The 135,704-nt window shown below is 44.3% G+C and overlaps 1 protein-coding gene across 5 annotated transcripts; it reads right to left on the minus strand.

Moving 5' to 3' along the window:
* Positions 1 to 22,661: 22,661 nt before the first annotated feature.
* ITM2C (integral membrane protein 2C) lies at positions 22,662 to 111,390 on the minus strand. 5 transcript variants are annotated; one of them, XM_059730920.1, is made up of 7 exons: positions 67,442 to 67,680; positions 47,882 to 47,989; positions 37,686 to 37,823; positions 33,704 to 33,901; positions 31,256 to 31,366; positions 27,970 to 28,120; positions 22,662 to 26,013 (listed from the first exon to the last, which is right to left on the minus strand). In XM_059730920.1, the coding sequence occupies exons 1-7, from the start codon at positions 67,541 to 67,543 to the stop codon at positions 25,922 to 25,924; spliced, it is 900 nt and encodes a 299-aa protein (XP_059586903.1). In that variant the 5' UTR covers positions 67,544 to 67,680; the 3' UTR covers positions 22,662 to 25,921. The 5 variants fall into 5 exon arrangements, with proteins under 5 accessions (XP_059586903.1, XP_019334263.1, XP_006274228.2 ...); XM_019478718.2 differs by lacking the exons at positions 47,882 to 47,989; positions 67,442 to 67,680 and adding an exon at positions 111,278 to 111,390; XM_006274166.4 differs by lacking the exon at positions 47,882 to 47,989 and having other exon boundaries at positions 67,442 to 67,672.
* Between the last annotated feature and the right edge of the window lie 24,314 nt (positions 111,391 to 135,704).

Raw genomic sequence — 135,704 nt, forward strand, 5'->3', positions numbered from 1 at the left:
GCTACAAGATCTCACTAACTTTAACACCATAACATTCAAAGGTTACTATTTTATTTTCCATGGCTGAAACGTGCCCTCCTGTTGTTTTGAAATTGCATTCTCTGCTAAGGAAATAAATATGAATCTGTCCTTTTAGTGCAAAAAAAAAATCATGCGAGTAAAGTGTACCTAAAAATCACCTGACATGCTATCAGTCATTTCTTATGCAATTCTTGCACTAGAATATTGCTTTTGGGGAATACGCTACACACACTCTGCCTGAGTCACTCATATTCCTATTTCATAGGGAAACCAAACTTTTCCATGGCCATTATGTTGGTGGGAGTGCAATGGTGGGGTGAAGATTTAATATTTTCTGGTGGGGAAGCTGCTTAGCACTTACCCTTGTGCTTATTTTTCTTCTCTTTCAACAGGAAACAGATCTGAGTTAATTGGCTAGATTCAGATCTTACTGAAATGATGTAAATTGGGAATAATTCCATTTACTTAAGGGAGACACTTTAGATTTATAGCAGTATAACAGATAAGGGTGTCATTATGCCCTGCCTTCATACACCAGTTCTCCAATCTAACATAATACATGCTGGGCACAGCTACACGTACCCTCCCCCCCCACCCATGTACAGGGGTCAGCAACCCCTGGCATGTGTGCTAAGCATGGCACACAAGGCCATTTTGCTTGGCACACCACTACCAGCCCGGGCTCTAAGCAGCTGCTGCCAGCCACGGAGCCCAGGCTGCTTCCAGCAGGCGGCTGGGAGGCTGCAAGCCCTGCTGCAAGCAGACCGGGCTCCGTGGGCCGGCTGCAGCTGGGAGGCTGCAAACAGCTGCTCCAGGCTCCGGCATGTCAGCACTCCAGCACCTTCCAAGGTAGACATTGTGGTTTTTTCGGCACTCTGGCCAAAAAACGCTGCCTATCCCTGATATAGTACTTGCTTTAGGAAGTACTAAATGACAGCATAGTAACGGCCGCTACTGCACCATCCTTGCAGTGTAGAGTTATTTTTAGCAGCTATGCCGCCGTAGCAACACGCTATAGCGAGGTAGCTCATTGCTATGGCAACATAGCATTGGCATCACAGTTTGTGCCCACCAATGCTATGTTGCCATAGCAACAAACTATGTCACCATACACCATTGCTATGGCAACATAGCATCGTGTGTGGATGCACCCACTATGCGTTTAATGGCACCATCTATAGCCTAGTGGTTAGGCTAGTGAGAAAGGGCAGGAACTAGAATCCAAGTTACCAAAGCCAAGGTGGAAATGCAGAAGCAGTCCAAGTCAGAGGCTGCATTAGGGTTCTGGAGTCAGAGACTAAATTACTGAAACAAAGGGGGAAAAGTAAGAGCAGAGTTCCAAGTCCCAGGCTGAGTCAAGGTTCAATGAGGATTCAACCTCAAATGCATGGGATGCATGCGAAAAAGAATAGAATACATCAGTTTATATGAAGAAACATACATAAAAGAACCCTAGATCTCTCTATTCTTTCCCTACCTGACACCTCCAGAAGCATCCTGAGTCCCTTTATAGGTAGTTAACAGGCATCTTCAATGGTTACTCCATCCCCTGCTAAAGCCAAAGCAGAATGGAGCCCTCGAGGTACAATGCCACACACGAGTGACCACATTTTGCATTTGGCTCATTGTTTAGTAATCTGGCTGCTTGCCCACTTTGTTTTTCCTGTATAGGTACTTTTACCCCTACCTTCTGTTCTCATTTTCTTGCTACTTTTTTACTATTAGCTAAAATGCAGGGCCCTGCAGGTTGCTTCCATTAGCAGGAAAGCTTGGTAATGGAATTTTTTTTTTTTTTTGTAAATAAACGTAAGAAGTGCCATACTGGATCAGACCAGTGGTTCATCTTACCCAGTATCCTGTCTCCAATAGTGACAGAAGCAGCTGCTAAACAGGGAGAGAGCACTGAACTAGATACCTCCTATTCAGTACCCCCCCGGACTGGCATTCACCATTTATTGGGTTAGAGATGCCAGAGGAAATTTCTCCAATCATTCTATTCAATAGCCATTAACAGATCTATCATCCATGAATCTATCCAGCTCCTTTTTGAACCTGGTTATGCTATCAGCCTCCACCACCTTCTGTGGCAATAAATTCCCCAAGTTAACTACATGTTGATTAAAAAAATTAGAGTATAAGTAAACAACGTTCTGCTTCCCTTTTCTCCCAATATGCAATAAGGTTCTGGGCTCATAGTTCCAAGTCTCTTTCACACTCCCATATTAAATTATTTGTAAGGAAAAATCGGGGATTTTTTCATATTTTTTTTCTCTATTGATCCAGCAATCATTGTTAGCTTAATTGCAATTACATGGCAAGCTTGAAGACCATTTCACTTTATTATTAAGAACATTTGGGGCAAGATTGATGCAGAAATCATCATTCTTAAAGATCTATTTTAGACTTAATTTGAACTCAAATAATGTATACATAAACTTGTACATTTTCAGAAAATGTATTTTATATTCAGGGAACCAGTGCAGTAGGCTTGCAGTGGGTACATAGGATTTCCCTTCACAATAAATAAGGCCTTACTGCATTCACAGTGGAAGTGGGCTGAGCTGCGGCTCCTTTAATCTTGCAGGTTCCTCCGTGCTTCCCCCCCCCCCAGCCCACCTTGATTGGTGGAGGGGTCCCACTTGTGGGTCACTCCTGATTGGTTAGGAGGCAAAAATCAAAGTTTTAGACATTTCCACCTCTCATTCCTGATTGGCCGAGGCATCCCAGCAGCTCCATTGCTTGCTGCTGACCAGCAGATAGGCAAAACTAGTGCATTTTAAACTGCAGTTTTCACTTCCCTGTCAATCAGGAGCAAGTCGCAAGTGGGACCCCCTCCACCAGTCAGTGGAGGGGCATGTGAGGGAACCTGCAAGATTAAAGGGGCCGCAGTGCAGCCCACTTCCCCCATGAATTCAGTAGGGCTCCAACAATAAACGTGGTCAAGTCCTGTAATATATATTCAAACTTCAGCGTGAAACCATAAGTGGAACTTGTTCAATACATTTTATACCTCATTTCCTTCTACTATTTACATGGAAACAGAAGTCACTGGACACCTACAACTTTCTTGTTATTTTTTTCCACTTCATTGGGTGCGTACAGAAATGAAGTAAGACCTATCATTCCCCTCCTGGACTTTGTTTTCCAGGTCTTCTGTATTCAGCCATTATTATACTATGGAGCATGCCTTACATCAAACTGTCTCTTGCTCTGGGATCATCAGATAAATACTTGCCTAGGTGGAGATGTCCTAAATATTTTCCTCCCTTTTACAATCCTAACTCATATTACCATCAGTAGTGATGCTCATTCCAGGAAACTTAATTACTTATTCTGTAAATTTTACTTTGAGTATTCTAGGCACACACCTACATTGAAAAGCCCCTAATCTGCAGTGGGCAGATCAGTTTATTTTCACAGCACTGTGCTGCCTGGAAAAAAACTGTTTAACACATTGCTTCTGAAGACCTCTGTTTTGATCTTGTTACTAGCTACATCAAGCCTACATTAACAACGTCATTCAACACTTCGGTTTCTTGTAGTGCACACCCATTGATAGCATACCCTCAACTACACCATCTAGTTACTAAGTTAAATAGAACTGCTGATGATACAAAGCATTTAACTCAAGGGTATTAAAAATATAACAGAGAAGAAGAGAAGGAAAGCAACAAAGTCTGAAAGTCATACTGGCTGGTGAAGGAAACATTTTGCATTCAGAGGTATACAGACTAGTCCAAGAAATTAGTACTATTAATAGAACAACAATAACACAAGACGTTTTAAGAATCAGACCTCCTAATTCTGCATGTAGTTAGGATACCTCAGACACATGCAATAACTGAGAGAGACAATTTATAATTTTTAAGAGCCTGGGATTGTCAAGAACAATTCTCACTAGTTTCAGTGGAGCCCAAAACCTGCTCTCTTAATTTCATGTCCAGTCACTACCTTCTGCTTTGAAAATTGTAGCTTCATTTATTTGGAACTGTAATAAAGATGCTTGTGTGCCACTGCTTAATTTAGGCCATTCCCTTAATTTTTGAAAACCCAGGAACCATGTTTGTCATGATTATTCCACCTACCTGAAGTCATAATCCTTTTTTACAATACCGCAATTAGTTGCTGTGGAAATGATTCTAGGGTCATAAAGGATTAAAGCTTCAAGGGCCCGATTCAAAGTCTATTGCAATGAATGGGAAAACTCAGACTTCAATGGGCTTTGCATCAGTCTCCAAATGAGGAGTAAGCAATAGGGATGGATCACCTCTTCAGAAATCAAAGATCCTGTTTTCATGCAAATATCATTTGTTCAGGAAGAATAAAGGAGGAGAAACAAAGAATATCTAGGGACAAGAGAGAGACTGTTTCTAAGCAGAATGTTTTTCACCAGAGATCAGCTGCTCTTTAAAACAAAATACACAGAGATAGAGATTCACTTTCAGATCCTTATGTTCCTGTTGGTAAACCTTAGCAAATGCAATGTGTCAGATTGGCTTTAATTCTTTTTGCCATGATTTCTTTTCATGCTCTCTAGAAGGAAACAACTTTCAACATCTGTTAGCAAACTTTTAAAAGAGAAAGAATTAAAAACCACAGAGGGAAATAATAGCAGATCCTCAAGGCAGATGTCTGGCTCTGAAGTTCCCTGGGAAGCTCATGACAACAGCACCTTTGACTCAAGACAAGCAGCTGCTTAGCAAATGTAAGACATTGAAAAATGCTAGAGAATGGAGTGTACTAAGTCAAACCCAGTAATGATGAACAATGAGCTAAGAACCAGCAGGGCAATGGCTAGTAAAGACATCTGTGAAAGACAGGATATTAAGAGTCTGTTGCAAAGCCCTTTAAAAAATGTAGAAAAACTCCAACAGGCTTTGGCATAGGCCATAGCCTGTTAAAATGCAACCAGGTGGAAAATATTACTAAAAGTTTTATGTAGAAGTTCTGCAGATAAATCACGCAGTTATGTATATTTCTTCCTTCATACCATGGTCCCTTGAATAAGGAAAAAATACTTGCTTCTGACCTTATTCCTCACTTGCAGGCCTGTCAAGACATTACCATTTTTTTCTTGCTAATCAATGTTTACATCCCAAATAGGAATCTTCACTTCAGTTCTACAACAAGCCAATCTGACACTTGCATTTGCATCTGAGATGTCTCCTACCCCAAATGAGCAAGTAGGCTATTCTGTGATCTAATTCTGAAATGTTAGTGGTTTGTTTCAGTCAGGCAACTGCTGATTTTACATTAGAGAAAACCTGCTTACTATCAAAAAATTGGAAAAATACCTGTACCCTTCCCCCTCCCCCCCCAGCTATATCCATAGGAAAACATGCAAAATTCTCAGGTTTTACATGCAGGAGAGCTCAATTCCAAAAGGGGACTGTACTAGATTTCCAGCTACAAAACATTTATGCTAGAGAAGCCTCCTTTGGGTTGTCACACTGCCCTCTGTGACAACAGCACTGCCACACAAAGGCAGATCTAGAAGGGGCACAGTGATGCAACAGCACCCCTTTCTGATCACACAGCAGGAACAGCAGTCCAGGACATTTTTAAGTCTCCAAGAAGGGAAGTATTTCCCCCCTCACTTCCCCTCCATGCTCAGAGGCATATCCCTTCTCCCCCCGCCACTCCCCCAGGTATGGGGGAAACTCCTGTCCTATTCTAGCCAGGCTGCCTGGGAGCTGGGCTCAGTCTGGGACACTGGTGGCAGCAGCAGCAGACAGGTAGATGGGTTTCCCCTGTCCTACCAGCTCCTCCGGGGTGTTCCCAGCCAGCCTGGGAGCATGCACAGGGAAGGAGAAACTGCCCACCTGCCACTGCCACCACCATCCTGGGCTGAGCCCAGTGCCCCCATGCAGCCCAGCTGGAGCAGGACAGGAGCTCCCCTCACTCCCACAACAGTGCAGACAGCAGGAGGGGAAGGGAGGAGGGGAATGCTTATCTACTTTGGGACCTAAAGTCCCCAGGGTGCCGCTCACCCGGGTGGAAGGAGGGGAGGGAGAAGGCTTGGAGCAGGGGGTGGAGCCGGCCCTACAGTACCAGTTGCTGCTCCCAGAACCTATTTGTAAAATCCTAGATCCACTTCTGGCCCCCTGTGCTGATGGCCACCTCTGGCAAGTAAGAATTAAAAAATGGATTTGGTTAGAAATGCCACAGGCAGGTGTTGATACATTAGTGTAAAAATATACATTCCTACAGGAACTTATCTGGTTTCCTGCTGGCTGACCTGGTAAGTTGTGAGCTCATGCTTACAGGGTCTATGGCTTGGCCATATGTCCAGGGGACACTAGGGCATCCAGGCTCTGTGGTTTCAAGATGTCTACTACTTCAGGGTTAGGGAGCCATGGACTTCTAGAATCCATAATCCTGGAGCAGCTCTGCCATGTGGACGGCTCTGGGTTGAGGACCTCATGCTTTCTAGATTTCCTGCTGTACATTCAGGAGCTTGGCAGCCCCAGAAGTCCTGCAAGCCATGGCAGGGAGTCTGGAAGCCCACAGAGTTGCAGCTTGAACCAAGCCTTGAAGCTCCCCGCACCATGGCAGCAGACTCCCCAGAGTGCCCCTGGATCCCTAGGTAACCTATGCCATTCCTGGAAGTTAGGCACGAGTGGCTCATTTTTGTTTGTAAAAAAATCAAACCAAATCATCTCAATCACTTCAGATAAACTTTTTTTTTACACTTTTCCTTCCAGGGGAAATCATGAACTTTCTGAACCAGAAGAAACATTTTGTCAGAAATGTGAGAGTTTCTCAAGCGGAAATTCGGAGTTTAAGCCAGATGGTGGATAATTCAGCTTCTGCCACAGGGGGTGGGAGGAGACAGTGAGAAATGAGAACTCCAGGGAGAGAGATGACAAAGCCAAAATAACCCGGAAAGGAGAGAAAAGCAAGAAGAAGAATGAGCCAGCCTGCCTGCCCACCCTTGATATAAGAAAGCTTCCTGTTCAATTCACTATTCACACAGAAAAGAGATCTGATATAGCAGTGGCTGCCACTGCACTTAGTGAAGGCAGAGCAAGGTGTAGAGGATTTCCTGAGGTTGGGAGTGGGGATATTTCTAGAGCAACCCTACTCCTTAGTACCTTTATCTCATGGTCCCCACTTTGAAGAATGTAAATTATCTCTACTACAGGTTTCACTTTTTCAGTTGCATTAAGTAGAGCTATGCAAACAACTGAACTTCCAGTTTGTTGGCCACACTGGATAGGCCCCAGACAAAAGTGTTTTGTTTTATCTCACCTCAAGAGAAGGAGATATATTTTGGGTTGAACAAAACCTTTGGTTTGATCCAAAGCTAAATATTTCATTTTGTTCTGGAGTGTTTTTATTCTTTTAAAAATTATTATTAAATCCCACTCAACTTCAAAATAAAATACTGCTTCAAAAATGGCAAGTCAAAAGTTTCATTTAAAAGGCCATAATATATTTTTTCATTTAAAAAACCATTTTAGTCAAAACTATTTTCAAAATTTGACCCAACTTCCAAATTTGTTTCAAATCTGCCCAAAAACCTTCATTTTTCAACAAATAAACTACTTAAACAAAAAACTTTATCTTTGCCCTTGTCATAAAAAGTCTGCTATCTTGCCCAATATCTTGTGCTTGGACAATGAAAGAGATACTCTTAGCTGGAACTGATTACAAAGGCAAAGAGAAATGTCTGTACAAAAACTAACAAAAACCCCACAGTTTTATGTTAAATATCAGAGAAAATAGTTTTTCTGGGGCTGCAATTTTTTTCCAGCATTACATACAGACAAAATATTTCAGTGCACAACAACCAATGTAAAAGCAATTATTAAAATAAAAAATAATTATTTTTTTCCTAGAACTAAATAAAATGCAGAACTATTCAGGGGAAGAAAAGCTAAATAGCCTAAAATAATTAGGTTAGCAAAATTATTTAACAACCTTTCTTCCTGTTACTAAAACAGATGATTTTTTTCTTTTTCTTTTAGCCACAGAACAGTTTTTCAACCCTGGTGTGAGTAAAACTTCTATATAGACTTCAACCACTTCCTCATTGTGGTTGGGCTTTTTGCTCGTGTTATTTAATTACTGTCTCTATTAAAAAGTTTGACATTCAGATAACCAAGATAAAATATTACTAGTCACCCAGTCACATTTTCCTTCTGATGCATTCCTAACTCTGTAAAAACTGGACGCAACTCACTTTTCAAATGAAACCATGTCTATTTTGACAACTTGGTTTGACAGGCTAATTTATGCAAACACAACAGCTTGTTCATTCATATCCACATGCTGACCTGACCAGTCTCTATTTCTGCTTGGGAAGCCTCCTACGTGATCCCTTCAGCATTCACTGTATAACAAATGCATTGTGACAGGCTGGAACAGCTCCTAGTTCCTGCAATGTCAGTGAATGTAGAAAAGCTGTATTGTAAAATGGGCCTAAACTGCAAAGAGCTTGGATCCAGATATGGATTTCAAGTACCACTAAAGCACTGAAAGTTCTACTTCAGTTTGTGATGGTTTGCTCCTTCCCTCTGTGGCCAATGACTGCTTGTACACGCCACGGGGCTTTAATTCGGTTTAGTTCTCTCTAAATTAAAAGAGTGGGTTTTTAAAAGCCCACTGTTTCAATTTAGGGAAAATTAAACTGAACTAAACCCCTGTGGCATGTACACAAGGGTGGCGGCCCGATCTTTACCTGGCTGGAGGGCAGGGAGGGGCAAGCAGTCCCTGAGCTGTGCTGAGGCTGGGTGTTTCCCTCTGTGGTTGCAGGGGGCCAGTGCCTCCCTCCACAGCAGCGCTTCCCAGGCATCACCCACTTGCTGGCGCCCAGCCATGTACTGGGCCCCTGAACAGCTCAGACAGACAAGCAGGCTCCAGGAGACAAGGAAAAAAATTAACTCGGGCTCCTTGCTGCTTTTTTTTTCCTTCAGTAGAAGCTGCCTGCCTGCATGCGCTGCCGCTGGGTTGCACAGTGGCGGGGGAAGGCAGCAGGGTGGTGCACAGGGTGCTGGAAGCCTGTCAAGACCCAAACATGTCAGCTTCCAGCACCTCGTGCACTGTTGCACTTTGTTAGGTAGCAAACTAAAACACCTCCAAGGTGTTTTATCTTATGTACCAAAAGTCATTTAAAGCGGAATACCCCGCTGAACATGCAAACAGCAATGCCATTAAAGCAGTGCAACAGGGCAGCTAAGCCGCTTTAATGGCCAATTTTGTTGTGTGAACAAAGGCCCAATGTGACAATTAACTGCACCAATCTAGTGCTTAAAATATACCATTTAATCCTCCAAAGAACCTGACCCCTGGTCTTTTCTCTGGTCAGTGGGTTTATTGTGTGGACAACTCTTTGCAATGTTGTTGGTAAGGAGGCTCCATGACGTCATCTGACTATTGCCCAATGTTGTATAGGCTCTAGGCACTTACCAGAGCTGCTGATCTAGTCATTTCCTTATAGTTGGATACCCCTCTGATGACTGAAGATACCAGAATTTCACTTGAGTTCATCTCTGTAATATTGCCATCTTAATGAATTCATGGTTGTTATTATTTTGAAAAGCAAAGGCATTCCTCATTTGGGTTTACGGTTTACATCTCCATTCACTCTACCACCCAAGTGATTCTACATCTCTCATATCCAAACACATTCTTCTCGTGTCCAACAAAACCCAGTGTACTGTAGGGCAGGAGAAACCCAACTTCTTCTCTTGGCTTCAAACAATAAATTATCCTCCTTCCCCAACTCCATTACTCATCTAGAAGGACCAACCAGTAGCAGCAATTTTCTTTCCATAGAGAGAAACCCCTAAAGACATGCTGGTACCTATTGATACAGACATGCACACTCATCCACTTCTGCTGTGTGGAAGGCAGAAAAATCTAAAAATATCAATATTTTCATCAGTTTTAATGACAGAAATATTTAGATAAGTAATAGGGATCAGGCTTATACAGTTGAATTTTCTAGCATTAGTCCATTTGAAACCTTTAGGATTTTATTAAATTTGGAAACATGTATATTTATTGCTTAATAATAAATGTATACATTAAAGTGTATTAATCAGCTCCATATCTGAATTACAACTCAAAGCTTTGCAAATGAAGTTTCATATGGAACTGCTTTGCCTATACTTACCCAAATCATAACAATAAAATGATTGAGCAAACAACTATAAGACAATAGCAAGAACAAACTGGGAATATGAAAAGCCATCAAGAAGCTTTGACAAGCATGACATATTACTTCTGGAGAGATATAAGATTTCAGAAGCAAATGCATTTAAAAATGGATATACTCAAAGCTCCAAGGACTTTTATTTACATTCTAATGCAGCTAAACAAACTTAATCAAAAACATTGCAAAGAGGCTGTTTGACAGATGCAACTCGCCTTACAACGCATCCTTTTAAATGTTAAGGCAACAGAGCTCCACTATTTTAGTAAATAAATACCATGGACACCCTAAAAACACAGAGACTAGACTTTGTAGAGTATGTAGGCATGCTTGGTTCAGCTCTTTACGCCTACACAGGAAAGTAAACGGAGGGAGGGAGGAAGGCATGAAGCATTTATGTCCATATCACTAGAACAGCTTCAAAATGATTCAATTAAAACACACAAAATGCTAGTGAAGAAGTTCCAAAACACTCATTCCCAACCAGCCTCATTTTTCAATGGTTCCCAGGTTAGTTATTAACACTACTTTTGTAGTTCTCTGTTGTATTTAAAGATCTAAATGAGTATCAGGTTTAACATGTAAAAAGTTCTCAAGCAGAAAGATGTGCCCCAAACCACAGCGTGAGGTGCTGCTTTTTTACTGGCTTTTTTGGCACCTTCAGTCAACACCAATTATGGCTTGAACAACACGGCACTATTTCTGGAACATCCTTACTTTTTAATCATTCACTACTTCCCTGTTAGGGGCAGGGCAGGGCAGATAGAGCTAACAGCTCCCGGTTGGCCGTGCCTTTAGTCTGGCTCTCAGACATGCCTGGTATAAATATAGCATAGAAAGCAAAACAGAACAAAAACCAGAACTTTCCAAACTGGCATTTATTTCCATCGCAAATCCTGGGTGATGCTTTGTGCTGCCCTTGTGACACCTTGAACCTATTTCTGCAACTCTCCCCACATTATAACTAAGTGCTTGATAAAGAAAACATGCTTTTTCAGGGACGCCAATCTTCATGGATGCCTAGAGCAAACACTGCCTAGAGACGACAGGAAGCTAGTGGCCATGTGTTCATTCCCCAGCTAGAGACTACTCATAATCAAAAGATGGGAGGGAATTAAAAAAGAACACAAAACTGCAGGCACTTGCATTATAGGCACCAGAGTTCCAGGTATGCGTTTCCAAGTATGCATACTGGGGATTACACAGACTAGGACATCAATAAAGCCCATTTACAGAATTAGAAAATGGAACATATAAAAGCCCTTCAAGAGTCTTATGCACGCCTGTAATCACTGAAACAGTGCAAATATACTATCAGGTCAATTCAGGCCCCCAAATTTGTACAAAGCCAAACTGGAAAAAACTTTTAGAATTTTTTAAAATGTAAAATGTAGTTTCAAAACATTTTGTTATTAAAAAGTGCCGTTGTTGTTCAGGGTTTAGTGCTTGAGTTTAGTGTTTGAGTGCTAATATCCAATAACCACAAGGTGAAATCAATTAGAAATTGACTATAGATTTGATTCAAAGCCTCTACCTTCCCCACTTTAGTTTCTCTTGCCTTTTTGGGATACTGAAGATCAGCCAAATGATACAGATCATTTTCATGAATAAAATATGGGAAAACAGAGTAAAATCCTTTAAAAAATAAGTTTACCGTGATTTTGCATGTCATACTGACTAAGTTTGTGATGTTAATATATTTATTTTTATCTCCAGTGAGACACAGATTTAAAAGTCCAAGTGTAAAATCACGCATTTCAATTGGAATTAAATTACCAAATGAATAGAGCAACAGCTATATTCTTCCATTAGGCCTTCCTTTCTTTTAGTAAGTAATTTTCAGTTGTATACTTTTAATTATAGGTGGCACTCATGATCCTACATTTACTGTAATATTATTGCCAAATTAAAAATTCTAAAGAGTTGACTTTCAGTTTGTCTGATATCTAATTCATGCATCTGTCCCTTGGAAAATCATGATCTTATCTAGGGTGCAATAGTTGAGTGATGCTAATTTCACAAAAAAGTATTTTCATCCTTTGCCTTTTGCATTTCTATCAGTTCAGCTTATGCCCTTTGGCACTCACTCCCATGCCCTGACCTATCCTAAACTGACCTGTTTTAAGAATGGGTACATATAATCATCATCACTCTTAAGTTTATTTTTGCTTGTAGTATTACTGAGAGTCATTACTAATACATGGACAAGTCCTCCTGTTTTCTTCAGTCTTGAGTTTTCAAAGCCCTAAACTATGACCAAGGTCAGTAGATGCACACCTGGTTTCAGTTGCAATGGTCTTGTAAGCTTAGAGCCACCTTGAAGAGAAATTATGGCCCAACTGGGAAAGTTAAGAACAGCATCTACATACACTTGGCCACAGGAGGGCAGTGTTAACCTCACTTAAAACACATTTGGGTGGTATGAATGCAGCTGCATAAAACCTGTTCCTTGACAATGAGAACATCTAGAAAGCCTATGAAGAGCAACTGTGTGAAATGTTTTCTCTCTCTCTCTCTCTCACACACACACACTCTCCATTCCCAAAGGAAATCTCAGGTAAGTAATATTCATGGGTCTTTAGTAGGAGACTGAAACTTAAGAGAAAAGAAATCCAAACCTTTAGATAGCTCTAAGTAACTTCTTCATAATATAGAAAGCTTCTTAGGCAGCTTCTTTACAGTGAATTTCTGTTCAGAGTGAACACTTCCCCATTTTATTTCAGTATCCAAAGACATCTGTGGTGACTAAGAACCTCTTCTAAAACACAGACATGGGTCTCACGAGACAGGCAGCAAGTTCCTGCTGTGAGCTTCTGCAGTAAGCACTTCTGGAGTCAGAATACCAGTCATTATGGGAAGGGCTCTCATAGCATTAACAAGACAGCGTTCTGTAAGACTCTCCTATCCCTGACCCAGACCAAAATGTTAGATGCTAAGACACCTATTCCAATAAATTTGCATTGATATCAGTGCTTAACACTTGCATGCATACGTCTTAAAGACGGAGCAAAGAAAAACTATGCTTCAAAAACTAGCATCTATATTCTCATTGTCACAAAGGTGTCAGACAAAGCAGTGGCCCAAATTAACTCCCCCTCGTAATTGAATACTTCTTTCTTTTTTACAACGTATTCAATTAATTTAAAGAAGTCCATACGGATTGCATAAGAAGCTGTTTTTCCATTCTCTTTATACGCCAGTGTCTCTTAGAAATTAGAGGTGGGGAAGACCAGTGTTTCTCAACCTTTTTAGACTCAAGACACCTCTAAGCAAGTGCCAACTCTTACCTTCTAGGGTTGTTGGTTGTAGCCGTGTTGGTCTAAGGATATAGGCAGGCAAGGTTCTATGGGTAGATGTCTACCTTTTATTAGACCAACTAATAGTTGAGAAAAATGTTCTTTGCAAGCTTTTGAGCATAAATGCCCTTCTTTGGGCATAGGGAGACTCTGCTGGTATTACGTGTTCTCCAAGACAGAAAAGAAGCTAGTTTGCAACATGCAGGTCTGTGAAAATACAAATGAGTGGTAGTTTGGGAGACAATGGATAGAACTAGGAGGGAAAGTTGGGGAAAGGAGGGAAATGCGTGAAGGAATGTAGTTGGCCAGCTACCAGCAGATTACCTGGGGTTATCAGATAGCAGGCAGGTTGTAATGTGCCATAAATCCAATGTCTATATTTAGTCCATGATTTTCTGTATCCAGTAGATTTATGAAGTGAAGTTCGTAGGCTTGTCTACAAAAGGTGTTTTCCTTTTTCCTTTTTATGTAAATTCCTTTTGAGGATTAGAACTGAGAGATCAGAGAGAGAGTGATTGTCTTGTGAAAAGTGTGCACCCACAGGTAACTGGATATTCTTGTCTTTGATGGATTTGTGATATATATTCATTCTGGTACAAGTTGTTGTTTGGTTTCTCCTGCATACTTTCCATCAAGGCATTTGGTGCACTGGATGAGATACATTACATTTCTGGAGGTGCAGGTGTAAGATCCAGGAATAGTGATGGTTCTGTTGTGGAGTGCAGCTATTGTAGGGGTGATGGAGATGTGTTGGCAGGTTTTACATTTCTTGCCCTGGTATGGTCTGGATCCATTTTGTGTGGTTTGGGCCTGAGGAAGTTTGCTTCTGGTGATGAGGTTAGCAAGGTTTGGTGCTTATTTAAAGGCTAGGATGGGTGGTTTTGGAATTCTCTTTAAGAACTGGGTATTCTTCTAGTATGGGTTGCAATTGTTTGAGGATTTTCTGTATAGGTTCCAGGAAAGGATGGTATGTCATTACTAGTGGTTTGCAATTCGTGTGGATTTTCTCTTTGTACTGCAGCAATTCTTCACATGGTATCTGGGTGGCTCTTTCAAAAGTGCGAGCTCTCCCTCTGGAGAAGTGTCCTTGTTGGGTGAAAGCCCTTTGAGATGTGTGAGGTGACAATTGTGGGTATTCTCCTCAGTGAAATTTGGTGCTATCATAGAGCTTGGCTGTATATTACCACTTTTTTGGCGATTGCTGGTTCTGTGTAGATATGTATGTTGGTTTGTGGGTTTCTTGTATATGGTGATTTGTATTTTACCATTCTGGATATTGATCATGGTGTCTAAAAAAGAAATGTTGGTGGTAGAGTATTCAAGAGATAGTCTGATGGAAGGTGATGATTATTGAAGTTGTGATGGAAATCAATCAGAAACTGCAGGATTTTGGTCCAAATGATGAAGATATAATCTATATATCTCAGGTATAACATGGGTTTGATGGTGCAGTTCTTGAGGAATTCTCCTTCTAGGTGGACAATAAAGAGGTTGGCATATTATGGAGCCATTTTAGTGCCCGTAGTTGTGCCCATGGTCCGGAGGAAGTGTTGGTTTTTGAAACTGAAGTTGTTGAGTGTGAGGATGAAGTGGATAAGTTCAGTAATATCTTTAGATCTGTACTCTGAGTTGCAAACTTGCTCTTGTAGATATGCAAGGCAGGCTTGGATGCCATCCTGGTGTGGGATGTTGGTATATAAGCTGGTAACATCCACGGTGGCTAGGAGGGTATTGCTGGGAAGGTGGTCTGTGTTTTTCATAGGAAGTCTGTTGTGTCTTGGATAAAATTTGGTCTTCATATGACAAAAGGTTTTAGGATGGATTTGATGAAACCTGATATTTATTCAGTTAGGGTTCCCTGGTTGGAAATTATAGGTTTGCCTGGGTACCCTCATTTATAGATTTTAGGGAGCGTGTAAGAAGTCCCTGGACTGGGTAGTGATCAGGGTATGAGTTTTTCTTGTAGTTCAGATGGAAATGATGCAACGGTGGTTTTGAGGTGAAAAGGAGAGTTGGATTTTTCTCTAGTAGGTCATGTCAGAGAGTTGTCTGTTGACTTCTTTTATGTTGTCTCCATGGTTAAGGATAACTATAGCTCCTCCTTTATCTGCTGGTTTTATTAGTATTTGGTGGTTGGATCTTGGAGATTCTATGGCCCTTTTCTCGGAGGGAAAGATTGTTATAGTGGTGTTTACTGTTGATTATTTCATTGTTCATTCTTTCTCTGAAGCAGTCAATGTAGCAGTCAAGATTTGAATTTTGTCCACTGTAATGTGTCCAATCTGATGTTACCTTTCACTCATTTTGTGACTATGGGAAAATAATTGAGTAATTCTTCTGTTACAAAGAACAACTGGTCAGAATGCTTTCAATGCTATGGATTTTTAATCTTAATCTCCGGATTCATTTTGTGAATCACACTTGTTTTGTGGCAAGGACTGTTTGCTATACTGCAATGTAGTCTCTAGCTCCATGTTCAGTGTAGTTGAAAGTACCATAAGCATGGGATTGCCATCACTCTCACTACAAACTCCTGTTAAAAAGTTTCTCCTGAATAACAGCCTGATTTATCTTTTCCTTAAAGGTTCCAGTGGTTCCTTAAATCCCTTTCATCATTTATCACTATAACCCCATAAGCATCCCTAAACTTTCCCCATGTGCACTTGAAACACCTGTAAATTGTGAATGTCATCACCCAACATGACATTTGCCAAAGCTATGCATCTTCTGCACTTTTTGTTCGTCCTCATTAGTCAAACTCCCGGCAGTACACAATTGACCTACAAGTATTCACTGTCAGAATGTATTTGGTTTTAGCTTCAAGTATATGAAATATTTAGTAGCACTCAAGAGAGGTCAGGATATTAATAATGCGTCCTATGTGGCCACAGAAATTCTATAAAGAAATATTAGAAGATTAGAAATTCCTTCCCGGTTTGACCATTCATAGATCCTTGGGGATGGAGAAGGTGTACTGTTGATTCCCTAGAGGGAAGTGAGAAGGAGCTAGTGTTATTTGTGCTTTGTGTCCAAGGACAAACAAGCTCAGCTTCAAGCCCAAAGGCTGTTCTACAAGACATGGATGTTACCTTCTGCCTTCTCTGTGAGGCACAGTAGTCACAGAGGCAAGTGACAGTAACTGTGTCAAGAACTTGTAACAGATTACTGCTGACCACAAGTGTAACCCTTCTATCCAACACATAATTGACTTCAGTGACATAGTTGGGAAGAACTCAACAAGGTGGTACAGTGTTTGAGAACCTACTTAGTTCTCTCTTTTTTTTTTTTTTTTTACTCTGCAGACAAGGACAAGCTTGGTTCTGCCTACCGGTCCATACTGTAAGCAAACCAGGATAAAATAATAGGGTTTCTGAGTGGCGGCTAAATTTAAGGGGACAGGGAATATGAGGAAAAACTTGGTTTAAGGTCAAACCAGAACACAAACATTTCAGTGTTTTTCCTTGCAATAAAACCCCCCAAATGAAAAACCAGAATGTTTTACTCAACCTGAAAGGAAATGTTGCAGCTTGAGGCTTCTTTTGTAAGTTCTTTTTAAAGTGGCCTTTGAAATCTAAATCAAATATTTAAATAAAAAACGCTGATTTTTCAAAATAATGACAACTCAATTTTTGGTACATTATAATCTATTGTAAAAAAATTATCAGCATTCCTTGTAAGTAGTCATTATTTTGATGAAGTTTCACAATCATCGTTGTGGATATAGCTCAATCAACATCCTTACCAAAACAGGATAAAACAAGGAGGCAATGCATGGAAGAATACTGCTAATTCTACATGAGACACTACTCACAGCATGTTGCATAGATCGCTTCTCTTCTTGGGAAACTTTGAACTGTAGTGAAATAGTTAACAATACTGACATTTCAAAAAAATCTTGATTACACTTTGGTTCTAACTTCCCATTAAAATACCTGGGCAGTTCAAATATCACAGTGAGAGAGATGTATTTAGAATAGAGAACAGTCTTCTGTTAGTTCTTCAGTGATGTGGTACATCAGCTGGTACCTCATGTCTCTCATGGAGTAGATAAATTTTAAAATTATTCTTATTTGGGCATGCCTTGCATTTCACCCCTACATAATCTGTTCAGTTGAATGAATCCCAGATTTCCATAATAAAATTTAATTTTAAAACTTCCATTCCCCGTCCCGACTCCCCCCGACCCCCACCCCAGAAGCAACTCAGAAGCAGAGATTAATCAAGAGATCTACATTCTTCATACTGTCTAAGGACTCACCAAAATCTTCAGTCTGAAAACAGCTGGTGAATTCAGGAAGAAATATAATTCTAATACATAGAAAACATGCTGTCCTAAGGTTCCCCACCACACATGCATGGCATGAGGCATGATTGTGGGATTGTGCATTAGATCCCATTGTACCTTATTGTTGGTGCAGGGGCAGCCCAATGCTGGGCTGCTTCTGCACTGACAAGAAGATCATGGCAGCTGTGATCTCCCAGTCCTGGGGGCTTCACACACCCCTGAGGCTGGCAGACCACAGCTGCTGCTAGGAACCAGTTGAGTACCACTACCAGGAGTCACACCGTGGGGCCCAAGTGTCTGCAGCTGAGGACTCTAGGTTCCAGCAGTTGCAGAGTGCTGCCGGGACCCAGATTCAGCAGCTACTGGGGCTGAGAGTCCCCTCAGCTGCAGGACTCCTAGTCCCGGCTGGGTATGGTGCACCCCTGTGCCTGGGAGCATAGCAGAGGAGACCCTGAAACGCATGCAAATTAAAGCTCAACAGCAACCAGATATAAAGTTAGCGCACATTTTTCAAGGTCTAATTTTATAGGTGGTTAGAGATTTTTATGCCATGATAGGTTCTTTGTAGGTATAACTGGTCTCAATGTAATTGCACAATTAACCAGTTAATTGTGTGATATCAGTAATATGTAGAGGGGACCTAATATTATTATTCAGGCTTATGACATCATAAAAGCCATTTTCACATTCTAAGCTTTCAGGATCTAGAAATGCCTGTAACATGGTGCTGAGTATTTAATAAACATGAAGAATGCACTTAAAAGCTTCCTTAAGTCTGTCCTACCTGTGCAATTGGCCCAGTAAAAGATTATCACCCACAAAAATCCTTGCCTCTTATAAAAATATAGACATTCAGAAAAGCTGTAATCTTGGAATTTTCCAATATACCTTTGATAGACTTAGTGCTGTATTAAATGAGACAAGATTGATTTGACAGTCTTGTAAAGGCCTTCAATGAAATATTGTGAACTCATGTATATGTAAGAGATAGATGACTAAAGTTGCTGGGTCTTAAAATTAACCTTGTTTGACTTCTATTTAATTTGATAGTGTTACAAAAAGTTTTTAAAAATTCCAACAGTTTTGAAAATTGCTCCTAGCTGCAATGCAAGATCAAGTTTGAACTGGGTTTGCAATTTTTTATCTGACTTAGAACACAGAAGAGGGTATAACTTTTAAATAAATTAGGTGCTGGCTGCCATCATGTTAAGCCTTATTTTTAACGTTTAAATTGACAGACCTAATAACACCTCTGCAGAGCCCTCTCTGATGAGTGGAATACTTCCCCAGCAGTCCCATTAGAATCTATTTGTAGCCTTTCGTATATCCCTGCTATTAATTCAAATCCAAATCAGATAAAGGAAGAATTAGTAAAAAACAGACTTGCTTTAAAGTTTAACATTAGCAAGGGCCTGCATATACATCAATAAGGAAAGAAAAACTGTGAAAAGTTGAGGGTTCAAAAGAAATCAATTAGAAGAAAGACAAGCTGCTCTTCTGTGGATTACGAGAGACTCAAGATGGCCATGGTGTTAAAAGCAGAGCAGGCCATAACAATGCTTAATGTATTAAGACATAGCTTATCATCTTAACAAAAGCATTGTTCAGGGAAATGGTACCAAATGAAACAAAAGTAAAATGAATTTTCCAAGAGCTTTGGTACACTCCAAATAAAAACAGCAGAGAGCTTTTAACACAGCGAAAGGGGAGACTTTTTATTAGGGCAGACTTGGATGTAACATTAGCAAGATGATTCATAAAATCCATGGATTCATTTCATTTTTTCCAAACTAGACATAGGTGGTGCTAGGGCTCATTCTGGCAGTGGATATCACTGCCAGCAAGGCAGTGACATTGCAAAGACTATACACTTAATATGTCACAACACAAAGGGGACTGAATAAGGAAGTTTCCAAAAGGACCAAGCCCCACATGATGCTGACAATAGCAGGAGGTCTTCAGCTAAGTCCTCCTGAGTGAAATAGCTGCTGAGATGCCCTGGACAACAGACCCAGACAGGTAAGAAGAGTTTGCATCAAGAACAGACGGGCCAGAAGTGATCTGTTAGAAACCCAGAGGAAGCATTTAGGAAGGAGTAGCAGGAAGGGCGATTAACCATGCTGCTCCCAGAGGCCTCAGAAGTGGGAAAGGAGGTGAAAGCAACTCCACTGCTTGTAATGTGGGGATAAAATGTTCCAGCTGCTGGAAATGTGGGGAGGAGGATGTACAGCTCTCCTTGCCTTTGAAGTTCCAGCTGTCCCTGTCCAGCTAGCTTGAGACTCCGGCATGTTGGTGTCCAATGATTAGCTTGAGCCTGAGCCTTCACTTCCACTCCAGAGAGAAGCCAGTTAACTTGTCCTTTCTGGCAAACTTCTGAAATGTGCACAGTTCATTACCATGTATAACAGGCCAGAATTACTTGTTGCAGTTTACATTTGCAGATCAGAGTCACTATGGGTATGCACACATGAACAAGTCTAGGTGAGTTACAAGTGGGTGAGGATTTACTACAGATTAACAAATATGCAGGACCAGTTTCATGTGTCCATTCCTACCCTGTAATAAATACAGGCCAAATTGTGGTTAGTTACCCTTTCAAATTAAGGGCTAAGTTGCCAGCCATAGTTTAGCTTTCACTTAGGAAGGAAGAGCAGGCACACAAATAACTACTGTAGACCATCTGATCTACAGTAAATTCCTACCCTCTTGTAATTCAATGCAATTTCTTCATTTGTCCATATCCTAATGTTGTGTAGGAACTGTGGCTGATGTTCTCAGTAACTTGGCAATTAAAACTTTAGAGAGATGCAGCAATTATCCCCCAAATGAGCAGTAAGACCACAGGAAAAGAAAAAATCAGAGGTGGGGTGAAATTTAGCTTAACATGGCAAGAAATCCAAAACTGTAATTGCTGTCTAAGTTTCTCCTGTCATTTCACGTTTCCCAAGTTTCTCTTGTTTCTTCCCCTCTTTTCTTACAAAGTGCAGCCTGCATCTTATGCAGGCTTGTTACTGTTCATAGTATCCTATTTTCTCTGACCCAAACCATGTTCTGTTCATTCTCTGCCCTTCAACTCCCCAGTACAAGTCTGTCTTTCATACTTCCTACATTCCTCTAATTTCCCTCACATCTCCTGTAATCTCTAGTATATTCTGCCTTTACTCCCACAAGCAATCCTTTTTTATTTTTCTACAATTCTCAAGTTCCATCAGACCATGCAGTACTCCAGACACAGCAGCCCATCTCTTTTCTCCTATATCCAAGCTTTGCCCCTTTAACCTCTTCATATGCCCTTGATTAATACCATTCCCCAAACTATTGTCTTCCTCACAAGCCTATTAACTCATCCCTCTTGAAAGTATTCCTCCTCTGCCTTCAACTCTCCAAGCCATATCCTTTACCTGTAACTCCCCTAATGCTACCTTTATATCCCTCAACCTCTTCTCCCTTTCCCTCTTTCCGATTAATTTCTCTCTTCTCGCAGATCCTCCACAATTCACTCTCTGCCCTGATTGACTCCTTACTCCTCCCACCAACCATCCTTTAGCCCCACACTGATAATCTGTGACCCCTGCATATTCAGGGATTCTCTGCCCTTCCCTTCGGTTACCTCCAAGCAATTCTCTGGTTTCCATCCTTCACCCTCCCAGATCCACCACCACCACTCCACAGCATGGTTTCCATGCTACCCATTCTCTCTATGACACCCCCTTCCATCCACTAGTTTTCTCCTCTTAGCATCTGAGACAATTGATTTCTTTTCAGACTACGCAACTTAATCCTTCCATTCAGGCCTCCCAGCAATTGGACAGACCCTCCCCCTTACCTGCCAGCTTCTTTTCTTCACCCGTTAGCTAGAAGGAAGATTTGACAGCTCTGAGAAGTAAGCCAACCTGCGCTGTCATGCATATTCCACTGTTCTGCAAATCCCCCAAGACTTCCTCTGCATTTAGCACAGCAACCAGAGCCTCTTTTCCACGTTTCTCAAGGCTGGCAGCTAGCAAGAAAGCACCAGAGGCCCTGCTTAGTAGGTCCAGCAGGCCAAATAGTTCCTTGTTTTCAGGGCACTCAAAGGGAGCTACAGGGAGGCAGCAGCTCCGTGAAGAAATGAACCAGGTGTAATACCTGTTTCCTGACTAGAGATGGAGGAAATAATAAAAATCTATGAATATTCAGTAGATCTTTCCTTTTTTTCCCGTCGTAGCACTTCCTTTGTGTGTTGCATTCTGTCAAGAGTGAACTAGTTTCAGTGCATGTTATCAGCGCGAATACTGAAGTTCACTTCATGTACACAGGGTTCATATCATATAACTTTTCCAATCCACCCCAATTAAACAATGCAGTTGAAATTTAGAACATGTACAACTGGGCCACGGTATGGGGAAAAAAAAAAATCCAAAAATGTTTTTGAGGAAGAGATTTGAGCACATTGGGATTTGCTTGAAATATTCCACAAGCAAAATGACTGGCTGAATTTTGGTTAAACACATCATTTTGTGAATTATTCGTTCACCAGCATTCTCAGGTTCATTAAAGGGCTTTCCAGAGCCTCCAATTTTAACCTTTAAATATTGTTAAGCCGTCTATATGATATAATAAATTAACAGCCATAACGGAGAATTTTCTAGATGCTACTAATCAAAATAGTCAGAACATACTGATTATTTATCTCTGTCAATTACTGAGACTTTCTGTCCCAAGAGGTAACTACTGGCATATGCTTTTCCTCCATCAATACAGTTTGATATCTGTAGTTAAAATTTTTATAAGTAATGCATAGTCCAGAGTTACCTTTGACAAACAGCTCTCTTCTGGTAGAAATTCAAGAATTTCCTGCAGTACAAATGCAAATAATTGTGATGCAAATCGCGTCCAGATAAACTTCAGAAAAAATCACCACTGTAAATTATAAAATTTTAATTCTTGACAACATTTATGCAACATATTGGGCAGTTATAGGAGGAATCAATTTTGGGGATGCAATTATTATAGATTAGTGTTTTCAGTTTTCACAGCTGAGGGTCTGACACTCCTCAAACAACAGCTTCACAAAAATCCCATACTCTTAATTTTAAATACAGACAGCTAAGAAATCAGAGATAAAAGATTTTATTATCTCACTGACATTTCCTAAAAGGTAATATTCTAACAGACAAAATATACAAAGCATTTTAAGTCTTCTGTTTTCATCCTATGAAACTGTGATTACTTTACTTCACATTAAGGAACCAAGGCTTTGTCCTTCAAGTTCAGGGACTGCACATAGTTAGCATATTTAATGACCAGTTAAATCATGCAGAATTAGAAGGAAGGGGAAAAGTTTGAATTCCACCCGAGTGCAGGCTGATTGAGATCCTTAAAAACAAAAATAAAATGCAGGGCTTAAATTTACCAGTTTGCTGCATGTCCATCAAACAAACTGTTTTCCCCTCCCCCACATCCCTGTGGCTCTACTTCGCAGAGAAAATGAAATTCTATGATGAAGAAAGTAAATTCACTACTGGAGTGTGGGGAACACACCTTACTTAGCTGTGCGAGCTGTGCAAGATGTCATTTTACATGAGTTTGAACAGAGTAAAACAAAACTATCCTTGCCTGCTAAAACTCAGTGATTCTGTTTTATGACTGATCCTAAGTTTATATAAAAAGCAATCTCCATAATTCCGGACAAATAAGTGAGAGTTACATTATACGTTTGCCTAAAGATTCTGCTTTTGGCTTCATATAATTAGTTCAAAGAACTATTTCTTAAGAGTTCTGTCACAAAACTTTTTTGGGGGGGGTTCTGCTGAGTTAATGATTGTACTTGCATTTGCTTTTTCTAAAACATCAAATTAATTTCAAAAGATGGGGAAAAGTCCAGATTTGCTGGAAACCAACAAGAATCTGCCAATTTGAAATTCACCCCATTGTCCCAGGCCAAAAAAACTCTGACTGCATTTCAAGGAACTAATTAATTTTAACAATATTTATAGAGTGGAGTGAAGAATACATAATTATACTACTGTTTCTTTCTCTGATGATCAATAGACATGCAGTCCACTTCACACTATTTTTCTTCACTATATTGATCTACCAAATCTTGGCCTTGTATTGATGTGGGTTTGATCATAGCAGCAGTTCAACATTTTTTAAAATTATAAACTGCGTACCCCTTAAGAAGTCAATTTGGATCATATCAAGTTCACGTGCCAAATAGTATGTGACAGGACACCATTTAGCACAGAAATAGGCCACACCAGGGCTTCTGACCTATAAAAAATGAACTGTTACATGAGTGCCCTCTCAAAAATTACTCAGTTGCTCCAGCGACACTGCTAACACTATGTGCTCTGCTGTAGGGATCACTGCTCATGTATTAAGACAGGTAAAAAGACATATTAAGGAGCCTGCCAGGTCATGACCAGTTGTAAGAATTGTGATTCTCTCTTCCCCTCATTAAAGGAGCCAAAAACATTGCATTAAGACCTCTAAAGACCAGCCACCAGCAGAAACATGATCTGTTATCTGCTTCAGGACTGGAAGCATAGAACTTTGAATTCTAGAAGGCCATGGTCCATGCCCAGCACCCAGCCAACTAACTGGTCTGTATCCACACACACTAAAGAAGGGAAATTCCCCATGGTTCAGACCATCATGCATAGAGGGGGCATGTGAAAAAGGTTGGTAGCAAGATATGTGATGATGCATAACCAGAGGAGATAGCCACACAGAAAATAAGTGTTGATGTCCTCTGATATTGACTTCATTAACTAGAATTGTATGGGACAGATCTTCCGGTGCTGTAAACAGCCATGGTTAATTGCAATGATCACTTAAATGAACTTCAGTAATGTTCTGATAACTTACACCCTTTAATTCAGGGGCGGGCAATTATTTCGAGCAGAGGGCCACTTACTGAGTTTTGGCAAGCTATCGAGGGCTGCATGACAGGCAGCTGGGGACAGATGAATATTAATTTTCTAACTTTTTTAGGGGCCCCACAGGCTGGATAGAATGGCCTGGTGGGCTGCATCCGGCCCACATTTTGACCACCCCTGCGTTCAATTACTTAGAGGTAATATATGGAAAGTGATGCCTGCCTGCCTGGTATGCAAGGACTGGTGCTCAGGGTGCTGGCCTAAATATTGAGGGAAAGTCTCCCCCACTTGAGCAGATCACAATGATGTGACCAAGAGCCAGTCAAGGTTTACTTCATTATTTGTCCTAGCTTGGCAGAGGTATAGCATACACACACAGGTACCATTTGCTGCTTTGTGGTCATAATGAGCTGTGGAGCTTTGTCAGTCTATTCCATTACTCTCCATTCAACTTAATCAGTCTCCTTTTCCCTCAGTCTCCCAAGGAGCCCCGCCTACTCAGATGGTGTATCAACTGAGGGCTCCATGACATGGCATAACCTGCAACATGGTTCACAGGTCAGGTGTCCTTAACTCAAAATATATACACTATGCAGTACTTTCAGATGAAGTCACACCAACAGAGTATAAAGATTACATCAGACATTTATGAAATGGGTTCTTCAGATGCCTTCACTGGATGACCTCAAACAAGAACATATATTTAGTTCTATTATTACATTTTTGCAGAAATTTCCTATCTGCAACCATTCTGAGTTGATGACCTCCCCACACCCCATAACAGTTACTCAGATGCATCTAACGCTGTTCTAGCAGTTACTGCATCAGGACCAAAATTATAACTTTCCTTAGAGGCATTCTGGCTTTTCTGTGCCAATGTTAGCTCAAAATACTATGTCTGCATGACATCATCCACTGACTCAGAGTAAAACTTATCAGTGCCTGCTATTCCTTACCTTCTGCTTCTAGCTCTCTTGCTTTTCCCCCTGAGAAGAAACTCCTGTCCTGCAGTGATCATAAAAGGCTGCATCTACTCATGAGATCTTTCATTTTGATCACTGTATAAATTTAAGCCCAGCAAATAGTCTCAAGTAGATACTACACACAGTACAGGGACAATAGAATCCAATGTGTGGAAACATGGGGTTGGAGAAATTAGTACTGCACAAGTGGGGAAGGGTGTATATAAAAGTAAGATAGATTAGTACTTCTTAGGAGGGGGGTCTATGTATGTGCGTGTGTGTGTATGCATGTGTGTGTGCAAGCAAAGCAGAGGAAAGTTACATTTGGAAAGCAGGATTCACAACTTCTTGCAGATAACAGTTTCAACCACAAAAGTGTTTTCAAAGTGGCGAATGTGATTACAGTTTCCAGCCTCACGCCGATTGATACCTAGGAGAGACCAAAAGCAAAGACGAAGTTAGAATGGCTACATTATATAGGTGAGTAGTGGGGTGCAATAAACAATCAGATGAGGACTCAAGCCACTGTAATGTGCTGAAATAGGGTAATGACAGAGCAAACAAGGAACAGAATACAAATTCATTTTCTCAGGACCCTCTGTTCTTCTATCCAGGCCCCAGTCCAACAATATAAACCAAATACCCAGATGCCTATACCCATGTGGAGTCACAATAAAGTCAATGCATTGTGCAGGGAGAGCGACAAAGCCAACTGTGGAAAGACTGGGTTTTGAGATATAGTTTCTCGGTGTCAGCAGACATGAGAAAGCTTCATGCAATCGGGCCAAGCCAAGAGATAGCAGATCAAGGCTCTGAATTAAATCAAAGGGTGCTCAAGTACTTACCATCCCGCTTGCAGTTTCATTATATTCCAGGGGCTAGCAACTTTGCAAGCCACAGACATGAACAACCTGGCTCCAGTTCAGCATGGGTCAGGTGGCAAGGGGGTTTGTGCACACCCATGCTGATGCCAGGTAGCTGGAAGCTGTGCCAGTGCTGCTTTTCCCAGCTTCCTAGGCTGCATACTGGCACAACTTCTAGATGGAGAAAAACTCTGCTGGGGCTGGGCAGCTGGGAACTATACTCACACTGCTGCCACTGCTTCTCCCCATTCTCCCCACTTCCCAGCTAAAATGCGGCAGTGAGTAAAAGCTGCCCAGCTCCAGCTCAGTTTCACACTGACTGGAAGCTGTGCCCATGCTGCAACCAGGGAGTAGAGGATGAGGAGAAGTGGTGGTGATGCAGGTGCAGCTTCCAAGTGTCCAGCCCCAGTGCAGCCTACTACCCAGACCCAGCATGGGCGCAGTCAGAAGCAAAGCTTTCCAGCTCTGCTGGCCAAATCCAGTGCACCTCCATGTGCCAGATTCAGCCCATGGACTATAGGTTGCCAACCTCTGTTATAGCCAACTGACCTTGAAGCAAATTTGAGCCTCTCCAAAAAATAAATATTTAACACCCCTGGGCTACAACCGCTGCTACTTCCCTTACACTTTCCCTGTATTGTTCTGCATTCTGAAGCTGCAATGAAAGCAGATGTTTCATGCTTCATATCTATATGAATCACCATAACATCCAGGTGTGGGGAAGGGGGCAGGGAGCAGTGGGTAAACTATCATTCAGAGCAGAACATTCTGACAAGGAAGTGTAGGAAAAAACAGCAGTCTGGGATGACTTGGGAAAAAATGCAGCCTCAAGTAATAGAGGCTGTGCTCACAGACCCAAAGCTTGCAGCCCCCACCTCTCCTGAGGACCAAGATTAAATCTCGTAAGTATTAGCAATAGAGGCAAATAAAGACTTTCAATCTCTAAGCAAACATATTGAAGTTAAAACAGTATGTGTGGCAACTTTAACATTTGACTCCAAGGCATTCATTACTAACTTTCTTCAAATCACTTCAGGATCTCACAAAGTCTAATGCTCCCTTTTCACCATTTTTTAAGTCTTGTTATTTTCTTAGGTGCTCAATTAATTAAAAGGCAATTTGCCAATCTCTTCTGCACTGAATAGTTGCCAACTGAGTGGGTGTCTGCATTAGGGAAATTTTCCAAGCACTTCCCAACATCACTAACACTAGCTCAGCCCTGGGAACCCTCAGGTAAATGGATTTCTGGCTCCTGCATGCATTTTTATTAATAGGCTAATAGGGAAAGCAGTAGGAATGCCTATAGTGGCCAGTACACTTTTGCATCACAGCTTTCAGCATATTGTAGTGAGCAGGGCTGACAAATGGTGTTTGAAAGACTGCCTTTGGGCAGATCTCCACAAAGAGAGACCTTCCCTCTTGCCACCAGGATGTAATCACTACTGTACACACCACAGAAAATGCTATAGTAGTAGCACAGTGGAGAACAGGGCTAATATAATCAAACCACGCAAAGGTCTTACGTCTCCTAGCAGTCCTGCGCTTCAGCCGGTAAGTCTCTTTGCCACTGCAGAGGCGGTAGATAAAGGAGCCAAGCTGTTCCATGTCACTGACATGCTCCGTGACAATCATCTCCTCCTGGATTATGTAGGTTTGAGGCAGGTATGTCCCTTTCTGAAATTACATTTTTCCACCAATTAAATACAGTCTGTCTGATAATATGCTGTGATCTCCCTTTCAAGGGAACAAATAGTTTAACTGCCTATAGCTCACAAGGCAGCTTGGGCTTTTTAAAAGTAACTTACTCAAAATATCGGCGGGTTAAGGCTCCATTTTCCAGGGAATTTTATATACCAGTACACATCCTTCTATTTCATTAAAAGCACACGGAGACAGAAAGCTTGACTTTGGAATGGAATTACAAAATATATATTTTTTAAATTTGTCAGTCAAATCTACATATATTAGGAAAGAGAATGTTATAATAGTATTAATCACGGAAGGACTTAAGCTAAACAAAATATTAGATAACAGAATCTTAGGCCAGTGTTATTAAAGCAGAAGTGCCCAATCCAGTTGGGATGAGGGCCTAGCTGTTGTGCTAGACACTGTACAAATGTCTTCATCCTAGGAGCAAAAATACACTTTGCTCAAACTTCATACACATCAAGGGTTTCCCTGGCTTTCCACATTTCCTTCCACTTGATTTATTTAGAACAACTATTACTGCAGCATCTGTTTTCTTCTCCTATTGCCTTAGATCTCAGCCATTTGAAATCATTACAAGAGACTCATCCCAAACACACCATCTTTATAAATAGTAATTTGCCTTGAAATACTGAACTTTCATACTATTAGAAACCATTTGGTACCATATGTTTTAGTTGCACCCACTGCTGAAAAGTACATCTACTTTTTTAAAACAAATGCTGTGCAAGGAAACAGCAGTGATTTTTGATTGAAAAATGATCAGTTCTTTACCATTCACTAGAACTATACTGGAAGTACTGGGTACCTGGATGGGCATTATAAATGCAATTTGCCTGGGTGCTTTAGAATAGCTTCAAAATTAGCTATGCCGTTACTTGAAGATTTTCATTTATGTTCATCGTTCACTTAAGTCTTTCAACCCATCTGCATTAACTCTTCTAAACCAAAACTTATGTACCAACCACCATTATTTCTACAAACCTAACAGGGAAAGTCCAATGGAAATCTATGTTTAAGAAAAAAAAAAAGAGCAATAATAAAAACCAAGATTTCAGACTCTGCTTCTTTAGTTACCATCTGGCCAAAGTACTGGTTATCGTCACAGACAACAACTGAGAAGCAAGCCATCTTATCACAGTGCTGTGTTGTTGGGCTGGTGTAGCCTACTGGATCAACGAGACTCTCTTATCATACTGCAGTATCAGTCTATTAGCTTGAGTTCTTATATGCTAACACAACAGTGCTATAAAATGTAGGCTATTGATCCATCTGCATTAGAGTGAGAGAGAGGCTGCACAACACGTTCAATTACTGGCACAACCGATCATGTTAGTATGCAGAGCTGGGGATCAGGATTTGTCTTGTCCCTGATGCATGAGGGAAAGGTAATCAATGCCGTTTTTTTCGGCCTTTTTGGTTTAAGTATTTGTAAGAGCTAAAATGACTAAGTATTAGGTTCCTCAATCACAAGACTGTGACAGGGTCATGACATTGCTACCCAAGTCTTTGCAAAAGGCTGCTCATAAGAATCATGCTGCACTTAAGTGTCTCTGTAGTAAATACAGTGCATCAGCAGTCACTTAGAGATCCTCAAGTGCTCAATATGGAACTATTTGGATTACCAGATCTTCGATTTGTTCATCAGACTGATCGCTGCAGCATGGCATGGATATCATTCTCTCTCTAATCCTCTCTCTCTCATTTATATGGCTCTCAACCATAGTATCCTGGCAACCTTTAAAATATTCAAAATATCTATAACCCCTCTGTGAGGCAATGAAGACAATTCTGGGGTAAGAGGAGGATCACTTAATATTAAAATTCAGTCCTAGAATGGTCTGTTGAGGCAAACGATTCATGATGCTTTTTGTACTGATCTTTGGCATGTGATCAGTCTGGAAATGTAACAGGTACCATCAGCCACCTCCCTCAGAGGCCAAACAATAGCCATCCGATAGTGACAGGTTGTAGGCAACAGTAAAGAGGCTAGATTTGAATTGGGGACCAGAGGCAAAAGGTCCCCGATTTCTCTATCCTATGACCAGCATGAGTAATCCAATGCAGCGGAAGGGGGAGGGAGATCACTGCAGTTTGAGAGGATTAAGGCTTGGTATTGATGGGAGATCCAGAACTCAGAGACAAACTGAGCTTGCTTCCCAGAAAGGAGAAGATTCTAGTATCAAACTAATACAAATCACCAAGAAGGCTGCTTGCATAACCGCACTGATCTTAAAGCTAGGCAAAACTAAATCAAAACACTTACTGTAGGGCACATCTACATGTTGCCATATGGTGACATTGCTACGGTGCAGCATGGGTGGTTACTGCACCGTGCACACAGCACACAGTTAGATTTTGCCTCTGTGTTGCTGTAGCGGCATGCTATAGTGGGGGAGCATGCTGCTATGGCAACATAGCTGACAATCATGTGTAGACCCACGTGATCGCTACATCACTGTAGCACTACGCAGCTGTAAAGCAACATACAAAACATAGCCACAGAGCAATAACTTTAAAAAAAAAGTTATATGTAACTTGGCATTAAGCCCTGAAAAAAAAATTTACACACTGGTTCCTGTTTTGTACACCCTCAAGGAATCAGACCCCTCCTGTTGTGTAAAAGGAAATCTGTGGCCTTTGGTTGTCAAGCAGACATTTTTAAGGACTGTAACCAGTGTTCGTGTACATCTCTCTTATCCTTACACTTCTCTGTCAATGTATATAACCTTGCTTTTTGGGATTGATTACACTGGATTATAAAAAAACCCCCCAAACCTGTGGCTGATTTGTAACTGCCTGCAATCATTTATGAATACCGTGTCCTGATCTGAACAGTAGATCATGTACTGTGTGATTACATTTGATTAAATCAATGGGGCTACAGGGAAACAGAGGAAAGCAAGACATGATCTGAGATAAAATGTCTCTTGCAAGCATGCATACATATGGAGGCACTTTGAAAATACTTGGGACACAAAACAAGGATTTTTAATTTGATATTTTGGCATGATCCCTGTAGAACTCCAACTGGCTTTAGACAGCAAGTACAAGCCAGGGAAAGTGAGAGCAGAAAAGTGGAGACAAGCATGAAATTCGTACCTTCACATTGACCAGCAACTCCCACAGGTTGCGAGGTGGCATCACAATGGTGGTGTTCAGCTCAATCACGTAGCATTTATCCAGGGCTATGTCATGATAGGCTGTCAGTCCCTAGGTTCAAAACACAGAGACCTTGCTGTTCACTCCAGAGAGAGAGATTGGAAAATTAAAAATCTGTAAGAAATGAGGCAAGGGGTGATCTGTGCAGAAGGGAGGAATGGAGAATGAAAAAAAACACACACCAACACAGAACCCTTGATGGGAACTAAACAAAAACCTTCCAAAGAAATCCTTTGGAGTCAAACTGTTTGGAGAAATGCCACTTAAAACAGCGTCAAGTTTCTTTATTGACCTGCGTTATCTTTCCTCATCTGCTCTGACAATCCCTTTCTGCATTGTCCAACCATACCTATGGCTCCTACCTACTGCCAATATATATATATTTAACCTACATGTTAAACCTCTGTCTTGGGCTAAATTCCATTGCTACTCTGCGCTGCACTTAATTACTGTGATCTGGGGCTGACCTGTGCTTCTCTATGGTGATTAAGCACAAAAATCAAAGTTTCCAAGGTCAGAAACACCAACTTATGACAGATTTACCTGCCACCCTTCAACTTCCATACCACCAAAATATCATCATCTCCTGCTTCTTCCTGGTTGACGCGCAGTTCCTGTTTAATGTTGCATTCAAAAGAGTGAAAGTAAGAATTTAAGTGCACAAGTACATATGTGGAGATAGAGAGGAGGGCATGGTGGTAGCAGACATTTATAATACTAAGACAGTGTGGACTATAACACTACCAACAAGGCTTCTTTGTGGGGGGAAAAAAACAGCTAGGTTCCACTGGTCATCTATGACCGAGATCTTCAATCTGTTGTAAATTATGCTCAGCCTGATGAAGTCAATGGAACTATGAGTATTTTCACATGCTTAGGAGCTAGTCTTCTACTGCTTGCAGACCTCAGAAAATCATTCCCTGGCCTAAGTCCACATCTGGGTAGAAGGAAATTAAAATGAACTTGCAACAGTCCACCAATTCCCTTTCCAGAGGACTAGTAACGCCATGTTCCACTGTAACAGTAATTAGCAGAAAGTTGAAGCTAAAATACAAGGAAAGAATGGCAAAAAGACAGGTTGTTACTGGGCAAGGGGAAAGAAATTGTGAAGATCAAAACTAGAAATTATAAAGAAGGCCACATATTTCAGTCATGCACTCCAGAGTACTGCAGGGAAAAGTGTGAGATGCCTAGGTTCAACGTTAGTCACTGAGTTTCAGATGCATGAGACCACAGCCCCTGCTGTTGCCCACTGCCTTAGCTATCAGAAGAGCAGCACCTACACAGAAAAGAGTAACTGCAAAGGACTCATTGGGATCCAGAACTTTCCTAAATCTCCTATGCCCCATGGAACTTCTCTTTATTAGAATTTATTTTCCAAAGTGCAGCTTGATTTATATATATGCAAGCCGAGCACAACTGAAGAGGGGAGAAAAAAAGCCTTCATAGAATATGTTCATGTCCTTCTTGTGGGAGGCTGGCAAACAGGTTAGCTGCAGAATTTGTGGGATTTACAGACAGCCTCCTTTGTATCCATCTGCCCACATTGTATCTTCTCCAACTGATTAGTTTAAGGGCTGTGGCTTTGCATAGCCATAGGAGGGATACAAATTTGTTGTTTGGGGTGCTGGGTCTGGCACCTAAAGCAGAGGCCACTTAGTCCTCACAAGACTGAACAATCCAACACCTGATAAAAACCCCTCTAGTCAATTATGAACTGGTGCCAATGGATGCTGGAAGATTTCTGCCCAATAAAAAGCAGTGAAAAACTGGGGTTTCTTTTAACTTCAATTAGAACGCAGCAGCACCTGGGGAAGACCAAAGTGTCCAGATCTTATGAACATGGTCAGGACACAGACTACAACTAGAGCTAAAAGATTCATCCATAGGAACCTAGAACTGGGAGGGATCACCTGTGTTACAGAGCTCAGCTCTCTTCTATCACAGGCAGGAACGAACCTGCCCTCAAACCCATGCAATCAAAAAGGAAAATTTGAGAGAGATAATAAATGACTTAAAGCAACCAATTAATTAGAGGAGCTCCCTGTTCAAGGATTGGGAGTCAAATAGCTTGGGAAGTTCCAAATAAGATCATGTGAAGCAAGATTACCTTCTGTAGTGACACTAGCTAAATTAATATTGCAAAGAGTAACTGTGTGCATGCTCCAGGGCATAATACAATCACTGACAAGGAGGATACAGGAACAAGTTTCCTCTATGATTTATTATTATGCCATCAGGTGGCTTCCTCCACAGAATCTGGTATTTTCCACAGCCAGAGGCAAGATTTGGGTAGACCATTATTCTCTGCTGGCATATCTGCTCTCACATTCCAGTTCTACATTATGCTGCGCTACAGAGAAGCTGTCATCCGTAGAAGTGTCTTACCCGCTGGAAATCATGGATTATGTCTGCAGGGTCACTCCCTCCAAACTGGGGCACAGGGACATTGATCTGTTCATAGTTCTCTTCGATGTAAATCTTCACATCCTCGTGCAACTCCAATTGCCCCTTGAATGGAGAATAAAGGGAGTCTTCGTAGAGGACACCACAGTGGAACACGCTCTCCCGGGGAAGCTGGGGAAACTACATCAAAACAGAGATACACACACATGCACACACCATTATCTTCCAGATTCAGGGCCACACTAAAAGTAAAAGCTGAAAGAAAGAAATCTAGCTTACGTTTCATGCATGTGACTGAGGACATCTGTAGAGAAGCATGTCATTTGGTCAGGGTGCTGCAAAAAGCCTTATTAGTCTATTTTTATGATTTTTATCTTGAGTCTTATAGAAGCTATACGATCCTGGTCCTCACATCTATTTAACAGACTCAATAAGAACACAACTGCTTGAATGCAAGGCTATTTTCCCTCACAGAACTGGTGCGCTTAAAGCAGAGGCTTGTTGTGCATGAACTTGCAGTTTGTATATTGAAAGGTTTCAAAACAAATTGGAATTTCCTATTTCACTGCCCACGTTTCATAACATCTACATTCACCACAAGAAGGGTCTGCTGTTGGGTAGGGCTTTGAGCTCTGCAAACCTCACCATCAGGGTTCACTTTGGTTATGAAAGCAGCACACGATGAAGCTGTCAACAAAGCTCTGAACAGATCACATGAGGGTGGCACACCTACAACAATGGGCAGCTGCTACACGAGGCAGGAGGCACGCAATTCCCAGGCACTCAGTCAAGGGAGGCACAGGAATGGAGGAAGGGGGACTCAAGCCTACCGCATGTGGAGTGGACTGGGGGCAGAACTCTGCTCGCGAGAGGTGGTGCCAGGTATCACTGCCGAGAGCCAGGTTAACCCTTCCCTAGCCCTCCAGCCACAGCTAGGGAAGGGTCAACCTGCCTCCTGGCAGTAACCCCTCCTCTCGCAACAGCATCCTGCCTCTGCTCCACTCTGCACACATGACAGCTCCTATCTCCATTCCAATGGTCCAGGGAGCAAACTTTTAGGCATGCCTCTGGCAGAAGGGCTTCAGAGCAGCACCAGGCAAGAGGAGAGGGGCTTAACTTGTGGCATGGTGGCCAAAATGATTGGCCACAACTGAATGTTAACACTTCACAGTGCCATCCAGCAAGCAGATTACCTTTTGTCTGGATGTCACTGATGCTGGACATTATCCATCACCCTGCTGAAACATAGCTTGCCTCACATGACGTACATTTGTTTGCAAAAAGTAAAAGCAGAAAACAGCAAATCTGTGTATAGGCATTAAATTGAAGGGGGTGGTGAAAACAATCGTAAGGTTGTCAAAAAGGTTAAAGTGCATTGATAAATGAGTGGTGATATATCTGAAAATGAAGATTAGAAATTAATTTTGCAGCAAGGAAATTTAGTGAGCAGGGGAGCCCATAAAAAGACTAGACCGCTGAGTGGATAAGTGCTGGAAACACAAATCTTGGACTAGAGACACAATACACCTTGCAGTTCTCAGAAAATTAATTTAGTAATAGCTGTGCATCAGATAGTCATTCTGATCACAGAAGTACTCTGGAGCTATGGTTGGGCATTTCTGTCCAAAACTACTGCTAGCAAAAAAGCTAAGCATCCTCCTTCCTCAGATGGAGAAAGGATTTTTTTGTTTTGTTTTTTTTCTGAAAAGAAATATAAAGTTAGGGCCAGACTCCATGCCAACTAGGTGAATTTAGGCACTTAAATGCAATCTTGTTCCACCCTGCTTCAGTCCCTGAGAAATCATTAGTGTGGCATTCCTTTATCTTAGCATTAAGACTAAATAACAAAAAAGCGGCAAAGAAGTAGGACCCACTCAGCTTTTGTGTTAATGGTTTTTCAAAGACCCATGCAGGGTGGAACAGGATCACACTTTGGCTCCTAATTGTTGCAGCAGGATCAGAATCTGTATGCCCATTTAGATGTCTGGGGGTGGGGAGAGTCACACTCACCACTTTGCTATGAGACACACAGCTCCCCCACCTACATTCCACTATCGCACCTTGGGCTTGAGCCTCCTTTGAGTTGAAAGTCAATCATGAGCCAGGCCAGAACTGAATTTTTTTTAATGTGGACAAATTGCAAAAAAGATACAAATGGGAATTTGAATCTAAGGCTTCAGAAGGTGAGAAAATAAAGCACAGAACCTACTGAAGCTTTCCTACCTTTGTCTACCCTGCGGGTCCATCACTTCTCTCCCTGATTCTAGAGTCTCCCTCCATGATCTGACCTCTCACTAAGCCCTCTGAAGACACTGCATGAGGGCATTCCCATAAGCTGCAGCAGCTGGGCACTGCCAGAGTCAGAAATTCTCCAGACCAAGACCAAAATAGCAGGCTGTGCTCACCCTGAAATAATGACCATGCATGAGCTAATTTCCCTCTGCCTCAGAAATCAATTATTTCTGAATGGACCCCTAGTCAAATAGACACCAAAAGCTATATTTAACAGAAGAATGATAGGGAAAAAAATTGCACTCTCATCCTCAAAATCAGTTCTAGGAAATGTACTAATTGAATAGCAGCTTTTCATTGCTGAAATGATCACCTCTGTTGCCCTAAAGCAGAACATGAGGAAACTTCAGAAAAAATCCCCATGTTCATCTCTGAGTTACTTCATGTTATGATGGAGGGCTGGGTGTAAAGGAAGCTGTACTCTCACCGCAGCTCTGTACCCACTGAGAAATCTTGGGGAAGCTGCTGCACCTTCACACGTCTCCGAGTTTTTAAGGTCCTAAAAAAAAGCAGGGACCATCTCTCTGACTATTCTTATAAAGCACCTGGTACCTTAGGGCCCTTATTTCAGTTAAGACCTTGAAATGCCACAGTAAAGCAAATAAAATAAAGCCAACAATACATATACCCCTTCCTACCTTGCTAGAATGAAGGGCAACTGTGTGGACCCTGTGTGGCTCAGCCTTTTTTGCAGGGGAAGGGGGAAGTGATGTACCCCCTTTTTAAGAAGAGCTGACTCTCTGAAATATTTTGCAATGGATTAAGCAGCTACTGTTTAACTTTTACATCAATGCCTGCTCTGTATTTAGCCTGGGATTTTCAAAGCAGCACAAGTCAATAGAAGTTACCTAATTCAATAGAAATTGGACTGTTTGGCTTTTTGGAAAACCCCATCTACATTTTCAGTAGTCTTTTCCAGTGTGCTTTATGAATAGCACCATTTATTACATGTACTGCAACAGTTCCCAAATCCTGCTGTTCTAGGTGTGCTCTAAAACAGCCTACTTTCCCTTAGAGCCTAAACTCCCTCTTCTTCCCATTTGCTGCTATTTCCCCAATACACTCTTTAAAAATGGTTTATGACAAACAGCTGTAAAATTTTGTTTTCCAATGGAGAACTGAAAGGGCTTTTTATGTTTTATGGAATAATACAATTCATAATTCATAGCAGCTAATGAAGTAGGTTGTTGCCTTTGGAAGCCCAAACTGCAGTGAACCAGTTAGTTTCAAAGGCACCACTCTGCCCTGCCTTCTGCCTGGCATAACAGAAGGAGTTTGGGAACATGCTTTCCTGATATTCAGTTATACAGTGTATGTATAGCCAGTCTCACCGTATGTCCATACACACTAACGTTTCTATAGGTGTATGCAAGCACAGAGGTCAAGAGCAAGTGGCAGCCTACAACAAGTTATAAAGGAACATAAAATAAAATGCATTCTCCATTTCCTTTCTTCTGTTTTTTTCCCTGTACTAATGTTTTAATCAGTATAAAGACTTTTTTTTTTTTTTTTGGCTTTGGAGAGGTTTTTTAGATTGCAAACTCTTCAAGACAAGGTCCAGGGACTCTCTTCTTGTCCACTTGTGCAGCTGCACTTGCATTACATAAACAGACAATAATAAATTATTTTAAAAATGAAGCAGATGTTGTGGACCCTCCAGAATGTACTGTACCTGGGTAATGAAGAAATATCTGTACACGTACATGGAGGCAAACACAAGGCCCAGAAGCAAAACAATGAGGCCTATAGTCAAGTAGCACACCCCACTGAGAGACGACCTCCTGGTTTGCATTGGGGGAGGCTGCTCCTCCTGTGAAAGCAAAGGACAAAAACATGAGTCAGATGCTGTAGGAGGGGATCAGAAGAGCAGCAACATATTATTTACAGCCTACGCAGGTATTATGATGCACAATCAATGAAATGAAAATCAGGGTCTCTCAAGGCACTCTTGTATGTCACAGCATCATCCAGCAGGTGTGGCAATAAGGACTAATACACGTTTCATACCTTTTTCTTTTGTATTACTTTGCTCTCAACAAGCTGGTCTGATTCTGGAGTAAGGGTTTTCATTTATTCAAAATAAGAATCAAGAAATAAGAACCAAAAGGAAAACTGCATAAACAGCAGGTATAGCATAAGCTGGTTGATAAACCTACAGGCTTTCCCACTGCACCAGTGCCTTTGGAAATATGAAAATCAACATGAGGCATTTTGTAGAGAAAGCCCTTCGAGAAAATAAACTACATGACAGCAATTTCACTTGCCTTAAAGAGCTGCCTTTTGCTGGGTACCATGCAGACAACCCCACTTCCAGCAATATATTCCACCACCTCACATTTAATGTACCTTTAGGGTACACACATTTTAGAACAAAGAAGAAAGGGAAATAAAATATATTTCTCTGCATCATTCAATCTCTTCCAGTGGCAGAAGGGACCTTGTGTGAGCATAAGTTATTGAATAACTGCTCCCTTCAGAAACATCAGCCCCTTCCTCTGAAGCACTTGAGGCTGCTCACCCATGGAAACAGAATATTGGACTAGACCAGAGGCAGGCAAAATATGGCTCAAGGGCCAGATCTGGTTGACACTGTCAATCTGGTTGACATTTCCCAGCTGTCTCTGTGCATGGCTGGGACCAGTCTCCATGGAGACCCCAGCTGCAGCTGGGGGGGGAGAGGGGGGCGGGCAGCTCAAGGCTGGGGCTGCCATGGAGACCAGCCCCAGCACACCGGGAAAGCATGTGGCAGATCAGGGCAGGGTGCTGCTTTGGAGCCACTGGGATCTTGTGATGGGAGCAGCTTGCTCTGGAGCCAGGGCAGAGCTGCGATCTGTAGCCTGCGCACTCTGGGCAGGGACGCGCAACTAGGAGATGGTGGCTCTGCCCCTGCTCCAGACCAGGCTGTCACCGCTGCTGGAGCCAGGGCAGAGCTGCAATCTCCTGCCTGAGCACCCCTGCCTCGGAAGATGCAAGCTACAGATCACAACTCTGCCCCGGCCCCAGGCCAAGCTGCCCCTATCGCAAGATCCCAGTGGCTCTGGAGCAGCCCCCTGCTGTGCTCTGCCGCACATGCTGCCAGCACAGCTGCAGCTGGTCTCCATGGCAACCCCAGCCTCGATATTTCCCCCACAGCTGCAGCTGGGGTCTCCATGGAGACCGGCCCCAGCCATGCAGGCAGAGGCTGCTGGGAAATGGAGTCTGGCTGCTGGCCGGATTGGCCATTTTGCCCACCTCGGGACTAAGCCGTCCAATGGTCGTGTCCAAACCGGCAATTCCTGACTAAAAAACTCCATTCTAAAATAATGAATTTAAGGACAAGGGGACCATTTGGATTCTGATTTTAAAAAACAAAAGTCAAGAGGCTAACATACTAGTGCACAAATTTCCAACAGGAAGACTTTACAGCTACTTGAAATTAAACTGCTCACACTTGAAATTAAACTTTCTTTGTGGAGCAGTAAGGACTCCTCCTAAAAGGACTGAATGCATCTCAAGAGCTAATCCAAAGCATTTCATAAAAGGATACTTAGACTGTGGCTGGCCTGAAGAAAGTTACTACTGGGAAGAAAATACTCAAAATACCTTAAAATCTAACTCATTTTTGCATCTTCTAGAACTTAGATGAGAATAAATGATCCTCTGCAAAACAGCCTAGAAGGACAAGAATACGACCAATACCTTGCTGCCAAGGTCATGCCAACATCGCACATCCTCTCGCATGACATAAACTGCAGTTGAAAACATAATATTATTATAACTTAAAAGCTGCCAAAAGGATAAAAGGTAAGATTTAGCCAAGAGCAGTAAGGGAATGATATAGTGCAAACTGCAAAGCTAGCAAGCCATAATGAGAGCTGCTGAAATACCCTTCTTCTTACTACAGCCATAAAAAGAGTATAGGCTTGAAAACCACCCATCAACCTTCCTCTGTTCCTGAACTGCAGTGACAACAGTAGGTTAACCCAAGGTCTTAAGCTTTTTTTCCACAGACAAGAGGACTACTGACTAAGCCAAACTTTCACAGCTGTGGAAGACAGTTCTCCATCTGGTTTGAGTTAATGGGGTAAAAATCAATGCTTTCTTTTTCTCACCCCTCATTTCTCTTTGTGCTGCTCAGGAAGGTTTCATATTCCTAGTTGGAGAGCTTCTTGAAAACATGCCTTTACCAGAGTTGCTGGTTTCTAAATGATCCTTCTCAACTTCCAGTGCATAGGTTTATCAGGAGAGGAAAGAAGACTTCCATGCTATAAACAGACATTATTCTTAGAGAGGGATCAGTTGGCACATCAGGAATCAATGATGTACCAGCACAGCCAATCAGCTTCCCTGGATGACACAGACCTCACCCATTTCCCAGCAGGGTCAGGCCAGGGATTCCAGGGCCCAATCCTGAAGGACAAGTGCAAAGATGGGAACCCCAGGTTTCCCCTCTTGCAAACACTGGCCCTGGGATTCCCCCAGCAGGAGATTCCCTGAGCATATGCACTGTGCTGCTCCACCCCAACTCAGGGCATGCCTCTGTAAGCAGGGGAACCTGGGCAGGCACTCCTGGCACTTCAGAGGCCCAATTCTGTGCACCCTAGGAATTCCCCTGCAGGATTTTTTATGGCAGCACAAAGGCAACATCTGTTTGCAGTCTAAGGGACAACTGCCAGCTGATGTATGTTAAAGCAGTCTAATAGTTGCTTTACCTTGTGTCTATGGCAAGGGCTAGACAGAATCAGAAAGCTATCACTAAGTATTTAACAACCCCATCCCTTCTCTGCCCAGCCTTCAAGTTAGGTATCCCTAAACTGCTAGCTTCAGTTTTGCACTATTTATGGCTGTGGAAGGCAGGGTTTGAGTTAATGGGGTAAAGTCAATGCCTTCTTCTCACCCCTCATTTCTCATTGTGCTGCTCAGGAAGCTTTCATTTTCCTAGCTGGAAAGCTTTGTGGAATTATGCCTTTACCAGAGCCGCTGGATCCTACATGATCCTTCTCACCACTTGTAGTGCATAGCTTTATCAGGATAGGGAAGAGGACTCTAGCACTGCACGGGTGCTTACCTGTCAATACAGGACAGACATTGTACTTCCAAAACAATGCATTCAGAGCAGTATATCAGCAGACAAGAAAATTGAATGGCCTCAGATAAAGTGCAATCCCCACACACCCTCAGCAGAAGCTAATCTAAATTTCTTCCCCCACACTCATTTTGCAACTCCCCAGTATATTGCAGATCTCCCCCGCACTGGGCACTGGCATAATCAATTCTTCACTGCTCCTCCAGCAAAGAAGATAATGAGGAAGAATGCTGCTATTTTAAGCTCTCTCCCATTGCAGAGGGCAGTGTTAAAAACAGCAAATATTATAGGCAACAAAAATATCACATTCATAAGGGAGGTCAAAGGATCTACCTAAAATGCCAATGTGTGGGAAAAGCCATGTTACATGTCAAGTACCTTGACAAAACAGCTTCCCTAGATATTAGTCACCACAGAAATAGTACAAAGACGGAAGGGGAAGAAATCAACCAAGACTTGAGCAACAGTAGCTGAGAAAAATGTTAATATTCATTAGTAAATACCCCACAAAGGCTGCCAGATTGCTCTAAGAGGTAATGCACAGCAAAGGACAAAACAGTCTCACTTTTAAAAAAAATTGTGCTCTGTGAAACTCCTCCTCACATTGTCGGTTTCTGCACGTTGCTGCATATTCTGATATTGATGGGGCTGGAGAAGACAGACCTTTGCTAACACCTAAACACAACAGAAATGGGTCCGCTCCTTTCTTGACTTGCCTTTCCGACAGGGCAAAGAACATACCTGCTCTGTCACAGGCGCAGTCCAGCATGCTGCTCTCTTTAGTCCGGTGGTTCTTAACTTTTACAGAGCCAAGTCCCCCTCTAAAACTTTAGAATTAAACAGCACCCTATTAAATAATTAATATATTATGAATATTATAAGCAATACAATGATATCATGAATTAATACATTGTTGATTGATCCAATCCTTATTGTTAAATTATACTCAACCCACTCCCACCACTATGGCCAGGTGGAACTACACTGCATGCCTCTTGCAAAGCCAGACCGGGAAGCAGCTGGGACAGAAGCCCTTGCCACAGCTCTGCCGGGTCCGACCCTGCACAGGCAGGTGGAACTGTCCTGTGCATCTCTGGTTGCAGGAGGCATATCAGAGCCAAACCGGGAAAAGCTGCAGCCCAGTGTAATGCAGGCAGACACGCCTTTCTATTGCAACTGCTTCTCAGTTTGGCTCCAATGTGTCTTCTGAAAATGAAAGGCCAGTGGGACAGTTTCATCCTGTGGCAGCAGCAGCAGCAGAAGCAATGGTGCCATCATTGCAGCACCCCAGCAGATTATCATGGCACCCGGGTTGAGAACTGCTGCTCTAGCACAAGCACAGGACAAGATTAATTCTGGTCTCTCCAAAGCATCTCTGTAATAATAAACCAAAAATGCTTGGTATTTTATGGGGGGGGGAGGGTGGTAGGAGGGGGCAGGGATTATTTCCCAGTGCTTTTTGAGCATGAAAAAAGGAAATGAAGAAAATAAAGGCAAGCAAGGAAAGAAAAAATTGCCAGCAGTCACATGCTGGTGACATAAGGCTTAACCAGCAAGGTTAACACTTCAGTGAAAAGATGACAATTAACCATGATAAGGCAAGACACATTGTAAAAGTCACCTACTGGAACAGTCATCTGACCTTGTATCTAAATTAGCTCAACCCAACAGATTAAAGATCACCAGACAAGAAGCAGTACTAGTTGCCACAAAGAAGCTGTAATTGCAAGGCCAATAAATGCCAGCTGGCATTTGACCCTTGGTCTGAATTTTGCTTCAGCTGTGGCACAGCATGGAACCTCTTGGGGTGGGGGGGAAGAGGGGAAACAGTGTACAGCGCATCTTCCTGGCAGTGCACTCAGAACAAGGACACCACCAGGTTGGGGGAAAAGTGCCTACAGCTTCCTCCATTGAGATGTCACTAGGAAAGTCCCAGACTAGATACATTCTCAGAAAAATGGCTTCTTCCTGTGTCAGAAATGCAAACTCACTATTCAACTGTCGGAGGAGGAGTATCCCAGAAGTTTCCTGGCAGCAGCAGCCCTGCCTGGAAGCTGTGCCTGCTGGCCTCTTGTGGGGGAGGCTGGGAGCACAGCACATGCTGCCCCAGGCAGAAGCGGGCAGGAATCGGTCCCAGGCAGAGGGCAGCAGGGGCAGCCACTGGTGGGGCCAGATACAATTAAATTGGTGGGTGCCTACCTGAGGGCTTGATCCAATGAGCTGATAGGCCAGATCTGGCCCGCGGGCCACATTTTGCCCACCCTTGTGGTAAAGCGTCCTTGTTTTGAGTGCACTGCCAGGAAGATACGCTGTTTACTGTTTTCCCTCTTCCTCCCACCCCAAGAGGTTCCACAGCTAAAGCAAAATCCAGACCAAGGGACAGGTGCCAGGTGACATTTATTGCCTTTGCAATTACAGCTTCTTCATGGTGACTAATACCACTTCTTGTCTGGTGATCTTTAATCTGCTGGATTGAGCTAATTTAGATACAAGATCAGATGACTGTTCCAGTAGGTGACTTTTACAACACGTCTTGCCTTATCATGGTTAATTGTTATCTTTTCAGATATACATAGTGCTAGCATGATGTCAGCAAGTGTGCTTCGTGTGTTCTGCGGTAGAATGGACTAGTTTTCTGTATATTGGTTAAAGACAAACCTGCCTCCTGGTGGCAGAACAGCCATGAATTGACACCAATATATATACATGGTGTCAATTTAGGTATGTACATTGGTGTCAATTGCTAGCTAACACCATGCTAGCACTAGAGGCTTTACTACAAGTTTTGCAGAACTATTATCCTCTCTACCTTTCATATACCTGGTATTGGAAAATGTTAGTTTAATAACATTTAATATGGAGAGTAAAGTTTTCCAGAAACAAGAATCAAGCACAAGTCACGTATATCAAGGAGCAAGTATATGAACTCAGAGTTAAACATATGTCTTGATCTCTCACATGCAAGAAATCTATGCAAGGAAAAGGCACCTGTGTGTGTTGATGCACACTAAAAATTCACTAAGCCAGCTACTCTTCTTGTTATAAACTCCTTTAGTAAAATTTGTTCTGTGTGCAGTATCTGCTCTTCAAAACTTTTTCTGGATGGAAATTTTACTAGGGGATCTTGGTAAGGTATTCTACTTTTGCACCTTTTATTAAACTTAAACACTTTGTCCAGGAAAAAAATATGCCCAGACCTATAGACAGGTATATTTTAATCACTGTAATTTCAGTTCACAAAAATGCTGTCAAGATATGCAAAACTCCTCCTCACCTTGCAGGTCTCTGCACTTTGCTGTGTATTCTGATGTTGATGGGGCTGGAGGAGACAGCAAATTTCCTAAATTCACTTTGCCTACATTTCTTACACGTGACTGCAGCATTACGCAGCCCCTGCCTGGAACACAACACAAGTATAGTGGGTTGTCAGAGTTTAGCCTCTTCCGATGAAATGAGACTCGCTAGTTCCAGCCTAAGATAAACTCTGAGGAGAGAAAGTGACCTAGAAGCCAGCAACAGAAAGGCCATCTAGGAACAAGCCACATGGAGGAGAAAGCTCAGACTGAGTTTAAGGCTTCGTTCTTTAACTTAACCTGAAGAAGAGGCAAACATCAGGGATTTGCTAATAACTAACCCACAGCACATGCTGCGAGGACTCATGTGACTTGCTCTCAACGGACAGAGAAGTGTCTGGTATTTGACATTACATCATTATCCTAATGCCCCAGGGATTTCATTACATGCTGATAATGCTAATCCAACATTGTAACCTAAGGCATATGATCTAGCAGTACAATGAAGGTCACCACACAGAGGAAAACACACATTTAATTACTTCAAAGATATATTTAAACATAAAAAACCCAGAACAACTTTGCTGAAAAAAGAGCCAACTAATCAGGGATAGGCCTGCATTGTGAACAAAGTTCATGTTGCTCACTGCACAGCATAAACACATTTTTACCCATGCAGGAAGCAAGAAAATGTCCATAAGTAAACAAGGGAGCCAATGTTTCTTGGCTTCCATTAAAGCATCCCACTATAAATACAACACTGCATTAGGGTAAAGAGACAGCATAAGTTAGGTGGGCCTGAACACTCACTCTTACAGGCTTTGCCTTGTTTTGCAGGCATGCACGCTCTGCAGACATAGCCAGCCCTGGCCAGCAGACAGGATACTGAAGTACACAAAAAAAATTCCAGTCTTTGGATATATCAGGCCCTGGATATGCTACAGTACTTTGCCTTCTCGCAAGTATGGAGCGTATGCCTGGACAGCAGAAATGTTGGGTGGCTCTTGTCTACTGTCAGAAGGGCTGTGGGGTCATGTAGGAATATTACAGGACAATATACTTAGAAGAACATGTTTAAAATTAACCCATAATTCCTGTTTCCTTGTTTAGTGTTGTTCTTTTTTTGGATCTTCTGGGTGGGAGAAGTCAAGCCAGCTAATATCCTGTTTAAATATTTATTACTTACACAGAATTAGCACCTTGGGGGTAAGCAGGTCAGGGCTGTATTATGCTAGGTGTTGTAACAGACCTATAGGGAATGACAGATCTGATGTCTGAAGGAAATTGTGATAGGGAAACAGTTGAGGAGGGCTGGTGCTGGGCTGAGTAAGGCCCCATGCCAAATACAAGGCACAGGGCCTCAGGCAATGTTCCACACACTGCAACCCACATCTGGGAGGAAAAGATTAAGCAGATGAGCAAGTCCAATTTACAACAATCAGAACAGGGTGTCAATATGCTGTATATTACTGAAGGGAACTAGAAGGGGGAGGGTATCTGACAGATCCGGTTCTGTAACAGAAAGCAGTCTGAAGAAGTTGTTCCTTAAGGATAAGGGGTGTTGGCATGCTATTTGAGAGGGAGGTCATGAGTACAAGCTGGGGGCAGATGGACTGCTGATAAAGCAGGGTTCCCCAGAACATGTGTATGTGGCTCCAAGCAGAGCCAGTACCTGGCCCTGAATATAAATGTCTAGCTAAAGAGTTTTAAAATGCCAAGCTCCTAAGGGTAAGGAGCATCATTGTTGCTCTGTGTTTACAGAGCTCTCAGCATCACAATCCTGGTTTGTGCCTGGAGCTACTATTTACTACTAACATATCACAGCAAATCATAAGTAGTAGTAGCATCACAACCAGATACATGCCACACAGCCTCGTGTACCACACCGGTTTGTATGTTTGAATGGGAACATGAAACTGAGAAGATTCCCTAGGTTCCAAGTTACAGCAATGCATTTGCAGGCAAAATGAGCAGTTGCGTAGTCACGTACACCATATCAGTGTTTCCCCTTCTCCTTGGGTCCACTCTCAAGTGACTGACTGGCTGTTGGCACCAAGGATCACAGGGAGCTTCAAATTTCCTGTATAGACATGGGATACTCGAGGCAAAAGAGGAGGAGGAAGAGGAGGATCTCAGACAATACAGCATAGGGAAGGCTGTGCAAAAGGAAAAGAGGACCTGAATACAAGAATGCACCTTCCAACTTTAGGCCTGGCTCAAGAAGTGAGTAGCATAATATTACAAAGACAGCACATCCATTCACTCTGAAGAGAAACAAGGACAGCATGATTACTAAGCAACAATCCTTAGCTTGGGACAAAAGGGTGGCAGGAGGAAGAGCCAAGATGATGGGTTTGCAGAAAGGCAAAGGGCTAGGAGACAGGAGACCCAGACTAAGTTCTCAGCTGTAGCAGGGGTTCCTATACAACTCTGACAAGCCACCTCCCCTTGTGTCTGTAACGTGGGGATAGCAAATCTCTCAGGAATATGGGGAGTTTAACGAAAAGGCAGATTTTTCGTTAACGAAAAGACAGATTTTTTTAAGGGAGAAAGGGCTGTTAAAAAACTCAATTCCTGCTGACATCCAAAGGGGGTCATGGGCTCAGATACCCTTCAGGCCTTTGAAGAATGCCATACCCCCTCTAAAATGCAAACAATATCCTAGGAGACCCTTGGCCTAGAAAAACACCAAGCATGAGGAATGAACATAGTAACCACAGCCAATTAGTTCGTTCTTTGGCTTGGCTTGTAACTGCTGCTCTAGGGTTATGAGAAAATAGATATTTGGTTCGATCTTCCCTTCCTAATGACCACTTGCTGGGGAAGATAAATACAAGTGAGGAAGCTAAAGCGGTACAATGTCAAGCTCTCCACCTCTCATGAATCATCTGCCACCTATATTTGTCTCAGCTGGACAGGGACTCAGCTCCTGCCCTTTTGTTTTTACCTGTCTCTTTTGACTTTTAAAAACAGTTCTGTCTGCTTCATTTTGTCAACTGCTGCCAGCGGATCAAAACAAAGGAATATAACAAACTCCCCAGAAAGGAGCTAAGGGCACTCAGCCCTTCAAAGCTTATCTCTTTTTAGTGCTTCATTTCTACCAGAAAGACATCTAATTAGAGAGACAGAAAAATGTCACATTTATCACTTTCCCCTGAAATCTTCAGCTTTCTGCTCCATTTGGGATTCAAGACATCTCCCTTTCATTTTTGTGCAATTCACAATCGCTGTAATATAAGTACATATATCCATATCAATGATGTAATACTAAAATTATCCTACAGCCAGATTTGCTTGTATATTTTCTGTTGCTTAATGGATTGTCTTGTTCTATGCTCTCTTTGCTTTTAGACATTAACATGCTATACAGCTACAGAATCCCTTGTCCTAGATTTACTTGGGGACAGGGGAAATAGCCTGACAGATGTTCAAAATACTTACTCAAAAGTTCGAGGCAGTTAAAATAGAAGACAACTTCCTGATGCTTTAAAAGTCAGAAGGAGAGAATACCTGGATAGGCATCTGGCTGGAATCATCTGACCCCAGCACTCTTTCCTGCCTAGGCAGGGGGTCGGACTCGATCTGTTGAGGTCCCTTCCAACCCCAGCATCTATGAATCTATAAGGAAAAGATTACACAGCAGTAGAAAATTCAAATGAGGCACAGTTCTGTGGGAAATTCTATAGCCAACAGACAATTGCATTTTGATAGCTACAATAAGTATTTTCTTGCATATAACACACTCCCCCAAATATAAGATGCACCTTGGTTTTGAAAGGCAGAATTTAAGAAAAAATGGTATTTCCAGATTTATGGCTGCATAGAGCAGGGACAGGGCCTAATCTTCAAATGACATTTTCTGCATAACTAAAACTAAATCTCTAGTTGCTGCTAAAGACTGGTCACTATGAGTGGATCTGTGATTTTGAAAATTGCTAAAGAGTCTGTGCTAAACAGCTAAGGAGTCTGAGCTAAAGAGGCTGTGAAAGAGAGACCAAGAGCAGCTAGCAAACCTCAAAATTGCCCTAAGAAAGGTTAGCTTGATTAGTGAAACATCAAGACCATTAAAAAGGAGAGGCAATCAGTAACACCTCTGGAGTGAAGAACAATGAGCCATCAAGTCAACTGACTCCTTCAGCTGCCTAAACAGTAATACCATAGCTGATGCACTGTAGATCAGGAATCAAACCAGGGTGTTTCCAACCACCGCAGCCTTAAAGTAAAGCAGGTTCTAATCGCAGAAAGCCCATGATGCATGAGCCAGAGAAAGAAAGAGGGTCAAGATGCCCCCACCCCAGAGGTGAAATCATCACTTGTCCTGACATTAGCAATTACTGTATGGAATATAACTGCCTCTATTAAGAATACCTTCACTGACTTTGGGAAGAAAAACATTTAACTACTTGTGTCTTTTGGAGATTGCATTGTATAGACAGTGATGATGATGAAAAAAGCTTTGACATACTGACCCAAATCTTTTGGATAAGCTCCCTAAGGATAAAAATGTTTCCTATTCTGACCTCAAAAATCCATGTTCTCCTCTTCCTAACACTATGGAATTCTTCTTTTCCCATACGTATGGTAAAAAGTTACCATTCCTCCAGTCCCTTGCCTCCATACCCTGAGAGTCCAGCCTGGCTTTCATCATGACTATGCACTCAGTATCAGTGCTGTGCACCCCCAGTGGCAGCACGGACTCAGCAGAAGCCACAGAGGGTCAACCACTCCCATATTTAGGCATTACAACCCAGAGAAGTTCACAGCTAGGGGTGAGATAGGTATCCAAGGCTCACAGCTAGAAAATGGTAGCAAATTTGGTCTTCAGGGAAAAAAAATAGGAATGTTTCAAGTAGTAAAGGGGAGATGAATGAATAAAGTAGATAAAGGGCACATTTAAGAAGACCTAAATATTTATCAGATAAGAGCTTTTCTGAACTGTAGCAAGCTCTCTTATTCTATAGAGGATTCCTGCTATATAGGAACATTAATCCCATTATGAGAACTCATTACAAACAAGAGAGTGTCGTGAAACCAGCAAATTGTTAGATGCTACTAAGCGGAAGACAATGCATTGGCTACTGCCTTAGGTAAGAACGGGAGAGGTCGCTGCACACAACACTCACAATAAGTCTGTTACTTGTAACAAAACTAAGGCTCTGGATGGCTGGTATGGCTTGGAAAGCATTTGTAATGCTTCATTTTAGAAAAGGAAAAATATTGCATACAGTTTCCAAGGCAACCAATTTCCCTGTGCAAAGTACTTGAACAGGGTGTTTGTACAGGGTGGCATAAGCACCATTTCCATTGAGAGCACAAATTATGGCTTTCTGACTGAGATGTCTATGAGCCACAAAATTGCTGTAATTAAGAGAATATCAACAGCTGAAGGCAAAAAGGTCACTATAAATGAATCTAATCACGTCTTTAAATGATACAATTGCACATGCCTAGAAACAAAACCACCTGCCTTTAGCCATTTTGCAATGCTGTAAATTAAAATATCAAATCAACTGCATGTTAATTAAAAAAAAACACAGCTTTGTTGCTGTATGACAAAGGCAACAGGATGCTAAATATGCAGCTTCACGTGTATTAGCACCTAGTGTTCCATGATTATATTTTCATCTTTCCCAACTAGTAAAAACAGGAAATTTAATTTCCCCTTGTCTTCTCCTTTCATTAAAGAGCCTGGAACCAAGAAGCTGTTCCATTTTCCTTCCGAGCATGGGATAGAGAATATGTTTCTATATTTCTGGCAGATGTATGATAACTTCCAGGTGGAGTTTCTCCAGCCTCCCTTACAGTTTTTTTGGAGTAAACCATTTAGGGCATTAGCATAAGCATCAAAGTCACTCATAGGATAGAGCTATTCTTACAAAACTTCAAGCCTTGCATTGAACAGATGTGAAGACAAAAGCAAATAAATGGCCGTAACGAAGAGCTATGCAAAAAAATTCAAACCTGGCAGCTTACAGTTTGAATACCTAAACACAGAGCCTAATAAAAGTGTGGAGTTCATAAATCAACAGGAACTGCAGGCAATGTGACAGCATGAGAAAACTGTCTATGCTTGCTTACAAGTGCCAGTTTGATTGCTGCATTCTCATTTTCTTGCAACCATCTTTAAATGAGTCTTGCTTTTGGAGCAAATGAGACCAGGGAGTACACCAACATGACTATCAACAAATAGGCTGACCATTAAAAAACAACAGCAATTGAACAACTCTTACCTGAGAAAAACAAAAAGAACAACTGCATCCTAGATGGACAGTTTTCTCCAGCCTCTCAGTAGGGATACAGGGATTGAAGAAACTAAATTTCTCCAACAGCAAAACAAAGAGATCGTGTATTGACATTGGGTCTTATAGACCACGCAGCCTAAAGATAGACTCACTAGAGCCAGAGGCAAAACAAGCTGGGACCAGAGAGAGGAACAAGGGAGCATGCTGTCACTCAAGGAGGGTCCCTTTTAGCTGCAGAACCAGATGAGGAAATAGGCTAGAAAGAGAGCGACTTTAAGGCTCGGAAAAAAAGCCCTGAGCATGTGGGAGGATCTAAACCAGGGGTGGCAATTATTTGGGCCCAAGGACCACTGAGTGAGCTTTGGTGAACTGTCACAGCATGCTCTTCCCCTCCAGCTCACTGAACTGGCCTAAATGGCTCTGCTCCTGGAAAGCCGGGCAGATGGGATGGGGCTGCAGGCAGTGGCATCCAGGAGAAGGGTGGGCAGGCAGGGCCAGGACTGCAGGGTTGTGACAGCACAGGGCCAGGGCCTGGGGCAAAGCCACGATCCGTCCCTGACAAGCCCCTGCAACAGGCACTGGTTCCATGGGCAGGGGCATGCGGGGAGTGGATGGTGGCTCTACCCTGGACCCTGGCCCCACACTGGCACCACCCCACAATCTTGGCATTTCCCTGGAGACCAGCTGGGAAACATGCAGGAAGGGCGTGTGGCCAGATGGCTGGGATGGGGCCACAGGAAGGGGAGGAGCAGCATCCAGGAACAGGTGGGTGGGGCCAGGATCAGGGGACAGTGACAGATAGTGCAAGGCCAGAGCCCGGGGCGGAACCACGATCCAATCCCTGCATGCCCCTGCCTGTAAAACCAGCACCCATCACAGGGACATGTGGGCACTGGATTGTGGTTCTGCCCTGGGACCCAGCCCCGCACTGTCACCACTAGGGTTACCATATTTCCAGATCCAAAAAGAAGACAGTTGTTGCTTTACTGGGGAAGGGGGGGGGGGGGGGGGGGGGGGGGGAAGAGTGACATGGCAGTACCCTGCCTCAGCTGATGCCCCTTACTACCAAGCCATGCCACCCCCCAGCCCTGCTGCTGTCCCTCACTCCCAACCCACTGACCCCAGCCCTGCCAGTGCCCCTCACTCCCAAACTGCAGTACCCTGCCACCCTGGGCCATGATGGTGCTCTTCACTCCCGAGCCGCAGCCTCCTGCCCCCCAGCCCTGCTGGAGGGGCCCTAGTTGTCCCTGTCCTGACCACGTCGCAGCACAGTGCTTTGATTCATGCAGGCAGCGGCAGAGTGGCCCCACCCTGGGCTGGAGGAAAGAGGAGGGGATGCTTGTGGCACCCCCTGCCCTGGTATAGGGCTGCTAAGCCAAACCAGGCAGCCTGGCCATGGCCCTCCTCCCCGCTCCACAGCATTTCTTGGCGGATCAGCCCCTGTGACGAGCATAGGCACCAGCCCCTGTGCTACCAGATGGCCACAGAGTTGCCAGTTGCCCTCAAATGTTCCCTGCTCCTTTCCCCCACTGGAGGGGCAGGCAACCCCCTGCCCTGTCGCAGCCCCAGCCCTCCTGCCCTGACCAAATGTCTGGATTTTGCTGTGCTCCACTGGTAGAAACGGGGGGGGGGGAAAATCAGAGGCAGCAAGGAGCACCACATCGGTTTAAAAAAACCCGCCCAGAGCAGGCTTAAAATGAAGATGTGTCCAGGAAAACCCAGACGTATGGTAACCCTAGTCACCACCCGGCGATCTTGCCCCATGATCCCAACTCTGACTGCCTGTCCTGCTCCCGGACACTGCTTTTGCTGGGGCTGGTGAGAAGCAAGTCTGGCCAGAGCGCTGACCCAGCCCTGCTGAGCACCCGAGGGCAGCGGGACTGGCCACACATGCCACAGCCCGGACTGTCCCCTGTTCCTGGACCCAGGGACCTTCCACGTGCTGGACAAAATCCCTTGGTGGGCCAGATCTGGCCTGTGGGCCATATTTTGTCCACCCCTGAGCTAGACTCTAAACCAGCTATTCTGGCTGAAGCCCAAAGAGCACATGGGAATAGGCAAGAACTGAGGCAAAGAACTCATACAAGTGTTTTATTTTTTAATGCAGACCTGTTTATTTCTTATGCTACCCAAAGTAAAAAGCAACTGGTTTGGGGAAACAAAAAAGCAACTGGTTTGGGTTTTGCATACCAGAAAGTGGTATGCAAAACCACTTTCATGTGTTGCAGAAGAGATGAACTGTAAGTCAGAATGCCCATGAGGCCAGGCAAAGATGTATGAAATACTAGGGTATCTTGAAGGGACCTTGGACATTTGGGCCCCTTCCAGAGAACAGAAAACAAATAGAGTCTGTATGCAGGTATGTCTGAGAAACCAAAAAAAAAAAAGTGATGGAGCTTACTCAGACTCAGAAAAAAAGTATAAGCTTTAAGGATAGGTACAGACAATCAAAAAGCCTGAGGCTGAACTGATTCAGTCTTTGCAGGTTAGTCTAAACTGCACAGATTAAATTGAAACAAAAGTGAACAGACATTTACCTTTGATTCAGGAAATGCATCTACATGCCTGCACTAGCTCAGGCCAGAAGTCAGGGGGTGCTAGAGCCTGGCTCGCTGGCTGTGTTCACTTCCTCTTCCTGCAGCCCCTGAGGTCTCTGGGATTTGCAGTCCAGAATTACATAAGCAGGACTCTGCAGGGTTGCTCATCACTTCCTCTCCCTGCTTCCAGGTGCCTCTGGGATTTGTAGTCCACAGTTGCAGCCAGCAATAAATTTGAATGGGAGAAGTCAGGGTTTGTCTGGTGGGGGCCAGCCCCCCACCCCTGCAGACTGGGCTACATCTCCAGCGGGGTTTGCTCCCCCATCCCCTTGTCAGCCAGCCCTCACTGCTCCAGATAGGGAACAGAGGGGTGGAGCCAGCCCTGCTCTCTGGAGCAGACAGCCCAGCCCAGGCCAGGCCAGGGCTGCAAAGTATGCTGGGATGCTGCAGGACTGTGATTTAACTTGAACCAGGAAGGAGTCTGGGACAGAAGTCTCATAAACCAATTTGGGTCAAACCATAAGTCTGATACTACATTCAACCAGGTTTATCTTAAACCAGTTTCAGCCATTTGAAACTAGTTTATGTGCACTGAGCTTCTGTCATGTTACAGGTTTAAACCAGTTTCTGATCACTTAAACTGGTTTATGTGTAACTTCTGTTCCTAGCCAAAAGGCCCACACATAGGTAAGTGATCAGAAAGGAGAGCTGGTGTGGATCAGGGGTGGATGTTCAGGGCTAGGTGACTTAAATGCCTACAGATGAATATAGTTGCCTAATTTTAGGCACTCGGGTTTGTGGTAGTGGTGGGGAGGTGGATTTTAGCCTTAAAATGTGGAATTATCCAACACATTTCAGCCAAGAAAATATAAATATTCAGTGTCAAAATAACAAGATAAAAATCACAAACAGATTATGATGCCTGGAGTCTTACAATTCAAACAGCTTGGTAAACATCTTGCAAATACAAATAGGACAATATATAATTTATACAGAGATTTCACAGAATACCAAATACTTTTTTTTTTGTTTTTCATCAGGCATCACGCAGTTAAAGCACATCCATCTCTGTAGCCAATAGCAAACGGGAGCAACATGGCTAGCATCAGCTGAAGTTGCCTTTGACTCTTTACTCTGGACAGCCAGATAACCTATGTACAGCTGGATCAACCTGCAGCACAAATCCAGAGCAAGGCTGGAGCAACAGCAAGATTTCTTAATCACTGCAGCCTCACTCTTGCATATCTGTACAGTATGTATTGACTTGTTATGAACAAATTAATTTCACAAAAGAAAGGGATCAGCAAACAAAATATGTTTGGACACAGGCAACACAGATGAAAAACTCCTCTACCATCAAAAGGCTTCACATCATTTCGTCTCAACTTATGCAAGGGTTTTTTGAGTCCTTGGGTAAAGAAACATACTGGGCACATCCAGATAAGCACGCACATGTGGTTTGCAATGCTGTAGACCAGGCTTGTCCAACATGCGGCCCGCCAAGGTATTTTCTGAGGTCCAAGGTGCTGCGATGGGAAACGAAAGTAAACACCGTTTACTTTCATTTACTCCCTGTCCCTCCCCCAGCCCCTCAGCAGCTTCCTAATGGCTGCTGAAGGGCTGGGGAAGGGACAAGGTTCCCCACGTGCACTGCATCAGCTTGACGTTGCCAATGCAGTGCGTGTGGGAAGAGGAGTAGCCATGTGCCGCTCGGGACAGGATGACCCCAGCCAAAGCAGCAGGGGCTCAGCTGCACTTTCTCCCTACCTGCGCCAGTCAGTCCCAAGTGGCACACGGCTCCACCGCCACCTCTGCTGCCTGGTGCTGACCCAGGTGGGTCTGTCCCATCTGGAGCAGCACGCAGCTGAAGCCGGATTCCCACGTGCTGCTGGGGATGGGAGGAGGCTGGCCAGGTTGGCACCAGCCAGCAGAAGCAGCAGTGGAGCCATGTGCCGCTTGGGACTGACTGGTGCAAGCAGGGGGAAAATGCAGCTGAGCCCCTGCCGCTCCGGCCGGGCTCGTCCCGTCCTGAGCGGCACACGGCTCTGCCGCCGCTTCTGCTGGCCGGTGCAGACCCGGCCAGGCTCCTCCCATCCCCAGCAGCTCGTGGGAAGCTGGCTTCAGCCGCATGCTGCTCTGGATGGGACGGACCCAGCCAGGTCAACACCAGCCAGAAAAAGTGGCATGCAGCTGAAGCTGGCTTCCCACATGCTGCTGGGGATGGGAGGAGCCTGGCCGGGTCTGCACTGGCCAGCGGAAGCAGTGGCAGAGCCACGTGCTGCTCGGGACAGGACAGGACGAGCCTGGCCAGAGCGGCAGGGGCTCAGCTGCATTTTCCCCCTGCCTGCACCGGTCAGTCCCGAACAGCACACGGCTCCACTGCCGCTTCTGCTGGCCAGTGCCAACCTGGCTGGCCTCCTCCTGTCCCCAGCAGCACATGGGAAGCCAGCTTCAGCTGCGTGTTGCTTTTCCTGGCCAGTGCCAACCCGGCTGGGGCCACCCCATCCAGGGCAGCATGCAGCTGAAGCTGGCTTCCCACACGCTGCTGGGGACAGGAGGAGCCTGGCTGGGTCTGCACTGGCCAGTAGAAGCCACAGTGGAGCCTCCTGCCTTTTGGAACCAGCTGGAGCAGGTAGGGGGACAGTGCAGCAGCATGTGGGAAAGCCACCACTTGATAGGGAACAGGATGGGCTGGCCAGGCCACACCAGGGGGAGAAAGCTGTGGCTGAGCCGTGCTGTATGCTCGTTTAAGACTGAACAATTTGCTCAAGAATAGAGCATGAATGATCTGGGCTCCAATGTAAATTTGGAGCTGGTAAAAATCTTTGTAAAAATACTGTCCAGTGTTTGGATTGTGTTTGCTTCTGTTTCTCTTTGTGCAGGATTGGGGGCTCAACTTGTTAAAGATGTGTTACTAACAAGTTATTAATTCAATAAAAGTAAATCTTCTTGAAGATTATTTTTAAAAATGCCCATATTTTGTTGCTTTGATTAGTTTCCACTCTGGCTGATATCTTTTCCACATTTGATCTGTCGACTTTCATTATGCTGCTTTCATTCATTGAGAAGTGAGTAGAAGCGAAAGTGTTTATTTTAGTCAAGTGTTTGGTATTATTTCATTGTTGCTTTTACATTGTTTCTATTTTGGATTTTAAACCACATTTCATTTTCACTTCCTGCAACTTCATTGGTGTCAAAGGTCACGTGACATCAGTTCCTGATGTGATACTTCTTCCTGTGAGGTCTTTGAATATGGCTCACTGGCCCACTAGGTGATAAAAAGTTCATGGTCCGGCTCCACATTCAAAAAAGTTGGACACCCCTGCTGTAGACCAATCTGCAGCACCGCACATGACTGCTGGCCAGGCTCTGCATGCCCAAATCACCACTCCTGCAGTCCCAGAAGGCCCCCAGGACTCTAGGTAAGGTTGCTGCAGCCAACTCAAGTGTTGGCCCCAGCCTCCCCTACCCCACCCAGGGTAACTTGCTGTGCTCCAGAGCACGCATGCACAAGGAACAATAATTCCTCTGCTCTTTGTCCCCAGGGAAACATGTGCACTCATCTGGACTTGCCCATATAGAGTATTTACTTTGTTACATCAGTAAAGCTGTGAATTCTTCCTCTCCCCTGCTCCCCACAAGATCTCCAATTATTGTTAATACATATTTCAGGTCCAAATAAACTTACACTTTAAACTGCTTTTGAGCCTGTATAAAAAGGCTGCTGAGATTTCCAAAAGCGGTTAGTGACTTTGGACATCTAAGTTTTCAAGTGCTTAACTTGAGATATCTTAAAAAGAAGCCAGATTTTCTAACTACAGCAGTTTCCAAAAATCAGTATCCTTTAAGTTACCTTCAGCTGGGCAGCAAAAACTACTGCTTTCTTTAAAAAAACATGGCTATGATCCTTTTAATAACCCTCTGTGTAAGTATTGGTGACTGAAACAGTATCTGAAAATCTTGACAAAGTAAGCTTTGCACTAGAAAAAAAACGTTACCACACACAGAAACTTTTTAGATGAAAAAATAAAAACCTGATACGATAGATTCAATCCTCTCAGCAGTGTTATTAAACACTGCTTTGCAGTCAGGCAGATGATTGATGATACACCACCAATCTTGATAGCATGGGAAGTAAAGTCAGACAGATTTAAAAAGGAATTGCAATAATGTTTGGTGACCTAGAGTGTCTCAGATGAGAAGAACACACCAGTCCCACATGAAAAGGCATTTTCCCTCAGCTGTCACCTCACACATACAAAGAGACAGGTAGTACAAAACCCCAGACTATAAAAAAAAAAAATGCACAAGAGGAAAATATACCTCTATATGAAGGTCCAGGAAGGATATTTCTGAAGCACAAGAACTTTCCTCTTGGGAACAACAATGCATTTTAGCAATCAAAATACATTTGTCCCATAGAAGGCATAAGGTTAGTATGGAACTGTCATAGATAAGTAAATATTACATTTGCTTATTTGTCTAGAACACAGAACAATACTTAATATAAATAAGGAAATGAAGACATGACACCAGCATGCCCATTTTATGGCTTCCAGATGAAATGGAGAGGTGACAGTCAACTACCATCTATCTTCAAAAGATTGAAAAGCAAAGACTTGATTTGACTTATGTTTAGAAAGTATTGAGCAGAGTCCAATTCATTGTCTCCTTCCAATTCATCATTCATCACCACTGGATCATCCATCCAATTCATCATTTCCAACCCGATACCCAAGTGTTCCTTTTGAGATGACATCTCCCCACAGCAGATATAGACAAACACAACCCAGATGTGGACCACCTGACATGGCAAAGATGTTAACCACTAGGGCTGGCTTATGAGCACAAGAGACAAAAATGTCATGGGAAATAGACTTATACTATGGAGGGAATTCATGTCCAGATAAGATCAAAATAACCACTAACACCACTAAGTTCAGAAATAACTCATTTCTTTCACCCTGCCTTCGCACAAAAAGTACTTCCAAACAAAAAAATGCATGTCTAATGCTCCCACGTACCACAACAAAACTACTAAAATTTTCAAGCTATTTTGCCTACAAGCTAAGAAGGAAGAGAGACTGTTGTTATTTCTAAATATTTGGGAGGTTTTCCAGCTCTTCAGTGAAGGGAGCCATATAAGTACTTAGAAGCTAATAAGCATTTCTGTCCCTCACTTATTCCAACTATAATAATACATTGTGATAATCAATGTAATTATTGTAAGGATAAAAAAAAAAGAGAATATACATGAGAAACACTGGTTTCAACAACAAATACTGTGATATTTTAATTATGCTTTGTACTATGGGCTTATCAGAGCACTCCATTTCATACCAACAAAGACTATTTTGTAAAATGGTGCTTATGAATATAACTTTCCAATAGACTGATAGGAAGCTTAGCTATTTCTGCAAAGCAAAGTCTTTTTTAAAAGAAAAAAAAAATCACATTTTTACATGGGTGACACTAGTTTGTTACATCATTTAATCATAAGTCCTTTGGAGCACGGATTATATTTTCATTCTGCTTGCAAAGCACATAGCACAATAGGGGCCCTGATTCCTGAAAAGGACTTCTAGATACTACAGTAATAATGCTGCCATAGATAAGCTTTCTACCTCATACCACATTTGTTTCACTCTTATTAAAATGACAACCCTTTAGAGATGCTTAACTGCACCTCCATTCTTTGCTGCAGTATGTGTCTTGACAGTGTTCATAAGGGAAAGCTGAAGTGTCAAGAGGAGATAAGCAACAGATTGTTCTTCATGTTACAAAACACTTATAAATCTGTATCAACCTGGAACCCTGCTTTTGAGAGCGCTCACTTTTAAGAAATCGAGATTCAAAGGCTCAGAAAATCTATGACATGTCAATCTACATCTCAATTGCTCAAAGAACTTCCCAGGATTCAATATTACTTAACATTTCTATAGAAATAGTTGTTTTCCCTCCACCTTTTCCTGCAGTTTTAGGCTTATCCTTTAACATCTTCAAGAAGAATGTCAAGTACTAATGCGTAAATCCTAATTATTGATGCCAGAGGCTCTCCGGATTCTGAGGGAGCTGTTGTTTGGGAAATAGTAAGAATCTCCCCGATTCATTCCTCCACCCCAAGAAATGGATAGTGGAGAGCAGATACTTGGAGGTGACAAGTCATTTTTAAAGGTAAGATTCCAAGCTAATGACCAATGTACAATTGTCAAAATGAACTGAAAGTTGTTTCAGCCTTGCTGGATACATGAGACTTGGGGGTGGGGGGGAACCAAAAGTCATCTTTAAATTAAGATCTAATTTAATTAAACATGGTGGAAATACTGACACCTTCAGAAGCAAATTCTGATGAGCACATTCAAACAAATGCCGCATGGTCTTTGTCACCTAAAGAGCTTAACTATGGATGCACTAAGGCTGGGACCCAGTGGCACAATGACTTTGGCCACGCACTGTTCAAGCCCTAGTTCTGACTTGGTCCCAATCAGTAAGTAGGTGAAGAGTGCTCTATTGCTATGTAGCCATGTAAGTTATTATCCTTCACCCATCTCACAGTGCCTCGCTTCATCTACAACTATGTTTGCCAAAGCAACTGGAAGTGACCTTCTTGGTCTTCATTGAAGACTTAAGCCAAAAGGGTTGAAACTACTTGTACTGAAGCTGCAGTAGTGACAGGGGGAATGGAAAGAAGGATGGGATGAATCGAATGACTCATTAAGTAACACTCCTGCCCCAACATTCAAGGGAGATCACAAGGAAACAATCATGATTGGGCAAAAGCACGGTGTGGTAAAAATCTCATTTCCCTGAGATAATGGTACCCCTGTGCACTGTATCACACTAGCAAACCCAGCTGGCTGAGACATGCAGTATCAGGCTGATTTTAGGACTGGGCTACATCCAACCATACTGCAGGGAACACCGGAGAGCTGGAACAGAGCAGAAACTAGATCAGATCTAGCAGCTTGACTGCTCCCAAAACTCAAGTGACTTTCACAGCATGGTGCTCTCTCTTTTGGATAAGCCCTTAGGTGGGTTGCACCCACAAATTCAGTGCCCACAACAGGAAAAAATGCTTGTCATGCCATGGTACAGACCACTTGCTTTTGATTAGGGAAGTCTGAGGATAGCAGTCACTGGAAAGGAGAGTTATTTTTGTGGGGGATAAAAAAAACCAGTATGCACAGAACATATTTCCACGATGCCTCCAGGACGGGAATTCAGGATCTACCCTGCTCTCCCAACCAGCTAACTCTTAACTAGCCAGGCAATTCATGCTCACTGTAAGCATTCCCCATTGTTTCAAAAGCCAGAACCTATTCTTTCAGTGCAGTTACAATCAACTGGGTTCCTGGGTGCCAGCAACTCCGCATGGAGAAAAACACAGTATCACAGCAGGAGAGTCCATCTGACGTGCAGCCTACAAAGAGGCTGCACAGAGAAAGTGAGAGTGAAAGAAAGAGCGTGTGTGCAGATTCAGGCCTTCAGCGAAAGACGAAGGATGAAAGAAAGATCCCCCTCGACTTCAATGGGTCTGGGATCTGGTGCAAGATGAAAGGCATGAAAACCAACTAAATTGTGGGGGCCCCAATCCTGCTGCCATTAAGCCAAACATCTCTTTGGCTATAACAAGACAGTGGTAAGGTGGTTAGTCTTTCCAGTGCTGGATAGTTCCCCAAGCCATCCAGCATGGTAGCACACTGGCCTGTTCCGGTATCAGGAAGAACTGCTAACATTCAAATATTTCCCCTTGCTTAATTTCAGTCCTTTGCTTCCAGCTGTGCGCCCCTTACTATGCTCCCTGCTACATTAGTCTACGCTAAGCATTTCTACTGCCTGCTTTGTGTTTACAAAGATTTGAAAGTTGCAGATGGATGTCTCCCAGACTTAATCATTATTAGGGATCAGGGTTTTCTGTTTCCCACGGGAAAACAGGAAAAAAAAAGAAATTTTCCCTTTTAACTGAGAAAAATCTGGATTTTTCATTTTAGCTGAGAAACACGAGGATTTTCCATTTTTGCAAAGATCTCTCTTCAGGCTGGCAGTGTTCCAGCCTGCAAGGGGCTGGGGGAAGCAGGAGAAGGGCAGTCAGGCAGGAGGCGCAATGCACATGTGTGCGCTCACACATGCACATGGCCACCAGGCAGCCTGGAGAGCAGTTCCCGCATGTAAGTCTGGTATGGGGGAGAGCGGGGATTGAGGCCACCATAGGGAGGGAAGAACGGAGTTGGGCAGGGCTGTGGCTGCTGCCCAGCCGGATGGTACATGGGGCTTGGGGCCAGAATGCACAGCCCCAGCAAGGAGCAGGACAGAGCCACAGACAGCTCATCTGGGGTCAGGGGGTGGCTCTCTGATGCTGTGTGCACTCCCGGGGAGAACATGCCCCCCAGATCTATGCATGGGGTGGGGGCGGATGCAGCCTGCCCACTACATGCTAGGGTCTCCCCACCCTGCTGCCCTCCCCCAGGGGCCACTACAGCCCAGTGGATGGGACCCAGTGTGGTAGGGCAAAGCAGGGAAATTCCTTGCCACTGCAAGCCCCACACAGCCCTGGTGAGGTGCCCCCTGCCTGCCCAACAGCAGCGGGGTGACAGCATGAAGTTCTGACCCTCACTGCTGCTGAGTGGACAGGGGACGCCTTGCTAGGGTGCCACGAAGTTCCCAGGGGCAGCAATGAGCTTCCTCACCTGACCCCGTTCTGCCCGGCTGCACTAGGTCCCACAGAGGTCACAGAAGCCCCAGGGGGAGCCGTGCCGCCCGGGGGAGATGGGCTCCACATTCTGCTCTGTCGCAGCAGCTGCTGCTGACTCCTGCGGGCAGCCAGGTCCTTGGCCCCATACTCCTGGCAGCTGGGGGCCCCCTCTGGCAGGGCTGGAGGGAGTGGGGGGACTGCAAGTGGGAAGTGATGGGTACCAGCAGGGCCCAAGGGGCTGCAGGTAGGGAGTGAGGGGTCTGGACCTGCATCCTAGTGAGCAAAGGAGGCAGGGAAGCTCTGATTTTCCATGATAAAAAACCCAAAACCAAAGCCAAAACGTATAGGTACTTAGAATTTAATTTTATGGTAGTGATTGAGGTGCTGGTAGGCTTCCAAATTGCTTTAAAATTGTAAATATATCAATAAAACACTGTGTTTAATTGATAACATATACATATACATATAAAATGAGTGGTGTTTCATTTTAATCACAGAATTGGAGGTTTTTAATCAGAGAACTTGTGATTTTTATCAGAGAATTTGTAATTTTTAAACAGAGAAAACCGGGATAACTTGATCATTTTAAATTGTACATAATGGCCTTCAACCTTTTGGCTTACATCAACCCTTCAAGCCCCTTGCTTATTTTATCACTCCTTCCTGGGAAATGAAAAGCCCATGACTGCACACAGCCTTCCTGATGCAGTCTTACCAGAGGCAAACTGAGAGGAATGCTGCTCTTCTGCTTGATACCCAGCATCACATTCCATCTATCTTAAACCATTTGATGCAAGTGGCATTTTGCTTCATGCTCCTTAGAGTAGGGAATATAACTACAAAGCTTGATTGGGAACAACAAAAATGCTGATCATTATTAGTGCAAAAGAGCAAGATAAGGGAGGGAAATGAGGGCCTTCTTCCCCCACCTCTTACAAATATGTATAGTGGAAGTTGGGAGGTAAAGTAAGGTATCCCCCTATATTGGAACATGTACCATTCCTATAGTCCAGTGATCATGTGTTCTTGCACACAACATTCACTTTTTCCCAAAAAAAAAACAGCTGCTAGAAATTGAGGTGTACAATATAAAGAAGAAAATATGGTAACAGCAGTTTCTGCCATTTAGGCCCCCTATGCACACACAGGTAAAGATGCAATAGGATCTAACGCATGAGTCACACAAGCATGCCTCCTGCCATGGCAGAAAGCACAATTGTGAGATCGTGCATTAGATCCCACTGCACCTTATTGCCAGTGCAGGGGGACTGCCCGACGCTGGGTTCCCCCTGCACCAGTAAGCTCCTGCAACTGGAAGCCCTACATTCCCTATGCACCCCTTAGCTGGAGGGATTGCTGCAATCCTCTGGCCCTCGGGGTTTCCTGCACCCTGGAGCCGTAAGGATCACAGAAGCCACAATCCCCAGGGTCCAGGGATTTCTCATATTCCTGAGCCCTAGGGATCACTGCAGCTGTGATCCCCAGAGTACGGGGGTTTCCTGCACTCCTGAGCCCTGGGAAAGTACTCAATGATGGCGCAATAACAAAGGTGCCATAGGGACACGTGTAGATGTACCCACTTACTACAAGGAAAGATTTTTTTTCCTTCATTCTACCCTTCAAAAACAAGAGGTGCATCTTAATCTAGTGAGCATTGTATGTGAGAAAATATAGCATCTTTTCCCTCCCAATGTGGATAATTTAAAACAGGAAGAGTGTGACAATGGGCAAAGGCCACTAACAGTCTGGATCTGTTATCTTCATAGGTGTGTCACACACAGAAGAATACCAGGCAGTGAGGATATTCACCAATGTATTTGAAACTATCTGCTTATGTAGTTGCTTATTTCCACTTCAACATTCAAATCTTCTCATTCAATTAAAATCCACTGAATTCAATTTTGTGCCTTGATATATAGTTTCAGAACAAGTCATTTAGCTGACTACATAACCTCAAAGATGATTCCATGCAAACCCAGCAAAGATGTTAGATTCAGTGAGGCTGCCGTTAATGACAACAAGATGTTTTTTATTAAAGAACCTTAAAATACTGTGATGGCCTCATAGTGAAGTAGATTTTCTGACTGAGTTTGAATTGCATCTCCCTTCCAATTCAGACAGATCATGTACACTGTACAGCAGGGAAGTGCGAAACTACATCACATTTAGGTTTGCTGTCAAAGTCCCCGTCTACTGACTTCATTTGAGGCATTAGCAGCCCCAGCATCTGCCTTTCTGCCTGCTGAATCTCTGCACATACTAACGCCTCTGCCAATATCCGTCGGCTGATAACATCCAAACCGAACAACTTTCCAATTATATCTTCTCCCACTGGGGCTTGAAATTCTGGGATCAAAAGGAAAAAGAATACACAGCACCTCACCTGTGCGTCAGCAACACCATTTCATTGCTAGGCATCTAGAGGTGCAAACCGCTGGCAGCAACAAAAATTATGCCAAGAAAATCCAGGCACCCAAGGGTCAAACCCACTGAGTAAGGAAAAGTTGTGCTCCTTTACATCCATTTGTTAGATAAAAATATACTGCCCCTTCAGTTCAATAACATTCAATATAGAAGATCATTAAAAAAGAGTGTCTGTTCTCAAAGCATGCTGTTCTACAACAGAAAAAATGCAGCTTCTCATTCCTATGTCATTTCTGCATACTTTACTGATGCACTATTGCCAATGCACAGTTTTAACACCAGCTGTGTGGAGATTTTGGTTTTCTAAAAGAGCGCCCCCCTGTTGGAATCAAGAGATCACAGGGGAATCTCAGCAGGAGAGGCTGAAGGGTGTAGGGAAAAATAACCTTGAAAATATGATTCAAGTGCTCAGGGACCAGAAAATAAAGGAAAAGAAACAACTTTTATTATTACTTAAAATCTCATGATATTTAGCATAACCTTGCATGTCTTGGGGTGCCTGAGTCATACTTGGGATTGTCAGCACTACTAACCAAAATGAGCTTGGATTACTTTTTAGCTCCTATTATCCCTGACTAGCAAGGAAGGAAATTGTCCAATTTTGGCTCATGTACCACCATTGCTGTTGTCACTAAAATTAACTATGCAAAAATCCTTATTTCTTATACATGAGCCAGAAAGGCCCAAGTCAGTTTTCAGATTCCAAGTTGAGTTTTCAGGGTTGGAAATTAAGAGGGGAAATAATCCACTCCTATTTCTAAACTGAGAAGGTAGGATCTAGAAATCACAGAGACCCCATAACTGGCCTTGCTTTATATTAAGGTTCCATTTATAAATAGATTATAAAGGGCTGATTAATAGATGTCATAAGTATGTTTCATGTACTAGTAATATGTTTTATAGATAATTATAAGCACATAAGGAAGTGCTGTTATGGATAATTATGTGTAAGAAACCTATTGATCTGTTGGATTATAAAAATGGAGCAATGATCTATTGAAATAGCTATCATTTATTAGCCCTTTATATAATGTAGTTGCTTCAAAAGTTGCAGGCTCAACTCAGCAACCTTAGAGATCCCTTCCAGTCCTGTGTCCCTGAATGGAAGCTCCTATAAAATGTGACCAATGAACGGAGAATTCCAGACTCCCTTTCTGACGGGTACTTCCCAGAGGGAAGCACTGCTGGAATACAGTCCCCGTAGTGAGATCATTGATACAAAATGGTTTCCCTCACCCCAGCAGGGTGCTAGGCTATAATAATTAATTTATTTTATTTGCATATGCTTTCAGGGAAGGAAGAAGAAATGTGAAATACTGTTTAAAACCCACCATCTGTTTGGATGCCTTTTAACTACATCAGTGATTCTCAAAGGATGGCCAGAACTGTAGGTGTGCGATACTAGGTGTGTAAACACCTGCACGTGCTTCACACAATAAACCCAGGGATTTCAACTAGAAATCCATAGCGTCAAAACCATTTTGACCTGTTGTGGTTTTTCCAAGTTCTTTACAACAGACGAATCGGTCTATCACTTTTCTGTAGTCAAGAAATGAGTAAAAGCTAAGAGCTGGCATGATCTGAATGGTTTTTTAGGCATAGGCATAGACTTTTTTTTGCTGGTGGGTGCTTGCAGGTGTTTAAAAAAACAAAAAAACCAAACAAGAAAAACCCTGGCACTTTATTCTTGACTTGGCACAAGCCCCACAACTGCCCAGAAGAGGCGGCGCGTTACTTCTACCTGGCCCGGCAGAATCGGTAAAGATCAGGCGTTCTAGGGGGGCTTTTCTGGCACTTTTATCTAATAGCTGACTGACTCAGCTTTAACAAAAAGTGCCAAAAGGCCCGTTGAAGCGCCAGATCTTTACAGATGCTGCAGAGCCAGTTTGAAGTCACGTGGTGCTGCTTAGGGTAAAGTGTGCTTGGGGGGGGTCCATCTTCAAGTGACTCCATGGGTGCCGAGCACCTGCTAATTTTTTTTGGTGGATGCTTGAGCCCCAGAGCACCCACAGAGTCAGCACCTATGGTCTTAGGTTTAAAAAGGCTGAGAACCACCAAACTAGCAGGTTGTTTTGTTTGGAGACAGTGCCTTCCCCCAATGCTTCCTTGTTCACCAACAGAAAACAACTTTGAGGCTGAGGCCTTACTAGTTTACTTGATTTGAGGCACACCTGATGATTCCTGACCATATGTGACATTGCTGGCCTTGTCCTCTGGGAATAATTCTTCAGTGCAGCAAAGAGGTAAGAGAACGGCCATCAGCATGCATGCAAATAGGCACTGTCAGTCCCAGTCCCCACTACTCCAGCCTTCCTCGGTTAGGACACAGCACACACTGCAACTCCCCTCCAGGATCTCACATCCAGCACAGGAAACAATGCCTTTGTTCACCTCTTCACCTGGCAGGATCCCAACCACCACGTGCCTGGCCTGCCATTCCCTTCTGGCTCATCCATCACCTAATGCAAGTCAAAGCCAGCAAAGTAAATCCAAGTTGAGACTGCCAGTTCCTATCTGGCCAGAACTGTTCCCTGCTCCTCCTTACACTTCATCACCACTTCTTCTGCCTTTTCTCTCAACTCAGGGAGACTCCTGCTTCACTGGTTTTGCATTTCTCCCTCCCTCACCCAGGGGGAACCTCTCTCTAGGGACATTTTAACTTTGATCAACATCACCCAGGAACAACCAACCCCTTGTCATCCCACCCAGGCGCCTGCCAAGACACAATACCAGACAGCATCCACACGGACTGGTCTCATCTCCCATTTCGGTTGCCCAAGCCAGGCAGAGTCAAGCAACAGGAGGTGCATCCCACACCAGGGCAGAAACCAGCACCCGCAGGTTTGGGGCTCAGGTCACGCCCAGCACCAGACAGCAGCCCCTGGACTCGGGTCGGGTCTAGCTCGGGGGGTCGAGATCCCACTCATTTTAAAAGCTGCCCTGTGATGCCTCTGAGCACGTGGAAACGCTCCCGCTTCCCTCCAGCCCATCACCCGCCTATGGCATCACCGGCTGCTGCCAGGGGAGCGCTGACCTCACACTGGGCTGTAGTGACATCACAAAGAGGCGGCTCGGCTGGGGAGCGCCAGGGGCCGGGGGCACTGCCCGGGGGTCGCGTCCTTGAGAGGGACCCCCCCAGCCTCTGCGGGGCCGGGCCGGGGCCGCCCGCACTCACCCCGCGCCGGGGCAGCAGGATCTCCGCGTTGGCCCCATCGCCCGCCGCCGCCTTGTCCGGCTTGAGCGCGGCCGCCGGCTGCTGGAAGCTGATCTTCACCATGGCTCGGCTCGGCTCGGCTCGGCTCAGCCCGCACCGCCGCCACCGCCTGCGCCCGGAGCTCGCCGAGTCGCCGCGCACGCACCGGAAGGCTGGCGGGCGCCCGGCGCGGCAAGGGTTAATACCCCTCCCCCCGCCCCGGGACCGTCACCGCCGGGGGGGCCGAGCCGGACCCCGCGGCTGCCTGCTGACGTCACGGGGGGGCGGGGCTCAGCGCCTCCAGCTACATCTTCCCGCGCGGGCGGGGCGGGGCGGGGCGCCGCGTGGGCTCCTGTGGGGGTCTGCAGAGAAAAACAGTGAAACCGTTCATTGATTAACAGGGTCCACCGAGGGCAAGGAGCCCCCCTTCCCCCGGTTATGATTTTCAAATCTTACAGGGAGGCTCCGTCTGTTACGGGGGGGGGGCGCAGCCCCCCTAATTCGCACCCTGCATCCCGCCCCGTGGGCTCCAGCAGCCTCCCCCTGCCTGGCCCCGGCTTCCCGGCCACCTTGCCCCTGGCCGTGCGGCCGTCCTCCTGGGGTGGGGGCCGCGGGCTCCCCCCACTCCTTCAGGGGCGCTGGCGGGTGTGCTCTGCCGGGTGTCCCCCTTCCAGCTCCCTTGTTGTTAATCTATGACCTCCCTCCCATTCCTGTTTTCGTTTTAGTCAGCTGGCGGGTCCCCAGTGACCTCCCTTATTAAGGGAGGCTTATAGTTTTCCATGATGGGCCCTAACCCGTGACCTATAGCACACCAAATAGGCCAGTGTTACACCCTAGATGTTAAAAAAGAGTGAACTGGGTAAGACCAGGGTTTTTCCCCCCCACTTTTCTCTCTTACAACCTCCAGCACAATGTCTAGGAGGTCTCATTCAGAGGCGGCATCTCGGACTCCCCTGCTCAATAGCTGCCAATGCCTTTCCTCCGGCAGTTCACCCAGTCCCTTTTACAATCCAGCTAAACTGTTGAGGGTCTGTTCTCTCTAGAGTAGTTAAGTTTACCATCTATCCAATGCCATGCACCATGTGTTGAAGACTAGGATTATCTTTTCCAGGTTACAAATTAAAAACCCAGCATACGTACAAAGGGATACAGACCCAGTGTTTACTTTTCAAATTTCACCAACCTGAGGGATTTATTTTCTAGAACACAGGCCTTAAAAGCAGCACTGCTCAGCTTGCAGCTTCGGAGCGTCATGCCTACAGCCCTCTGCTCAAATTGGAGCAAAGTTAAACATCTCATGGAGGATGATGCAGTGGTCACTTCAAGGAAAGCTGGCAATATGGCCCAGTCCAATGAAGTCTTGTTCATTGCTAGTAGCCCCAGTGAAGTCAAACCAGTAAAATTAAAGCACGTGCAACTGCTGAGGCTTCAAAGCATAAAAGCTGCCATCTTTTCTTCAAGCACCACTGCAGCATTCCCATCAGAAGGTCTAACAAGATTTTTTGCAGGATTGAGACTTAAAATAGAGGCATAGACAGGTGAGTTAAACAGGTATTCCTGCTAATATCTATGTAGCCCAGGTGTACTCAGGTATGTACTTCCTTCTCCAATTGAAGGGATTGTTAGGCCAGAGTAGTGGGGACTGAGACTGACTGGCTATTTGCATGCGTGCTGATGGCCGTTCTCTTACCTCTTTGCTGCACTGAAGAATTATTCCCAGAGGACAAGGCCAGCAATGTCACATATGGTCAGGAATCATCAGGTGTGCTTCGAATCACGTAAACTAATAAGGCTTCAGCCTGTACAGTTGTGGGTGAAGCCACAGGCTGTGTAGTTTCCCTCGTCCCTATAGTCAGGCCAGGACAGTCTGAAACTTAACTATATTCACACACATTTATAATACGTACAAGTTAGTAAAAGATAAATATAAACATATGTACATTTATATACAATATACAGGTATGTAATATGAACATCAACTTGTAGGCAAATTCCATATGACCTTATACCACATATCTAAGTTCAGCTAAAACACAGGTAAGTGTTAGGAGAAGGTTCCAACCAGGGTTAGGGTCATACAACAGCAGCTCTATAACAACAAATCAACTAACAAATTAAGGTACTTAAATGAACAAAAGATGAGGTGCTGTTTACATAATATAAGGCACATGAAGGTGGAAATGAACACTTTAAAGGGCACCAAGGCCCAGGCTGTTTGCAGCAGTTGCTGTGCCCTGGTGACCAGGAGGGGAAAAGATCCCCAGTGCCCTTCTGGCCTTCCTTACCCCAGTCAGAATATCGGCTGTGGATCTTCCAAAACCCGGGGAGCCCCACCCCTTCAAGACTTTTTCTCTAGGGGCTAGTCTCACAAACTGGGGGGGAAGATCCCTCCTCCCCTGTGGGAATCCCCTTCCCTGGTAACTCATGACTCCAGGGTGAGGCCCCACAGTTGTCCTGGGCTCTCCAGGCCACCTGTCCCACTCAAGGCCCTGTGCACTATCACATGCACCGAGGGCTCTGCCTTTTGTTCAGGGTAGGAGACCCGTGCTGCCTTATGCGGCGCTGGGGTCTCTGTCCGTTTCCAGACGCTCCAGGCACAGGCCCATGTGCTGGGTTCCTGGCCTCATGCCAGGGGGTTGGAGGATCTGAGCTGCCTCAAGCAGCTCCCAAGGTCTTGGCCCGCTCCTGGACCATTATGTGCACCAGCTGTGCACCACTGCCTGGCCTTGTGCTAGGGGTTAGGGACCTGAGCTGCCTCAAGCGGCTCCCAAGTTCCTGGTCCGCTCCCGGACCTGCCATGCACCATGTTCCTAGCCACTCACCAGGGGTCGCAGACCTGAGCTGCCTCGTGCAGCTCCCAGGGTCTTCCTCCACGCAACACTCATGCACCGCGTTCCTAGCCGCCCACTGTGGGGTTGCAGACCTGAGCTGCCTTGTGCAGCTCGCAGGGTCTGGCTCTGTGCACCAACACAAGGCAAGGCGCTGGACATATGAACGACAGTGGTCGGAGTTCTTGAGCTCTGTGCCAGTCAAGGCTTATTGCTGACCAACACCAATCAATGTTGATCTACAAGCCTGTCAACGTTTTTCTTTGTACTTTTTTCAAAACTCAATTGCTGCATTGTACATATTTGTCTCCTGGACTTACCATGCATCTGATGCAGTTCATTCATTCAGCTGATTTTGCTACTTCTTCGTTTACAAGACCTTCCTTGCTGTTAACATCAGATGAAGCATGTCATGGAGACATCCGAGATCCAAACACTGGCATCAGCTAGGCTTGGTACTGACAAGATGTACACACTTGAAAGATATCCTGCATACAGGATCCTTTTAAAGTGCAGACTGCGACACAGAGCACTCCCTTGTCTGTTGCAAAGTGAAATTTCAAGCTAAAAAGTTCCACCACAATAAACCTGCCAGACATAGGCGACTAGTATGGGGTGCACGTGCCCCCCCGACAGCTGACACTGATGCTGTTGGTAGGGCTGATGCCCACCCTGACAGGGCCGCCACTGTTGGTGGCTTCTGCAGGTGCCCCCCCAGATTCAGGAGGCAGCAGTCACTCATGCTGCCAGACAACCTTGTATTGACTTGTGCCGAATCAGTGATCCTGTCAAGAAATGGCTTTTCAATGAAGAAGTAGCAAAATCAGCCAGAATGAATGAAACTGCATCAGATGCATGGGAAATCCTGAAGACAAGTATGTACAATGCAACAATCAAGAGTTTTGGAAAAAGTACAAAGAAAAACATTGACTGGTGTGTAGACCATTCAGAGGTACTGCTGCCACTCATTGAAAGAAAAAGAACTGCCTGAATCATCTACAAATCTACTCCTACTACTCATTCGCTCAACAACCTAAGAGAAGCTTGTAAGACTTTTCAAACAGCTGCCAGGAGGTGTGCTCAAGAATTTTGGCTGGGTCACTGTGACAGCATCCAACAAGCGGATGATGCAGGTGACAGTAGATGGTTGTATGAGGGTATCAGAAAGGCCATTGGGCTGATGAAGTACAAGACAGCTCCACTGAAAGACCTGGATGGTAATATCATAACTGATAAGGGGAAACAACTGGAGAAGTGGATTGAGCAGTATGGAATGATATACTCAAGAGAGTCTATAGTAGACCAATATGTGCTAGACAAATTGTCTGGGTTTGAAGTTATGACTTCACTGGATGCCAAACCTGCACTAGAGGAACTTAATGCATCAAAAAGATTCCCAATAACAAAGCTTCAGGATCTGACTGTTTATCTGCTGAAATTTACAAATGTGCAAACAGACTGGCTGCAAAGATTGCATGAGGTACTGCCACTCTGTTAGAAGGAAGAAACCATTCTGCAAGATTTCAAGGACACTCATTTCATCCAACTCTATAAAAATAAAGGAGACAGAAGCAACTGTAATAACCACAGAGGTATAGCTCTTCTCAACATGATAGGAAAAATCTTAAGACATATTCTTTTACCTAGACTTCAAATATTAGCTGAGAGAATCTATCCTGAGAGCCAGTGTGGCTTCTACCTGGAAGTATCTACCATAGATATGGTCTTCTCTGTAAGACAACTGCAGGAAAAGTGCAAAGACAAGCATATCCCACTGTACATGACTTTTATAGATTTAATAAAAGCCTTTGACACAGTTAGTTGGTCAGGGCTTTATGCTGTTCCAAAGAAGCTTGGTTGCTCACATATACTGCTGAACCTTGTGAAATCCTTACACAATGGTATGCAGGCAACTATAGTGTCTGAAAACCAAGAGTCTGGCTTATTCAACAACAACAGAGTGAAGCAGGCTGTGTACTGGCTCCCACATTGTTTAACATTTACTTCTTGTTTCTGCTTCAACACATATTCCATGATGTTCAAGAGGGTCTCTCTCAGCACTAGACATAATGGAGGACTGTTTAACATTGCAAGACTCAGAGCTAAAATGAAGGAAAAGGAGATCATCATAAGGGACCTGTTGTTTGCAGATGATGCTGGCCTTGTGGCTCACAGTGTTGATGCCCTACAACATCTCATTACCAAGTTCTCTAACACATGCAAAATCTTTGGGCTAGCAATAAGCTTGAGGAAGACTTATCATGCACCGAAGCTTTTCAGAACCAGTTCCAGATATCATCCTAGATCATCTGGATGTTGTTGACTATTTTTTCTACCTTGGCTCTACTGTTACCAGCAATGTAGATCTTTGACCAGGTGTGGGCAAAATATGGCCCATGAGGCCATTCTATCTGGCCTGCAGGGCCCCTAAAAAATTTAGGAAATGAATATTTCTCTGCTCTTGGTTCCTATAAAAAATGACAGGGACCAGGGGCAGTAAGACCCAGGGGAAGCCCGGTGGGCTCCCGCAACAGCAGGGCCTGCAGGCCCTGCCTCCTCAGTCGGAAGCCCCAGCTGGGGCTTCTGGCCTGGGACCATGTGGCTGCCCAGCGCCAGAACCGCAGGCAAGGGGTGATGGGGAGGGCAGGGGAGAACCCTAGGCAGGGAAGGAACCTGGGAAAGTGTGGCCTGGGGAAAAGCTGAGCGTGGGGTTGGGGGGAAAGCAGCCCCTCACCCACCCCGTGCTGCAGCCACTCGCAGCCCGGGTGGGGCTGCCTTTGCCTGCTCCAGACAGCCCCGTGTGGGCTGCGAGCGGCTGCAGCAGGGAGCACCGGCCGCAGGGTGGGGGAGGGGCTGGTTTCCCAGCCTCCACTCCGTGTTCGACTTTTCCCCAGGCTTCTTCCCGCTCCTTCCTGGAACGAAGGAAAGCAGCCCTTCCCTGCCCCATGGCCAGCTTTCCCTACTGCAACCACTCACAGCCCGTACGGGGCTGTCCTGAGCAGGCAAAGGCAGGCCCACACAGGCTGGGAGTGGCTGCAGCACAGGGCGGGCGGGGCCACTTCCCCCCGCCACGCTCAGCACCACCTTGAAACCTGGCCCCACTGCCAGCCTGGGCCCCACACCAGCTCCGGGCTCGCCCGTTGGGGCTGCACATGACGACAGCAGCTGTGGCCATCCTGCTTGCCACACCAGGCAGTGTTTGCCACTGCTGCCTCTGTGCTGCCCAGCGAGTAAGCTCCGGGCAGGCAGCAGCAGCCAACGCTGCCCAGCGCAGCAAGTTGGGGGTTGCAGCTGCTGCTGTCACGCGCTGTCCCAAGGGGCAAGTCCAGAGCCAGCACAGGGCCCAGGCTGGTAGCAGGGCCGGGTTACAAGCTGGTGCTGAGCACGGGGAAAAGCAGCCCCTCACTCGCCCCATGCCCAGCACCCCACGCTGCAGCCACTTACAACCTGTGTGAGGCTGCCAGCGCCTGCAGGAGGGAGCACCAGCCATGGGGTGGGTGAGGGGCTGCTTTTCCCCACTCTCAGCACCAGCTTCTTCCCTGCCAGCGAGCAGGGGATTGGGGCTGTGCACTCAGGATTGAGGGGGTGGGGAGCCAGTGGGAGCACAGGGCAGCACCGGTGGGGCCCAGAGCAGGGTGGCAAGAGTACAGGGGTCCAAGCCAGCAGGGGCTCTATGGAACTGGGCCAGCTCCCCGCTTTCCCTGCTGGTGCAGCCCAGCTTTGGTATGGCTCAGGTATGGTCATGTCAAGCGAATGCTGGATCACAGGATCCCAAATAACATGCTGTACTGTGAAGCTTGTAAAGGGTCTAGAAATAGAGGAAGACTGCTGTGCTGATTTTGGGATGCTTGCAAAGATGACTTAGCATGCTTTGGAATCTCTGCAGATGATTGGGAAAGGAGTGCAGAATGCTGCTCTGGTTGGTGGAGTCAGCTTGCAGATGGAGTGAGATGCTGTGAGGTAGACTAGATCAAGTTTTGTGATGACGAAGAAAGAATCTGCTGCTCAGATTCAGAGCATTGCTAATGCATGGGTGTGCCTTACCTGTGGGCAGGACTGTCACTTGTGCGCCAGATTCAGCAGCCATCAACAAACTCATTGTCACATACCCTATGCTCTCTAAAGTGTGACCGTGCCAATTGAATAATGTCAATATGAAAGTTGCCCATTTCACCATCACAAGTTCTGTTGTGGCCATTAGGATTTGTTCCTTTGTTTCTCACCTCTAATTTTTGTAAAAGTTTGATGCATTCCTCCAAGATTTGTGGGAGAGACTTTATAACAAAGTCTTAAGGGTCTCAGTTGCCCTGTTCCAAGAATTCTGCAATTGATTAGATGTACAGAATGACAGAAGCAGATGCTGTCAAAGAGAAAGAGTTTTCGATGAACCAAGAGGTATCCGTGGAAACCCCAGACTACTTGTTACTTTAAGGCATGAGGCAAGAAATGTTGCAGTGTAGTGCAGTGCTAATCAGGACAAGCTTTGGGGAGGACAATATGATGTAATCTGCCTCAACCTTCACAGCAGGACTCTGATAAGACGGGGATGAGTGACTGGTCTCTGCCTGGCAGAGAGAATGACAGTAGACTGCAGAAGAAGCAAGGTGGGAGAAAGCACTCAGCAAAGACAGCTAAGGGGAATGAGATCCAGCAAAGGGACACTTGGATGTGCTCAGGTTTATTTTAGTTTTAGCTGTCTGTCAGATTTGTAACCAGATAAGAGTAAAACTGATTTAAAGGGCCTGCTGACTGAGGCCAGCTTTGGACTTGCAGTCTCTACAAAAGCTTGCACAAACAACAAGAGAAATTGATAGATTACCTAACTGCACAGGGATGCATTCAAGACCGCTGTATACAAAAGAAGGAGAAAAGAAAAGCAAATGCTGGCAAGCATGCTAAGAAAAGGAAGTAGAAAAATAATAAAAGAATGCTCTCTTCTTTTCAAATACAGTGGCGTGGGCTGTTCCTTGCAACAATAGTAGCATAGCATGTACAGATGAAAGTGCGACAAGCTGACGCTGTCTCTTTAAAGCATAGTTATAATAAGCTTTTTATGAGAATTTTCTTTAAAAAGTCTAATTATTAGACTCCAAGTCCCACTGCTTAAACCTTATACCATGGACTAACCCATTTTAAAATAAGGGCTCACTTTCACGTCCAAAATAAATCATAGATTTCATAGATGTTTAGAGTCAGAAGGGACCTTAGTAGATCATCAAGTCTGACCCCCTGCCAGGTGCTTGTCCAGTTTCCTCTTAAAGACCTCCAAGGTAGGGGAGAGTACCACCATTCCAGATTCTGGTAACCCTTATCGTAAAGAAGTTCTTCCTGATGTCTAACCTGAATCTGCTCTCTGTCAGTTTGTGGCTGTTGTTTCTAGTAACTCCAAGGGGTGCCCTGGTAAACAGAGCATCTCCTATTGCTTGCTGTCCCCCACTGATGAATTTGTAGACGGGCACTAGATCCCCTCTCAGCCTTATCTTGCACAGGCTGAAGAGATCCAGGTCCCTCAGTCTCTCCTTTTAGGGCCTTACCTGCAGGCCCCTAACCATCCGAGTAGCCCTCCTCTGGACCCTCTCAAGGTTTTCCACATTCCTCTTGAAGTGCAGTGCCCAAAACTGAATGCAATATTTCAGCTGCGACCTTACCAATGCTGCACAGAGGGGAAGTATCACCTCCCTAGATCTGTTCATGATGCACCTGCTAATGCATGATAGAGTGCAGTTAGCTTTACTAATCACTTTGTCACATTGACAACTCACATTTATCTTGGAGTCGACTATGACTCTGAGATCCCTTTCTGCTGCTGTGCTGCTTAGGAAGTCATCTCCCAGTCTGTAAGTGTGTTGGAGATTTCTTCTCCCTAGGTACAGCACCTTATCTTTGTTAAACTGCATCCTATTCTGCTCTGCCCACTTTTCCAACCTGTCCAAATCCACTTTAATCTATTCCCTGCCCACTAATGTATTTACTTTGCCCCATAATTTGGTGTTGTCCACGAATTTGGACAGTGTTCTCCATGCCCTCATCCAGGTCACTGATGAAGACATTGAACAGCACTGGTCCAAGGACTGAACCCTGGGGGACCCCACTGCCCACATCTTTCCAGGTCAATACCGACCCGTCTACCACCCCCCTCTGGGTGTGTCCCTTAAGCCAATTTGTCACCCACCTGACCATGTCATTATCTATCTCACAGCTGCTTAGTTTATTTATGAGAATGGGGTAAGACACAGTGTCAAAGGCCTTTTTAAAATGCAAGTAAATGACATCAACCTTGACTCACACATCTAAGCATTTTGTGACCTGGTCATAAAAAGAAACAAGAGCAGGCAGGATCTACCTGCTGTGGACCCATTCTGGTTGCCCTTTAGCACTGTTTTGCCTGCTGGACTCCCACAAATGTAATCCTTAATAATTTGTTCAAAGGTTTTCCCAAGGGTAGAGGTGAGACTAACCGGCCTATAGTTACCTGGATCCTCCTTCCTCCCCTTCTTGAAAATAGGGATCACACTGGCCCTTTTCTGGTCATCTGGGACCTGACCTGAGCATCACAAGTGCTCAAACAGTTGTGCCAGTCGTTCTGCTATGACATTAGCCAATTCCTTCAGCACCCTTGAATGAAGATCATCTGGGCCTGCTGTCTTGAACACATCCGACCCCTCCAAGAGTCCCTTCACTAGGTCGGCGCTAAGTGTTGGTGGCTTGGCGTCCCTCCTGTGCCTGCCTATAGTCCAATTGGGAGATTTGTCTTGATCCATGTTCAGGAATACAGAAGCAAAAAAATTCATTGAAGAGTTCAGCATTGTCCCTCTTATCTGTCACCTATTGCCCTAATCTATCCTGTCTGTCCTTCCCTAGTCTACCCCCTTCTTCCACAGTCTGTATGCCTCTTTTTACTCCTAGGCTTTCCTGGATTTCCTTGCTCAGCCAAGCGGGTTTCTTGGCCCTTTTCTCCCCTTTTATGTGCAATAGGATTGCCCCCTTCTGTCACCATCCCCATTGGAGATGATTGAAACATGAACACTTCTACTACAACTACTTGGTACTTACCTACCTTTTGACAAAATGTACACTGCGTGAAACATTAAGAAGTTAATCCATACACCATTACATGTGATGGTAGATAAATAACCAGTAAAAGCATTATTCTAGTTTTAGCCAATCAAAAAGATTTAAGGCCATAGTTTTCAAAAGTAACCTGATTTTTAGAGCTTAGGCATGGGCCTGAATTTCAGAGGTGTTTCAAATCAAGCCCAAGATATCTCAGGTAGGCACTCAAAAATCAATAACCAACTTTACAGAATTGTATCTCTAGTGCCTTTCCCAAAGCCATACAGCAAACCAGGGATGGAACCAGAACAAGAGCTCAGAATTTTTCACCTCCTCACCATAATCTTAACCCAGCTGAACTCTTCTTCTACTCTGTTTATCACAAACACTTGGAAGTTTGAATGCACAATTATGACCCTGCCAATAATGTAGCTCTTCCATATTATAGTAGAGCCTTGCTATCTGGACTTCCAGAACCAATCTCCTGTTCACATATACAAACTGTTCAAACAAAAGAGACATCCAAAATGTAAAATAGCATAAAAATAAAGAGCAACATAAAACAAACTTTTATCACTTCCTCTCAGCAGCCAGGCTAACATTAACCATGTCCATTTGTGTACATGTACCTGTACAAACATTCATTCTTTTTTTGCATTAATGGTGGCCAGATTTTTTTTTATATTTGTGGCAGGAGTTCATCTAATCCGAGTGATCATAGAAACAGGGCTCAGCTAAATGGGGTCTGCTTTGTCAAGTAGCAGTGTTTTTGTTGGATACATAGCACACCACTGAAGCACTGCATGATATAAAAGAAGCATTCCAGAAGCTTCCCTCCATCATACAAGTGGGAGAGGTCAAACTCAAAACTGAGGGATTAGAACAGAAAAAAAGAGCTAAATCCTACAAAAAATTCTGATAAATAAGAGAAAATGCACACAATTTCCAATTTATTTTAAGCCAGACTGGAAAACAGATGTGCAAGACCTCATTATTCCTCCATGTTGTTATTAAATACAAAGAGTACCATTGTACTTAATCACCCCAGAATGGATTGCAACTTGATTGCTGTGGACGTTTACAAAAATGCATGATATTATTATGGATATTTTCGAACCGTAGTGCTTACCATCTAAAAGCCTTCAGTTTGTTCCACATAGGGCACAAATATGACTATAGATCTGGGAGCCTCAGCCATGGGAGAGGACAAGCCAGGGGATGGAGGTTATAACGCTTTCATATTTTAGGACTGTGGAAAGAAACAAACATGAGGTTTCTACAGCTAATTAATGAAGTCATGAGGGAATTAAGTGTATTGATTTCTCTAGACAGGGGTATAATGAAAGTAGCATAAAACAACGTTGTGTTAGCATAACAGCACCCAGTAATGGTGCTTTACTACTTACCCCACCAAGAACGGAGCCAACCTGGCTCCCCTCCTTAGTATAACCACTTATTTCCTTCTAGAAATGGAAAATGGGACTCATCAAATGCGTCAGTGACGTTGCTGAAGGGACAAGCCTCCAGCACACAAAACAGCTACAGCGGATGCAGTTTTCCAAAACTAATCAGTCCACTCCTCATTACGGAGGACCCGGGCTTGGAAGGTTGAGGGGAGAAAGCAAGTTAGTCTTTTTGCTGCTGATTCTGTAATGACACCTGTCATTTCATAACATTGTTTAAAACTGTTTGAGATGGACAACACATGAAAAAGCCCATGCCTGCCAACATGAAGTTGGAGAAAAACTCTCTCTCCAGTAGATCTAAGAATCTATATTTCACTATCAGTTTTCTTTTTGGTTTGCTAAATGCAGTCAATGTAAACTTGGCTCCACTTTGTTTGCTTCATCATCTGTGACGAAATCAATGGTAGTATGCACAGACCCTGAAACAATTTCCCAATGCTTTTGAAGGTAGCAGGAGCACAGGCAACAGTTGCCTACACAACAGATGTGGGTGGGGCATGACATGTTATTTGCATGTACAGTATAAGTCTTTTTTTTTTTTTTAAATCAATCTTAGTTTACCATTTGGATGTTTTCCTATAAAATTTGAAAAATGGTTAAATTCAGGTTCTAAAACCCCTAATAGCTTTCCTTTATTTTTAAGGTTTTCTACAAAATATAAGTGACAACCAGTGTCTTCCTGACATGTATCCTGCTTTTGTTAGTAATTCAATTATTTCTTTTAAATGCGTTTAAAAAAAATTACCCTGGCCATCATACACCACATCCCTAGCCAAAACAATTTTTCATTAGGAAACATATTGCTGCTGCATATCCCATTAGGCTAAGGTTTATATTACAAAAGCTGACACAATAGCAACCTAAAGTTGCTTAGTAGCAGTTTATAAGCAGGCATCTCATTGTAGGGAAGAGCTAAAGATATTGCATGTAGAACATCTGGTTGTAAGCTACCATCCGTTTATTACTAAGAGAGCTGGTTCCAGTTTAAAACTGTCATCCCACCAACTTTATTAAACCCCCAAGATATTTTATTAGGCCTTAATAACAAAGTTTCTAATCTCCTGTGTATAATTAAGCTGAATACTAGGAAAAATTTACTTGACTGATCTTTCATTAAGAATAGCAGCACGATAGCACTTTTGAAGTAATGCATCAGTAAGAACTTTATAAACCTTTATCAAAGAAACAGCCCTACTGTTGTGCCACTGTTCACCTTTTAAAATGTGCTACTCAATGTAGAAATCAAGAATCCAGCTAAATGATTTAAAGACATGAGAGAAAAACCTTTAATAAATATTGACCCAGCTAGAATTTAATTTGTTTGTTTTTACTGTACCACATCAATTTTATAGTGCAGCCATGTGTATTAATGGCCACCATTACAACAGGCTAGGAGAAAATGTGAATTTTAAAGTCATTAAATAATTCAGTTTTCTCATTGCATTGCTTATAGAGGCTCATGTAAATACACCCGATAGATAGAAATAAACAGAGCTCAGTAGCACAAAGAATGCATTTATTTCTTTTACTTTCCTGTGGTATATTGATCACACGCTGACTGTGGTAGAAAACACATACAGAGACTGAGTAAGAAAAAGTTATAATGTCTTTTTTGAAAGGAATACTAACAAGGGCGGAAGGTACACTGCCATTTTTGTTTCACTCTTTGCAGAAATACATACTTGTAATGATCTCATGTATTTGCAGTAGGCCATGGAATTATCTGTCCCTAAAGTACATAACTAATACAGCTTTCTCCTAAATCTCCACACATCTCCATTAGGTTCCATGACAAGGAAGAACACCCACCCATAGCTTAAATGTCCTACAATAATTGTCTCAGTTCTGGGTGGTACATCCATTAACCCACTAAGATAGTCTGTTGACCCCCTATCCATCTCCATTATGGATGCAGCCTTTTGCATTTTCTATTGCTTGCTCAGAAATCAAACCAATGGTTAGAGACCACAGGTATACTGTACCATCTGGGAGGCTGAGTGAAACTACTTTCAAATTATGTACTTTAGGTATAACAGGTAAATAATTTTCTCCTAATGGTAAGATCATCCAGGATAACCTCACCCCCTGAGACAGAAAAACTCCAGGGCAGGGCTCTTACACTATCTAGTAGCAATTCATTCATGATGGGGGAAGGGAGGAAGAAAAAGGAGTAAAGACACTGAAGTGATGGTACAAAAGTTTCAAAGTAGAATAAATATGTCAGAGTACCCAGACCAAAATAGAAACCCCTGATCTGCATAAGGAGACAAAACACTATATATCTAAAGCAGGGGTGGCCAAAATGCAGCATGCAGACTGGATCTGACCAGCCAAGGGATTTTATCTATCCTGTAATGCAGGAGCCAGCAACCCCTGGCACACGTGCTGAGCATGGCATGTGAAGCCATTTTGTTCGGCACGTGACCGCCAGCCTGGGCTCTAGGCTGCTGCTGCCAGCCACAGAGCCCGGCTCCCAGCAGGTGGCTGGGAGGTTACAAGCCCTGCTGCAAGGAGCCTGGGCATCATGGCTGTTAGCAGGTACCTCAGAGCCTGGGCCAGCTGAGTCAGGAGGCTGCAAACAGCTGCTGCCTCACCACCCCAGCTGACGGGTGCAGTGGTGGCCACCTCCCAGCCCCAGCCACAGCCCCAGGCAGGCAGCAGGTGCTGGTGATGCTCCCCACCATGCTGCCCTCCCACACCACCTCTGCAGAGCAGCATATGGAACCTGTCATGGCAGGGCACCGGGGAGGCACACGAAAGCTGCCTGCTGTTCTGGCCACACTTCCCCTGCAGGTGGGGGCAGCAGCGAGGGGCACAACCCTGTGCTGCTGCCCCCGTGCACACAGGGGAAGTGTGACCAGGGCAGTGTGGAGCTTGCAGCGGCAGGCAGCTTCCCCGTGCAGCCCTTCTGTGCGCTGCCGCTCCAGGTCGCACATGCTGTGCTCCAGATGGCCCAGGGGAGGGCAGTACGGCTGGGAGTGCAGCGTGTGTGACCCGGAGTGGCAGCGCACTGAAGTTTTATTTATTGTCCTGCAGTAGGTGCTAGTTCTACAGGCAGGGCCATGCAGAGACTGGATCATGGCTCTGCTCCAGGCCTCAGCCCAGCATTGTCGCTGCCCCAGTATCCCGGCCCCTGCCTTGCCCAACCATCCTGCTCCAGGATGCTGTTCCCTGCCCGCCCACAGGCCCACGCCATCCATCCTGCCAAACATGCTCTGCCAAGTAGGTCCTGGGCCAGTCTTCATGGAGACCATGCCCACCTACCTGCCTGTTCTGTCTGAAGCCCTGGGTGGTAGGTACAGGGTGGAAAGGCCCAAGCCGGATAAATTGCCCCTCCCCCACTGCTGCGTTGGGCCAGGTCAGAACCAACCCCCACCCCGCAAGCTGTTCTGGGCTAGGTCGGCACCCCCGCTCCTACCGGCCCAGATCAGCACCTCCTCCCTCCCAATCTGCAACAGCTCACCAAAAACTCCCTAAGTAGCTCTCAAGCCCCGATAATTGTCCACCTCTGATCTAAGGGTACCTGGATCTGTAGTCACCCCCAACAAACAGAGCTATGTACAGAGCTGGACAGTTGGTATGCAGAATCTGTAATGCTGCTAGGTAAACCTGGATTCAGACCACAAAGCTGGATTCAAACAATGGTGCTCTGTTGAAAGTGATGGAGGATTTCAGTTGTTGCTCTTCCAAGGCCCTATATAGCAACAGATTTGATATTACTTGTTAGGTAGGGTTAAGGAACATGGAATAAAACTATTAAAAACCTAGTCTAGCTCCCTGAAACATAGAAGATATATTTAACTGTTTGGATATGTAAACTTCATTGCTAACCAAGAAAGAAGAAATTTGCACCTCCTTGTCTGAAATCGGACACCTCCAGGGAAGAAGCCTGCCTAATCTGCACGTCACTAAGCAACCCTCTCACAAAAGGACTCTGAAGTACCAAGGGGAAAAAAACTTCCACCCTTTACCTCCCCTGTGCCAAATGACGTTTCTTTTCTACATAGGAAACCTTTTACAATCTTTGAATTCTCCTCAGCCTGAAGAAGGGTGTGTACCCAAAAGCTTGCAACAAATTTTTTTTTTTTTTGCTACCATTTAGTTATCTATTAAAAGATATCACCTCTGACCCAAGAGTTTTAGTTCAGATCCTCATTTACATGGAATTTCCCACCAGTTCAGCCAAACTGGCACTTGAACCAGTAGGAATTTTGGTATAAAACACCCATATACAGTCAAAATATTTTGGTGCATCTGCAGCCTCAGCTGACCTTGACTTTAATCAGCAAACACCAGGATGGAAGAACATCTAAGGTTTTGAGTGTGACATTGTTCTCTGGGGCTATAAAAAGGCTAGTATCTCTTTGGAACTGGATATTGATAAATACAAGTTCACCTAGATGTACGAGCTAACTAGGAAAATGGTAATTTTCATGGCATACCCTATAGTGCTGTCCGTTTCGCCATTTGGAAGGGACAGTGTTTAGTTTTGTCATTTCATTCTGTTTCGAAGCACTGTCCCATTTCGTTTTGTCAAAACTGTTTTGCTGTTTCAACGCATTTTGACATTTTGACCATAGTCTATAATGGGGAATCATGAAAATGTCTAAAACTTTATCATTTCTTGCCTGATTTGGATTAAAATTGCAAGAATAGTAGCCCCTTCTGTGGGCATGAGGCCTGCTAAGTTTCAAGGAGATACGTGCAGAGATTTCTGGGAAACTGCCCCTCAAACTCTCCAAAACACAACTCCTGAAACTTGCCAGCAGTGGCAGCCTCCTCTCATCCAGTGCACAGATCCAGGGGCCTGCACCCCTGGGGGGGCTGTGCCAGACTCCTCCTGGGGGTGCGGGTTCCTGGATCTGCACACCTGAGAGGAGGCTGCTACTGCAGCCAGCACTGGAGAAGATTTCTGCTGCTACCTGCCCCAGGTGGCAGCAACAGCCCAGCAGGCAGATCCAGGGGCGCGCACCCACAAGAAGAGTCTGGCACAGCCCAGCAGCCCTCCCGGGGGTGCAAGCTCCCAGATCTGTGTGTTGAATGAGTGGAGGCTCAGGCTGCCAGCAGCAATCTTCTCTGGTTTTGGGTGCAGCCTGTGCCCAGCACTGGTCCCAGGTGCAAGAAACAGCCTCTTATCATCCGGGGCACAGATCTGGGGCTTGCCCCCTTGGGAGGGCTGCCAAGTTGTGCCAGACTCCTCCCAGGGGTGCAAGCCCCCGGATCTGTGTGCCGGATGAAAAGAGGCTGCTGCTGCTGCCTGGGACCAGTGCCAAATCCAAGTAAACCTGGCTTCAAAACTTGAAACATTTCGAGTGCCCTTGTTTCATTTTGAAGCTGTTTTGAAGCCTTTTATTTCATTTTGATTTCACTGTTTTGAGTTCAAAATGCATTGAAACAGTTTCAAAACAAAACACCCAGTGAAATTTTGCACAGCCCTAATAGCCTGATCACCAGGGATCCTGGTTTTCTCTGATAAAAAAAAAAATCACAAATTCACTGACAAAAAAAATTGCAAATTTTCTGATAAAACCCCCAAAATCTGTTATTAAAATTAAAAGCCCCTTGAAGCCCCCCCTAGCCCTGCAGGTGCCCCTCACTCACCCCCAATGACTCCCCAGTGCTGCTGGTACCCCTCACTCACCCCCAAAGCCATCCCAACCCTGCTGGTGCCCCTCATTGCCCCCACAACAGCTCCCTGCCCTACTCATGCCTCTTCCCCCACCCAAAGTCCCTGCCCCCCAGCCCTGCTGGAGGAGGCCTCCAGCTCCCAGGGCTATGGGGCCAAGGCCTTAAATCTGCAGCTTCCTGCTCCAACAGCAAGTAGCTGCAGCAGAAGCAGCACGGAACCAGCTTCCCCACTGCTGCTGCCTGCTCAGGTCGGGGTGGGGCTGGCTCCCCCCACCCCTGCTAGTGCCCCGAGCCATGACCCGCAACCCCCCGGCCCTGCCAGAGGGGTCCCCAGCCCCCTGCAAGCCCCACTTACCTCAGGCTCCAGGAGCAAAGAGTGAAGCTGAGCAGAGCTGTGGCTGAGAGCTTCAGACCCGCCCTTCCCCCTCCCCGTTCCCCTCCGGACAGAGCTTGGAGTTTCCCACCCTGTTGGCAAACAGCTCTTGCAGGCTGGAGCTCAACCAGCCTTCAGAGCTGTTTGTAAAAGCAGGGAATCCCTGGGTTTCTCTGCTAGAAGGAGAAATCCACATTTTCTCTGATAAAAGGAGGAATCCATGGTTTTCTGGTTTTCTGTGGGAAATGGAAAACCAGGATCCCTGCTGATCACATACTTGAATCAAAGGGAACCTTTCTGGTTGCGTAAAAAATTGTACACAAACATTTATTAGACTGGGGACAGGCAGGGAGCTCATTTTCTTTGAAGGATCAAATAGACAGTGGTCTGATCTAAAGTTGAGATGTATAGCATAATCCAGTGATCCTCAACCAGGGTTCTGGGACAGTCTAGGTTCTGCCAAATCCTTTGAAGGGTGCCACAAGGTGTGTAGAGATAAGTGAGGTGTGAGGAGATAAGAAGATAAGCCAGACTTTGGCTGACTGTTCCCCTACTCCAACTGCCCAGCTCCTGTGTAAGGAGATAAACATTGTAATATATAAATAAGTTTTTGAAATTGCATGCCACTCAATTTACAAAAGTTATGGAGGGGTGCCTCAAGTCCAGAAAAGTTGACAGTCACTGGCATAAGCTTTCATGAGCTTGCATTCATTTCATCAGATGCTGTGAAAGGACATTCTGGGTACATCTACACATGCCTCCCATGGCACAGTTGTTACTGCATCATCATTAGGTGCTTGCTTTAGGAAATACTAACTAAATGATGCCTGGTGACACACAGTTAGTCTTAGCAGCTATGTTGCCATAGTGAGGCACTGTAGCAAGGTAGCTCATCACTATGGCAACCTAGCATCAGCATCACAGTTTGTGCCCACTGACGCTACATTGCCATAGCAACAAGCTACATGCCCTCCGAGTCAGTTAGTCTGTAAGGTGCAAATCTGCACTGCCTTTTGCCAGACTTCACACTAATATAGCTAACCCCACTCTCTGATTCATAGATGTTAGGGTCAGAAGGGACCTCAACAGATCATCGAGTCCGACCCCCTGCATAGGCAGGAAAGAGTGCTGGGTCTAGATGACCCCAGCTAGATGCCTATCTAACCTCCTCTTGAAGACCCCCAGGGTAGGGGAGAGCACCACCTCCCTTGGGAGCCCGTTCCAGACCTTGGCTACTCGAACTGTGAAGAAGTTCTTCCTAATGTCCAGTTTAAATCTGCTCTCTGCTAGCTTGTGGCCATTATTTCTTGTAACCCCCAGGGGGCCCTTGGTGAGTAAAGCCTCACCAATTCCCTTCTGTGCCCCCATGATGAACATATAGGCAGCCACAAGGTCGCCTCTCAACCTTCTCTTGCGGAGGCTGAAGAGGTCCAGGTGCAGGTCTCTTCTCATAGGGCTTGGCCTGCAAGCCCTTAACCATACGAGTGGCCCTTCTCTGGACCCTCTCCAGGTTATCCACATCCCTCTTGAAGTGCGGTGCCCAAAATTGCACACGGTATTCCAACTGCGGTCTGACCAGCGCCCGATAGAGGGGAAGTATCACCTCCTTGGTTCTGTTCGTCATGCATCTGCTGATGCACGATAAAGTGCCATTAGCTTTTCTGATGGCTTCGTCACACTGCCGACTCATGCTCATCTTGGAGTCCACTAGGGCTCCAAGATCCCTTTCCGCTTCCGTGCCTCCAAGCAGGTCATTTCCTAGGCAGTAGGTATGCTGGACATTTTTCCTCCCTAGGTGCAGCACTTTGCATTTCTCCTTGTTGAATTTCATTCTGTTGTTTTCCGCCCATATGTCCAACCTGTCCAGGTCTGCTTGTAGTTGTTCCCTGCCCTCCTGTGTGTCCACTTCTCCCCAGTTTTGTGTCATCTGCAAATTTGAACAGAGTACACTTCGCTCCCTCATCCAAGTCGCTGATGAAGACATTGAAGAGTATCGGTCCAAGGATCTAACGTAACAATTTCTGTTTGCCTTTGTTTCTCAGTTTTGCTCTTCTTTCAAGCCAAGTAGTAGAGAGGAGCAGCAGCACTGTCATTCTGCAAAGAGGTGCTGTAGGGTTTACTGTGGGTGAATGTAGTTAGGCTGAGCCTGTGTCTTACAGGAGAACAGTGTAAAGAGAACAGGAATGTGGACTGGAATACTGACAGTCATTCTTCAGCAGATTTTAGTTGGAGAGAAAAAGGGAGAAAATGTAGACTGTGTAGCTAGCTAAAATACTGTTTTCTACAATGGTGTATATTATAAGACTTTGGATGACAGCAGTGTCCTCCAAATTGACTCTGCCTACCCTTACTAAATGGCAGATCCTAACAAATGTCTTCAGTTTTTGTGCTAAGCACTAAGGAGGGCTCATTCATAAATGACAGGAAGTGAAAATTTAAGTCATCAATATAGCTATCAGTGACAGTGAAGGACTATCACAGGACCCTGCATCGTTCCTACTGGAAGTGGTGGCATCTATCCTAACATACTGTAGAGGTGAACGGGGACAAAGCTATAAAACCCAAGTACCAAATAAGTACCAAACTTTTTGCCTGGTGAGAATGCATTGATCAGATATTTACAGGACTTTTGGGAGGTGCTATCCCTTTTGTCATATTTAGGGATTCAAGCAAAAATGTTTGTGTCTTACTTGAAATGTTTTTCTTGTTGAAACCCAGGGTTCCAAACAAGCACATTGTTGGAACTTCCGCTTCAGATGCTAGAAAATTGTCTTTGCCTTGTTTGTACTACCTAAACCTGCTGCAAATTAGATTTCACAGGAATAATCAGCAGTCCCTTAAGTGTGTTCTCCTAGCAACGTGCAGCATTCTATACATACCAGGCACATAATTAATGCTCAGTAATAAGAAGGCAGTGTTTCAGTATCACAGTATGGTGGACACAAAGCTTTCAGTGCAACAGAGACAAGTCACATTTATCTACTGTGTGAGCTTATCAAAAAATCCCAAGCCAGTGAGAGCCAGAATTTGGTTGAAACCAGCCTAATCACTAACTGAAGAATCACCTGCCTGGCAATTCAAATTAAGTAATAGCCATTTGCCCTTCCGTTCCCATGAGGAACAAGCCAGCTGATAATACTGATAGGTATAATTTATCTGGATTTAAAAATACATATAAAACTGTAAATACTGCAGTTGTATAGCACCTTGAAGTCTGCTTACATAAGCACTCAAACAAGACAATGCATCCTTCCAAGACACGTACCTATCACAGTCCTAATGTTGTGTGTAGTTGCATCCTGTTCTCTTTGGCTCCATCTACACATTACACTTAAGGCATGGTTAACCATTTAATCATGCCTTAAGTGGCTACCTAGCCACATGTTCAATCAGTTAATAGCATGATAAAGAGAAGAATAAGCTACAAAGTTATTCTACAAATTATGTGTAATAACTTTGCAGTTGCTTCCTATCACACCATTAATTGAATGTGTGGCCAAGGGCACCTGTGGCAGAGCGCCCTGTCAGCTGATCAATGCTCCCAACTGGGGGTGCCCATATGCACCCCCCAAGCCTGGACGCTCCCAACTGACAGAGCTTCCAGCCATGGGGCCCTTCAGATAGCCCTGCAGCCAGGAGACTGCAGCTGCTGCAACCTCCCATGCACCCCTGTGGCTGGGAGACCAATTGCTGCAATCTTCCAGTTGCAGGGGTGTCTGGGGATGCCCTCACGACTGAAAGATTGCAGCAACTGGTCTCCCAGCATCAGGGGTCTATGGGGCACCCTTACAACTGGGAGCCCTGTCAACAAAGTGGGATCCCAGCTTCAGGAGTTTGCTTCTTGCTGGTACAGGGACAGCCTAGGATCAGGCTCCTCCTGCATTGGCAGTAACACGTGATGGGATCTAATGCATGATCCACACAATCATACTTCCTTCCATGCAGCTGTGGCAAGGCAGGAGGCATGACTGTGTAGATCGTGCATTCGATCTCATCACTCCTTTATCTGCACATGTAGAGGGCCCCTTTGTTTATTGTTAACCTTGTACCTTTTTTCACTGTAAGTTCTTTGCAGAGAGACTATTTTATTACTCAACACAAATGAATAGCATGGATTTAGGCACATCTCAGAAAGAAATGATTGGACTTTGTGTCCTATATAAGAAACGGTTGAGTGTTACATCCCAAAAGTGCAATCTCTCACAGAGAAGTAGGGAGCCCCCAGGTGCCAAAACCAGATAGACCGCATAATTGTACAGCATGAAGATTTAGATGCTGTTGTGCTTTGCAGTCTACAGGCATATGTTAATATTTTGATGCACACATTTTGTTTAATCCCCTATTTACACAAAAGGCATAAACAAATGTAATTGTTCTAACTGGTATTTGTCTTAGACTGTTCATGACACCTGGGAAAGGCATTCTGTGCCCAAGTTTGCCCCTCATTTCTCTCAACTCTAAAGCTGGTCCAATAAAAGCTCCTACCAAACAAATCTTGATTCACTGACACATAATAGCATTTGACTGAGACATTATATAACAGTCAGACTGGCACTAAAATACTCTACCCCACAGCCATGTTGATGTCAAAACTGCTGGAGGCAAAAAAGTAGCAAAAATTTCTTTTTTTTTTTAATAGTAGTAGTTAACTTTGTGTCACCTCACCTTTAAGAGCTGTTTGGACTCCCCTAATTTCTGTTACTTATGATCAGAATTTGTATAATGAGAGGTGGGTTCTGAATAAACTTTATTTTTTTAATCCAGGCTTATTTCAAAGGAAATAAGGACAAATCTTGTACACCACAACTTGACATCCTGCCCTTCTGCATAATTTAGTCTTCAAAGATGTTTCTCTAGGCCTGTTGTCAGCCAGATCCCACATATTAGTCAAAAGTGTTTTCAGTACAGGAGCAACAGTTCCTATCACAAAGGAGGATTCTTGGAAGAATAGGAAACACTAGAAGTCTTTTAAGGGGAAGAGAGGGAGGGAGGAAGAAAGGAATTATTTCCAAACTGCTTTTTAGAGTTGGTTCAGGTTCATGTGATATATGGAATAGTGTCTCATTGATGAGAAAGGACTGAGAAAAAAACATCAGGTCAAATGTAATGTCACAGTAATTAGAAGCTAGAAGTGTCAATATTTAACAAATGAAAAAAGCAATTAGCTCTGCTTCTGTTAATTGTACAAGCACTAAAGTTATGCCTGAACTGCAAACTTTCCATGCATACCCAAATCCTCAAAACTGACTTCTCTTATAACCTCAAAAGTGAGTACAGCTTGCAAGCTTAGTTCACAGTGGGTATCAGTGGCCACATCTACATCACGTTCATTTTAATGTGCAGTAGCCTATTTTACTGTACATTAGAGCATCATAGCAAAACTCATGCTAATATGCTAATGCACAGTAAAATTAAGCTACTGCGCATTAAGCATCACTAAAAAAGGATGTGCTTTTGCTACTGTGCATTAGGACAGCCTAATGCGTATTTTTGAGTACCTCATATTAGAAGTACTAAACTTAATGCACAGTAGCACAAGCGCATTAATGAACATGTAGATGCACCCAGTATGTATCTGGGCTAAACTACAATCTGTTTCACTCCCTACTCATTTAACAATCTGGATGATGCATATCTAAAGGACTGGCATGCCCTCACACAGTTCCCTATACCTGTACGAGTACTCCAAAATGGTTATACACAGCTAATCCCTGCTTAACAAAGATAAGGAGGATTTCCCCAGGACACAAATTTAATTGGAGTTCCAGGAATATATACTATTACTAGGCTGTCTGGCAGCAGACAATGCAGACGTTCACATCTGGGACTGGCTAGTAGTGCTGGGACCAGGTCAAGCATTTTTATCTAACAGTACTACCAAGTTAAAGATAGTAATAGGTGGACTGGCAATGTAGTTGCTAAGTGACCCTGTGATAATGAACTTGAAAAAACACATGTTGCGGCCTCCAGCACAGAGTGGTTCGCTTTCTGTCCCTTCTTTCTTATACTGATGGACCCAATGTATAGAATGGCTGATCTCAAGACAAGATCCTAAGTATGATGCAGTTTGGTCAGTCTGCAGATAATCTGATGCAAATTGCTGAGTGCACTGTTCCAGTGGGCATCCTGAGCCCTCTGAAACTCTGTCTGGGGTGAAATCAAAGATAGCCATAGACAAACTGAAGCACCAGGACTGGGAACATAGCCTCAGTACAGTAAGTGCTGACTATCAAGTTGGTTATTCTTGTCTAGGAAGTTACACAGAAGGGAAAGATGTCCTGACTTGTCTCTCATACAAACAATATTACAGAGATCCTGAATTCCCCAGGGTGTGTTCAAGTTCAGGTAAAGGAAGACTATAAGTAGTGAATTTCCATAGCTCATTTTGTACCCTACTCCCCCAGCCACATGTATTCAAAGATAGCAGATACTAATATGTTCTTCTATCACTAGGCTCCTAAAACTGCTTCCTGGTATAACCCTATACCAGTAGCCTGAAATGCCATATCTCCTTTCCATTTAGGGACCTCTGGAACATGCTTTTATTATAGGTTGGCCAACCTGAAAAGATAACATCTGATACCAATAACAGAGGCCTTGTTATGATTCAACCCGTCTCCCCCTAAATATTTAGCACATGTAACATTTTTTAAACATTTTTAAATGTAATTTGTAAAGGATTACAGAGTGCTTTCATTAAATGTGTTGAACTGTTCTATGACCGAGCTTGCCAAAGGTTAGGGCAAACTTCTGCTCTCTCACATCCTCAAATAAATTATTACTCTTGCTTTCATTGCCTTGGTAGGCACTTCCAGATCAAAAGGCCAGCCATACCACTTACTGGGGAATACTACCTCTTGCAGTTTACCTATTCGCTTGTTCTTTCAAGACTACAAACTACACACACACATCACTAACCTAATACAGTTCTATAAACCAGCATTCCCTGAAAGCCACCCTATTATTCCAGGAGCATTCTTCATGTCTGCTACCTGCATGTCAATGCTAACATCTGCCATCTAGATTTTGGCAACCATTCTACTAAGGTGATGAGCCACATGACTATAACACTCTGGGGGAGCCAGCTTCCAGATGGCAAGAGCATTCTACTTCTGCATCAAAATGAGCTCCTTTAGTCAAATCAAGCTCCTCACACAGTTCCACAAAGGCCTGCTTCTTCATGCAGAAGGTTCAGAACTACTTCTGGTCATCTCCAGGTCAGCAAGATAATACGTTCTTACCTTGCCATGTTACTTAAATGCCAAAGATGCTGGCATACCTATATAGATTGCATAGCAATTGGACAAATGATGAGTGCTACAATCTACTGTGAATACATTGTCTTCATGCTCAGAGCTTGGCACCTCTTCCACATTCCAGAAAAGCCAAACATCTCTTGGAGCACCTACCCCACAGCAGAAATTGGTGGACCTCATTTAGCTGTAGTTTCTTTAATGGATACCTGATTAGGGCAGCTGACATGAGTGAAAAGTATTAGAGAGCCTGCAAAGATTCAGGTGAGGGACTGCCAACATCACTTAAGAAAAGGAAAGCCATCTTGTGGTGTATTATGGGACAATTTCTAAAAAAGCTACGCTCAATAATGAAACAGGTGACCTGGAACATGCTCTCAGAAGTCCTTCTGCTGTAAGCGTATCTGGAAAAGTCATGCAGACAAGATTATACAGGGGTGGCACCAATGTGGCAGTGAAGAGACTAGCTGATACATCTCAAGCTCACATGAGCATGAGCCAGGTCATGAGCACACAATGAAATGCTGATTGACTATAAGGTTCAATGGATTAAAACAATAGGTGCCTTTCTCCAAAATCCAGCATGGCAAATTTCACACTTCCATGGAAAAACAACATCTTTTAAACATGTGGGGGATAACTTTTTTGGCAAGTGTGCCACAATTAGCCCTGCACCCTCCCCAAGTGCCATGCCAATCCTTTCCCTTGGGCTGATCAGCTGCTCTGCTTTCTGCTCCCAGCCCCGTGCTCCCCACCTGATCTGCTTCTCTGCTTTCTGCTTCCTTCCCTTTCCTCCCTGCCCAATTTGCTGTCTTGCTTTCTGCTTCTTCCCCTGCTTCTGTGGCAGTGCTGCCTGTCCTCTTCCCCATCTGCCATGTCCCACGCAGAGGCCATCCATGCCACAGGTTGTCCAACCCTGTGTTACATAATGTCATCAAAATAAAACCTTTAGTTATAGAAGTATTGTCTCTTTTGTGTAAATATAATATACTATATAATATAATATAGATGGTTTTCTAGGAAGGTAGAAGATATAAACATCTTCCCTTATGGCTTCTATCATTGCTGTTTGTTAAAATTCTTATTTGATAAGTAAGGCAGCTTTTGGGTTACTATGGCAGCCAGTTCCATTGCCTAGGTGACAGAGCACTAATGATGTCACTGCTAGCCTATCCCCCGCGCACACTAGGCATATTATCAAATTTAAAATTCTTGGAAGACGATCGACCTCAAACTGATGTATAGCTACAGACCTTACATGACCTGAATCATAAGCATACTTTACTGATAGCTAGGAGTTTACTTCGTTTAGAAAAGATATTTTTGGTACTGCCCCTATAAAAAGTCCTTCTACTTGGATCACCTTTACCCAGTATGGTATTAACCAGAGTGTGACGGCCAGAACCAGAGGGGTTAAATCAATAAATATATGCTCTTGGAGACATCTGGTAATTGTCTGACAGTTAATATTAGTGAATGCAAAGCTTGCAAGTTTGTAACACGCAAATGTAACTTGTCTGTCATAAGTTTAACTGAAGTGTTAAAACTAACTGTCTGCACTGATCATGGGCCCCAAAAATAGCACTGCAAACATCAGCTAATCTAACAGTTCTTACTTAAGGTTCAGCCATAACAACAAACCCTGACCACAAAATATAATTAACACCTTTCATAAATCCAAGGAGCTGAAAAAGAGGAAGAAACCAAGGGGTTGAACTTGGGCAGAGTAAATGCTAATCTCAAACCCCAAAGTGATGTGGTGTGATTTGCTTGTTGGGTGAGTCCAGGTTTAGGCAGTAACCTTTTATAATAATCCCATAGGGTAACAGCTGTAGGGCAAGATTGTGAGTGGCTCTGAGCTAACAGATTAACATAAAATAAGGTATAAAGGAGCACGTATGTCAAGTGACCAGCATGAAGGACAGGACAGAAGGACCATCGCTGTACCAAGCCTGGACCCCGGACTCCCAGTGTGAGCGAGGACCAGATCCTGATCTAGGGACCTTCTCAGTGACCCCTCAGACAGCGCTGCTCAGGGACACCTGACTTTGCTGGAACAACTTGGCGCGCACCTGGCATAGAGGGACTGCTGATAAATTGCCAACCCCATGTGGGAACTCTTTGTCATTCTGACTATCTGTTGTTATTATTCACTAGTAGCTTTTTATTACTGTAGTATCTGTTTGTCACATAACCTTTCTGTTAACTGTTGTATGCTAAGCTATAAGTAAATTTGCCTTTACTTCACTTCTGACTTGCCTCCTTGATTCCAAACCCAGCAGCCTAACGGCTGATACACTCACAGTGCCTGGCCAGCCTGTGACACCCACAGTAATACATAGAACTAAAACTCAAATAGAAATTAGTAGGCACAGGTCTTTGTGCTTAACAAGGTACAGATGCATCTTAAGATATTTTACATTATGTACCCTGAGCCTGCTCCAAGCACAGCAAACATCCTTTGGGAAATGGCTTAGCTACAGATGGAAGTCTCTTTCTGAGAGATGCTCTTTAAAAAGATGCAACCTTGTTAGCATGAAGCAAGAAGATCAATGTGATAAGATAGTATATCATGTTGTATTGGGGTGAATTAGTCCTAACCCAACCTCTACCAGTGGCATTTTCAGAAGTTTTAAGAATTTCAGTGGACAAGTGCCACATGATAAGCCCTACCACTACTACTCAAGTCTCCATGTTAGAATAGAGATGCCAATGCTAACCTAAGAAATCATTCAGAATCTTGATCCAAGTTCACTTCCTGGTCTTCTTGTCTGGTAGGAGTCTTTTCTCCTACACAAAACATCCAAACTCTCATAGTTTGCTTTGTATTTAGTGCTGGGACCCGGACCATCGGCAAGTGCAAACTGTCAAAGTTCTATCGACATCAATGGCTGTACAACAATCTACATAAAACTTAGGAATTTTCATTTGATTTAGAACCACAGAATCATAGAAAATTAGGGTTGGAAGGATTCTCAGGAGGTCATGTAGTCCAACCCCCTGCTCAAAGAGGGACCATATCCAACTAGATCATCCCAGATAAAGCTCTGTATAGTCAGGTCTTAAAAAAAAACCAAGGATGGAGATTCCACAACCCCTCTGGGTAACCTGTTCCAGTGTTTTACTACCCTCCTCATGAGAAAGTATTCTTAATATCTAACCTAAACTTCCCTTGCTACAATTTGAGACCATTGCCCCTTGTTCTGTCATCTGCCACCACTGAAAACAGTCTAACTCCATCTTTTTTTGGAACCACACTTCAGGTAGTTAAACGCTGCTATTAAATCCCCTCTGTCTTCTCTTCTCCAGACTAAATAAACCCAGTTCCCTCAGCCTCTCCTCAGAAGTTATGTTCTCCAGCCCCCTCTCTATTTTTGTTGCCTTCTGCTGGGCTCTCTCCAACTTGTCCACATCCTTTCTGTAGTGTGGGGCCCAAAACAGCACACAGTACTTCAGATGTGGTCTTACCAGTGCCGAATAAAGAATTATCATCACTTCCCTTGATCTCCTGGTACCACTCCTACTAATGCAGCCCAGTATGCTGTTGGCCTTCTTCATAACAAAGGCACATTGTTGGCTCATATTCAACTTATTGTCCACTGTAATCCCTAGCTCCTTTTCTGCAGAACTGCTAGTTAGCCAATCTGTCCCCATCCTATATCAGTGCATGGGATTGTTTCATCCTAAATTCAAGACTTTGCTCTTGACCTTACTGATCCTCATGACATTTATTTTGGTACAATCTTCCAGTTCGTCGAGGTCTCTGAATCCTAGCCCTACCTTCCAGCATTTCTACTACTCTTCCCCAGCTTGGTGTCATCTGCAAAATTACCAAAGATGCACTCCATCCCATCTTCCAGGCTCTTGATGAAGGTGCTGAACAAAACTGACCCCAGGACCAACCCCTGGAACACTCCACTTAATACTGGCTGCCAACTAGACATCGAGCCATTGACTCCTATCCTTTGAGCCTGACAATCCATTCAGTTTTCTATATGCCTTACAGTCCATTCATTCAACCCATATTTCCTTAGCTCGCTTGCAAGAATGTTGTGGGAAACTGTAACAAAACCCTTGCTAAAGTTAAGGTATATCATATCCACTGCTCTCTCTGCAGCCACAAAGCCAGTCATCTCATCATAAAACACAATTAGGTTGGTCAGGCATGACTTGCCCTTAGTGAATCCATGCTGACTGTTTCTGATCACTTTCTTCTCCTGCAAGTGTTTAGAAGTGGATTTCATGAAGACCTGTTCCATGGTTTTTCCAGGAACTGAGTTGAGGCCAACTGGTCCACAGTTCCCTGGATCCTCCTCCTTTCCTTTCTCAAAGATGGGCACTATATATGCCCTTTTCCAATCATCCAGGACCTCTCCCAACTACCACAAGTCTTCAAAGATGATGGCCAGTGGCTCTGCAATTACATTATCCAACTCCCTCAGCACCCTAAAGTGTATAGTGTTTGGCCCCATGGACTTGTACATGTCCAGCTTTTCTAAATAGTCCCTAACCTGTTTTTTCACCACAGTTGACTGCTCATCTTCTCCCCAAACTGTACTGCCAGGTGGGAGCAGTAGTCTGGGAGATGACCTTGCCTGTGAAAACTAAAGTAAAAAAAGGCATTGAGTACATAAGCTTTTTCTGAATCCTCTGTCACTAGGTTGCTTCTCCCATTAAGGGACCCACACTTTCCCTGATCTTCTTCTTGTTGCTGACATGCTTGTAGAAACCCTTCTTGTTACCCTTTACATCCCTTGCTAGCTGCAAGTCCAGTTGCACTTTGGCCTTCCTGACTATCCCTGCATGCCCGAGCAATACTCTTATACTCCTCCCTAGTCATTTTCCAAGTTTCCACTTCTTGCAAGCTTAATTTTTTTTGCTTCATCTCACTGAGGAATTTCCTTCCAAGCCAAGCTGGTTTTCTGCCATACTTACTAGTCTTCCTGAGCATTGTGATGATTTATTCCTCCGTGTAGCAGAGCAACAAGCAGGGCTCTGCGCCCCTCCCTCCATCCTGTCTACACCCTGCAGCATGGTGGGGAACACAAACTGCTGGTTGCTGGGCTGGGGGGAAACCCAGCCCGGAGTAGATCCTGGGGAGACCCAAGAAAACCCCACACACAAATGAACTCACCTGTGGGTGCAGCTAAGTGACAACCGGCTGAAAGTCAGCAGATTGGTCACCCAGTGTCTGGACAGAGAATGAAAGGCAGCTGTGACCAACTGGAAGGAGGAAGTGAGAGGTAGTGGAGACTCCCAGCTGTGGTGCTCCCAGATGTGGGTAAGAGGGGCAAATGGACCTTGCCTTTTCTGTTAAACACCGGTGGATATGGAGGGAGTATAGGGGTGATAGAGCTCCCAGCCAGTGGTGCCCTGTTTAAACACACAGGGAAACTGAACCAGCAAGTCTGGCCAGTGCTTACAGGGACAGGCCCAATATAGCAGGTGAGAAATCCTACCTGTAGGAGGATTAGGTGTAATAATGGTGAACTGCCTCCTGTTACATGAATTAAACTTACAGCAAATCATGGTGGGTAAGAAAGGCAAGAGCGGGGCAACATTTACAGGACAATCCCCATCAGGGTAGTACCCAAGCCTGGGCACCTACCCCTGACATGCCCACACTGTGCCTTCAGTAAGGTTTCTTTAAAATACATCCAGATTTCCTAGACTCTCTTCCCCCTCAGATTGGCTTCTGAAGTCCAGGGTCTTTACTCTGCTGCTCTCCTTCCTTCCTTTCCTCAGGATCACAAATTCAATAATCTCATGGTCGCTGCTGCCCAAGTTGCCATCCACTTCTATGTTCTCCACCAATTCTTCCCTGTTTGTGAGCAGCAGATCAAGAAGAGCACAGCCCCTAGTTGCCCTCTCCAACATTTGTACCAGGCAGTTGATCCTAACACTCTCCAAAAATTTCCTGGATTACCTGTGCACTACTGTATTGTCCCCACCCCAACAAATGCCAAAGTGATTGAAGTCCCCCAGGACCTGTGAGCAGGAAACTTGCACTAGGTGTTTAAAGAAAGCCTCATCTACTTCATCCTCCTGGTCCCATGGTCTATAGCAGACACCCACCACAATATCACCCTTATTGCTTTCCCCTCTGACCCTAACCCAGAGACTTTCAACAGGCCTGTCTCCAGTTTCATACTGGAGCTCTGAGCAATCACACAACTCTTTTACATAAAGCTCAGCTCCTCCTCCTCCTCTTCTCTCCTGTCCTTCTGGGATAGTTTATACCCATCCATGACAGTATTCCAGTCACGCAAGCTATCCCACTAAGTCTCCTATTCCAATCACATCATACATATACACAGGCAGATTTAATGAACTGCCTGTACCCTTATTGTCTTATGAATCTACTATTGTCTATTGCCTCATGCTCCTCATGCTAAGCGGTGCTGGTGTGTCTGTCCATGGATAGGTTGATTATTAAACATTAAGGAAAGCTGAATACAACTTACTGGGGGAAGCAAAAGAATAGCTGTACTTTTGATAAATCCAGTGTTTCCCAGCATCTGTGCTGTTGGCTGTGGTGAGAAAACAGAGAATCACCAAATGGGAAAACAAAGGAATTACATAACAGTGCTGAATCTTAAAAACCAGAGAGCCTCAGAGACCTCAGGAGAAAGGAACAGAGGTGTATGATTTGCTAGCCGAGAGATGTCTTGTTGTTGTTCATTTGTTTTACCTGAGGGACCAGTTGAGGAAAAAGGAAACCACAGGAAGCAACACAATTTGATTTAAAGGAAAAGCCATGTGCTAAAAGGGAGATCCTGGACTCTTTAAGTCTTTGATCTAAGCCCAAAGAAGACAAGCAGTAAGAAAATTGAGAAAGGGAAATAAAGAGAGGTATATTATTGTTTTCTGAGATTCGTGTATTGCTTAACCCATTTAAAGTAAAGCCTGATTGGTTTTTGGAACTTTTATTTGTGTTTATCTCCATGAATTCTTGACGAGGTGAACTACAAGTCTAAGTACTCCCACGGTGTACTCTAGGAAAGAGTATGCTTTTGTAACCAAGAAGTCTGAGAGTCAGCATTAGTTCTGATAGCCTGGAGCAACCGGACCATAAAGTCACATTTCCATAATAGGCAGGGAGAACCTCTTCCCCCCAGATATACACAAGGCACAGCACGTCATTGATTTATTATAGCCAATACATGGCAAATGGTCATTCTGAATTTTTCAGATGAGCTGAACCAAAGAGAGCACGTTGTGTGTCTATATAATTAATTGGTTGAGAAGTCAGTAATTTTTGTCAAATGCTGACATTCTAATTCATATGCTTAGCAGACCTCGCAGTCAGAAGATTTTATATCCAAGGTCAGCATGTTCTTCTAGGCAGCAGAGTTCCTTTGAATAATTGAATTTTAAACAGCAAATTTAATTAAAACATGTTACTTCATTAGGCAAAATATCCAGCACTGACGATATTAAACAATACTGCATTTAGTGCAAAGATACTAGTTAAACAAAATGGCATGTTGTACTGCCTTAGCACTCTTGATAGCTAATCACTTTAATTGACCACTAATTTTTATTAAATATTTAGAAGTCACAATCTAGACCTACAGTTCATCTTAACTGGATGTCCCAGAATCTACAGTGGGAGTTAGACATTCTGTTCTGCTCTGTTTGTATGACGCCAGGGATCTCAGCTTCTAGGTGCTACTCCAATATAAATATTAAACAATGCCAGTGAAATTACGACAAATGAAGTTCTCAGTGGGTATTTCAGAAAGGCATCAAAGAGAGATGCTAAATAGATATTCTCCCTGTATCCTACCTCTAATCACTGGGGAGGTTTTGAAATTAGTTTTCAGTTAAGGGTAACATTTCAGAAATAAAAATGCATTCACTGCATGTTTGGTTTGTCTTTGAAATAGCAACTGCATATGGACCCAAATACTGTGAAGTCTTGAACAGTCTCCCTCCCAGAGCTTTTAGTTCAACTTCTACTATCATCCAAATCAAAGGTGCTTCTCTACCAAAAAGCGAATACATTGGAAAAATAAACTCAGGACAGCATAGTCAACAGCAAACTATTTGTCACCTCAAGGTCCAGCCATGATGAAAGCCAAGATGTAACTTTCACATTTTACAGAATGATAAACAAGACAAGAGGTTTTATTCATCTTACAAGAAATAATGGCCATTACAAGAAATAATGGCCACAAGCTAGCAGAGAGCAGATTTAGCTTGGACATTAGGAAGAACTTCTTCACAGTTCGAGTGGCCAGGGTCTGGAACGGGCTCCCAAGGGAGGTGGTGCTCTCCCCTACCCTGGGGGTCTTCAAGAGGAGGTTAGATGAGCATCTAGCTGGGGTCATCTAGACCCAGCACTCTTTCCTGCTTATGCAGGGGGTCGGACTCGATGATCTATTGAGGTCCCTTCCGACCCTAACATCTATGAATCTATGAATCTGATAATCTGGTGAGAAAGAAGAGTAGTATGAAGAGGACATGAAAGGTTTTTTCATTCCAAAAAGAGTAGGGGATTTTTCCAGCCTGAGAAGCTGGCTGCTGTAAATTTCCTAGACCAGGGTGCTAGGCTGTTGAGTGTAGCTCCATGAGTCACATTCATGTCAACATGTAGCAATGCATAACTCACAGGGAAGGGGAAGAGAGATCCATGGTAGGTACCAATGGCTTATAGTACTTCAGGCTGCAGATGAATAGCTGGATACAGATGCTTCAGCAACAGTTATCAGACAGGCTGTACCTAAAAGTAGAAAAGAGAGGAGAAACTTCAAGGACACCTAAAATTCCTCAAGGGCCTTTCTTCCATTTGCCCATGTGGATAAAAAGCAAAATTACTTTCCTGAGGCAAGTAGGACAAATATTCTGTTCAGGAGTCCTAAATTAGGGTTACCATATTTCCAATTAAAAAAAAAAAGGACACCTGTTGGGCAGTGTGGGTAATACCATTGTGGGGGGACAGCGATGTGCCCATGCCCTACCCCCACCCCTCACTTCCAAGCCAGCTCCCCCCAGACCATGCTGGTGCCCCTCACTTCCGACCTGCAGCCCCCTGACGCTACCTGTGCTCCCAACCCACAGTCCCCTGCCCCCCAGCCCTGCCAGTGCCCCTCACTCCTGACCCACAGCCCCTTGCTCCTGCCAGCCCTGCAGCATCTCTGGGCAGCCCTGCCCCTGCAAGCACAGGGCCCAGTGCCACCAGCCAGGCCACACAGCTCCCTGCTGCCCCTGAAGTGCCCGCCTGCCCCCTACCCCTGATGCAGGGCAAGGAAACTTGCCCTGCTGCAGCTCCAGCATCCTGACACCTTCCCTCAGCACCAGCAGGCACCCGCCCCCTTCACACACCCATCTCTTCCACACACCCCTGCCACACACACACACAACCTCCATAGATAGTCCCCAAGCCCTGGCTCGCCAAACCTTGCTCCCCATAGACTTACCTCCATCCAGCTGCTGGAGCTGCTCCTACCACCCTGCCTGGCTACATGCTGGCCATGTGCATGTGCATATGGAGATGCACGTGATGCCTCCTGCTTCTAATTGCCCTCCCTCTGCTCTCCCCAGCCCCAAGCAGCTCCTTTCTAGGGCAAGCTGGAAAGTGCCAGGAAAAACTTCAATGCTGAGCAGAGCAAAATCCTGGACATATGTTGATATTTTAAGAAACCGCCTGGACAGAGACAGGAGGACTCAAAAAGAGGACATGTCTAGGAAAACCCAGACATATGGTAACCCCACCTAAATTAACAACTTTCAGCTGTTTACCTGTGGGGAAATAAAGGTGCACACAGACAGAGAAACAGACTGCATCTGCATTCAACAGCTGCCCATTGCAACATAGGCATAGTTTTGACAGCATATTCAATGTGGATAAAACACACTTACATGTATAAAGACTTGATCTGATCATTTTCAATAAGAGTAAGAAGTGATTCTCAAGGCAAAATGCGGCCCACAGGCCAAATGTGGCCCGCCAGGCCATTCTATCCAGCCCGTGGGGCCCCTAAAAAATTTAGAAAATTAACATTTATCTGCCCCTAGCTGCCTGTCATGTGGCCCTCGATTGCTTGCCAAAACTCAGTAAGTGGCCCTCCACCCAAAATAATTGCCCACCCCTGCTCTAGGCAGACTGACCTTTGACACAGCAGAGGGCTGCAGCAAGATTGAACCAAAACAATGTAAGACTTCACACGCACACAGATTCCCCAGCAGACCACAAGCATCTGGTTATATACCTAAAAAAGATCTCATATAGCAAATGCCAATACCACAAAACCACCAATGAATAATTGTATAAGTCCACCCAAAAACAAAATTTAAGAGAAAACTGAAATAGCCCTTATTAACACATATTTATATGAATACTTTGACCAAACAGCAAGTAACATGAGCATTGCTGCAAAAGATTTCACCACAGCACCAAAGCAATCTCTATCACCTCTAGCAGAACAAGTTCACAAGCAGTATTTACCTTCCAGATACTCCTAAACAAATATGTAAAAACAAGTATGAAAATATTATCTGCTTTATAGAATACAAGAAAACTTTAAATTCCCCCTGGCATGCAGAACTGAACCTTGGTGGGTACAAAAATTCAACTGGTAGGAAATATATGACCTAAATAAACCGACGCTGTGAGCCATCAAACATAAGATATGGCTTGAAAACTGTCTGACACCAAACAGCCTCCAGGCAATGAGGGACATGCAGGTACAATAACTCAAATGTGCAAGAAAAGGGCCTGCTGTATGTAAAGTGCAAGGAACCCACCATGGTCTTCAGTGGATCTCTGGCTATTTGACATAGATAGTCCTCTTGCTGTAGTAGTTCTGGTTCTTTGTGAAAATCCCCTAATAGTAACAGTGCACAGTTTAATGAGTTTCTAAAAAGCAAATATTTATTTGGAGATCATTTAATATAGTTGACAGATGCACCACATCATCAGTGCACAACTGGCATTTCATAATGGAGTCATGCCTTATGACCCGGAGGTTTGTGGATTGTTTCAATAGGACCAGTAGATTCAGAGATTATAACTGTCAGACAAGAATCGTGAACATCCTGTTTGACCTCCTGTGTGGTCAAACAAAATGTCATTTGATGTCAATTCTAGAGCAGGGCTCGCTCTGGTTACATCCCTGTTTTACTTCCCTTTCCTGCATGAATGTGTCTGATTGCCTATAAAGTTACTTGTTAGAAGCCTGCACCCTGCAGGTTTCTCTCAGGAGAGATGTCCAATCAAATTCCTTTGATACATAGGCTGTTTTGAGTTTTTTTTGCAGAGGCTTTGGAGACCTAAGTATGGATTTCTCTGAAAAGAAAATAATAGCACTTTTTCAGTCAGCAGAACCCCTTCCTGTGAGTACTCAGCCATATCTATCACTTCATTGACAAAGGTGAGTTATTTTTGCTACATTTCCTGTCAGCTCTGCAGAGCCAGTATAGCTAAAGAGGCATAAACTGAAGGCAATTTCTTCTTGTGCATCAACAGCACTGGCTTGCAAATCAATTGCACATGTGTAAACATCCTGAAGCGAATGATGAGTTAGCCAGGCCTGGCCATGATGCAGGAGGAGAAGCAAATACTACTTGCTTTGGCAAGCCAAGGTTAAGTTTGAAGGGCTGGCAGTTGTAAAACTTGCCTTTTTATTTGAAAAGTGAAGTGCATTGGAATTGGAAATCATTGAGAGGGAACCCCTAAGCCTGACACTTTAAGATATTCCCTTTCAGGATAGACCTGAAATTATAGCATTGAAAAAAATAAACATCATTATTTTTTCATCTGTTGGGAAGGAGACATCAAGTGGTGTTTTACTTTTGCTTTTAGGCTTATTTTGTTGAGTTGCCTAGTCAGGATCAGGAATCCTAGTTTTCTCTAATAAAAAAAAATCTCCAATTTTTGAATTAAGAAACATAACCCAAAATCCACATTTTTCCATGATTAAAATAAAACACTACTATATATACATACACACACACACACACGACACAAGAGGGGCACATGCCCCCCAGGTTTGTGCACAGGGTAGGGCCAGATGCAGGATGCCTGCTGCAGCCTTGGGACTTGCTGCCCTCCCCCCAGGAGCCCATTGCTGGCCATGCCGTCAGGATTAAGTAACAGATTATTCCTGCACAACATAGGTACCGACTTATTTTTGCTGGAGGAGGCCCTCAGATGACGTGCATCGCTGTCTCCCCTGGTAGCACACCCAGAACGGAGCTGAGCAGTACCTGGTGGAAGGGGGCAGGGGAGGATGCAGGCTGCCTACTGCAGGCTTGGGGCTCCCCAACTTGCTGCTCTCCCCCTGAGAGCCCCATGCCACCATGGCAAAGTGCCCCTTGCTCACCCAGCAGCAGCTGGGGACACAACTCCATGCTGCTGCCCCTGCTTCTGCCAGGTGGCTGGGGTGCACCTCATCATGGCAGCATGACCAGCAATGGGCTCCTGGGGGGAGAACAGCAGGGCAGGGTGCCCTGAGGCTACAGCAGGCAGCCTGCATCTGCCCCTACCCTGCACACAAACCTGGGGGGCACATGCCCCCCATGCCTCCCTCCCTGGGAGTGTAAGCAGCAGCAGGGAGCTACCCCCCACCCCAACCCCTGGATATGCTGCCTGTGGCTCTGTCTTGCTCCCTGCCCCAACCCCAGACCCCATGCACCACCCTGGCTGGGCAGTGTCCCCAGGCCCAACCCCTGCCCCACTCCCTCCCTCACTGTGGGGGCCTCTATCTGACCTGCCCCCCTGACTTACCTGCAGGTAGTTGGGGGAGCTGCTCTCCAGGGCTGTCTGGGGCTGTATTCCTGGCCATGTGTCTATATGCACGTGCATGCATACATGTGGCACCCCCTGCACCCTGCTCCCCTGGAACTCCACCGACCTGCAAGGAGAAACCTGCCATTTCCTGTATTTTTCGGCCACGAACAGATATCCTAGATCCCTGCATGCTACTGAGAATCTAGCACAAATGCTGTCCCAGAGTCCTGAGGCCCAGGACAGGGACTTGATGTTTCCATTTGGGGACTGTTCCACCCAATTAGGGATGGGCCTCTTCCCAAGGGAGTCCAGGGCCCTCCAGCCCTCATGTACTCAGAGTCTATGTTTTACAAGGATTTACAGACTTCCTGGCATGGGATGTCAGGTCTAGAACTGGTTGGAAAGTTTACATTGGAATGATTTCCCAGCAGAAAATTGAAAGTTCTACAAAACTCTGATCTGCAATGGGAAAATTCTGATTTTACTAAAAAATTTATTTTTGGGATTGGTTCATGCCAGAACATAATATTTAAGTTTGCTGAAATGTTCCCATCTTGTTCTTTTTGAGTCACTTTGGCCTTTTCTTATCATAGATCCTGCTGCCTGAGTGTTACAGTTCTGGCCCCCATATTTCCTTGATGGAGAGGAACGGCAGACAGTCTCTCATGAAGATCTCTCTGAGGATAAGACAGAGTTTAAGAATCAGAACTGTAAGAGCAGTACTGAGTTACATATGGGGACAGAGAAGTCAGCCAGAGCTGAGCTGCGAGAGAGCCAGAAGTGGAATGGCAGAAGCGTCATAGGTCAGAATGAAATGGCTTGTATAATGTACCACCCACACATGCTTGACAAGCCCTTTACTCTTATGAACTCTACATTTCTCTTACCTGAGCTATTTTTGAAAGGCTGTTCTGGAGGCCAGAGAGCAGTGGCTCCATTCTCTTTATAAAGAGAAATCAAGTGAGGTCTGCTTTTCCTACTGGCAAGTTTAATGAGACATCAAACAAGAGTCATGCAGGCTGGTCTCATCACGCTGTTCTCCCGACAAATGAAAAATTCAAAGAAGCATGAGAGGAGCAAGTTGCTCAGAAAAGTGTGGCACCTTTTTGCATTCAAATTACTTAGAAATCCTCATTATTGCAATGTTCTTCAGATTTGCAGTTCTCTGTGTCTGTGTACATTTGAGCCTGTTCACTAATTCATTTTCTTATCATGAGCTGCAATCATGTTCAGTGTTTTGGGAAATTTCTTGCTCAAATGGAATTGAAATGTTATATTTTCTCGGTAGCACACTTAGAACCCATGCAGAAGATACTGCATGTACAAGTTGTATCACTGGATTTTATATTATCTAATATGAACTAGGCATTTAGAATATCATACACCAAAACCATGAGAAGTATAAACAAGATCAACACTCTCAAAAATATAAGGGACAATTACACTGGATTCCAGAATAATAGGAATGGTACATAACTGTGATAATGGTGATCTATAAAACTGGTTCAGTTAACTTATTTGAAAAAAAAAAAAAAAAGATTTAATGGAGATTTTAAACTTGAATACTTTTGCCTACTAAACAAATGGTAAGTATGGCATTCAGCTTCTAGAAAGTCTTGCTGCTTAGACTACAGCTAAAATGAATATTGAAAGAAACAATTTTAAAATAGTATCAGTCTTGGAAAAGTATATATTGATCTGAATAGAAGTTTGCTAAGATCTGTTGCTCAAGGGACAAGATGCAACACAGATTTGGATGAAGTGTTCATCACCTGTATCAAAACCACATCCATTTTTCAATGGTTCATGTTGACACAGGGGTCAACTCATTTGCTACCAAGGCTGTTAGTTCTTCCACCTCTACAACACAAGTTATAAATCAGATTTCCATTCCTGGATTCATTCAAATGTGCATTATCCATGACTTGGTTCTTTCATGCAGCTTCCCACTCTTTTGTTGTAATTTCCTGGGAAGTAATGGTCCATAAGCTGCTGCTCTTGTCATGTCTCACTTCAGAGCATTTTAGATCCAACTCTTGACTACATATTACTCCTCAGTAATTTGGATTTTCTCATTGGTAGAATCGTGCCCATGGCTCCCTTTCCTTCAGATGGATTTTGGGATTAATTTTTAAAACACATCAAGCAATAAGAGATGGTTACCTGCTTCATTAGCAACCACCAGTTTGTCCAACCCTGGAGATCTGTAGCCACAGGAGAGAACAATGCCCACTCTGTGCAGAAGGCAGGGTAGATTTGCACTTTATAGGCTAATGATATCAGAGATGTATAAGCTTATCAGAATAAGCTTTCATAAATCCAATCTTAGCTCATCAGATATTGCGAAAGGACATGCACTGAACACTGCATGGAATGGAGAGTGGCTTGTATATGAAAGACAGAGAAGGGAAGGTGGGAGGGAGAAGAGCTGGGAGAGGTAGCAGTGCTGGGAGAGGCAAACAAACAATAAACCCATATGGACAAAGGCATCACAAAAGCTAATCCAGGTAATGGGATAAGAACCCATAAATTGCTCTTTAGACCATACTTGACACAATCCAGTCGGTGGATGATTTCTTGTGCCGCAATTTCCCATTCAAGTTGGTTTTTAAAGTTTTGCTGTCTACGAACAGCTACTCCGAGGTCAGCAATGTTGTGTCCATGGAGATTGAAGTGTTCTGGCACAGATTTATATGCCTTTCAAGAATTTTCCACAACCCTTGACAGACATCAAAACCACAGAACCTGGAGGTGCCTCTTTAAGGAGCTAAGTTGTTTTGCGATATCTTCTATTGAAGAGGTTTGACAAGTTTTTGAGCACACACTACCCTTCTCAGGTCTTGAGAGAAGCAGACAGCTATGGAAGATATAGGAACATCCAATACCCAGGCCAGCTTACAACAAACTGGGCAGCACCCTGATGCTCTGCTATCTTCTTTTGCAAAAGGAAGTAGTGGTAGAGAACAGATGATGGATCATATGTTGAAAGTTCTGCACCCAGAAATCATAAATATGCTAGTTTATACCAAGGCCAGTATAATCACACCTTTAAAATCTACCACCAGCACTTGCAGGCTTAGTTGTTTAAAATTAAACTCTTACATCCATCTGAAGAACCTCCCTAATTTGCAAAACCTCATAACATCTATTAAAGTCAATAATGGATGTAGCATCTTAAAATCAGGCAACTTACAGTAAAAGCTGTGTTAACTGGCCTTTTATTAACCAGAACACTATATTAAACAGATATTAACCAATATCCCCCAATACAAATTCTCACTTTAGCAACCAGAATCTTTGCCAAGCCTATCCGGCACGCAAATCAAGTATTTCTGTTGTTTACATGACTTAGTGATGTTGCCGATAGAGGAGCTGCCAGAAGTGTGTGGGGGAAGGAGAAAGGGATCTGAGCCGGGCAGGGCAGGCTGCTGCTGTGGGCTGGGACCAGTATAACTCTCAGATAACTGGGATTTTTAGATAGCCAGCACCCCTCTTACCCCACGTATGCTGGATAACAAAGCTTTTACTGTATTTGGGTTTTGAAGTGGCTTTAGGTTTCAACAGATCTCATTCTCAAAGCTTTGGAAATGAAGAAGTGCTTCCCCACACAGCTTTAAGAGCCATATGGAAGATGCAAATGGAAGGATTTAATCTGGTTCTCTGGAACCAATTTTTCAAATATGGAGAATAAGTTCTATTTCAAAGAGTCTTCTGGGACACAGGTCTGAAATCCAGGACTGTTGGAAAGTTGACCAACTTTCCCAAATTTATTTCACTCAGGCCTAGAAATGCATTGATTAAGCAAGGATTTAGGTAAGTCCTTGCTTACTACCCTTGCTAGTTCCGTATCTAGGGACAAATCATCTTCAGTATCCCAGTTGTGAGGCCCATCCCTGCTTTGACACAGACTGGCCCCAAAAAGAGAAGAGTTTAGCAGAGTGAGGAAGGAAGATGTCAGCTTCCAGGAAACTGATACAGAGCAGAATTAAAGTGACCCAAAAAAGTCAAGAGCAAATCAGTGACAGATGAAACAGAATCCAGGGCAGGGCCCCTAGCCCTGAGTTCTGTGCTTTAATTATTAGGCCATGCTATTATAGCTAAACATATGGTTTCCTGTTATCCTCAGACCCATGTAAGGAGTCAGGGTAGGGAAGCAGGGGCTTTGTGGGGATCATTAGGAGAGACAACCTTTGCTCAAGGGTAGTTTTGAATGAAATCAGACAGCAAAGCACCACAGCAAGTGTAATACAACTCTATTAGGATAACTGGCTGTAGAGATAACTGAATGTGATAACCTTCCTGATGCCCTTGAAACAGAAAGCAGACAATAGGCTCCAGTGACCACTTAGAAATGGATGGCTCTCATACAGCACTGGGTCTCAAAATTCTCCAAGGCTGAAAACAAGTCTTGGCTCTTACTCCACAATGAGAAAATAAAGGAGGGAGTTCTCCTGTGCTCAAGCCTGGTTGTTTTTTCAGGTTGCAACTGTAAGGTTGGACAGGGCTGTCTCCTTCCTCCAATGACTACTAGACAAGACTTCTCTTTCTCTCATAAGAGAGAATTCCTTAGATAATCTAGACCCTAAAAAACAAGGCACAGAGAGCACTGGTCTTTGACAGGAAAGGCATACACTCCAGGAGGAGCACCAGACTGGCATATCCTTCTTGTGCTCATTAAAGTTTTTCTTTAAATGGGAATCCAAATTCCTAACAATTGCCTCTGATTATAAGAAAGAAACTATTCAAGTTTCAGACTAAAGATCAGGTGCACAGCATAGGAGTCAGAGCATAGGAGTGGAGTGGGAACAGCTGGCTTGCTCACCTTTCCACCTCCCAGGTTTAGGGCCATTATACACCGTATGGTCTCTCAGAGCAGCTGCTGTCTGCTCTGGTTATGGCCATTTTACTTGGCCTCATCTAGAGCAAAACTTTCTGGACACTGGTAGAAACAAACTTTACAGAAAATGAGATCTCTTATACCAGCTATGGATCCGTCCATTTGCTCATGATGCCCTGGTCTAAGGCCACTGAGGCCAATTCTGATTGCCCTCAGTGGGCTTTAGATCTAGCCCCATCCCTTTTCCCAAGATGCATTAGCATTGGCTTTCCATTTGTTAATGGCCACTACAATGTAATTACTAGGGGATGGAAAAATATGGATTCCCTGCTCTCAGTCTCAGCTAGGGATATGAATATAGCACATAACAGCGAAGGAGAAACTGGCCTGGTGCGTCACAGAGAGATAGTAGATGTGAATCACATTTCACACCTGTCTTACAGTGGAGCAACTCCAGTGACACCTTGAGAGTTAGCACAAGATCTAAAGCCTTTTGAAGTAAACAAGAACTTTCTATTGATTTCTGTGTGATTTAGGTCAGTGTCTTACCTTAGTACAGGGGTTGTCAACTAGGGGTACACATACCCCTGGAGGTACCTTGAAAGGTCCTAAGGGATACGTGGGGGCAGAAGGGGACAGAGTGCTGCCGCCCCGTGTGCTGCCTCTCAGGAGCAGGGCCAGGGCAGGGCGAGAGCAGGGCTGCACACACGCTGCGCTGCTCCACTCCGCATCTGGCTGCTCGCTGCCACCCCCTCCCCCGTTTGACGTCTGGCCACTTGCCACCCCCTCCTCCGTCAGTACTCTTACTAAAAAAGGGGCCACCGGGGGTACACTTTTTAAAAAAAGTTGAAAACCCTTGACTTAATATGTTCTTGTAGCAAAAAGGGAAATTTTAATTCATTAATCCTCTGATAGTCTCACAAACACTGTTACTGTTTTTGTTTGGATCAGGTTTCTCAACCTTTTTTGACTTAAGACGCCTCTCAATGGACTCGAGGCACCCCTCCATAACTTTTGTGAACTGAGTGGCACTCAATTTCAAGAATTAATTTATTACAGTGCTTACCTCCTTGCAGAGAGGCTGGGCAGTGGGGTTGGGGGTCAGCCAGGCAGGGACAAGCCTGAGTCTACCCCTATCTGCTTATCTCCTCACACCTCAGCAATCTTCTCCCATTTTGAAGTACCCTTGTCTGATCAGCTATGGCACCCTGGTTGAAAATTACTTGTTTGAAAACTCATTTCTATCAAGCTGTCTACACACAGGCTGGACTCAGCAGGTTGGGTACTGTGCTTAGGCTGACTGGAGAATGTAAGTCACCCACTCCAAATATAGCCTCCTGCCATTTATACATATATACACCTGTATATGTGTTTGTTGGCTTTTAATGGCCTTTCCCTTGTCTAGCCCCAGGATCTAGCACAAAAGATTCTGTCATTGTAAGTTAAAGTAAGTCACTAGCACTGTGCCAGAGGGCTGGATGGAAGGATCAAGTGTCCCTTCACAGCGAGAAAGAGATTATTTATGAATGAAAGCAGTAAGCCAGATCTTCAGCAGGGTCAATTAACAGCATGGTTTTTAAGCCAGTGGATCTCTGCAGATTCACACAAATTGAAGAAACTGGCCTCAAACTAGCAGGACTGACTTACTTTCAAGCTCACGGTGTAGTGGTGCAGGATCAGCCTGATGAATTTTGCTGCTACTTGAAGCAAGTTGAAGCTACAGGGAATGCAGACACCTGCAAAACTGTAGCTACCCAGCAGGAGACTCTTGAGCTACTACTCTTCTTCCTTGATCTGGAAATTTCAAAGCAAAGGAACAGAAGAAGGAAAAAGGAAGGGGGGTCATTTTCTCAGCTGCTCGGTTAATCATACACCTCATTGTTACTAATGAATGCCAATGGCATGTGCCTCAGACCATGGGAAGATTTTGCATCATGCTTAACTCTCCAACTAAACACCCCACTGAACAACAAAATGTGTATAGCTTTGTTCATGGCAGTTTGATCTCTGATGAAAGTCCATCAATCGCTAAGAGAAACCTCCCGTGAAGGAGGCTCCAATCAGCAAAAGGGGTCTGAAGACAGAAGATGCTGCTGAAACACTAATGTACAGTGTGACTACTGAAGGATCACCAAGTCAAAGTTGGTTAGCAAATAAGTTTTTTACTTGCTTTCTGGTAGAAGTTTCTCAGAGAGTGAGGCTTTCAGAAACAAGCTCTGGGGTCAGCCAAAAAGCCTCCGAGCGACTGCTTGGGAGACAACAACAGCTATGAAAAGCGATTGACATGGTACAACCTCATTAGAACGAATCCCCATAGAATTGTGAGAAAGGTTCATTAAAAGAGGGTGTTTGCTATAATAGGTTAGTCAATTTTTCTGCATTATATTAATGAACAATTGGGTATTGGATTTTGGGATTGTTATAAACAGGGCACATTAACAGAGGTGGATCAGGAGCTGTATACTTTTCCAGGGCTGCAGAGAACAGGTGCCACAATGAAGGCAGCATTAATAGTTTCATGGACAGTGGGATGCATACAAGATATGTAAAGCTCAATAGAGGTGAAGACCTGGTCTCTGTGCCATGTGGAAAATTAAGAAAACAACAATTGAGTTCTGAAGGTCTACTGATAACCTAAGACCTTGGGTATTCAGTCTCACTTGGACTTGGGGTTAGCTGCAAACAGGGAGAACTCGAAGCTACCAGTTTCAGTTACCTAGTGAAGGATGAAATACTATAAACCAGAAAACTGTGAAACTCTTATATTCATATATATCTCATGCACCCTGGTTTAGTGGAATTATCCTTGGATAAATTGGTTTCCTTTATTTATCTAATTGTACAAATACAAACTCTACAACATCTGCTGATGTCAATGGATTAACAAATGAGTACTGTCCATGATAGTGAGCTAGGGCCCCCAGAGTAATTTAAGTGGCCACCAATTAATATAAAACTGCACTTTAAAGAATCAATGCCTGATTTTGTAGACAGAGCAGTTGCTAGGCTGACCTCAAGCTGTCTCTTCAGGCAAGTGCCTTGACAGCAGAAAAAAAATTCCCTCAGGTCTCAAGTCTCAGCTGGTGTGCAGCTGCAGAGCTCTGTGAAAGCCAAGTTTCAGCTTTCTTGTGTCCACTCCCCAAAAATGAAGAGCTTTAAGAATTACCAGGCCTTTCACACCAGCACCAGGGAAGAAAAACAGAAAAACCAATTGTACCATCAAAGAAGATAAGTCTCACTGGTGTAAAAGTGAAGTTGATACCCTATAAATCCTTCATCAGTTCCACTAGACCAATGGGGGCCAACCTTTTTGGCAATGTGCCACAAATTAAGCCACACACCTTCCACAAGTGCCAGTTTGATCCCTTTCTCCTGCCTGATCTACTTCCCTGTTTCCTGGTCCCTGACCAAATTGCTATGTGCCACACACAAAGGCTGCCTGTGCCACTTGTGGCATATGTGTCAGACCCCTCCACTAGACCATGGGATTGCAGGAGTGGTACAATGGGAATCAGTTTGGTGCCAGTGGCTGACTGGAGCTCATCAGCCCTGTTCGGAGATGCACAAACCAAATGGAAAAGAGGGACTAGTCTCTCACAGTGCTATGTTAGAGCAATGATTTTGTGTTCTCTCAGCTATGGCACAGTGGTCCTACAACAAGTTGGGACAACATAATCCTTTCAGAAGGCTGTCGTCTTGGCTGAATTTTGGGGCAATGGTAGCAAAAGGCTCTCTATTCCCCAGGGGACTGTAAAAGGGTGGTCTTTAAAGTATGACTATATAACCTGAATCCTCATCCTTCAGCTGGGAGGAAGGCTGGTTTTGTGACTCAAGGATTGGACTGAGAGTGAACTCATTGGGTTCTATTCCTAGCATTCTCCCAGGCTTTCTGTTTCACCATTTAATTGTTATGACGATTTAGAGGTGCATTCCCAGAGCAATCTGGGAAAGACAGCAACTTGTCATGTTGAGAGAAGGTCTTTGATGTTTCTGTGCTCTCTCAGGACTCTTAATGCAGAAGAACATTTAGGTGAATAATTGAACCCCCATCAAAATAGAGAATAGAGACTGTTGCATAGTATTATCTTTACAAAACTAGGATTTGAACCCAAGGCAAGAGTGGGACAATAAGGGTAGAAAGGAATTTAGACTTGTTGTGACTAGAGAGAGCCCTGCACTTTACATTCAGAGAAGAGGATACTACATACACACACCCAAACCAAGACAACCTAGACAGGGCTTCCTAGTTACTAGACTTGAGGGACTATGGTAATGCCATTGTTATCTACTACAGTGTTCACCTGCTTTACCCCATGTATTGAGGTGGCATGGGAAGTACACGAGAAGAAGCTTGAAGCTGACACTCCTGAGAGGATGTATTCACTACCTCTAGGGGTGCACCCGGCAGATTTTTTTGGCCAATACTGATAGCCAATTTTTAAGGAGGCATATCGGCCGATACTGATCCTATTTCTGATACAGCTGCATACAGCTGGTAAGTCTGTTGTGGTGGAAGGGGAGGGAAGGAGAGTGGGGAGGGACAGATCAATGCCTCCTGCAATGAGGGAGGGAGCAGGGGGGCAGCTCCAACCACTGCTTGCACACCTGGGAGAGCATGGTGGGGGGCACGTGCCCCCGGATCTACACAGGATGGGGTGGGGTGCGCTGCAGCTGCGAGCTGCAGCAGGGGCTACGTCAAGGTTTTCTCGGTGGGGGCTGGGCCCGGGACAGGGGCTATGGAGAGGAGGGGTCTGCAGCCTCCCCAAATTTCACCATAGCCCTGCTCCCAGTACTGCCACCGCTGTGCACCTGGCACAGCCCTGGCTCACTCTGCCTCCACACAGGTACCGAGAAGAACCAGGGCTGTCCAGGGAACACGTTGGCGGCAGCACTGGGAGTGGGGCTATGGGGAAATTAGGGATGGCTGCAGCCTCCTCAGTAGCCCCTGCCCTGAGACCAGCCCCCACCAAGAAATGCCCAGTGCAGCCCTGGCTCCAGCCCACAGCTACAGCCTGCCCTGCCCTGTGCAGATCCGGGGGCACATGCCCCCACCTCCCCCTTGCCCCCCGTGGGATGCAAGTAATGGTGGGAGCCCCCACCCCAGGAGCCACAGCTGTCCTGGGCCCCACCCCAGCTGGGCAGTGTCTGCCTCTGCCCCCTCCCTCACCACAGGGGGCATAGATCTCCCCCACCATTCCCCTTCTTTTCCCCTACCCCTTCCACCACAACAGACTAACCAGCTGCATGCAGCTCTGCTCCTCATTGCCTGAGTGCTGCGCTGCAGCTGTGCGCGCTCGCAAGCATTTATCAGTCAAATTATCAGCTGCATTAGGCTGATTTCTGATACAGTCAATTTTCTTTATATCAGTACCGATCCAATATTGAACTGATGTATTGGTGCACCTCTACCTCCCTACAAAGAGGGCTGCTCCAGAGTCCAACGTTCCCTCTAACCAGTATCGGTCCGTGAGCGCGCCGCTTCATTCCGGCATGGGACGCTTGCCAAAGGGGGCTGAGGGATGGAGGCTGGGGGCTGGGGCCAGAGGCTGGAGCCAGGGGCTGGCACCGACTCCAGGGAAGTGCTCCGCTCCCCCGCATCAGGGCCAGGGAGCGGAGCACTTGCCCAGAGCCTGTGGAGCCCACACCAGCCCCCAGCTCCAGCCTCCATCCCTGCTTTGCCTCACCTCGGGGAGGAGCCACTGTCTGCCCCGAGCGAGGCTCTGCAGGCTCTGGAACACTGCACCGTTCTCCTGTATTGCCTTGGGGAGCGAGGAGGCACGTGGTGTCAGGGCCAGGTGAGCAGAGCAGTGTCCCAGAGCCGGTGGAGCCTCACTTGGGACAGGCAGCAGCCAAGAACACAGGATAGCCAAGGGATTGTTATGTGCCACCTACAAACTGGGAACCAGATGTCACAATGTGTTGGAAAGGGAAGTTTATTAATACATGCTAGAAAAATGAGATGAAAAGTGAGGGTCTCTGTATCTAATTCCTCCTTAGCACCAGTCAAACCAGAGAGCTTTGTATGTCCTCTTGTGCCAGGGAAAACATGGTTTCATCCTGCAACCTTCTTCCTCTCTGCAAATTCCAAAGAGGAGCAGAAATCAGGTTCCTGAAATAATTTTCATCAAGAGATACCCCAAGCAAGTTATTCTAAGTTATGGAATTGTGGGACCCAACAACTGAAAAGATGAAAATTCAGAACCAATAAAAAGCAAAGTTTGGCTTCCAACCTGCCTTCCTAACTCAGGCAAAGGTTTCTAGGACTGTTGTAATGTTACTGCAACAGCATTGGGAATGTCAGATCAGGCCTGCCCTAAAGATGTGGAAACTGGTGGAAATTTTCTTCCTTCATATGCAGACAGACCAATGTACTGGAAAGGACACTGAGAAGAGACCAGTCCTATACTGATGATGAACAATAGGGGGTTGTTTTTTGTTTTTGATTTTTTTTTTTTATCTCTAGCACAGTGATTCTCAACTACCTTGGACTCAAGGCCCCCTCAGAAAATTGCACCTCTTAGTTTTCACTCATTTTTTACCTCTAGAAAAATAACAGAGTAACATTTCTGTTGCGAAGAACTCAAAAAGACCATACTAGGTCAGAATGTTTTTAACGATATGAAATCTCTGGTTTTGCCTTGAGGATCACGATTGCACTGCTACCAGGGCTAATGTTGTGTGGCACCCAGCAGCACCCTTGAAAGGATCTTAAGGCATCCTGGTTGAACATCACTGCAAGTCACTTCTATAATCTGATTACACATAGCCTGGTCCTCAGCCAATACGAATCCAGACAAGTTCATTGACCTCAACTGAGATGTGCTGACTCACACAAGCTCAAGTGCTTGCCCAAACTACTGTATTTTCTTGCATACAACATGTACCTTTCCCCCCATATCAGCCTCCCCACCCCAAAATTGGGGTACAGGTAGTAATTGGGGAAGCTGATTTTCTGTCTGTGATAGAAGCAACTTGTTTTGATTCCTTCTCCACTGTGCAGCAGCTGTGTGTATTACTGTTCAGGCAGCTGAGGGAGTCGATTGACTTAATGGCTAATTGTTCTCTATTCCACAGTTGTTAATGACAGTCTCTCCTCTTTAATGATGTTCCACTAATCAAACTAACCTTTAAAGGCAAACTTGTTGTCCTCTAGCTGCTCCTGATTTCTCTCCTATTTCACAGATGGGCAAGTCAGCTGAATATTCAGTTCAGTCCCTGCTCTATGCAGCCATAACTCTGCAAAAATCCTTTTGTCTTCATTCTGCCTTTCAAAAATAAGGTGCATATTATAACCTGGGGCATGTACAAGAAACAGTATAGTATGTATAGTATGTCATGAGGCCTCTAAAAAAAGGTCTGGATTGACATGAAAATCTAAGCTTTTTAGATCCAAGGCCATTAACCAAGGAGTATGATGAAATGAAAATGTGACAGAACATGAATTAAACAAATTACAATCTAGGAGATACCTCTTGGTAAATCTGTGACCCCTTGTGATGCAAGTTACCAAGGATGAGACCTTGTGGGGCCCTAAAGAGAAATGGAACATCTCAGTGATGCTGAAACAGCCTGACTTCTGCTTCTGTAGAACAAGGTAAGAAACAAAATGTGGGACAGTATCTGGACATTTTCCAAGGTATCTTTCTACTCACTCTATCAGCTGCACCTGTTCTCTCTGGATCCATATGGTCTCAGTGATAAGAGTCCTCCACCAAAGGAATGGGACCCCATGAGAGCCTTCTCGTACCAGGCTCCCAATTGTGTAGGAGATGGCTTTGCACCCAAAACACCAGTCTCATGCATGTGCCTGTTGTCACTACATGTATACAAAAACTGAGCAATCAAATTTTCCTTTGAAAAATCAGATGCAGTAAATTGTCTGCTCTTATTAAGGGACACAGAATGTGGAGTATAGGCATTATCTTCCCTCCATGTCCTGTGAACGTGAAAATCCTACGTTGAGTTGTATAAAATATAAAATGGTTCACAGGGTACAATTAACTCAATTCTTAGCTCTAAGACAACCCATTCATGTCAACATTATTGCATGAAGATTATTGGCATTTACTCCAAAAGGAAAGAAAAGGGTAATCCTGTATTGTTTCAGAATCTTTCGTTAACTCCTTGGAACCCTGTGACATGTCAAAAACCCACTCATACTGTATTGCATAATGCCAGTTAAGGAGGACAACTCCACAAAACAACGAAAACAATGGTAGCTAGAATCACAAGGCAGGGAAACATACTAGGAGAAGGTAGCCAAGAATTGCAGCTCACCTCTCTGGTAAAGACACTAGACACCATAACCATTTCCTATTTGTCAATATAACACATCCAACTGTAAGAACGTACCATTGAGATTTATAAGTTTCAGTCTCTTCACCATACTCCATGCATCCTAACATTTACTCATCTTTAAAATAGAAATTGACCATTTTCTATTCCTAAATATTGCTGTTTTTATGTTGCTTGGGATTTCTAACATTTGTCTCAAAGGAATAGGTTGGGGGTGGTGCAGGCACTAAGGCATATGATTGACAGCCCACAGATCCCAAGTTCAAGGCCACAGAAGAAGTGCTTATGACATGGCCCTGTGGGATTCCAAGTAATCCTTGAATTCTGCTAAATGGCTCGTCATAAGGATACAAAAAGGAAGAAAGCATCTCAGTGAATCTTATCCCATTTTATTCACTAGATTAAAATAAGGAGGATTGTTCTACAGGATTGTGGATGGGGTTGTAATCAGGAAATCAAAAGGGTTTTTGAGATTTAGGATACAAAGCTTGTAGTTAAAAGGGGTCCTACCATTCGCCTTAGCATCCATTTGCCATTTTTTTTTCTCTTGTAAGTATGGAGGTTCCTGGATTGTTCCTTTTTTATTTATAAGTCAAGTCAGTCCTGAGGCCTCACTGACTGCTGGGACACCTTTGCTATAGCAATAACTTTCTTCCTCTCTTCCTGGTTTTTTGCGATCCTTGTACAGTCAGTCAGTCAGTTTTAATCCTGTCCAGTCCTTGATGTTGGTTCAGCTTGTCTTAGGGCTTCCTCCTCCTCTTGGTCTGTCCACAGCGCCCTGCAGTATAGTGTTGGTAAGGGCGCCAGGCCCTCTGGTTACATGTCCAAAACACTGCATCTTTCTTCTTATTATGATTTTGAGTCAGGGTTCATATTTGCCAACTACTCGCCTGATTTGATCTTTCACAGATTCATTTGCTGTGTGTGCAGTGTACGGTATGCTTAGAAGTCTTCTGAAGCACCAAATTACAAGTCTCAATTCACTTTTCCAGTGCCCTAGGGGGTGTCCAGGTCTCACAGCCATAGAAAGTTATTGAAATGACAACAGCATATAGCAGGTAGACTTTTGTTTTCATTGTGATGTTGCTGCCAGTCTAAATTTTCTTCAGCTTTGCTAGTTGTCCAATGACAATGGCTTCTTGTTTTTACATTTTTCCTGATGTAGCATCTTCTGTGATGGTTACTCCAAGGTATTTAAAGTGTGTTACTTTATCTAGCTTCTCATTAACAAGTTGTATGGATGTATTATCATTGCTACTGGCAGATGTTATCATTACTTTGCTCTTCTCTACACTAATCTCCATCCTATATTTCTTTGTAGCCTTATGCAGCCTTTCTGTTATTTCCTTAAGTTCTTCTGCATTTCCAGCTATTAAATCAATGTCATCAGGAAAACCAAGGCTGTTATTTCTTTTCCTCCAACTGAAATAAACTCAAACTATAAATGAAATAAAAAAATTCATATTTCGTAAAAGAAGGCCTCTGCTCATGGACTGTTACTTGGGAGTGACCTTTGGGACCTGGATCTTACTAAGGCCCTCTCTACGTGTTGCAGGTATTGTACAATTAACTGGTTAATTTCACACTTACCTTAAGACCAGCTATCACACCATAAAAACAACCTCTAACCAGCAATGAAGTTAGACCACAAAAATGTTTATTAACTTCATAGTTGGTTGCTATCGAGCTGTAATTTACATGTGTAGCAGGGTCTCCCCAGCAGCTGGGAGCCCCATCAACTGACAGGGCTCCAAACTGCAGGGGTGTACCTTGCCCAGTGTAAAACCCATGAGTCCTGGGGATCATGGCTGCTGTGATCCCCAAGGCTCAGAGGTGCATGAAACCCCCAGCCCCCATGGGTATCTTGACCCTGCCTGCACCCCATGTGCTGCCAGGGCCAAGTGACCCCACAGCTGACGGGGCTCAATGTCCCAGCTATGCCTCGTGCACAGCCAGGATCAGGAGCCCCATCAGCTGCATGTGGCCCCCATGGCTGGAAGCCCCCTCGGCAAAGGGAGCTCCCAGCTATGGAAGCCTGTTTTTTGCCAACGCAGGGGGAGAGCCCAGGATTGGGCTCTCCCCCTGCAATGACTACGTCATGCAATTGAATCTACTGTGTGATCCCACAATCACGCCTCCTTTCACACATGCCTAGCATGGTAGGAGGTATGATTGCACAAACCATGCATTAGATCCAATTATGCCTTTACCTGCACTTGTAAAGGAAGCCCAAGTGTCAGTTCCAAAGCTTCTGAAGCCAACAATGGTCTTCCCATAAGTTTCAAGATATGGCAGCTGCTGAAACCCCAAAGGAACAGACTCTAGGAGCAGATTGGAGGACCAGGAACCAGCAGATGAAAGCGGCCAGTGGGCCTACAGCTTAAGAACTAAGAGAAGGTTAAACATGTAATGGTAAAAGCAGCCCTGAGAAGCTAGATGTTCTCTTCTAGAGGACCTCTACAATTGTTCCAGGACTAGAAATAGAGGATCTACCTCTTTGCATGAGGATGAAAACAGAGTCTGGAAAAAGGATTTATTGTGCATTATTATAAATAAAGCTTCTTTCAATTTGATACTATGTTACTCCTTATACGTAACATAACTTCTCACACATGATTAGATGGTTCACACTGACCTTTAAGTGAGCCTTGGTGATAAATATTATTTTGCTATGCAGCAGGACTTAGTAACGATCTTAGAAAGTGGGGAGCATTACAAAGAGGAAACAATTTCTTGCTACTGAAAGTAAAACACCCTTCTCTATTGCTGCTGCATTCTAAATTTATACCTCAATCATCTAATGAGCTCTGCATGAACTGAGGCCTTATGTGAACAGGGCCTGACCCAGAGCCCAGTAAAGACAATGGGAAGGCTCCCATTGGCTTCTGTAGGTTTTAGATCAGTCCCATAAAGGGCAGACAAGGCCCAATGTCTATTCTCTCAGAGAAAAAGTAAATGATTCCCCCTGGTAAGTAATTAGTTATAAGAACTGCAGTGCCACAACACTGAAAAAAACCCAACACTTTTGTAACAGGATAGTTGGATGTGTTATATTGACAAATAGGAACTGGCTCTGAGCAGGCTTTCCAACCGTTCCTTTTGGTTTTTATACCAAGAAAGAGAAGATTGTGTTGGTATTTGCATCAGGAACCAGCTCTCCCAGGGACAAACTCAGATGTCCAAGTTTGCTTTTGTCTGAACTTCAGCACACAAAGTCTTAGCCTGGGAGCACATTTGGTTTTTACAGAACAGCAGCAATGATAATAAAAAAAATCTGGCTGGAGATTCTGCTCCTACAGTGTATTAGTTTACATTGGATTCACTTTACAAATTCATTCATGCTAGGGGTTCCAAATAGTAAGAGTAGCAAATATTGCTGGGATCAGGAATACGTCTAAAATAGGAATGAAATTTTTCATGCCACCCGCTGTGGAGATGCTCAGACAGTGCAAAAATGGCCTTTGCAAATGTTGCAGGCAGTCAGCTCAGAGTTTCTAAGCATCTTTTGCTTGTTTGGAAGAATGTGAAATGCTCACATTGGATTAAAGTTTTGCTGCTGCTAGTTACTACACTAACCTCTGACCTCCATAATTCTGGGGTTGCATCTGGCTTAGGTAGGTCAAGTGAAAATGAGATACCTGGCCGCTTTGCCTCTAAAAGGACTTTTGTGCCCACTTTTACAACTCTTTGATTCTGCAGCTGTTTCTATCAAAAGCCCAGTTTTGAAACAGCACAGATTATACAAGATGCATCGTAAGTGGCTAAAGAGAAAGCTGTCCCAAGCTTCAGTTCATTAGTGTCATGTCCTCATTAACATATTCACAACAATTAATCGCATTCAGAGGAAAGACACTTGGCATTCAGCAAAAAGAAAAAACCCAGTAGTTAATTCCAAAGGCCTCAGTCCTGTAATCAAAAGGGAGGAAGTGGAGGGGGCTTTATCTACTCTTACACAGCATGCTGTAATATGATTGGAACTGAAAGCCCTTTGAAAGGCGATAGTTCTTGCTGCTTCTATGACCTCTGCATTTCTAGCTTGGCCCCTTTGCTACTTGCCTGTCACAGCGCAAAAAGTAATATAAGGCAGAGGAGTAGCATAGGGCTGGTAAGCAAAGAGCTCATGGGCAAGGAGCCTGCTGTCTTTCTGCCTCTAATTCATCAGCTCTGTGAAAAGTACTCAGGCAGAAATGTGTGCTGGTGGAAACTGGGAAGCAAGCCTTCTGCAGTGTGTATAATACCAAGTTCCCATAGGATTGTGTGGAGGCTCCATTAAGGCCAGGTGCTTTGAGATCCTTGGATGAACAAAATTATGGGCCTGATCCTCCTGGCAGGATGCAATGAAGAGTGAGTGGAGACTTCTCATAGCTTCCAGCTGAGGAGTGTAAATCAGCGTAAGCCTCTGCCTGCCATGCAGTGTCCCACAGCACAGCAGGATCAAACTTATCTTGACCCAAAACATGGCTGGTTGTCCCAGGAACATTGCAGCTAAGGTGTTTGTGCTCTTTACAGGCTTCAGCTGCTAAGTAATGCTCTACCACTTTGCTCTCCTTATTACTGCAGTAAGCCTGGTGAGCCGCATGAGCAGAAGAAATAGCTATGGATTAACAACACTGCCCTCTGCTGGTCCAGCATTGCTCTGTAGTCATCATCATGCAGGGGAGAACAGGATCTTCCATGAACGTTTGTTGTAACACACAACTGATGTTTTGTTTGTTATAAAACACGATGGATGTATATTACAATAAATTATTCTAGTACAAGGATATTTGGGGAGCATTTCCAGCTTCAGGAACATACTTCATCCATGATGGATTTCAGTGTGTAGGTCACAAATTCCTCTGCGACCGTTTCAGGCTGGACATAAGGAAGAACTTCTTTACTGTCCGAGCCCCCAAGGTTTAAAATAGACTGCCACCGGGGGTGGTTCAAGCACCTACTTTGAACACCTTCAAGAGACATTTGGATGTTTATCTTGCTGGGATCCTATTATCCCTGCTGACATCCTGCCCCTGGGGCAGGGAGCTGGACCCAATGATCTTCCGAGGTCCCTTCCAGCCCTACTGTCTATGAATCTATGAAACAAAGTTTCAAGAGCAGAAGCTGAAGTTGCTGACAGTGACAGGTTCTGTCACCCCTGCATTACTATGGAGGCAAAAAGGGGGTCATTGCAGAACCTCTGAATAGGACAGCTAGGAATCCCACAGTGCAAAGGGAACACCCAGATGTCTTGGCCCAGTTGGAACAGCCACCCCTGCACCACTGATTTCTCTCAGCTTCACAGTTATACAAGACATTACTAAAAGGGACTAGCAATTCCTGATTGCAGAGAGGTCTTCAGGTGTTTGGTCTATGCCAGGGGATTAGTTTAGCCCCCAAAAGGTTGATGAGCAGAGGGAATAGGTGCTGGCTCACAGCTCCAAAAATGAATTTCACCCACATGAATTGTGATGAGTGTGTTTGCACATGGTACTTACAGGCACAAATTTGAGGCTGATTCCAAACATAGCCCATCAGGCATCTGGCCAAGTGTCCAGGCAATATTTCAACTTGTCTGTCCCTTTGTTGTATCAATTTAAGCTCTGCTTCATTTTCAGCTGCCTTTTCCACTCATCAGCATGAAAACGAACAAGACACAGCCATAGAGGGGGGCAGCAACTGGCTAGGAGAGATCAAAAGTCAATCTCAACATAGGTACTGGAAGTCTGACTAGGTTTTTACAACCTGGTGCTTACAAACTGGTAGTAGTAGAGCATCAAATCAGTACAAAGTAGTAGAAGAAAATATACTGAGAACAGGAATCGGCTCGCTCTCGTCTATGTACAGAAAGTGGGCTGCAGGTTGCCATCCAGTTGCAGGATAATACAGGTGCAATGTGCCCAGCAGGAGATCAGAGATTCCTTGTGGATAACACATCTGGGTTTCTTCTCCCACAAAGCAGATTCCAACACAAATCCAGTCACTCCAGTAGACAACTGGAACACAAAACCTGGCGAGTGAGGGGGAGAACTGGGTTGGATGGAGGAGATCACTATGGGGGAACCAAGAGTAACATTCCCCACAGAAAACTTTCCAGGGTCTTCGCTACCAAAAGCTCAGACTGCCTTGTAGACTAAGGACAGAAATTACACACAAACCAGTATAAGCGATCAGAAACTGGTTCAAATCTGTAACACAACAGAAGTTCAGTGCACAAACCATTTTCAAAATGGCCAAAACTGGTTTAAGATAAATCTGGATGGATGTGGTATCAGATTTAACTGATTTAGGTTAAACCACTTTATTGAACTTGTGTCCCAGGTCCCCTCCAGATTCAAGTTAACACAGTCTCTCAGCATCCCGGGATGCTTTGCCTCCCTCACAAATCCCCTCCTCACAGGTGTTGGATTAAAAATGGTATTTAAAGGTCTGTGTTTTTTGGAATTGGCTTATAGGTATTTATAAATGTATTATAAGGGTTCAAGCAGGGTAATTAATTTCTAAAGAGCTTGTGTCTGACACACCCACTTTCTCATAGCCCTGAGGACAGACAGGTTGTCTACCATGACAAGGACAACAGATGGACAGCCTGAGAATTGAGGGGGACATGCCATAACATGAGATCACAACCTTCAAGGCAGACAGGTTGAACACAAGGACACAAAATGTCCAGCACACCTACTGCCTAGGAAGTGACCTGCTGGGTGGCACGGAAGTGGAAAGGGATCTTGGAGTCCTAGTGGACTCCAAGATGAACAAGAGTCGGCAGTGTGACGAAGCCATCAGAAAAGCTAATGGCACTTTATCGTGCATCAGCAGATGCATGACGAATAGATCCAAAGAGGTGATACTTCCCCTCTATCGGGCACTGGTCAGACCGCAGTTGGAGTACTGCGTGCAATTCTGGGCATCGCACTTCAAGAGGGATGCAGATAACCTGGAGAGGGTCCAGAGAAGGGCCACTCGTATGGTTAAGGGCTTGCAGACCAAGCCCTACGAGGAGAGACTAGAGAAACTGGACCTTTTCAGCCTCCGCAAGAGAAGGTTGAGAGGCGACCTTGTGGCTGCCTATAAGTTCATCACGGGGGCACAGAAGGAAACTGGTGAGGTTTTATTCACCAAGGCGCCCCTGGGGGTTACAAGAAATAATGGCCACAAGCTAGCAGAGAGCAGATTTAGACTGGACATTAGGAAGAATTTCTTCACAGTTCAAGTGGCCAAGGTCTGGAACGGGCTCCCAAGGGAGGTGGTGCTCTCCCCTACCCTGGGGGTCTTCAAGGGGAGGTTGGATGTGCATCTAGCTGGGGTCATCTAGACCCAGCACTCTTTCCTGCCTATGCAGGGGGTCGGACTCGATGATCTGTTGAGGTCCCTTCCGACCCTAACATCTATGAATCTATGAAAGCCTGGGAACCAAGGAAGTATGTACCACACTGTCCCATAACACAAGATAAGTGACACCAGCTACAAGGCTTCAGAGTGTGGGGACCTGACCAAGGCCTCAGGTTTTGGGGGATCAGACCAAATTAGGAGAAGGCCCAGAAGGCTACATGGATGTGTGACCACAGAGAGACAACCAACCAGAGATAGCCATGGATGAAGAGTCATCAGGAGTCAAAGGGGAAGGAGAATAGAAAAGCAGAGACTTGAGATTAATAAAGGGTCCCTCCCTGTTCCTTCTCATCCCTCCGCCTCTTCCTCCCCATCTTGCTCCCTGAGAAGGGTCCCTGTCCCCTGAGGCCACCATGAACTGAGGGCATACCAGCAGCCTGTCTCATGCACCCCACTGGAGGGGGGCTGTGGGCCTCAGCATCCCACTTCCAGACAGCTGACACCTAAGAAAGAGCCTTAGAGTGGAGTCTACATCCTGACCAGATGTACTTTGACTCTGATGACAGCCCTAGGATTTGTAGATATAGAATTGCTTGATGGTCGGTGTGAGGGTTGTGCTCGCCTAGAACAAAGGTATAAGGGCTGGGTCCTAAATCCAGTGCCAACAGGGTGAGTGGGCTAGCCTTGGCCCAAGCTGTCTGCTCCAGCCAGCAGGGATGCATATTCTAGTGCTTCCCCCAGCTTCTGGCCTGGGCCACTACAGGCATATAGCTGTATTTTCAGAGTCAAGAGTGAATGTCTGTTCACTTGCTTATCAGTTCAATCTACACAACTGAGACTAACCTGTGAAGATTGAATGGATTCAGCCTCAGGCTTTTTGACTGTCTGTATTTAGCCTTGAAGTCATTATATAGTAGATAGGAAAGAGATTATCCTGCATGCTTGGGATCTGGCCTTTGGCAAAGAGAGCACAAAGAACGAGACTCCAACAAATGTATTCAACATGACTGAATGCTCTCCAACTCGCTCCTGAAATGAAGGGCTGCACATAACAGACTTTCCATATGCAAAAGCAATCCCAAAGGCAATCATATATCTACTGATAGGAAAGAAGTATCTGAGGATCATGCCAACAGTAAACTACCTTGGTAACAGTGGTAACAAGCTAGCTGCATTCAGCCCAGTGAAGAGGATTGTATAATAGCATTCTGTCAGTCTAAAGGGATTGCTTTTCTGAAGAGAAATTGAAGAAAATTAGGGGGCCTAGTCAGTGTCAGGCTTTGTTGGCCAACAAGGTTCTAAAAAATTCACCCCTCAGTGCATCTAAGTGGGTTCTTTGCTTCCCTACTCGTGTTACGTGGTATAACAGCAGCAAAAACAATCACATTATACACCAGCACATCTTTTCCATTTTATAGTTGGAGATTCTGTTCTTTTACTTGAGTATCCAGCAGCAAACTAGTAGATTGGCCATTACTAATCTTCTCTCTGCAAAGGTTTACTAATGAAGGCCTCTTGCGTGCAGTGACTGCACCTATCCCAAAGTCTCTCTCCCTCCCTTAGCTTTTTCACCAGGAGTGAAACAAAGCCACCAGCTTCCATTACTGCAACAGCATAATAAGGGATCAAAAGGAGAACTCTGTAGTATTATCTGTAGGACATGCCAATTGCTGTGGGCTCAGATGTTTATGGGTGAGCTCAAGCTCTGTCAAGTTGTTTATGGGTAAGCTCACTTGCTCTATTAAGCAAGTGGCTGCAACCTAAATCACACCAGGAGAATTGGTAGGGAAGAATCCAGCAACATGTGAAGCTGTAGACAGCCTTAAATGAAGCAATTAACATTTATTTCCATGACCTTTAGAAATGGTGTAGTCATTGCTAACTTACGCTTCCATGCCATCAAATCCTTTTTTTAAGAAAAAAAACCTCACATTAGCATTACATCAAACTATTTGCCAAGGATCGGTAACCATACTCTGAACATATTCAGAATTATTCTTTGTGACACGCAATACGAATCAAACTCCCACCCACCATTCAACTAACAATGTGTTCCTTGGCTTGTTGAATGACTATAGCTGCTTCCTACTGGAAACAGTTTCAGCAGCCTCAGAAACCTCTGAAGTCAAAATAAATGGTAGAGAGCTGTGCTAGTACAAGCCCGAGGACAATGACGTTACCCATTTCCTCCTATGACCCAGACTGTTCACAATCAGGGCCCAGCACACCTTTGTTTTTAATACTGGGGGCATGTCCAGACGAGCATGCATGTTGCAGGGGTGTGTTTGCCACGGCAAAAATAGCAGTGGCACAAATTTGTGTTGCTGCTTTTTGTTGCTGTGCACACCTCTGTACATCGGCTTTGGTGCATGGCAAAATGCCCCACTTTGGGGAAACTGCTATTTTCCTACTCATCCTGGCTCGCTGTGTGTTGGAGGAGCTGGGGGACAGCTCGAGAAGAGATGCTCTGGCCAGCAGCCACCACGTCTCCTGGGAGGACCAAGCCTCCAAGCCTGCTGGCGCACAGTCCTGGAGCTTGCACTGTGCTTTTTTTGGTGCAGGTTTTTGGGGTTTTTTTTGCTACCAGGATTTTCCTGTAGCAAATTTGCAGTGCAGGGCGCATTTTAACATGCTGGGTGTGTGGTTTCTGGTGCCACAAAGAGGTTTACAGCACCAAAAACCACATGTATCTTCACATCCGGATCTGGCCAGGGTGAGCAATTTGATCCTGGGTGTGAATCGCAGTCATAATCTTAAAGCACCTCTGATTTTTAAACATTTTTGAGCCCAATTCAGTACAGGTGAACGCCACCATTTGCCACTAACAGCCACAGACTCCAACTGGAAAAGACTACTATAGTTGAAGCTGCAGCCTCATACACAGCCATAGTCTCTCAATTACCAGGGGACCAGGGGAGCCTAAATCATGGGTGACATTAGCTGACAAATGGAGCATGACCAGGGTCAAATTCATAGATTAGTAAGGCTGGAAGGACCTCAAGATCATCTAGTCCAGTGGTTCTCAAACTTTTTCCATACCAGAACCCATTTACCAAGATCAATGGCTTGTCCTGACCTACAGCCCCTAAGCCCCGGCCCTCCAACCCTCCCCCTCCTGCATGTTCATCCAACTGCTGGGGCTGCTCCCATGACCCAGCCTGGCTGCATCCTGGCCACTCCCCAGGCAACCTCTTGCAGGCTGGAATGCTGCAAAAGTGTAGGTTTCCCCTTACACGCTGAAATGCTGTCAGCCTGCAAGAGGACACCTGCACTTTTGTGCGTTTTTCCGGCACAGGCTCGTGACCCTTAGAAATATTCTTACAACCCACTTTTGGGTCATGACCCACGGGTTGAGAAATGGTGATCTAGTTCAAGCAAGTGTTGAACCTACCATCTTGGTGTTATGCTATAAGGGTGATCAAAGCCACATTGATTCAGCAAGTTCCCTCAGCAGTAATAGGTGGCTCTTAGGGAGGCCTCTGAGGATTTTAAGCTACGTGATTTTGTGTAATCCTTAAAGAGTGCAGGCAATACTGACAACTCCTGTCTGCCTTTGGGGTGAAACACAGGCACCAAACTGACACAATATGTATAATGCAAAACTCTTTTATAAGTGGTTTCTGCCTAGTGCCACCTGTGGGACCTGTGTGCAGTATTCAGAATTAAGATACAGATTATTTGAAGAACAGAGGTTGTCAGGGCCACTTGTCTCTCCTCTTAGGCAGGGTTATCAGGTTATAAAAACAGGAAATGGCTTAAAGCTCTTGGGTTTATCTTTACTGTCAGAGATTGAGGCAGTTCAGATGACATTCTCTTCTGTTCAGCCCTTTCCAGGCTATTTTCTGGTTTCAGTGAATTAAAACAGTCATTTGACAAGACTTTTTTTTTTTTTTTTTTTTTTCAGTCTGACGAAACATGCCTGTCCATGCTAGGGATCACCTAGATCTACATAGAGTGAGAGCTGCCTTACCTCTGCTGCCAAGAAGGCTCCTTCAATCCAGCTAAGTAGTCAGCAATGACTGATGCAGTATTAACTTTGAAGACCAACCTGCAAAAACAGCAACCCTGTCTCAAAGCACCCCTGCTGACTACTAGCGAGGCTCCTGAGGCAGAGTTGAAGAAGTCTGGCTGTTTTATAAGTACAATATTGACTTAAAGAGATCCACTTGCCAAAGTGGTTCTGTGCCTGACTGGCAGCATCCATGTTATGGTCTTATCTGGCTAACCAGCTCTGATACCAAGGTTGTGGCACCCCTGCTATGACAAATTTACTAGACACATTCAGCTGAACCTCGTCTGGTGCCAAAGTCCCAGCATCATTATCATGGAATAGAAGGACCCAAATCTGTCCAAATCCAGACCAAAGAAACATTTTCAGCAGTGCATAGAAATGCTGATAGACTTCAGTTGGAGATCTGGGTCTAGGACACAGTCGAAGCAAACGGTATATGAGCATCTCCTATTTGATTTTAGTGGTGAATGGCTGGTTGCCTACGAGATGTCACATGCTACTGCTGCCGATACATGATTACATGACATTTGTTCAGAACAGAATACCTAATGACGGATTCTGCAACCCCCATATGACATTCTAGACTTTGAGACATTTTATCAAATATCCAAGGTGGCCTGGAAGACAGCTAAGGCAGCAAGGAAAAGGGTACAAAGCTGAGGGGAAGAAAGGAGAAAAAGGTGATATGACCTAAAGAGAGGAGTACAGGAGGGATAAGAAATAAGAAGAGCAGAGACAGGTTGCCAAGCAGTAACAAGCAGAGCTGTAAAAATACGGACAAGGAATTCAAAAGAGAATCAGAAGACAGGTAGAAGCCCAATCAAGGAATTCAGAGTAATTGACATAGTATTATGTTCACAGAGGAGCATGTAGACAGGATGCAGTTCAGACAACGTGATCAAACTGCACCTATAATCTGAGTCACAGGAAAACCTCAAAGACAATTGCAAGGGTGACAGTAACATTGCTTATAGCAGTGTTGTGTGCTGTGGAATTCTGAACTACTTAATGTCAAATGATAACTTTATGAAGATACCGGACCAAAACTCAGTGCCCTCTTCTGATACCCTTACCCCACTGACAGGTCTTCTCAGTTGAGAATATTCATGGCAAGGATTGTGGGATGACACAGAGCTGATGATGTGGCTTTCTCCAGGCTTATCAAGTTTCTTTGCTTTATTTGGTATCTACATTTTGATGTAAAAAGGCAAAGGTATAATTACCTGTACAGTTTAATAAAGAGGCACAGGAACTGTGCAAGATATGTACTAGATGAAGAGTAACTCATGTGGGTTCAACTGAAATGGATTCTGGAGGGTAATGAAGCTCAGGTCTGGGAAAAAAAAAGGGATAGAAAGTTCTGTTCTAGAGACTAAAATAGGGGCTCTAATCCTGCTTTGCTTTTAAGCTCCCCAAATCTGGAGTCCCTTGCTTAATATGAAGGAAGATGCAGAATTAAATCCAAACCAGATGACTTCTGAGATGGGACACAATTAGTAAACATGTTTCAAACTTTCACTTGCTTCCAAGATCAGCCTTTTTCAGATAATACTTCTAAATACTTGTCTCTAACACAAATGTGTCAAATCTTCCAGACTGCAAAGAAAACAGATCACATTGAGTTTTATAAAAGCCTAAATATCATTATACCTTCCACAATTCTTTAAGATCTGTTGAGTATAAAAATGACCTCATAGGAACTGGTTTACTCACATCAGTTGTTTACAGAGATTACCACATGCATCACTGTACAACCAGGTGCTTTGCAGTACTATCACTAATTTTCCAATTAGGGATTGCCTTAAAAACTGCTTAAATTGTTTGCTGAGCCAAGTCTAAAAACTGAAATATCTTTATTCTTGGCTTGTGTTGATTTGCTCCGATTTTAGAATGTTATCAATATTCATATTCCTCAAGTATCTAAACCAGAGGTGTAAAACTCACTTGGACCTGTGAGCCAGGGTAAGTGCTGGGGAGCTGGTCTGCAGGCTGGATCAGCCTTGCCATTTGTGGAGGGCCACATGTAGCATGGTTTCCATGCCAGCCCCTGGTCTATGTGCAGCACATGCCAGCCCTGATTGGGGACTTGCACTGCAAGTTGTGTGTGGGTGCTGCGTGTGGCCTAGGGGGCTGGTCTGGATTGGGCTGTGCCACAGCCATCACATAGGGCTGGTCCAGTGGGGCACAGCATGTGCCCTGTGTTGGCTTTGTGCGCTCCCTGCAGTGCAAGACCCGGACAGGGCAGGTGTATGCTGCAGGAGGTATGCAGAGCTGAACTGGCTACACATGCTGTTCACAGCACATGGCACCCCACTAGGCTAGTCCTGCACACTGGCTGCAGCATGGCCTGATCTGAACCAAACCAGAAGCCAATGCTCTGGGAATGGTCTGGGGGTGCTGCAAGCAGCGTGCAAGCTGTGCCAACCCCACAGGCTGTGTGTAGCACCTATAGTACTAGTTCCAGCCTGCACATCAGTCTGGCTCCACAAGCTGCACGCAACATTTGGGGTCAGTCTGAGCCCCACAGGCTGGATCATACAGCTGCAAGGGCTGTATCTGGCTCATGGGTCATACAACTGACACTGCTAATCTAAATAAGAGGCATCATTGAGGACAAGTTTCACCTTTAAAAAAAATAAATCTGTTGACTTTAATAATGCCCAAGTACTTTGGTCTTTCTGATTTTCTTCACTATGGGAAGCAAAACATCCCTGACCCTGAAGGTGCCAGAAAGCGAAAACAAAAGAAACAAAATGGAAAGGAATCCACAATCTCAGCAAGAGGTGCCAGCAGTGAAAGAACTAGAGTCATTTATCCTGTTCATTTAGTTTTCCTACCCAAAAATCATTGGAAAACAAAAACTAGACAGCTCTGGTTAGAGCCATCATTTATGACTTGCTGGAACCAGCACAAAAGAAGCTGTTTTCACATAAGTTACTCATGTTAACATTTATGAAGACTGTCGTCTCCCCCCCACCCCCGAGAGCCATGCACAAAACCTCACATTTGGTTTTAAACTATGTGATAGTGCTTCTAAATCAGCTTACAATCAAGAAGGCATACAGAGAAGTATCCTTCATATCAACAGCACATCACCATGCTGCAAGATAGTGACATTAATTGGACTAATGCCACAGTTAAGTGTGCGATGCTTTCCCTACAGGAAAGCCATCCCAGCAGTGTGCTCTAGAGGCATTGCTCAGCTTCACTGGCATACTGACTGAATGCCTAGGTATCTCTTTGCAGCACTCATTCGCCAGTCATAAATTCATTATGTTCAACCTCAATTTATGAAAAGATCACAGAAATTCAGTCTTGTCAAGACTGCATGTTCTGAGCAGGAAAACAACACACTATGTTTTCTGGCATATACAGCCAGAAATCCCATGTCACTCAGCTTGAAAACTAAGGAAACATCACTATTTTTGCAGAGAATAAATGCTATAACTAAAATCTAACAACATGGCTGCTTTAAGGTGTCAACCCAACTATTTCCTTCTGTATAGCTGAGCAAGTTAAGTGAAAACTCCAAATATACATATCTCCATTACAGTAGATGGCACAGTAGATGGTACGTACCTCAGCTATGAAGTCACATGTGGGTATGGGGTTGTACTTGATGATTGCCAAACTCCCCTCTTCTTACCCTAGACACTATGGTGCTTTTAGGGCAATTTTCTTTTTCTGCCTTTTTATATTTCTTTTTCATATTGCACTCCTAGCATTCAGCCTCATGTTACTTAATCTACATGAAAATAGGTAGATATGGAAACATAAGACCCATAACATGTTTTGACCATATGCTTATAAACAATATTACCAGCAACTTCTCACTAGTAAAAAAACAAGCTGAAATAAAGATAAATATTCATTTAAAGAGACACCATTCTAAGAAATTTGCAAATACCATATTTATTCAAATGCAAGACAAGGGGTTTTTAGCTAATCAGCATGGGGAGAAAAGCCTCATCTTAGATTTGAGCACCAGCCATGGGCTGGGATGGTTCATTTGTTGAGGGAGGGGCTTGCAGCCAGGGGAACTTGGGGGGAGGGGGGGGAGCACAAGGGGGAAGAGACCCGTGTGTGCAGCCTGGAGGGAGTCCAGGGGAGACTATGCAGCCTTCCTCCTCCCCAGCCACCCCCCCCTTACCTTCTGCTCCTGCTCTGGTCCCTTCAGCTGGGCTGAGGCTAGGCCAGGCCCTGGCCCAGGCCCCCTGCTGCTGTAGAGGAACAGAGCTCCGGAAAAGATAAGGGGGGGGGAGGGGGAGAGGCAGGCAAGCAATAACAGGGGAAGGTAGAGTTAGGAAGGGACAGGCACAGCTAAGGGGGCAAGAATGTGGGGACAGGCATCGGCACAGGGGGTGGAAGGGCAGTCACAGTGGGGAGGGAGGCAGGGGGCAGGCAAAGGCATGTAAGTTCAGGTGGGGGAAGGGGTGCAACTGGCAAGGCAGACAGGGCACAGACACAGGTGGCAAGGGTCTGCCTCTCCTCCCCGCTCCCCCACTGGTTTCCCCACCACAGCAGCAGGGGGATGAATTTTAAGATGATCTTCTGCTAATTAGATTTTACACATGGAAAATAACACATTTGTAATTTTTACATGTATAGAATCTAATTAGATTCAACCTAATTATTGGGGGATCATCTTAAATTTGAAGTTACCTTGGATTTGGGTAATTACAGTATTTTCTTACCTAAGATACTAGCATCATCTTGCATTGCAGTATACTAAAATGCCAAAAGAAAACAATACTGAGTGCCCCCAGCAGTGTCAAAAGCTCTGAAGAAACCCATGCTGAAGCACATAAATGACTAACAGAAGGCTACAAAGGAGGAAGAGCCATTGTACCTAATCAGATGCCAATCAAGCTCAAATAACCTGGTATAGGAAAGTCTTCATAGACTGGATAATTGTCAAGTACCTGAACTGGTAAGGCAGTATCTATAACAAAGGAATGCTCAGAGAAGCCATAGCATGGGCTGGGTTGCAAGCCAGTCTGGGAGCAGCATAAAATAAAGATAAAGCTTCTTCCTATGAGCTCACTCCTTCAAAGGCTGTGAACAAGAGTGAACTTACTGAAAAGGTTTTGGTTATTGAGGTAGTAGCAGTGTGTGGCACATACTGGTCACTGAAGGAGATCGTAAAAGCTATTATATTGCCATAAAACCTAAAAGGAAAAAACAAAATCAGCAGACTTCTGTTTAGACACTGGAAGCAGGACACTACAGCTAGAATCCCACTAATAACCCTATTAGAGTTCCTGAAAGGGATTTTGTTCTTCCAGTCATGTAGTAAATGCTAGTTTGACTGAGGCTACATATGTAAAACATACAAAACATTCACATGAGAAAGCTTCTTACCTATGAAACATCAGAAAACAAGCTTCACATTTGCAATGTGCTCCACCTGCAGCTTTTATTCCAACTCTTAGTGGTTCCTGCACAAGGCAATACATCCAAAAAAAAAATTAATACAAAGCCTCTTACCTCTCTCCTCTTAACCCCGCCCCCACTTCTTCCTTCTACAGATGCGAAGTTTTCAAGAAGACACCTAAGAAGTCAACCACTTATTTTTAAGAATCATACCTATAACTCTGACTATCATTACAAAAGGCTATACTTTAAGGAAGCAGTTGAGTACTAAAACAAAATCAGGCAGAAGTAGGGCAGAGTGGCCCATTAGAGACTGACTGGTCCAGAAAGGCATGAGGTAGCCTTTGTAAAACAAAAAACCTTTTTGTAAAACAAAACACCTGTGTAAAACAAAATCAACATTAGTGTATAGAATCAAATGTGTGTATATAGTTGAGCAAGATCTCCATTATATTACTTTAAATTTAACATGAATATGTTGCATACAAAAGAAAAAAATTACCTACCCCCATTTTTCAAGTTATCTTAATTAGTTATAGTTAAACAGAGGAATCATGAATAACTGGGTTACTAACACCTCCAGGCCTTTTATCTGCATGAGAAAAATTTAGCCGACTGACAAGAGTAAGCCTCAACTACCTTGCCATGTTATATATTAGAAATGCACATGGAAAGGTACAAATTGTTTCATGTGAAAGGGGTAAAAATACCAAGCACTTAGTGGTAATACCATGTGCTACTTTGAGTGAGGAAAAAAACCCTCAAACAAACCTGTATCACCTGAGTGTTTTCCCCAAACATGGAACAAAATGGTTTAAAACTAAGTTGCTGCTAGCATAAGGACTGGATCCACCAAGCCTTGGGTTTGTAATAAAAAACTTCAGAGAAAGCGGGCTAATTGGTTAATGCCTCTTTTGTATTGCATTCCTCCCTTTGTTCCTCAACAATAGCTTTTAGCTGACTATGAGACCATTACTTTCTGATTAGAGGTTGTGCAAGGCACATGGTTTTACAGCAGTAAGGGGATAAGGGCTCAGCATCAGGTGAACCTCAACATTTTCAAGCACACAATAAAACACACAATTG

This window comes from Alligator mississippiensis, chromosome 7 (genome assembly GCF_030867095.1).
Source record: "Alligator mississippiensis isolate rAllMis1 chromosome 7, rAllMis1, whole genome shotgun sequence".
In the NCBI taxonomy this organism is placed as follows: domain Eukaryota; kingdom Metazoa; phylum Chordata; order Crocodylia; family Alligatoridae; genus Alligator; species Alligator mississippiensis.

What these genes read in the sequence shown, in the direction of transcription:
- ITM2C (XM_059730920.1), bottom strand. Translation starts at nt 67,543, where the DNA reads ATGGTGAAGATCAGCTTCCAGCAGCCGGCGGCCGCGCTCAAGCCGGAC. An exon ending in GATATTTCTTCATTACCCAG is followed by an intron (nt 33,902 to 37,685) that starts GTACAGTACATT and finishes GTTTTGATGTAG; the next exon opens with TTTCCCCAGCTTCCCCGGGA. An exon ending in AGTTGCTGGTCAATGTGAAG is followed by an intron (nt 28,121 to 31,255) that starts GTACGAATTTCA and finishes ATGTAATTTCAG; the next exon opens with AAAGGGACATACCTGCCTCA.